The 105,767-nt window shown below is 43.0% G+C and overlaps 4 protein-coding genes across 17 annotated transcripts; 2 read left to right on the forward strand and 2 right to left on the reverse strand.

The window, feature by feature from the left end:
- Nucleotides 1-1,196: 1,196 nt before the first annotated feature.
- PCNT (pericentrin) lies at nucleotides 1,197-69,437 on the reverse strand. 10 transcript variants are annotated; one of them, XR_015804755.1, is made up of 53 exons: nucleotides 69,322-69,437; nucleotides 64,612-64,809; nucleotides 63,062-63,112; nucleotides 62,049-62,228; nucleotides 61,167-61,310; nucleotides 58,656-58,820; nucleotides 55,911-58,352; nucleotides 55,733-55,825; nucleotides 55,339-55,515; nucleotides 54,204-54,459; nucleotides 52,367-52,425; nucleotides 52,018-52,192; nucleotides 51,313-51,449; nucleotides 50,674-50,785; nucleotides 47,852-48,116; nucleotides 47,540-47,627; nucleotides 46,775-46,991; nucleotides 45,646-45,884; nucleotides 44,304-44,770; nucleotides 42,673-43,249; nucleotides 41,817-42,050; nucleotides 40,722-40,886; nucleotides 39,047-39,193; nucleotides 38,344-38,495; nucleotides 37,369-37,583; nucleotides 36,691-36,917; nucleotides 35,309-35,471; nucleotides 34,704-34,847; nucleotides 30,620-30,849; nucleotides 30,082-30,201; nucleotides 29,555-29,575; nucleotides 27,252-27,479; nucleotides 24,544-24,714; nucleotides 23,343-23,495; nucleotides 22,744-22,914; nucleotides 21,344-22,456; nucleotides 19,009-19,524; nucleotides 18,214-18,310; nucleotides 17,614-17,768; nucleotides 14,667-14,864; nucleotides 14,265-14,435; nucleotides 13,515-13,710; nucleotides 12,321-12,534; nucleotides 11,678-11,828; nucleotides 9,187-9,903; nucleotides 8,351-8,631; nucleotides 7,989-8,088; nucleotides 6,627-6,804; nucleotides 5,662-5,900; nucleotides 4,437-4,525; nucleotides 3,596-3,758; nucleotides 2,945-3,072; nucleotides 1,197-1,579 (listed from the first exon to the last, which is right to left on the reverse strand). XR_015804755.1 is itself a non-coding variant. In XM_088167736.1 (53 exons), exons 1-53 carry the CDS (start codon nucleotides 69,373-69,375, stop codon nucleotides 1,536-1,538), a joined length of 13,335 nt encoding a protein of 4,444 aa, XP_088023862.1. In that variant the 5' UTR covers nucleotides 69,376-69,427; the 3' UTR covers nucleotides 1,197-1,535. The 10 variants fall into 10 exon arrangements, 9 of the variants coding, with proteins under 9 accessions (XP_088023862.1, XP_088023858.1, XP_014747203.2 ...); XM_088167736.1 differs by having other exon boundaries at nucleotides 6,627-6,791; nucleotides 36,691-36,902; nucleotides 55,935-58,352; nucleotides 69,322-69,427; XM_088167732.1 differs by having other exon boundaries at nucleotides 6,627-6,791; nucleotides 55,935-58,352; nucleotides 69,322-69,427.
- A 3,228-nt stretch (nucleotides 69,438-72,665) lies between these two features.
- On the forward strand, nucleotides 72,666-79,752 carry C7H21orf58 (chromosome 7 C21orf58 homolog). 5 transcript variants are annotated; one of them, XM_014891700.2, is made up of 9 exons: nucleotides 72,666-72,813; nucleotides 73,047-73,120; nucleotides 73,783-73,840; nucleotides 75,249-75,304; nucleotides 75,681-75,818; nucleotides 76,236-76,350; nucleotides 77,432-77,571; nucleotides 77,974-78,140; nucleotides 78,844-79,752. In XM_014891700.2, exons 2-9 carry the CDS (start codon nucleotides 73,061-73,063, stop codon nucleotides 78,857-78,859), a joined length of 750 nt encoding a protein of 249 aa, XP_014747186.1. In that variant the 5' UTR covers nucleotides 72,666-72,813; nucleotides 73,047-73,060; the 3' UTR covers nucleotides 78,860-79,752. The 5 variants fall into 5 exon arrangements, with proteins under 5 accessions (XP_014747186.1, XP_088023864.1, XP_088023866.1 ...); XM_088167740.1 differs by having other exon boundaries at nucleotides 72,756-72,813; nucleotides 73,716-73,840; XM_088167738.1 differs by lacking the exon at nucleotides 77,974-78,140.
- Nucleotides 79,753-80,329: 577 nt separating this feature from the next.
- KMO (kynurenine 3-monooxygenase) lies at nucleotides 80,330-90,460 on the forward strand. Its single transcript, XM_014891725.2, has 15 exons — nucleotides 80,330-80,535; nucleotides 81,652-81,721; nucleotides 83,606-83,703; nucleotides 84,515-84,604; nucleotides 84,796-84,844; nucleotides 85,438-85,525; nucleotides 86,335-86,500; nucleotides 87,014-87,085; nucleotides 88,285-88,406; nucleotides 88,837-88,984; nucleotides 89,390-89,447; nucleotides 89,559-89,641; nucleotides 89,832-89,933; nucleotides 90,018-90,077; nucleotides 90,250-90,460. Exons 1-15 carry the CDS (start codon nucleotides 80,482-80,484, stop codon nucleotides 90,415-90,417), a joined length of 1,428 nt encoding a protein of 475 aa, XP_014747211.1. The 5' UTR covers nucleotides 80,330-80,481; the 3' UTR covers nucleotides 90,418-90,460.
- Nucleotides 90,461-91,263: 803 nt separating this feature from the next.
- On the reverse strand, nucleotides 91,264-103,825 carry ITGB2 (integrin subunit beta 2). Its single transcript, XM_014891723.2, has 16 exons — nucleotides 103,702-103,825; nucleotides 98,890-98,956; nucleotides 98,502-98,590; nucleotides 98,017-98,200; nucleotides 97,642-97,812; nucleotides 97,198-97,439; nucleotides 96,713-96,868; nucleotides 95,799-95,894; nucleotides 95,570-95,659; nucleotides 95,251-95,391; nucleotides 94,788-94,972; nucleotides 93,885-94,129; nucleotides 93,290-93,512; nucleotides 92,929-93,140; nucleotides 92,665-92,831; nucleotides 91,264-92,388 (listed from the first exon to the last, which is right to left on the reverse strand). Exons 2-16 carry the CDS (start codon nucleotides 98,951-98,953, stop codon nucleotides 92,326-92,328), a joined length of 2,328 nt encoding a protein of 775 aa, XP_014747209.2. The 5' UTR covers nucleotides 98,954-98,956; nucleotides 103,702-103,825; the 3' UTR covers nucleotides 91,264-92,325.
- Between the last annotated feature and the right edge of the window lie 1,942 nt (nucleotides 103,826-105,767).

Here is a 105,767-nt window from a genome sequence, read left to right on the forward strand (position 1 = left end):
TTATTACACATTGGATTTGGTGCCAGTTCTGAACTCTGCTCTAGAAAGGCACTGTTCCCAAAAGGGGATCAACTTGTGCTATGCTAAGCAAAACAAGCACCAGCACCATTCAGTGTGTGCAATATGACAGCGTTGGATCGAGTATTAGGACCCTTACAATCTGATTTTTAAAAGAAATATGACACGACCACTGAGCCAGCTTAAACTTAGTTCAAATTGGTTTGGAACTCTGGACAAGTTAAGTTACTTTGGCCAAACTTTTACATCAAATCAAATATTGTTTGTTCACAGCTCTCTTAAATTTATGCCCAATCAGTTCAAGGATTCTCCTACAGCTGTCAGGGGGTAATAAATCTGTGCATGTGCTGAGATCTACCTCCACATTTTTTTTCCAGAGAACCAAATGGTGATCTACCTGACAGATGAGTTTACCAAAACAAAAGCATTTAAGTAAGTAATAAAATAATCTTAGATGAAAGCCAATATATAATTCTCAATACCCAGTAACACGTTTTAATAGGCTGCAGCAGAACAATTTGCCTCCAGAAGAGATTTTTCTCATGCTCCAAAGTTAAACACCACATCTGCTTCAAAGGTAGAGATTTTACACATCCAGAGGTTTAAAATATTCTAGTATTATAGTTCTTCCTATGCCTTTTCTAAAGAAATCTAGAAATATCTCAAAGATCTTATTCAGCATGATACTTGGACCTCTCTCATTTTTGTACTGAGACATTGTGACTGGAAATGGGTGTAGCACCAGAGCACCTCTTTACTCTTCTCTGACAAGCAACTTCATACACATTTGGAACTGCCCTCCTGAAGGTAGCCACAGCACTAAATACCAGACAGAGACAGGATCACTTACAGTAGATGTAGACAGAGTGCACAGGTTTTGTTTGGTATGTTTTGCCAAAAATGCATAGAGTTAAACAAAATTATGGGCCATTTGAACTAGAAAAATGAAGCTAAAAGTGTCCAGAATAAATAAGGCAGACTGAGGGAGGACTTATGTACTGAAAAACCAGAAGAGCAGACCCTAAAAATGCACAGAATATCTTTGATATTTTTGAGAATACTTGAGCTATTCCTTTAACTGGAATAATCCCACAGAAATATTAAAACCCAAATAATTCTAGGAACAATAAAATAAATAAATAGGTATGACAGAAATAAACAACGACACAATGTAAGAATTCACTAATAAAATGCCATTTTAATAACTTTTTTTACAAGGAATCCACCTATACACTATAGAAAAATAAACACCACAGACTTTTTGCAGTTTACAATACAGCGATGCAGGCACACTTCAGCTGTTGACTTAATTTCACATGAGAATGTAAAACATTGTTCTTAGTGAAAAGTAAGTCCCTCTTAAAGTACTAAAATATAATAAAAAGAGTCATATAAAAATCTGCTGTAAAAGCACTGCCCTTTATTCAGTTGCATGGGAGATTGCAAGTGCCTCTGTCGAGTGAGGACCAACTCAGAGGAAGCAGGAACTTGCAGGACAGACTTCATAAGCGTTCCCATCACTTTTTTAGGTTTCTCTGATGAGGTGAAGCTAGCACTTGCCCTAAATTTAAAAAAACAGACCAATATTAGAAAACTGCCTGTGTTATGATGCAGCAGTGTACAATTAGCAGCATGTTATTTCCTCAAAGCAATGAGCTACACTGAAAGCAATTCCAATTTTCATGAGCCACCTAGGAGCAATCCCAAACAGGATTTGAAAGCCTAAATATCTGCCAAAGCAAACATTCATACCCTGGGACCAGTGCTCCATCACAGGCCTGCTTTACCCCCAATGACAGCTCAATTCTGCCACTATTGTGGTGATTTCCTAGACCTTGCTAGGAAAGGTCTTGCCACTGAGTAGAGGCCTTAAGTTTATTAGGATCTGGGAAATCATTTGGCTGACAGCACTGTGCTAAAGATTGCAGCATCATTCTGCAATGCCTGGACATTATCATCCTGGTAACATGGAAATGACTGAAATAATATGCACTTTTCACACAAGTGCTGTTCATGGTGTCCCAGCTGTGAAGTACTTATTGCACATTTGGAATGAAGCTTGAAAACTGATAATTGAAAAACTGTTACTTCCATAAAGGCTGACAGGTTTCAAGTCTAAAATCTGTTTATCTATCTGTATCAGCCATGCATCTGCAGTATTTGGGAAAAAAAAACCCAAAACAAACACACCCACAAAGTCATGGTAATAAAGTTCCTAGGTAAAGTCCTGCTGAGAACAATGTCAAAGCTCCCAAACTCTTCAGGATTTCAGGATGATGTGATGACAATTTGCGAGTTCCTCCTTAGGACAAAGTGTTTCTGTGCTATAACCAACATGTAACAAGAGGAGGTAATTAGACTAATTAAACTAAGTAAATTTGGTCTGGAAATTAGGTGAAACTGTTTTAAATAGCAAAGATAAGTGCCACTACAATCCTTTGTGTGCTCTTTGATAAATCTTAGAACTAGATGGCTGTATTTACCAGCCTCCAAATCTTTTTTTAAATTCTGTTATGAACATAAGGAAGTGATAAATAAGGGAAGCATTACAGTTTGTGCTGCAGAGAAAGCCCTGCTCAGCTATTACAACAGCTATGTTTCACTTTAAAGCAAATTAACTCTATGCACAGCTTCATTTAAATTGCAGCACTTGCTTGTTTAGACTGGGGAACGGGAGGGGGGCAGAAATCACACGAAATTATTCAATCTTCTCTCTTTCACTATGAACTTAGAGAAATGTCACACTTGAAGTAGCTTCAGATACGATTCAGAAAGGTTTCCTCTCAGAGACTGACTTAGTTGTTACCCCCCAATAATGATAATTATTCCTTAAAATGATGCTCTTTATTGACTTTGTGTACAAAGAACCTTGTGAAAAGCAGTCCAGACTTGCAGGATGTGTGAGGGGTAAAAAGGTGGTTCTTACCTGGCTGCACCCCTTGCAGCCTTTGCTGAATCATCTCCAATCGATGGATATATTCTGTGAGTGACTGCTCAGGATCCTGAGGTGGCACAAGGGACTTTCCTGGAGCTGAACTTGGGGACGGATGCAATCTTCAAAAGAAAACAAATGATTTTCTCCTTCTCATGCTATACTCTCAAATATATCCAGAAGTTACATTCATATAGTCAGGAATTCTGGGCAAAGAAAACTGGAACCACTCCCAGCCTTCCATCTGTATAGCTGTTTCTGGAAACAAGAGCAGCAGCAGGCATCCTTTAGCCCACCTTGGATCTACATCAGACCTGAGCCAACACTAATCCAGTCAAGCTGAACACCAGTCAGGGCTGCTGTTATTAATATCCTGTTCCATGTCATACAGGTGACTTTTCTTAGCAGGGCTGTCAGAAACAGACACATGCCACGACAGAGGAACAGGGTGGGGTACAATTAAGTCTTTTGGAAGTGCCTGTAGGTCTCAAACTCTCCAAAACGTTTTGCTAAATTCCATGCAAACCAGAAGACTACTTGGCTGTTTGTGAAAAGCACTGTCTGTCCCCACAAACCACTCAGCAAAGTTAAAAGAATACAAGACAATAGAATGATTTGAAGCATGTCCCATCTTTGCAGACTGACCTGTTGTGTGAGCAGGACGAGGATCGAGGGGAGAGGTTCACGAATCTTGCAGCACGGCTGGTTCTGTGACACAGCCCTGTGTCCCTGTCCTGGGTAGGGGGAGAGCTGACAGGAACAGCTGGGGGCTGCTGCTCTTTCAGGACTTCTGTTCTAGCACCAGAGGCTGTGGTAAATACGAATGGTTAAAAAATATGCACTAGGAACCACTGAGAACAGGCTATCATAAACACATCATATAAACCCAGGAAAATTGATAGAGTATGCTTAACTTTGGTTTTAAATGCAGGTAAATACACTTTCTACAGCTAACTGCTTTTTTGGTTTGTGTGGGGTTTTTTTGTTTGTTTTAACCATATTTAACAGAATTGTGATGCTATTTTGTATTGAGATAGAAAGTTCAAGTTTCTTAGGAATCATACCACAGTGGTTTTATGCACAAAGGTGGTGATTTCTTTTAAAGTAAGGACTTGAAGCAACTTAGAAACAGTGAACATTACATAGTACCAGGTAATGAAAAAACACACTATTTAATCCGAATTTTTTAATTGAAAAGGCACAAGTGATGGAATTTTACATTAAGGGCAACAGTTCCCCAGTATTGGGTGCAGCATTAAGATGTTTGTTGGAATTCTTACAAATGCACTCACCAATAACTTGAACACATGAGTGCTCCTCAAGTAACTCAAGTCCATATTGACTTGCATCAGACCATCTATCCATGTATTCTACAGATGGACAGTGGCAAAATAAACAGATTTTCCCACTTTGGTTTTGTTTTTAAATGAAACATATCACTGAAGAGAAATTACAAAGCAAAGAATGTACTTGTCCAAACATGTACCTGTGTTACCTCCTATACTGTGAGAGATGCTTTCACTCTGTGTGCTCTTCCTGCCAACTCTGTTCCACTTCTTCACCAAAAACTTTAACCTTGGTAAGAAAATAAATTTGTACAAACATTAAATATAAGCAGAAATATGTTAAATTTTATTATTTGTTGGTATAGAAACCTATTAAGCAACATAAGCAGTAATTGTGGGAATGACTTGAGAATTCTTCAAAATCAGTCTTTGGAATGCTGGCTTATCCCATTTTACCCTGCAATCATCTTTGAACTGCTGAAAAGTCTGGCATGTTTTGGCTCTGCTCCTAATCTCCTAGATTAGAGAGAGCTCTTCCTACCTGAGAGGAGCTTGGAGGTTACTGCACAAGTTGGGAAGTCCTGCAGCCTTTGCTGTTATTATGCTATTCATGTCAAAGACTCTGTGTCATCTCCTGATAGAAACTTGCTAGTAATAATTTTAACTAGGCAACGAAATTGCTCAGAAATAACCACCTATTACATTTAAAAATGCTTCTTTTTTTCATTCAATGGGCTTAAAGCCATTGGGAGATGGCCTGTTGTTCCATGTGCAGCTAGCAAAACCCATTTGATAGTGCCAGAGCATGGCAGAATCACACTCAGTGAAACATGCTATTGGATGCCAGAGAAAACCATTCCTGACAGATGACATGCTACATGATACAAGACAGACTATGCAGTGACACCAAGGAGATAAGGGTCCCAAAGGACTTCAGTTTGTAATGCTGTGCACTCGTTCCCAAATACACTGCAGCTGGGTATCACTCAAGGAGCATTTTCATAGAATTATGGAATGGTTTGGGCTGGAAGGGATCCTAAAGAAGCCCACCTTGTTCCATCCTCCTGCCATGAGCAGGGACACCTTCCACTATCCCTGCTGCTCCAATCCCTGTCCAACCTGGCCTTGGATACTCCCAGGGATGGGGCAGCCACAGCTTTTCTGGGCAACCTGTGCCAGGGCCTCAACACCCTGACAGGGAAAAAATTATTCCCAATATCTCATCTAAATCTACCCCTCTTTAACTTAAAGATGCTTTTTACAAATTTTTAGCATAGATCAAACTCAGCTAACAAGTCATGCTTGAACCAGTTCTGGAGATTGCTTCTGCTTAATATTAATATAGGATAAGCCACGGGAACTGTGAATTTTTTAAGTTTCCAAGAAAATATCACATATAAGAGACAGGGAGTGTTTTGGCTTTACCTTGAGATGGCAATGATGGCTCTGACTGCACACCTGAACTTGGTGAAAGGCCGGGAGTGTGATCCAGAGAGCTGCAGGTCTGCAGGGGAAGGGTAGATTCCCATGCGGGCAATCAGAGACAGAGTTGCTTGCTCACAGTCCTGAAACCCACCAAGCAGCAGCAAGAGGTATTTCTTCTGATAAACTAGAGCCTTTCTAAAGCTCTCTGCTCGAATGTACTTTCGATATAATCTCTGCAACTGCAAGGGAAAAAAAAGTCAATTTTTTCACAGTTACTGTTGCAAAAACCCAGTCACAGACTCTTCAGACCAAGGACACAAAGGCAGCCAAAACAATTCTGTACACTGCTAAAATCCACCCAGATTTTGTGTCAGACCTCTTTAAATCTCCTGAATATTTTCAAGCAAAATTGTCATACTCAAAACTCTAAAACAGTTTAACTCTTTATTAAAGAAAATACATCTGCTTAAAAAAAAAATAGCCAGAAAGTATGGTGGAAGAGATGCCTATCAGATTTGATTACAATCAAAGTGTCAGAAAAATAAAAAGTATTTAAGATAAGTCAGCAAGGATTAAAAATAATGAGTGGTTTTTTTCTATTTTCATGCTTAGACAAGAAATCCAAGTCTCCCTCTCATTTAAGCGTGGAAAGAAATTCCAAAGATCCAGATTACTTTTGATGCAAGTTCCTGTCTAACACTGAGAAAGTTCCAAAGGAATTTCTCTGATGAGGTACATATGGGGAAAGTTTCTAATTTAAAATAATACATCAAACAGTTCATCTAGAAAATCAACCTTTTAAAACAGCAACTGAAGATCACAGCAGTAAGTGAAAGATAAATGCCATAATCTGACAGATCCCTTTTTTTCCCAGCAGAACAGATTCTAATTATACCTCCTAGCTGTGACTCTGCTGGCTCTCCAAGCTCCAGAGACCCCTTTGCTGGCTATCCCCATGATTTTACCTTAGGATTGGAAGTTTCTGCCACTGGTTTGTTTTCAATTTCAGCATTGGCTTTAGCCAGCTGGGATTGTGCCTGTTTCAGCATGTTCTGCAGCATGTTCCTCTCTCGTTGCCAAGCTTCTCTTTCCAGCTCTTGAACAGGGTCAGCATCACCTGTAGATCTCATCTAAAACAGAAACCTAAAGGAAGTGAGCCACAATGGGTTTTGCACATTACTTTCACAACCAAACATCTCAAACCGAGTAATAACCCAACTTTATGACAAACTAAAACATAATAACAATGACCCCGAAAACCAGCAGTGGTACTCAGGTGTTAAACAGCACAATGGGAAATTGAAAAGCCCTTCTCACTTTCACCTTTCTTCTACATCGACAGGCAGCACAGAAATAGTGAAGATGTCTGTGTATGTGCAAAACCAAGTTGCACATACAACAAAAACAAGCTGTGAAAAATTGTGAAAAATCACACATTCAATTCTGAGAGTCTTATTGTCCAGAGAAGCTGTGGCTGGCTCATCCCTGGAAGTGTCCAAAGCCAGGTTGGACAGGACTTGGAGCAATCTGGTCTAGTGAAAGGTGTCCCAGCCCATGGCAGGGGGTGGAATGACATGGGATTTATGGTCCCTTCCAGCCCAAACCATGCTGTGGTTCTGTGAAACTGAGTTCTGTGCTAAGTCATCTCTTCTAGGAATGAGACCCAGGACTCCAGCTCCATTTCTTCATGGAAGTTCTGCCTGTGTAACCCTCTTTGTATCAACTACAAATTTACTTGTCATCACTTACATCAGTGCATGATGCAGTAGTTCACAAAAGAAATAGGAGATTTTTTTAAAGGTAGTTGATGTTTTATCCCTTGAAACAAAATGTAGACATTAGAGAAGGCAGTACAAACAACAACTCCAGTTTCTCCTAGAAACTTATTTCAGTACAATCTGTAGTGTCTGAAGGAGTTCTACATGACTCATCTACATCCTTGACTTCTACTGCACCATTTGGCAGCTAATTGATCAGACAGCTCCATTTGGCACAGACTTTCCATGCTGACATTTTGCCAGGTTCCCTGTCTGATATTCTCCAATTTATTGCAACTGAAGGGGGGAACAGCAGAAAATTCCTTTGGTCTCCTGAGCATGTGGTTCAGTAACTTAAAGGAAGGAGAAATTAGAAAAATCAAAGCCTGAACAGCCTGTTTTGGTGAAAAACAACTGTCTCTGGATGCATAAAGAAACTACAGCAACACATCCCAAAGCTTGTGATCCTTGGACACATTACATATCTAGGAAAAAAAATGCTCTCAGCAGCAGACTCTGCAATACAGCAAGACAGAGTTGGACATTAAAATACGTTAATATTTTCCTTACCTGAGATGTAGGAGGAGACAAATCTGATTTTAGTTCCCTTAATGTCTGCAGTAAAGAGGCTACAGCTTCTTCATTTGATGCAGACCAATCGTTAACCGTCCTGTTAGGCAGAAATACCCTTTCAGGATCAGGCTGATTTGTAAAAATGTTAGCACACATTTAATTGCTTCTTCCCACCATGTGACCTTTAAAGTTCTGAGGCTTTACTTATGCAATATTTACCACACAAATTACTACAAATACACAGAAAACTTAGCAAGTTCTGTTAATTTTTATGAATTAAAAGAGCTAAGAGTTCTCAGCCATGACCCACACAAGTTAAGAAGCAAGATGGAAAGCAAAGTGCTATTTTATGAACTCACTTATCTAGAGTTTTATATATGAACTCATTCAGGTGCCCAGCCACAAAGAGCAACTGCTGCCTTATCTTCTCCAGATGTTGTTGCTGCTGTTGCAAGTGGGGTTTTTCAGTTTCTTTTGTCACAGGCTGTGTGGCACTTCCATTTTTGCTTGAGGTACACAGGAGTTCCTCCTGACAATTTGGAGCTGGAGGATTTCTTTCTCTTTCTTTTAATATTGCCAGTATTTCCTGCAGTTCTTTAATTCTTTGTTCATCCCTTTGGTGTTGCCGTTCCAAGTTTTGCTGTTTGAACAGAGTAAGTAGTAGTTAATTGCATCTTATATATGCTTTTATATAAGTGTCACTAAACCTAATTAGCATATCCATCTGGGTGTTCCTTAACTGCCAGACCATTTTTGGGAGAAGGCTTAGAGCATTGCTTTTCAGGGCCACCAGGAAGCCATTTAATGGCACTGGAGTAGGCATTGTCTCCATCCAAGGAGAAACCCTGGGTGAAACCAATACTGTCTCATGCCATGACTGGGATCCTAGCTCAAAATAAGGGCAATGACATGAGAGCTAGTTTGGTTCCATCCTACATTTAACCCATATTCGTCCTCACCTCTGAACAAGCAGCAATTCCCAGCACAGGCAAAAATTTAAAGATCAACTTCCATCAACAATAAACACAGACACAATCCCTTGAAAACAGCTGCATTTCAGAAAAGCAGGACAAGAGCTCATTTAATGCATTTTTCAGAATGCTTTAACAGAAGGAAACATTCCAATTGAAGAACACCATCCAGAGGGTTAAATCCCAGTGTATGGCTATTTCAGGGTAAGGCAGAACATTCTCACCAGTCTGTCCTGATCTTTCTGCCAGTCCTTCTGTTTCTGTAGCTCTGTCTGTTGCTGCTGTTTCCGCTCTCTCTCCCTCTCCTCCTTCCTGTTCTGATCTTGCTCTTTAAGCAGCTTGAAGAGTGACTGCAGTTGTTCCCAGTCAGCTTTCAGCTTGAGCTCTCTCTCCTTCTGGGCCTCCAAGGAACGGATCACCTCTTGCTTTTGTGCCTGAAGAGACTCCAGGGTGGCTCGCAGTTTGTCACTGGCCTCCCTCTCCTTTTGGGTTTCCTCACAGCACATCTGTACCTCAGCCTCCAGCTGCCTTTTGGACACCATGGCCTTCTGGTGCATTTTCTCAATAACAGCAGCAAGCTCCATAGTTCGGGCCCTCTCCTCTTCCAGCTGGGCCTGGAGCTCTCTGATGAAGGCTTGTTCCAGCAGCGACTCCCTGTGCTGACAGGAAGCACCTTCCTTCACTCTCACCGTCAGCTGCTCTGTCAAAACACGCTCATGATTCAAGGAATCCAGGAGCTCCAAGGAACGGTTTTTCTCAGCATCCAGGTTTTTCTGCAGCTCCCTCAGTTTGCTCTGCTCCTGGGACAGCAGGGCTTCGCAGCGGGAGTGCTCGATCTGCAGCTCCTTGCGGAGGTTGTCTGTCACTGTCCTCTCGTGCTCCAAGGACACGACCAGCTGGCAATTCTGCACTGACTGCACATCCAGGGCAGCCTGCAGCTCCTGGGCACAAGGGGAGAACACATTAATATTCCAACACATTTGTGGGACTGGCTGCTATTTAGAAGTTTTCAACCTCCTATTTTATCCGACTTAACTAGAGTAGTTCAGGTATTAAAAAGTTTCATTTTAAGTTACAAGTATCAGAAAAATATTCCTTAGCAATATGGCGCCAAGCAACAAACCCAAAAATTATCATCTCAGTATCTCCCAGTACATGATTTCTTCTTCAGTTAGTAAGACCCTCATTAGGAAATCACTACTTTTTAAATCACTCAGTCCCATTAATAAGTAACATCTGACACAGCAATAGCCCTAATGTTTTAAAAAGAAAAATCTAAGCAGTAAGAGTAGATGTAAAGCTTCAGGACTTGGAAGCCCATCTCTTCAAAGCACAGAGTAGAAACTGATTAAAAAAATTACAAAATGGTATGGGTTGGAAAGGATGTTAAAGTTCATCTCATTCTCATCTTTTTCCATGGGCAGGGACACCTTCCACTATCCCAGGTTGCTACAAGCCCTGTCCAGCCTGGCCTTGGACACTTCCAGGGATGGGGAAGCCACAGCTGCTCTGGGTAATCTGGGTGCCAGGGCCTCACAATTCTCACAGGAAACAATTTCTTCCTTATATATAATCTAAATCTACCCTCTTTCCCTTTAGAATCCTTCCCTAGGTCCATTCTGGGAGCCAGCCTTTCTTCAGAAAGAAAGGCAGGAACTGAAAGGGCAGCATAGGGAACTGCAGTCAGTCAGAGCTGGCACTGTTGTCCTAATAGGGAGGTCTACCCTCACCTAGCCAGCACCATTTGTTACCTCCTAGAAAACCAAGTCAGATGCTAAAAGGCAGAAGCTTTCCCTAATGGGGCTTCAGTAAAAATTTCTGAATGCCAGACTCATCTATCAAACACCTTCCCCTGGGACAAAGCACTTTCCTCCTTGCCTTGGCTACTCTGTCCTCCTTGCATGAGCAGGTTTCTGAAAAGGAGGAGCATGGTAGCAGCACTTCCTAACCATGCAGTAGTAACAAACAGCCCAACAAAAATCACTCACAAACCCAAACAACTACCAGGAAGATGACAGGAGAAGCCAGACTACAATGAAATAGGCAGAATTGTGTTTTCTCACTTAGGGAATTTAAGTAGGATTGTTTGGAGTTCTTTGAGAAAGTTTAGTTTGGGGGTTTAATAAATGGCTTATGTTAAATCTTCCTCCTTTTCCATTTACTGTAGGCTTTTTACAAGCACTGAGTCATTGCTATTACAGTCTTGGAGAGAAAGCTGTTCACTTGTTTTCTGTTCAATTTAGAAGGGAACAGGATGACTTTGGTTAACCTCCAAAAATACATATTATATTGAAAAGGCTCCACTTACTCTCTGCCAAACCTATTTATCATTGGGTGGTTTTCTTTAGAATCTCAGAGATCACACGCCTCACAGCCTCATGGTAAGTCTGCTCTGGAATTAAGGGTGCAGTTACACAGCTGCAGAATCTGGCTGTCCCTACTCAGCAAGGGGCAGTACACAACGGGGAAATGGCAAAGTAAAAAACACTAAGAAGAGGTGGAAAAAAAAAAACCAAAACAACGGGGCATTCCATCTTGGTGCAATTAATGAAAGTAACTGAAAGCTTTAACTCTGTGCAAAAAGATGCTATGTGCTATGTACATTTAGAAAAGGTTTGGAGGTTTTTAAGTAACTAAACAAAAAAAACAGTGGAGGTGAAGACTGCACAAATAACCTGCCAGTTTACGTCATGCCCCAGGGGAGCTGGGCGTTACCTCCATGGCCTTGGTCTTTTCATCCTCTGCTTTCCTCTGCTGACGCTGCTGTTCCTCAAACCAACCTCGCAGCTCAAATGCCTTCAGCTGCTCAGCCTGAAAGTCTTCAAGTGCAGATTGCAAATCCTTTTCTTTTTTTTCCAGTTCAGCACTGCAAAGTTCAAAACGACATTTTGATGTTTAGAACAGAACGTGCTTCACCACCATCACAAGCAAGACATTTTGGGTTAGTTTCTCTGAGTTCTTTCTATTGATTTGTTTCTTTAAGGTAGCTTCCATTGTTTCTAAAGAGGGTCAGTTTTCAAGTCACAGCTAATTAGCATCTGAAAACATTTACCTCCCTGCAAGCCAAGCTAGAATTGCTCGATGTAGGAACAATTAAGAGATAGGTTATTTATCCTGGCAGAGCAAAGCTGTTGTCCTGCAAGACTAAAGCAAAATATTGGCATACACTAAGAAGGGAGTGGGAAAGGAACATACCCAAGATGACATAATTTAGTAAAGAAAACATAACCCTTAAAAGTGAGAGAGACTAGTTTTCCTCTCTATGTTTCCAAGTGCTAAGCCCTTTATGGATCCAATTAGTATAAAGCTCTTTCAGACCTCCTGATAAATCAAATACATGAATAAATCTACTTCTCACCGTAAATGATTTGTTTCCCTCTGAAGCTCTTCCAGGGATTTCTGCAACCTTTCATTCTCTTGCTTACTTGCAGAAAGCTCTGATTTCAGGGATGCATTTTCTTGATTCAGGAGATCACGTGTTTCAGAGGCTCTTTTCTGCTCCTCAGAGAGGGTGCTGTGCAAGTCACTTACAATAGATTTTTCCTGCTGAAGCTTATATTCCAGTAATTCAACTAGGATAAGAAAAAACTAACAGTTATTTGTATTACAGAGATATTGACAGTATGATATCACACTAATTCAAAATGCGAAAAAAACCCCAGCTACATTGAAATGTTTCTGTCTGAAGAATTAATTTCTTTTCAAATATGAGAGGAATCAGCAGGAAGATAGAATCATAGTGTTTGTGTATCACTGTGATATGCTGTAACATCACCAATGGATTTAAAACCTCATTAAACAAACTTATCCACTTACATAAACATTTTATGACAGGAATCACTATATAGAACCTGTTTTGCCAGCTTTGTTCAGGCCAGTGAGTTAAGAGAAACAACTCTCCCTAAATTTGAAGGTTCCTGTTTGATAAGTACTTAAAAATTAGTGTACCTATGTCTACAGTATTATGTAAATAAAATTAGCAGTAAACTTCTGAATTCCCAGAAAACTCTCTATTGGACTACTGAATGTGCTGCTTCAAAGCAGTGTTTTGCTTTGAAGAGAGATGTTTATTTTTGACCAAGGTCACTTGCACTTGTTTCTTTATTACATAAAGGGAACCTGCTGTGAAAACCAAGGCTTGCTTATTTAATCAGGAACATGGTTTAGCATGTTTATTGTGGGACTCCCCAGTGTTAAAGGTCTTATCTAACCTAAAATCATTCTGTGATTCTGTACTAGCAAACATACTGATAAACAATTCCCTGCAAACGAACAGGGGTTTTACTGTCTCTGCTGGGTTGTCTCCATGTATACACTATTTCACTTCTGTTGCTTTGGGTTATTTTACAGTTTCTCTTTGCTTTTCATAGATTTGTCTTAACTACTGATATGAGAAAGAACTGCTAACATAGGCAACCTGAGTGCATTCAGTAAAACTGATGAACTGTACAGCAACTGCTTCTTTGCAAGACACTTTTTTGTCTTTTACCTTTGAAACAAAAAGGAATTGATGTAGAAGACAGAAAGAACTGACAAAGACAGTAAGAATTACCTTTCCTCCGGAGCTGGTGCTCCTGTTTGTTGCCATGATCTTCAGCCTTGGTGAGGGTTTCCTGCAGCTGCTGGAGCTTCTCCTGGTTCTGGAGATGTGTCATGCGGAGCTGAGCTCGGAGGTCCTGGATTTCTGAGAGCAGGCTACTGCGGTCTGAGGAGAAGAGGTGCTCCACAACCATCTGCCTCTGCTCCTCCTGAAACAAATCAAGGCCTAGTCAAACCACAAGGCTATTTCCATATCTTCTGTAAGCATAAATATTAAGGAAACTCTCGCAGTACAAGTTTTGTACGGAAGCACTCAAATTACAAAGTTGATGCTTCACATTAATGCAAAATGTTAACGTTATGTAAAAAAGAAAAACCCCACTTCACTTGCCTTGTCGAGTTTATACATAACAATTACTACAACCTAGAAACTAAATATTATTGGCAAAAAGTCCCCAGATTCAGAGTTAGCTCAATATAAGAGGTCTGTGACGTTCTAGACAAATGAGAAGGAGGGAAAGAATTCAATCAAGTATTTCCTATTCACTATCAGAGTCTTTCTTGATGAGAGCTAAAATAATCAATAGGCTTTGTAACACCATGTACAAAGTTCAAGAAAAATGCTACCACAACAGAAACTCTAAAAGCCACTGATCCCATGCCATCTGCATTAACACACAAGATTTAACAACAAAAGCAATAAAACTGAAAAAAAATTTAAAAATAAAAGAGAATAAAGATGTGATTTAAGAGCTTGTCATACTTGTTGTTTCATTATATACTCCAGCTTTTCCCCTAATGAACTCATGTCACCAGATGCAGCATTGGAGAAGTGAGACTTCAAGTCAATTTGCATCACATTTCTCTCCTTCTCAAACACACTCTGTACTGCTTGCAGAAGTTCTCCTCTCCAGTCAGCAACACCTGATGTTTCCTGTTAAAATAGAATTTTGTAAAATGCCATCTCTCTCAATCTCTAATCCAGTCTCTTTCATAAGAGTATATCTATTAATTTAAGCATTTTTAGAAGTGTTTGAAGAGTACTGTCCCTTACTCCTTAAACACATATATACACACACACAAGTCACAAGTATATATATATATATAAATAATATACATTTGTATATATATACAACCTGCTTTAAAGGGCATTTTATAGCCATACCTTGTCTCCTCTATCTGCCACCTTGCTGAGGTAATCCTTCAGTGATTGGATGGCATCCAGCAGGGATAATGCCTCCTTCTGCCAGCCCTCCATTGCCACTCGGGTCTGGGGGACATTCTTCAGCTCCCTAAAACCAAAGGGGTGCTCTGACAAAGCCAGTATTTTACGGCTCTCCTCATACACCATCTTCAGCACAGTCTGAGAAGAATAAAAAAACCACGAAAAGATAATGTTAGGAAACAGGCACCAGCATCCTGGCAGTGTAAGAGTAGGATGGGATAGCACTAGACAACAAAATAAGGTGTCTGCATCAACACACTAAGAAGCAATTAAGCATAAATTATTATTTGTACCAAAGGGTTGTATTTTACCTTTTTAGCTAACTTTCCTGGGAATAAATTAAATTCTATCAAATCTGAAGCTATGTTACTAAACCAGTGATGCCAGAAAACTGAATTATGTATTTAGACAACGTTGGCTTAATTTAGCAAATTATGTACAAATATCAACTCCCAAAATAACCAGTTTTAATAGTTTACACAGTGGAAATAGTTTCCTCTGACATTGTCAGGCCAAATAATATCTTTTAAATAAATTCCCTGTTCACAAACTATTACATCATGCACAGATGTTTCCTGGCTTCTTTTCAAGGAAAAGCACTGGAGATTTAAATCCTTTTCTTACACATATCTCATCAGAAATATCCCAGCCTCCGTGTGGAACTGCTCCTCATTGCTATGCACTTTAACAACAACTCAGAGTACTTTTATTTAACTCTTGATATTCTTTCCTTGCACTTTGTTTTTTAAATTACTTTTGAACAAACTTGAGTTGCTTTTCTGTCACTGGAATCAAAACAGCGATTACTCCAATAATCAATGAAAACCTTTAGTAAACATGAACATCGAAAGCACATAAAGTGTTCAAACAAAACATTCAGCACTGGAATATGCACTCAAATCTTACAGCCAGTAAAGTCTAGATTGATGCTCCACAAAAGAAATTAAAAAAATAATAAAAAACATCTGTTTCTTAAGGTAAAATAAAATTCACCTCTTCCATGAAGTCTCTGACAGAATTTTTTAGACACAGAATTAAATTATGGTTTTCAGTTGGAAGGGACCTTTCAAGACTGTATCTAGTCCAACTCTGCTGTGACAGGCATGGGGAACATCTATTATTTCAGGTTACACAAAGTCCTGGCCAATCTCATTTTGAATGGATTATGGGATGGACTTCTAGGGATCCACCACCTCTCTGTGCCAGTGTCTCATCACAAAGAAGTTTTGTACTTATGTTCAAACCATTTCACGATCTTACTGGGCAATGAGGCGAGGCTGAAAGATCAGGAATTTCCAGAGTGCTTGTTATTAAGCTTTTATAAATGAGTGCTATGTTTCCCTTTTCTCCAATCACTGGGGACTTTATCTGACTGCTGTGATTCTTCAAAAATGATGGAGAGTGACCTGGCAATTCCAACTGCAAAATTTCCTCAGGACTCTGGGATTCATGTCTTGGGGTCCCATGGATTTAGCTATGTCCAGGCTCCTCTGGTGCTCTTGAATCTGATCTTCTCTTATAATAGGAGGGACTTCTTCATTCCTCCAGTCCCTTCCTCATCTAATTTAAAGTTTTCCTTATAGGTTTGGCCAGCTTATTGGTGGAGACACTCTTGTCCCACTTAGTCAGGAAAATTCCATGAGCTCCCAACATTTCTGGCTTCTCAAAGGTAAATCCATGATAAGAAAAATGAAAACCTTGAGTACTGCATCAGCTGCACAGCCAGGGATTCACCTCTATCCTGGTCCCCTTCATCTGATTGGGAAGATTGAGACTATCACCCATGGTCCCAAACCTTTGAACTGTCCTGTTAAAGTGCTGTTAGACCCTACACATGTCTGTAGGGCTCACTCAGCTTGGCAGCCTCTATGATAACACAAATACAAGCTGCTGGTAAGCAACAAACTTCTCCAGAGAAAATATCTGGATGGCAAGAGGGTGCTTCAGCACCTTTCAGTAAGGAATCTCCAGTTACTAACACCTGATGTACTTTTCTGGTAGCACTGGTTCTAGTGCCAGCAGATGGTTCCATCGGCTTTGCATGCTTGGCTTTTCCTGGATCACATCAGTTACTCCATGTGTTCTTCCTTCTCCAACCCTAGAGCATCATGTCTCTTATTAAGATGGGGGAAGGATCTTCCTTCTGACTTGAGCAGTGATAAAGGCCCAGTCTCCATCTTCTGAGTTAGCTGTGCCAGTCTGCTTGAGAGAATTTGAGTTCAGGCTTACCTTCCCCTCACACAAGTCTTCCTCCATTGTGCTGGGCAAGCTGAAGGAACCTGCTAAGCATACTAGGAGGCAGCATTCACTTTCTAGGAATTCAGCATTTCACTTGCTTCTAGTTTCTTATTACTTGAGAACTCACTGTAACCTACTGTATTCACTCAGAGATGAGAATTTCTCCCTTTCTGTAGGTGGAAGTTTTGAAATGGCTGAGAACTTGCTCAGCAAACCAAAGAGTTCTAGACATATACTTTCTTCAACTTTGCTTACTGATTAGGGTGAGAACTCACTTCTCAGTCTTCCGTATTCCTCATGTTCCTTGAACTGGCTCTGATATCCCAACCAAGCTATGGTTGCCTCTGAAACAGCTTTCTATGAAGCCTCCAAGGCAAACCCATAAAGCAGAATAAGCAATCCTTGTACCCCCACATTCTAAAACAGCACAAGTGTTGTCCTAGCAAAACTAGTTCAATTCTAACAAGTACAAGCTAATGTCAATAATGTTGTCACAAGAAATGCAAGGACAAGAACCATAATCAATTTGAAGTTTAAACCATTACAGAACAGTTTTCAGTGTAAATGTAGCAGCTATTTTATATTACCATTTAATTTTTGCTGTCCAGTTTTAATTTGCTGGTATGCTCATATTAATCATATACATTACCTTCATCTGTGGTGAAAGTATTTCCTTTTCTTTCATGGATTCCATAATATCTGGAATCATTGCCCGGTACCGCAGATAAGCCATGACATTGGCATCTAGGTGATCTGATGTTTGTAGCTCCTGCTTTAGATTAGCTGCCAAATTTGAGCTGGTATCTGAAGAAAGAGACAACCCCCATCCCCACAAAGTGTTATAAATATGGAAAGAACTTGAAACTAGAACAATGACTTGCAAAATAACCATGATTTCTTCTGCTCCTATGAATGCAGGGTCAGATTGAGTTGGTTGGTTGAGATGTCAATTAACTTACTGATTTTTAACTTGTTTAAGTTGCCTTTAAAACCAGAGAAAGTGCTGTAGTTAAGTCAGGACTCAATTAAACCCCTTGCCTCTATCCTGTTTGTAGATGAAAAGGTAAAAGCAGGTACAATATACATATATATATATTATATGTATGTTTCTAAACAAAGAATCACCTGCCTAAGCTTAGCACAGCTTTCAAATAAAAGACCCACAGTAAAAGAAATTGGAAGAAAGGAGAAACATGTTTTAATATTGAAGTTAACAATAGGTAAAAGGGATCTACAAAGTTCAACTTACTGCTGCCACATCCATCACTAACTTCAGATGCTCTTGATCTTTCATCATCTTGTAAATCAGAAGGGGTTAAAGTCAGATTATCAGCTTCTCTCATCTGCTGGAAAATAAATTTTTCACATTACTTTAGTTGCCTGAATGCAGCTGTTGGTTTCTGCATTTATGACAACTCTTTTACTAGTGTGGATTTTAGCAAATACCTACTTGATCCAAGTGCTAGAGATGGCAAATACCATGATTAATGCAACATCAGTGCTCTCTGGAAGCCATTCCATCTCAATTTTTTCCTCTTTTAATAGTCTTAAGATATAGGTATTTTTATTTAATTACCCATCAAAGCAAGGCCACAAAAATATACAGCCAAAGATAAATTTTCTTAATTATAGACTTCACTTTCCAGTGAAATTACAGAATATAGACAATATATAAGTATACAATATATAAAATATTGACATTAAAAAGAAAAGCCTGTGTTCTCCAGTTTTGAAAGAGTCTCTTCTAACACTCAACAACAGATTGCTGAAGAAGTGGGGAGCTGTTACAGTACACCGAGTACTGTGGTAGCAAAGGTTTTACAGGTTTACCTCAATTACTGACACATTAAGTGTTATCACAAATTTATCAGTTATTACCACAGTAGGAAACTAATAATTGGATGTCCAGAACTCCACTGGACATACTCCCAGCAGTGTGTAGGTTTCCACTGTTTGGAGCCCTTTGCCCCTCAATGTTCCCAGGGGGACAGGGCTGAGCAGTCTTGTTTAATTGGAATTAAATCAGACATGAAATATCACTTACCAGAAACTTCTCCATATCTTCATCATCATCAATAGAATAGGTACTTTCAGAGAAAACTGGAGATTTTCTATCTACTCCCACTGCTGCATCCCCACTGCCATGTTCATCCAGGTTAGAATATCCCAGGGATATGGAATTATCTCCTTGCAGGGATGACCTTGTGTGCACCATTTGAAAATCTGTGTTTTCAGCTTCTGAGAAGGGTGTCAGGTGAAGCACTGGTTGAAGTTCCATGCTTGTTTCCTGCTTTCTCATGATCTCAGGCGAGCCCCACGAAGACATACTTGCAATTAAATTCTGGAAATCTTTTGGAGTCTTTTTGTCCACGCTCAAATCATGTTTTGGTGCATCAGGGGTTTGATGAATTTGCTGGCAATGCTTTTCCAAATCTTGATCCTCTTCAGAGTTGTGGATCATGTCCAACTCCTGGCACAAGATATTTTCTTGCGATTGCTTCATCTGTGTTTTGGGATTTTTATTGTGAACTGTCAAGTCAAACATAACTTCATCTTTTTCCTATAATGAAATAACACATATTAATTGTTTAATGGAGTTTGAGCACGATGTTACAAACTGAGAAACATGCACTTAGAGAGCTTTTTGAATTGATTGCTTTTTCCTTCAATTGCTTTATCTAAGCAATTAAGATAAAATTTCTCTTTTAACCTCTGATTCTGTGACTGAGTCTAAATAACACACTATTTGAGAAGATATTTTAGTTTATTTTAAACCTATCAACATGGTAATTTTGTTTCATTCTCCATAACCACTATTCATTGCATCTGACAAACTAACAGGTATCCCTCTCATTTCAGACCATCATCTTAATCCTTTTGTGTTAATCATCCCTCTTAATCATCTGTTTTAAGCCTAGTGCTAGCTGCCAGGACTTTACTCATTTTGCTGCTCCTCCAGCTTTCATTTGAATACATTTCCTAATTTTCACATTATTTCCACTTTGGAACCCAAGCATAACTGTAGGAGGGGTTCTTTGTTCCTTTAAAAATGCTTTATTATACTTTTTCTAATGCTAGGATGAGGTAGATCCATAGAAAAAAGTCTACTGTAATGAAGGCCTGAAGACATGGTAGTTTATTTACTTTGGTTCATCATATTCTCCACTTTTGATAATTATCCCTCCTCGGCCTACTTAAAAACTTCTAGCACTTAAACATGGAAATACATATACTGACATATAAACATCAATTTAAACCTTTCAGAGTCTAAGTTTCTAATTGAAAAGTGATTTTTAAATCATTTAACTTCCCCCAGCATGCCAGCATTCCCTGATATCCTTCAAAATGTCACCAATTCTCTCTTCACTGGATCCTAAACTACTTCTGTTTTTTAAACAGGGATCTGACATTCCCTACATGTATAAACATGGTCCAGTAGCCACTGGACTGGAATTCTGCTGCTTTATACAGACATTCCATGGGTCATTTAACACTTTTCCCACCTATTTCCTTTCCCTCTGAGATTTCTGGGGCAGACTCTGCATGTACACTGTCACCCAGGCATTGATGTCACTGCTCCAAATTTGAAATTCCAGGCAAATATAAACACCAGGAATGATCACATGTTTTGCATAGCTACACTCTTAATTTCTGCTTTACAAAATTAACATGTCATACACAGCAATTATCCTGTCATTTCTTTAAATAAGTCATCTACCTCGGATGATTATTATAACATACTGCCAAGCAGGGCCTTGAAAATCCACATAAGCCTGACACTGAATATTTTTCTTTTTCTGTATACTGGAATTCTTCATATAAGCCCTCTTAACTAGCACTTATCACCTCTGTAAGCCAACCCTTAAAGTCAGTAACTTGGTGTATGACAGATTTCTACAACTCTCTGAAAAAAGGGTCACCCGGGTCCTACTGCTTTCCAAAAACGAGTGATTTAATAAGAATTTAAGAAGATTAGGTTGCTTGCAGCAAATGGCTCTAGCAAAGATTGAGAATAATTACAAGAAAGAGTCACAGTAAATAAGAATTTCTGAAAAGAAAAGGAGACATGATGAAGTGTTTTCAAGTAGCTCTCCAATGCAGCCGTGAAGAATGGCAAACAGTCTCATAGCTCATGGTGGGCTCATTGCTTGGCTTACACATGCCCACCCTTTCACTGTCCATCCTCAATAGATCAGGAGGAAAAAATAAGCTGGGAAGAGCTCACAGGTGAAAAGAAATAAGGGATTTCAACTATAAACTACTCTCACAGGCAAAACAGAGTAAAATGAGAAAAATGTATTTCATCTATTAATCTAGAAATAGATCATTCTAAAAAAATCTCCACAACAAACAAAACTACTAAAAATCAAATCACGTACCAGTTTAGCAGTAGGGGAAACCAATACTCTAAATGACTGATCAGTATTTGCTTCTAATTCCTGCATTCCATTTTTAAGGGCTACATCTTTTCTTTTACTCTGGCAGAATGGCTTGAGAAATTGAGTCTCTTCATGACCTACTTGCTCCACCAGCTTGCAAGACTCCAGCTGTGAAAGAATTTCGGCTCTTTCCATTCGTAAGGCTTCGAGCTCTTTCAGATGGACTTGGATTTCACCTTTCAGTTTTGCAGTGCTCCCTTGCAGTTCCTTGATTTCTCTCAGATAAGCTACTTCTTTCTGATTCAGTGCTTGCACCTCGGAATCAAGTCTAGAAACTTCTAATTGAAGACTGTAAATGTCTTGTGCCTGACTCGCACCTCTCTTTTCCAGCTCCGTTTGGAGCTCTGCTGTCTTTTCTGTTAAGTACTGCAGCTCAGTTGTGTCAGCTTCTCTTTGATCTGCCATTGTCTTAATTTGCATCTCTTTCTCTAGAATATTTGCTTCCCTTTCTCTCACCTTATCTTCAAGTTCTTGAACTCGAGATGTAGTTATGTTTGTCTCAGCCTCTCTCTGAGACAAACGAGTTTGGGAAAGGCTGTATTCTTCCTGAAGTGTCTGATGCTGGGCTCTCAGGGAGGTGAGCTCTGCAAGAGACTGCTCTGATGACTCTTGCAACTGTTGGCATTTTTTCTCCAAAATTTCCACTTCCGTTTTGAGCTGCAATTCCGTTTTTTCCAGTTGCTGCTGCAGAGCTTCTTTAGAAGCTGAGACAAGCTCCAGTTCCTCCTGAAGTTCTCTCACTTGGGAGAGTACTGATGTGTTTCTTCTGTTTGGATCAGCATCACCTTGGCAAGCTACCAGTCCCTTCTTCAACTCGTTCTGAAGGTTTTCCACTGACTTGTCCAATGCAACTTCATAGAAATAAACTTGGTTGTCACTATCTTCATGACATACTGGTCCAAATTGTGCCAGCTCTTTTTGAAGCTTCTCAATTACTCCATGGAGCTGCTCCACCTCTTCATCCTTGTCCTTACGCAGCCTCTCCTGGTCAAGGCGCAGGTGCTCCACCAGTGATCTGAGTTCTTCAATTTCAGGTTTTTGGTCTTCTGCAACCTGAACAAAAGGATAAGGACTGAGTATTACTGCATGTAGGCAATTATTATTGAACATGGAGTTTATATTTCTCTTCTGAGTCACACAGGCATTAAATCACACATTTAACAGCAGGAAGAACCACACATTTCAGCTGGTAACTTCTCAAAATAATCTCTACGTTCCACAGAGAATTATCAAACAGATTGCATCCACAATAAGAATCTGCCCACCTTGCTTCCTGCAAAAAACAAGCAATGAACATATATAGTATATATAGTAAATACTCTTATATATAGTAAACTTACTTGATTCTCCAGAGCATTCTGCAGCTCATGCTCAAGTCTCTTTATCTGCTCATTCAAGTGATCGATTTCTTGATTCTTTTCTTCAAGCAGTGCTTGTGGGAATGACAAAGCTGAGGAATCACTAATACCCAGGTCCTGGCTTTGCTTTACATGAAGTTTTGTTAGATCCTCCTGAAAATAAAAAACCAAAAATCTCATTAGAAAGGACTAACTTTCTCTCTCAACCTGAGGGCAGAGCAGAACTAGGGGCTTTATTTAAACATTCTCCTTTCTACTCTAATGGTGAAGAGCTCGGGAACACAGCTACAGCTTCTTTGGGTTTGCACCACTGCATCAGACTGCCTAACCCAGAAAATAGCCTCAGTTTCTGATTTAAATCAAATCACTGTAGAAGATAATGCTACAGGCATGAACCTAGAATACTGGGAGGCTTTGGGTCTATGATACCCAGCATTAGTCTTGTAAAGATAATGCAACATTCTGATGGCAAGAGAAATAACCCAAATATCTGTTTACAACATCATGAGACGAAGACCTGAACATTCAAGAAAGCAGGTCTCTGACATTTTAGGCAGTTAAATAAAGCTAGAGGAACCTACCTGCAAGTGTGCATTCTCTGCCTGAAGCTGGATGATGTTGGATGTACTCAAGTTTTTTTGTATCTCTAACTGCAAGTTCAGCTGCAATATCTCCTCATCTTTCTTGTTCAAGTTCTCTTTACATTGTTCTACTTGTTCTAGCAAGCTTGCAATCTGAAAAAAAAGGCATAATTGTTTAAATTGTCTAAGATAAAACTTCATTCATCCTATTATTTAATGACAAGTAACTTCAGCAAATTCAAGGATTTAAATGCTAATCCATCTGCATTAATAAAATACCTGTGACATAAAAAGACAGTGAGAAGCTTGTGTTCCAGCTCCTCATCTGCAAAACCAAAGTACTGCAAGGGTGCGTTTCTGTTTTCTTTTTTAAGAAAAATCTACCTGCTCACAAAAGATCCATTAATCTGTACTGAGAGTGATCAAGGATTGACTGATGTAATTTGATGTAACAATATGAGACATTAGAATTTGATGTGCAACAATGACAAGCAGTCAATATAGACATCATCCTTGTCCTCCCAGAAGCCAGAAATGAGCTTTGCAGTGCCAATCCCAATAACACACACAACAAAGAGATGATTCAATAATTACACTTTTCTCTGCAGTGTGATGTTGCCATCCACTGTTTTTTACCATCTCTTGCCTTAGTGGATAGCAAGGTATAATGGCTTTGGGAATTATGATTGTTGAAATGAGACTTCGTAAGAGAAAAAGAAATTCCATCCTTAAATTCATTTTTGTTATCTTCTTTACACATCCTTAATTGGACTATGTTTCTATATAATAGATAATAGTAAAAACATATCGTTTATACTATATGTTGTGTATACATTTATATATGCATACATATATATTGTGCATGCATTTATATATATATAAATCCAGTAAGAGTTGCACATATTGTAAGCAATTTTTCTGTTTCTTCTTAGCTTGACACAAAAACTCACCACAAACATCCTCTCAAAACAGGTTAAATGACACCATTACGGGTAATTGACCTTTCTGGTCTTAAAATAACTCTCTCTCACTCTCAAACAAAAATTCATCTACCTACTTCAACTTTGGAAGGAAAGAAAAATCAGTTTACAACGAATGGTGATCAGTCTCAAAGTCACGTGAATGATCACAAGATGCTTTCCAGCAGGAAGGGAAATGGACACAGAAGAAAGCAGAAAAAGAACTCTCCCAAAGCTCTCACCTCTCTCTCCTTGGCCTGAAGTGCTTCCTGCTCTGCCTGCAGCTGCTCCTTCAGCACCGGGGCAGAGCTGCCATCCACTGGCACTCGGTGCCTCGCTTCATCCACTTTAGACTGCAGGGCAGAGATCTGGATCAGGTTGTTGTACTGCTGCTGCTGCAATGCCTCTTTATCCTGAAAAAGGATTTTTTAATGTTAGAATTTATTCCTGTCAATGTACAAACCTACTTAACCAGAACAATCCTGCTGAAACACTTCATCGACCCTGACACATTCAATACAAGATAATCCCAGTGGCCTATAAAGAAATAAGAATTCAAATCAACTGAATAGTTTTTAGCTCATTTAAGTTCTTACCCCTTTATTTTTTGTAATCCAAGTTTAACAACTTCTGAAAATTTAGCATTCAGTGATAAACTCTACTTTCTCAGTTACACAGCATTTTATATGTTTAAGAACATCACAGCTCGTTCTTGTAGCCATTCCCAAATTTATTATGATACCGTACACGTTCCAAACTAAATTTGATAGATGGACATAAATGAAGAAATTAAGAGTTCTGGGTAGATCAAAACCTACTCACAAAAACATCAAGTTCAGTCAGAATGTGATAAAACAGCACTAAGTTTGTCCAACCTGTGATCTGCCAAGCTACCATAGCTTATTTTATTTAAAAATATTGGGTTTTGATCCTCCTTTTCTCACAGTCCTTCTCAGGAGCTGAGTCAATCCACGGAGGAAAGGTTCATTTGGGAATTGTCCAAACAATAAGCATACATATCTGTACTTAATATAGTAAAGGAAAGCTTGGCAAGAAACCTAAGGCAGTAATTGCCTCTGCTGTTCAACACTTACTCTGTCCATAGTTTAATGCACAGATCTTTAATAGGTTATTTTAGACTCATTGTATGATTTGTAAAAAAATACATAAATTTAACCATCTTTTCTCCAGTTCAAGAGATCTAAGATTCAGAGCACATGGCTAGCATCTTCTGATTGTAAGCTGAAAGTAGTAGCAATTAAAAAAAATAAAAATTAGTTGCAAAGTTAATGCTGTATTACAGTATCAAAAGGTAAGAGAAAACCAGAAATTCTTCTTGCCCTCACCCAAACCACACTGATCATTGACCAAAACCCTTCAGCAACAATGTGCAACCTAGATTGTGCAGAAGTGGGCTGCCCTAGCTCCAGTGTCCCTGCCTTTCCTGGTCAGCAAAGCTGCAAGTGTGCAGTGTCAGTTCAGCTCTGCACCCAGGAATTCAGCTCTTCCTGGCATTCTCCAGTTGTCATGTCCTGAGGTTTCTACAGTGACCCAGCAAAACCAAGTGGCAAACTAGGTAAAAAAAAAAAAAAAAAAAAAAAAATCAGGGCTTTATATAATGCAGCTACACTGTAAAACTTTGTGTGGTCCTTCACATGTAGTCTAACATGGTGTCTTCTTCCATGAATGCCAAAATCCACAAGAGAGCAGACTCCCAAAATTAGCCCCACTTTTTAGATCTCAAACAAAAGCATGAATGATCCTCCCAACACAACTCCATCCAGGAGCTTCCATGTTACACACCTATCAGTAACCTGAACCACTGAAAGGAATTGGAGCAGCACAGAACAAAGATCTGCTCTGTGCACATCAGCTGGGCAAATCCATCTGCTAGTTATCACTACTCAATATTCCTCACAGACTGTTCTATATTCAAGACATTCTATTTCCAGGCCTATCTCTTATTTCTCCAATACATGCATTTTTCATACGCTGGAATTTGGAGGACAATAAAACTCTGCAATTACTGTTACCATCAAGTGTACTTTTACAGAAAAAAAAAAAAAAAATCAAGCTTGGAAAGGTTTTTAGAGTTCTCTGACTGGAAGCACAACCAAGTTGGCTCTGCTCAGGCAATTCTCATATCTCCCAGTCAGAGACACCACTGCCACTCTGAGCTTCCTTTAAGGAGTGGAATTGGAATTGCCCTTGTTTACACACATCTTTTCATCCTTTCATTTGCACCTTCTAGTCTGACTCCATCTTCTCATAACCTCCTATGTGACTGTACACAATGAGATCTCCACAAAGCTTTCAACAATATTCAACCAAAGAAAATGATTGGGAGGACATTGAACATTTAGTTTCAGATGGAAGAAAGTTACTCAGATGTTTGGTAACTTTTGCTAAGTGGATTGGAATTCTTAACTCCAGGCTGTGACTAACTCTGTAGTAGTAACAAAGCTCGAAGTTTTGGACTATGGCAAACAGATCTGACTTCAGACACAGAGCAAGAAGGGCTACAGATTAACATAATTTGATTTTAAACACAGATACTTACTGAAGACCCTCAATGTTTGATATTCAGTAACATCACTTTCTCAGTGCCTTCTCAGCACCTTCTTGTGCTTTGCAGACAAGCACAAGAGGAGCTCTGAAGCATCAAACCTGACCACTGTCAAAACCAGCCTCCATAGTAGGACTGAGTAAGTCTTACTTAAGTCTTAGAGGTAATATCTAAGTACCTACTACATAAATCTTTATAATGGACTTGGAATTTGTAGAACCAGAGATGATTTAGAACTGTGGCTGTGATATGTGCCATTAATACACCAGTTGAACTCACCACTGGGTGCCAGACAGTGTCACAAATGCTACTGACAATCCCCATAAATGTCACATAAGCTGTCACTTAATGCCAACCCCATTTAAATAGGAATTTTAAAGTTACCTGTTTCAGCTCAGTTTCCACTTTCTTCATTTTCTGCAGCTGTTGTTCCAAGCTGTGTACAGTCTTTGAGACCTCAGCACCACTGAGCTTCAGCTCTTGGATCTGTGCCACCAGGTTTTCTATCTCTTTATCACGAGCTGCAATTTCCTGCTGTTTTCTCTCCTTTTCTAGTAACAGTTTATTGTAATCATCCATCTTCTCTTTCATTTCTGCTTGCAGAGATTCTACCTGCACAGAAATCCAGTATACAGATATTCAGGCAATATGAACACAGTTTCTGCCAGTGGAAAGCAAGAGTCATTTCACATTAAAGCAGGTTTTACTACGGATTAAAGTGGTGCTAAAATCACAGGTGGAAATAAAACTAAATATGCATAGAAAGTATGAAAAAGTTAGCTTTCTGAAATCTTGTTTTCCAAATGCAGCAGCTCTCAGATACATGTTTGACTACTCTCTCAACATCTGCAGTACTCTCAAAGTACTAGATGAGTGTAAACTCTCCAAGGAGCCTTTTGGTGATGGGGTTTATTGGGTATGAGATTAAAAACCCACCAAGATTACATGAGTTATAAATAATAGCATTGGATTTACTTCTGTAGCCTCAGAACCCTCTTCCAATATTCCAAGGAATTCCAGTTTAAAGGAAGATACCAAGAACTGAAGGATAAATATGCAAACAGAGATTCCCATGAGTCAACATAGGACAGGTACTTTGCTTTCCAAAAATTATTTAAATATGAAGAGGATAAAAATTTTTAATTTTAGCTGCAGGAAAACAGTCATTCATTCATCCCAGTAATCAAGGTGAAGGCAAGGCTAGGAGCTCTGGTGTGACAGACTATCTCAGGGTGTGATAAAATCATTTAGCATAGTGAAAGGAAGCTCAGGCAGGAAAGCAGTGGAAATAGAGAAGTAATTTGGTCAATACTCATGAGCAAGGAAGATGGGATTTTACAAGAAATGTTTTGTTCATCAACAAGTGTCTGAATTGATGTAAATCCCACTTCAATGTTATGAGATAAAAATTCTTTGCATTAACATAGATCTTTACATTTTCAAAGTATTGTGCAAATATTACTAAAGCAGGAAACACTCTAGAGCAAACAGAGGAGTCAAATTGATAAGCAGGGAGAGTGTAGAAGACTGGCTAAGAAAACCAAAAGTTATGAACATTACAATTTTGAAACTGCTTAGGTCCATACACAGTCAAGGAAATGTTTGTGCCTCTTACTCCCTTCTCATGTCACCAGCAACTAACCACTGTAACTATAACACAGGCCTTACAGTAAAGCTTTTAGGAAAAAAGTATAGAAAAATCTTCTATAAGTCTAGTCTTTCTAATCCTACAAAAATTTGGCATCAGAATCCCCAAATCATGACATTTCAGACATAAAAAGCGTGTTTTTAACACCACATTGCTGGAAAGCTGGTGCTGCAATCCTGTAGCTAAGAAAACTCTTCCACATAACCTTCACTCTCACAGTGCACACTGCAGCTCCCAAGAACCAGTCAGCACTCTTTGCATAAAATAATCCCACTTACACATACCTTGTACCTAGCAAACACCAGAGGGGGAAACTTGGTGTAAGTGCTACATGCAGAAATCAGGAGTTCACTTGAGCTGATTTGGTTTGGAGTGATGTTACAGCTGCATAAAACAACTGAACAAATACTGACATTTCCTAGCACACAGAATGGCTGCATACCTCACCCAACCCACAAATGTCACAAGCTACCATCCTGGTGTGTTTTACTCCAAGTAAGTTTTCATCCTTTCTGAGAGAGGTGGCAAAGCTACAGCATTAATTTTTTTCAGCTATGCCCTTCAGCATGGAAAATTCATTCACTGAAAATTCCTTCATATTGAAGATATGGGGTACACAGTTCCCTAACTCTACAAAAATAGACAGAAATGAAATTAACTACTTTTAAGTTTTGATAAGAGCCAGGCCACAAACAAAAGCTGAAGGCTAAAGGTACAGTTTTATCACCACCATTCCAGTATCTTTGTTTCATGCTCCAAACCTCAACTTCTCCTTCCATAGCAAAAGGCTGTTCCAGTGAATAACTGCCTGTAACACCTCTGAGCAATAAGCCAGGACAGCTAAGTACTTGTGTACAGGAAATTAAATTGAAAGCAGTTCTTCATTCCCTGCAAGAACTCTGCCACCCTAAAACCTGCATCCTTAGCTCCAAGTCATGCCTTGACATTTCAAGAAGAGGAAAAAAGCTAAAGCATATCTAGAAGGGATTGAAAGGAAAAAGAAAGAAAAGTTAAGAGACATTCATGCTGTTTACCATACCTGTAGAATCAATTCATAGTTCTGTATAATGTTCATTTATGTAAAAAAAAAAACAAAAAACAACCAATCAAAAGGGAAAAAAAGCAAATGTTAATCTTTGAAGCCAAGCATCAAACAAATAAAAAATGTGTCAACAAGGACTCATTTATAAACTTAAATAGGATGAGGCAAAGGACATGTCTGTTACAACTGTTTAGGTGGAAAAAATAAAATAATTTAGAACCCAAAAGTAATTTCTCAGATGCGTGTTTTAGAGCTGAGTGTCTGTAGTGTTGTCCTCCTCGGTTCCTTTAAACCAGACTCAAACTTTACTCTAAAGCACATGCCACATTTCTTTTTATCTCCATAACAAATAATATAAGTGCACCCTCATTGCCTAAATGTAGTTCAATAAGCTGGGGGAAAATCTGTTCTCTGGGTAACAGGAAAGAAAGTCTCCCAAGAGCCAGAGCCCCAAGAACATATAGTTTTGGTATTTAATTGTAGTAAACAAAACTCCACTGGCCACCAAGTCTGATTTTACTCACCCTTTGCTCTCTGGACTGTCCTGAAGTTTGTGATTTTGCTGACAGTTTTAACTGTTCTTCCAATTTCTGAATTTCCTGCTGGAAATCATCACGTTCATGTTCCCTTTCTATGGCTTGTTCCTGTAAACCCAGACAGAGAGAATCGAAATATTTTGGAAGATTTCATTACGGTCTTGAGCACGAGAATAATCGGGTTTTGTTTTTGTGGTAATTTAAAAAATAATTAACTAATTACTAATAATTAATCAGGACTACCTTCTAGTAGTCCTGAAAGCGTATCTACAGTTACAGGGAAATAAAAAAAAAGAGAAAGCACCTTTTTGACTGCAACATACATCCATCATTCAATAGAAAGGAAAAATTACCCTGCAATACTACAAAAACTGAATTTAAATTTTAACTTTTTTTTCTTTCATGAGACTAGAACACCAAGGTCTTAATTTCAACCAAAACTGAAAATAGCTCATTTTGGGAACCACTCAAAGCAGGATGAGAACTGATCCCCTCCAAACACATGGAAATGTGGTCTCTCACTTACATCCATGAACTGCCGCTGGTTTTTAAGCTGTTTTTCAAGAACTTCAATTTGCTGTTTTAACTCAGCAACCTCCAGTAACTTTGTAGTCAGGTCCTGGTTACTGCGCAGCTGCTCTTCCAGTTCCACCTCCAAAACCTTCATCTGAGAGCGTAAATTGGAATGGTCCTTTTCTGCCTGACACTGAAGCTCCAGTTTCTCCTTGGACAAATATTCTACTTCCTTGAGTAGACCTGAGTAAAAAACACAAAAATTATTAATAAAAGCTCTCAGTGAAGGGTATAACAGTATGACCACTTCAATGGATGTGATTTCTGACCTAATGCCATTACAAGCTGCTACAATTTTGCTCTGGTTGCAAAGATTTGTTAAGAGCAGTGACATTTTTTTCTATGCCTGCATGCCAGGTCATCTGGTGGCAGTGCTAACTGGTAAAAATGATCATTTCCAGTCACTGCATGGATGCCTCAGGTCACACAGGAGAGCTAAGGGCTGTAGATGGGCTTCAAGAAGAGCAGAGAGAATTTTATGACCTGTGAAAGCATTTGCTTAGCTGTTCCTGGATCATCAGTAAGAGAAGGGTAATCAAAGCTCATTCCTTGGGGCACCAGATAATGATACTAACTAGCACACAGAAAAGGCTTTGCTGAAAGCATTGCACCCAGACATGCAATAATTAATTAGCTGATTGGCTGGGGAAAGGTGTGCCCTTGCCTTTTCCTTCTCCTCCAGGATTGTGCAATGGGAAGCAAGGAGGATTTTATGCTTGCTCATAAAATAGATGTGGATTTAGTCCAGCATGGTGAATTTGAGCAGCTTCTCCAGGAATGTGAATTTATGCTCAGGTTTAAAGAGATCCCTGAACGACTGCTACAGGTTGGATCTGGCAGTGACCAAGTGTACTGGAGTCTGGCAGTGTGGGGAGGATGTCTCTTATGCTCCATCTCAGGAATAAATATTTTTCTTTGTTTTGATGCTGTCCAAAAGGGACACACAGCCTACCTACCACATTTTTTCGAGGGCTTCATTATCCACAGATATTTAATGACATTTCTAAGCCCTTGATATTAAGCAAAAATAATGAAAATTTCCATGTTCATGTATAAAAAGATAAAGTGTGACAGGCTTGGAATAATGCAACAACATTTACACAACACATTGGGGAATATGTCACCACAGTGAGGATAATGGAAAATAACGTTAAGAGTCTGAATTCTCTGGCTTTGGACATCAAAAGAAGAAGCCAGACAAAGAAAAACAAGGAAAGTTTGGTACAAAAACATGGACTACATGAGCTCTTGAGCCCCACAGCAATCCTGCTGTGGATTACAGCTACACTCCAACTACATTTCACTCCAAGCACTAATTATAGCCTACATAATAACCACAGTGCAATCACTGTGCCACACTCCCTACATTTTATTTTATTTTTAGATAATCACAATAAATGATCACAAGTTCATTTGGCTGTGGATGTAACTCAGGCTCCGGCAGAATGCATCAAGTGAAGATTGTCCCCTCATTTCTTTCCCAGCCCCCTTGGAGCTGCATTGTACACATCATCTATTATACATCATGTGATGCAACAGAAAAGAACCACAAAATCCAACAATAGTCTGAATTCCAATAGGACACTCAATCCTGGCCATAGCTGCATGACAGAGAATATCTTTTGCCAAGAACTGCATTTTGCCAAGCAGGAGATGTGAATAATGTGAATAAAATAGCACTCCAGTCTATTTACTAATACAAGGTGCAGAGAGAAGGGCAAGGTCAGGTGCTAGAGATATTTGGGCACCCAAAGGAAGGTAGGTCATGGATTTAGGCTGACCCTGAGAGAAAAGAACTGGTATTTGGGAAAACAAGCACAAGAATTTTTCTTCCTATATCCTAAGAAACATGGTTGATGGCTTCTGTTTTAGCTTCCAGAGGAACACTAGTGCTTTATGAGGAACAAAATACTGATTAGGTGACACTGACCAACACAGTCACAGTCACCTCCTCAGACACAAATGCAAATGAATTGCAAAAAAATAGTTAAACAGATTTTACCTGGAATCAGCAGTACTTCATAGAAAGCAGGTATCAAATTTTGGCAACCTCTAAGCACAATCTTCCTGACAAGTTTTTAATTTTTTTTAAGCAGAAGTTCCCCAAGTGTATAAACAGAATTTCAAGCAACACACCAACAGATCATTAACTCACAGATTTGTTTCTTGGTAGACACAAACCCATTTTATTAGTGCTACTTCACATCATGCAATTCCCCTTCGGAAAGGCCCCGGCACACTCCTTCCCACTCCCAAGATCATTAGCAAATGCCAAGCCCCATTCCAAAAGAGTTTTCATTAGCAAGGCCATTCTACTCACATTAGTACTCCACATGAAAAGCAGGAGATGTCAGCTTTTCAAGGAATAAGCCCTTGTCAATCAACTCCAAACAATAGGATTTATATTTATCTTGTTTTCCACATACTACAAACAATTCCAAACCTGAGGAAGAGTACTACAAATGGCTGGGATGGAGGAAAGGGGATGGATTTCAGGACTTGGCCCTTGCAGCAAAAGTCACTGTTCAAGTTCTAAGGAGCTGCTGGCACGAGCTGGGCTGCAGCTCCTGGGAGAATGTCAATCCCAAAATACACCACAACCAACTCGGTTTTACATTCCCTCTCCTTCAGAGGGCAGCAGCAAATTTCAGGACAGTGAGGTGGATACCAAAAATAGGTTAATTTAAAAATAGTGTTTGAGGGAGATCTGAATGGACAGAAGGAATAAAGATACAGTAATGGGTAAGAAAGCTCAGTGCAGCTTTTTGACGCTAACAGGAATTTACCTATGTAACTTTTTATTCACCTGAGTGATTTGGTTTACTTAGCTCACACTCTCTGGGGAAAAGAAAAAGTTCAGAAACAAGAGACAGTGAATATGCAAGAATCTATGACTATATATGTGTGTATAAGTAAAATTAATCTAAAAAACAATACGAGAATTCTATTTTGAGTAGACCACAAAACAATAATGGCAACTATGAATTTACCAGATCTAAATTTTAGCCACTCAGGGGTTAAGTATGCAAACTTTAGTTCATAGGAAAGAAAATTTCTCTTTCAGTTTGGCATCTACAAATTTGACTACAGCACTTGACTTCCAAAATTAGTGTACAACTATGGATCCTTCCTGCTTATTTCTGGTTTCCTCTTGTTTCTTTAACAGACTTCCCTACCATTCTGCTTTCCTTTTTTCTGACCTACCAATCCCTTCAGCCACATCTCTCTCATCTTCCTCCTTCAATTCTTGCTGTACTTTTTTAGCTCAGTTTTATGTCACCTCAAATATTTTACTTTTTCCCTCCCTCCCTTAACTTAGTTAACTCATTTTGACAGCCCATTTTGTATCACTAGAACGTCACAACCAGCTTGCAACCTACTCCATCCCCTCAAAAAAAAAAAAAAATGAAGCTGGAAAATACAAAGACAATGGCACAATGCACTTTAAGCCTGATGGCAGCAAAACATCTTTTTCACTTCAAATATTCATTATTGAATTGAATATACCTAATTTTGCATCACAGAAGTCATAGCTTTTTTTGGCCAAGATACTTATCAAATCAGTAACCTGTTGGACTTCATAATTAAGTACTATTCCTCATTGTTAAAATAACTAAAATTCACTCAGTGTTACAACACGGCAAGAAAAAACCCACACTTTTCATTACAAACCTGAACCTTCTTTTTGTGCTACATTAGCAACAGGTGCTCCTAGAAATCAAAACACAGACACGTGTACAAGACAAATAGGGCAGTGTGATCCATTTCACCTTCTAAAGCACCAAAAATGCGTATGGAGTACAGACAGTGCCGACCTTTAGGCATTTCATCTTTATGGTGCACAAACCTCCTGATGGCCTTGATCCACGTCTGTAGAGCTTTCTGCCTTTACAGGAAGGTCCTCTTAGCTGTGTATTAGTCTGAGCTGCTCATGAGGTCATCAAGCCAAGCTGTGACCCATGGCAGACGGGCATGGCAATGTGCCCTGAGTGCAGGCAGCTTTGTTTTGTGCTCACGATGCTGTGTCCTGTACTCACCAAGGATTGCTTGCTCCTGGGTGAGCTCCTGGAAACGCTCCCGCAGGTTCTCCAGCTCCACAACAAGGCGACGCTCAGATTCCTCTTTCAGGTTTAAGGCCTCTTCTAATGCAGCTTTTTCTGCAACATAGCCTTCAATAATGCCTGGAAGGCAAATCAGAATGCAAATAGAGCCATAGACAAACTCATCTATTCGAAGAAAGCAGCTTGAAAACATGAGTAAACAATTTCTGCCAAACAATAGAAGGTGACACAAAAAGGAGGAAGTAAAAGATGACTTATGTTTATACTGTAGCTAGGCTTTTGAACTATCTTAAGGAATAAAATGTACTATTTAACATATTCTAAGATTATCAAGGTTTTATGAGGCTGACACATCACAGAGTGTCTCCAAATCTGTAGAATTCGAATAGGGTTCATTATGCTTTGATGGCCTGGGATGAGCTTACAGCATCCTCTGCTAAGGACTGATGTCTGAAGAAACAATATCCAGAAAGTAAAATCAAATGTTAGATTTAGAGCCCAAGAAATGCACATCACAGATATTGGGAGGAACGAGCTCTGAGTAAACGACACTGCAATCTCACTCAGCTTCCTTTGCTTACCCTCTGCCTTGTGAAGCTCTAGGGCCAGCTGGTTCTTGGCCTCACTCTCCTCACTGAGGCACTCCATCAGCTCCTGGTGCTGGCTCACCACCTGGGCAGTCTCCCGATTACGCCGGCTGAACTCCTCCTCAAACTGCGCGTGGTTCTCGTGCATCTTCTCCAGCTACAAGTGAGGCATTTCCCCAGCATCAGACCTCTGATGTACATGATAGCTAATGACACTGCAGTCATTGCAACAAAAATCTTCTCACATTTTTAATAACATTTATGCATTAAGGTCTAAGTTTTGAAGCTTTTAAGCTGACTTTGCCCAAAATCTCTGGACACTTAAGTGAATCCCTGTACTCTCATACCAGTATTTTTGCCACAAGTCTTGCTTAGGAACATAAGTTTCTTCACTGTGCATAAAAAGAAATATCCCCCTATTGGTTAAACTGCTTAGCTTGACACATCCTAAGCCACTTGAAACTCAAAGCAACACTTAAATTCAAGAGATTCAGTCACACCTAATAGACAGTGAAGCCAATGTATCACCAGGATTCCAAGGCACGTCACCAGTAAGCAAAGTGTGCTGGATCACAGCTGATGAGGGTCACCAAGAAACCAGATCCCCCAAGTGCTTTAACCACAAGTTAACTATGTCTCAGTGGAACCATCATCAGTAGCTAAAAGTAAATTGATGTGCCTCATTCTAGGAGGGATTTTTGAAGATGGTGAATATACAGAATATACATTTCACACAGACATATCCCTGGGTTTCACAAAATACCCAATGAGTAGATGAATTTTAGAGGTGTTTTTCCCCTTCACATCTCTTCAATTAGGGACTTCCTTACCCAACAAACTAATTATTGTCACACTCAATTAAATCCTCAGATGTGTACAGTGCTTGTGCATCTACCCCAGATGTACAGCCTAGACACTGCAAAACTCAGTATGCTCTTTTATGATACGAAGTGCACTTCCTTTTGTCACAATTAAAGCAGCATATAATTACAAGGACGTCTGTTTGCTGCTATCTTCATATTCCCCAAGCATTTTGACATTGGACTGAGTTTTCCTAAACCTGCTTATCGGTGTTGAAAAAGAATCAATGTGAAGTGTGATAAAACTCCTGGTCTCCTGAAGTTACCAAATTAATTTAAAATCTTAATTTAAATCTACTTAAGGTGACCAATTAATTGCCTTCTCACAGGATCTGTTAAAAGGTTAAAACGCACAGGCTTAAAACTGATTTCACATTTTCAGTGTTACACAAAAAAATCATGGAATGGTTTGGATTGAAAGGGACCTTTAAGGACCAGCTAGTTCCAAACCCCTGCCATGAGCAGGGACATCTCCCACCAGACCAGGCTGACTCTGTACAGATTGAAAAGCTTTACTTGTTTAGTTGACTCTGTAACCAGTTCCAGAAGTCTCTCCACTGCAGTGCGCAAGCGATGACAAATTTTCAGTATGGTTTCTTCACTTTCACATGCCAATTCTGGCTTTGCAAGAACACTTTCACAGAAGTACTGGCTCAACTCAGACACCTCATCATCTCCTGGAGACAGCTGGTTGTATTCTGTGAGAGTTTCATCAAGCAGCTCTTCTACTGAATAAAAGGAAGCTATTGAAAAACACAGCAAAGTGACAGCTAGCCACAAAACTGGTCACCCAGATAAATGACATTAGGCAGTGACATGGTCCTGGACATGCACTACAAGACAAAAAACTTCACACATCAACAACTCAGTGTTGAAAAATCATGAGGATTTTTCACAAGGTTTGAGAATCTTGTGCTATACATCAGGACCTGGAACTGTGCATTCACCAAGTCCATCTTTCCTGCCCTATTATCTACCCAAGCTTTTCTAACAACATTTTAGTAGTTGCACTATTAAAAGAATTAAACTGAGAGAACACTGGTAGACACTATCTTACGTGTGGACCAACTTTGAAAGACAAACATTGCAAAAAGATATACTTTCTTCCAGATCTTCATGCATACAAAAGGATATGAAAAGGCTGTTTTCAAAAATATGAACTGACTACATCCAGGTTTGCTGGTTTGTACTCACCTTTTTCTAGGTGATGGTTTTCTTTGGCTTTAAAACACTGCATGAATCCCATTTCTTCCATAATACTCCGAGTTTCTTTAGAATCTCCAGAAGCCACACTGTCATCAAGGCAAAGACCAATCTTGCTACAGATAAGGTCCTCAATAACTATTGTTGTCTTCACCACTTCCATAAGCAGTTTCAAAACATGATGATAAGATTCACGAAGTTTTTCCCTAGAACAAAAGCATATTGGACATTTCAAAAATGGCATGCACTTGATTTGAACCTACTGCAAACCTGACAGTCTAAAATGGGTATCAGTCGTGGTTGAGCAGTTATCAGTGAAGATGACTCAGATGACTCACAAAAATCAGGTCATTTTTAAAGAGCTGGCTCAGCAAAACACCTTTGTCACATCCACAGGTAGATCACAGCACAGTCAAGCACCTCAGCCTTCAATACCCATGGAAGCACAGCAAGGAAGATACATCTGCTACCATGGTATCAGTGACATCAAAAGACCTGACAACAGAAGCTTTATTTCTATTTATGAAATTATTTTAGTATTAAGATTAACACTAAGTCAGTTTCTGAAACATGATAGAGGGAATTCTAGAAGCTTATTCAGCATGACATTCCCAGGACATGTCGAACCAATCCACTCCATCTGAAAGCCTCTTGGTCACAGAACCTCACTCATGTTTTTAGATTTTTCCAAGATTAGAGACAGCAGAAACCCCAAAACACCAAAGTCTTCATCACACTGAAAGAAAAAGAGCAAGAAAGAAGCCCAACTTGCTCTTTATGTCGGAACAAGTTGATAATTTTAAAAATCTCAAAATAATTTGCAAATAAAAGCAATATATCATCCTCCAACATTGCTATTATGAGCTGGCTTAGTTTTGCCTAGTTATTGATTTCTTTATGAAAAGTGATAAAACAGGCAAACAAAAAAAAAACCCGTAAGCATTATCTAACCAAAAATGAACAAACCTTTCCTCCTTGGACTGCTCAATATCAGACCTCAACAGAGCTACCAAATTTCCTCCTCCTTGGTTTTCCTTGTCCTGCCACTGAAGGAGTGTCTTCAGTTCAGAGTTGGTCTCCCCTATTTCATGCTTTAAAGATGCTACTTCCTTTTCCAGCTGTGGAAATGCAGTGACAACACAACAAAGTCAACAATTTTGCCTGAACTTGGCTTTATAAACTCTACCTGAAAACAAGTTTCTAGAAAAATTACTTGTCTCCTTATATTTATTTGTTCAGACGATATCTATACCAGATTAAAACATATGATTACATATAAATAAAAATACATATTTGTGTGTATATACCCACCCCTCACCTCCAGATTTTGCTGCCAAACAAATTACTGCGATTTCTTAGGAAGTCTGTCTCATAAGTAACCTTGCAAATAAGCAAAGTATCAATTTGAGAGAAAATTGCAAACACAAAAAAGCATTCTGCTTCCATGCTAACATTGTCAACCCTCATCAAGTCCTACAAGAAGAGCTGGAAAGAGTAATGCAGTCCCAGTCAGGAAATTCTTGGTGTTACTCTGTTTCCCCCTAGTCTAATATGCCAGGAAAATTATACCTGCAGTCCCTCCATAAACATATGGAGACAAAGAGCCCTATGTTAAAATATAACCCCAAAAACACATTTAAAATCTAGCTTTAAAGTATTTTATCCACACCTGGGTAATGATTGCTGCCCTTTCCTGCAGCAGGGCTGATAACATTTCTTGTTCCTTTTGCTGAGCAGCCTGTGCCTTCTCCCTCTCCTGAATCAACATCTGCTCCTTGTCATGTAGTGATGCCTTCTTTTCAGCTTCAAATTCATCCTGCATAAACCACATATACTTGGATTTACTGAGAGAAGAAAAAAAATGCCCAAACAACATCACCATCCTCTCAAAATACCTCAAACATCCCCTATATTTTTTCTGAATTCTTCAGAAGTACACATTTTGCCTCTCAGAATAATCAGCTGTAACTTAGACATCGTCACCTCCAAACAACAAAATTGTGCTGAAACTGTGATCAGAATCAGAAATAGTGTGGCCAGCAGAACCAGGGCAGTGACATGGATCCTTTGTAGAAGACTGAGCCAGTCTTTGCCCCATGGTCCAGCAGTCAGGAAGGAAAAAATGAGCTGACACAAAGGGGTAGGACGACTTTCCTTGACCTAGAACGTGGCATTTGTGGACAAAATCTCTGAAGCAGCCTGCTTGTTCTTAGAAGCACTTAGAGAGTATGTCAGAGCACAGACAGCAATTCTGAATGCCTCAAATCTGCTAGGGGAGGCAGAGGGAAGAACTAGGGGAGCAGGCTGGCATGAAGACAACTGCATAACCAGCACAGGGGAGTGGGAAGGGAAAAACTTGTTGTAAAAATCTGTATCAGCCCACAATACAACTCAGTCTGACACTGCAAAGAGATCCAGCCAGTCTCTTCTGGGACAAAACACCAGTCATCAGGTTCATGAGGCAAAAAACCTAATTGAATCTACAGACAGCTGTACCAGTAGGAGAATTAGCCCTGGAAAAGTTTCAACAAAAAGTGAAGTTTCTGGTGCTGTAAATGCTAATTAAAGCAGTATAAGAGAAAAAAGCAGGGATCATTTCTGGAGTTTCTGCACAACACTCAGTCCAGTCCCAGCTCCTGTGGGCTGAAGGCTGGGGTTCAGCTCAGGACAGCAGTGTCAAATATACCTGCAGCAGCTTTTCAGGATACACTTGTGCCCTCTGCTTCAAAAGACAGCTGCACCAGGCAGAGAGAGGTCAAACAGATCAGGACTACACAGAGGGCTAGAGGCAGGAAACATCTTGAAAATGCTTATCATGATGTTGATCACGGTGAATCAATGAAAGCAGAGATTAACAAGAGTAACAACAAAGTATCTCATAGACAAAGAGTTCACTGCCATCACACACTTGGTAAATGCTTAGATAATACTGAATATTTCGCCACATACACACAGTATGTGCAGTAGATGTGGTTAGCTGGGCCAAGGGCACAGTCTCTACTGCCACCAATAAGAAAAAGTCTCAAATGACAAACTGAACATGTACACAAAGAATGCTGCTTAGAGCATGTTCCACTGATTTTTTTGGTTTTGGCTGAAGGACACCTCATATTCAGGAAGTTCAGGACTTTAAGATAAACCTGTGGTAAAGACAATTGCTCACAGAACACGGCTTTATTTCTAATGCTGTTTTTCTAGTTGCAACGTTGTGAAGCACGGGTAAGATCTCATTCAGGCTGCCATTTTAGAGGCTGAAGAACAAAAAAAATCTTACACCAATTGCTCTTTTTCAGCAAAACACACTCCCAGTGCAGACTCAGAAGTGCATTTTCACCAGAGCCTACCTTCAGCTGTGCAATCTGCTGCTCCAGCAGCACCTCTGACTGACACTTCAGCAGCTCAATCTCCTCCTGGAACTGAAGCTGCTGCTTCAATTTTACCTCCTCAAATTGAGACAGAAGAGCTCTTCTCACAGATTCTACTTCAGAAGCTGATGCAGAAGCATACAGCTGCAGACAAGGAAGGAATATAAAAGATTTTAGCTGCAGTGTTAGAATTAAGGAAAAAATGAAACCAAACCCATCAAGCTACACCAAATTCTGAATAGTACATTCACAATCCTCAAGGTCATACAGGGCTGCTGCCTGTCATCATGCTGAGTATAGAAAAAAGCAGGTTGATAAAAATAGATAAGAAGCAACCAGGCATTAGGTATCATGTATCTCCTGTATTCATGAGACCATCAGGTCAGACTAACATGACTTACTCTTTCCAATAGACACTTCCCTAAAAGAAATTCAGAAAAATAGAGAGGAAAGAGGGGGAGAGAAACACAAGGAGAGCATATTTTATTAAGATGATTTCCCTTGTTCAAATGGGAGCAAACATTATGCATCTCTATTTAATGCAATTCTCCTGGGATACAATAGTGAAAGGTTTGAGAGATTGTTGTTCATTTGGGGATTTCTTTCCTACTATTCTCTCTGAAAGGAGTCACTGTAGTCATCAGAATAGACAAATCCTTTTTCTAGGATGATGTGCTTGGAGACTGAATTCACAATTAGAACCTCCCAGGAAACTAATGAAACTTCCTCCCCAGGCAATCTATTCTAAAAGTGATTTCAGAGTTCTTTGGAATATTATCAATTTTCAATTTAGTAAGTGAAAAAGCAAAGATAGTAATATTTTAACTTAATGTGTTCTGTGGTTAGAGCTGGATAAAGCTCATTTTGTTTGTGACTTTTCCTACTAAATGAGTGTAATATATAACACTAGTGGCTGCTTGCTTCTACAGAAGTCAGACTGTGTCCTCTTACTATTGGCACAATTAAAAAAAATTCTAAAACCATCTAGATATACAGCCTAAGCTCAATAAAACTGAATTTACTTTATGATAAAACATGGATTGTCTTGGATTTAGGTATTAGCAGCATTCTGACCTCTTGCTCACGTTCATGCTGTGCTTTTAGTTTCCCCAGCTGTTCTTCCAACTCCCTGGAGTACTGTTCCTTATGTTTCCTAATATCTGCCTCATGAAGCTCCTGAAGCTCTTGGAGTGCTTTCCTGTGCTTTTGCTCCATCTGCAACACTTCCTCACGTAACAGATCCAGAGCCAGACGTTTTTCTTCTTCCAGCAACTGCCTTTGATTTCGAAGAGCTGTGTTCACATCATCCTGTGTAAGCATTAATTAAAAAAGAGGGGAAAAAGTAAGTACAAATATCTTTGCAACCCATTTGTCAAGCACATGTCCTGCTGTATCAAAGCTTTTAAAGTAAACAGGAACAATATTGTTTCATGAAGAATAAGCATATATACATATCCTCTAATACATTTAAATGGGTTTATTTTTCTTATCTAGTGTAAGTTTTGTGAGTCCTTACTTATTTGGAAGGATCTTTAGATTCCTAAAGATGTGGCTTAACCTCCAGAATTGCATTTACTTTGGTCTAATCACTTTCTGAAGAATTACACAATAGCTCTATTGGGGAGAGAAGATCCGAGTCACAACATGGAGATCCTCCAATCTTAAATATGTTAAAAGACATACCTAACTTGTACCTTTTCCACAAATGTTATACAGGACTCGTTAGACTGAGCATCTGGGCCAGGAAGCAACAGATGGATTTAATTTTCAGCTAGAGTTTCCTGTTTCAGCTCATAATATGGCCACACACAATGTGTCAGTGCTGGCACAAAGAGGTTGTGAAATATCCCCTGAGAACAAAGGAAAAGGTGATCCCACACAATGTGTCAGGAAATTTCACCTCCTGTGCCAGGTTTTCTTTCTGACTCACCTTATGAGCTTCTTCTGCCTCAAGAGCCATGGTTTTAAATTTCTCCATATTAACAGTAGCTAGCTCAATTCTCAAATTATTTAGGGAAAGCTGAAGTTCTTCAGCATGCTTTAATTTCAGCATCTCAATCTCCTGAAGCAGTTGTGCCTGATGCATTTTCTCCTGCTCTTGGAGCTGCTCCCTGTGCTGCAGCTGTAGCTTCTCCAGAGCCTGACTGTGCTCATCTCTTACAGTCTGGATTTCAGATAGGTAGGAAGACTCCAAGGAATCCAGATTTGATAAGTGTTTTATCTCCAGCTCATCGATTTGGGCCTGATGCTTTGCCTGTAGCTCAGCAACACAACTTTCAAGCTGAATCTGGTGTTTACTTTCCAATGTAGATTTAAGTGTCTCAATTTCAGCTTGGTGTTTTGCCTGAAAATCAGCTGTCAGAGACAAAATCTGCTGCTTATGCTTCTCCTGTAACTGCTGACTTTGGAGTTCCAGCTCATCCACATGTTGCTTTTTCAGCTTTTGGAGAAGAATCTCTTGCTCAGTTGTGAATTTCTGAGTCATTGCTTTGTGCTCCTCCATAAACCTGTATTATTTCCAAGAAAATTAGGAGACTATTGTCAAAAAAGTCACTGTTTTTTTCTTAAATAATTGAGCTAATAAATAATAACCCAAGGAAAATAAATAGACCTATAAATAAATAGACAAGTTTTACTTGATGTTTCAAATACAGAACTAAATTCAAAACAAGCTATAACAGTGATTTCATAGCCACATAATTAAAGGTTCCTGCAATATCACTTGGGGGTATCTGGTTATTACTAGGAAAACTGGCAACTTAAAAATACAGAGCAAGATATTTGAGAAATACTGCCATGACAGTATCTCGTGGTGCATACATTGCTACATCACAAATGTGTCATCTGCAAATAAATGAACTGTCATAACAAACACCTCTAAAAACATCTGGTAAAGACAGACATAAAACCACTGTGGAGGTGTATATGGGATACTTGGGGGTTCCTCCAAACCCAGCTGAGTTCTGCTTGAAGCTTCATGCAGAAGATTTAGTATCTGAAGTGCTGCCATTTACTGCAATCAGTAACTACAGTATTTTTGCATGCAGGCACCAATAACTAAAAAAACCCCACTCATCTACAAGTTAAGTTGCTGTTTTCAGTCTTTCCTTACAGTCATTATTTCTCCAGTATTGTTCTGTGAACATATTTTTGAGGAGGGAAGAAGGGATAAATCTGAAGCAAAGCCTGCAAACATCAACATATGGTTTACTTCCCTTAATTCACTTGGAACAACAGGTGTAGGAAGGGGAAGAAAAACAGCAGTTCCAGGCATCTGACCAGAACTGAAGAATACCAAAAGGGGCCCCATCAACCTCAGCATTCAAGGGTTAGCACAAGCTTCATTCACCAGGAAAAGCTTGTTTAAATTCATTTGAAATGTTTAAAAACATTTAGAGAATTTTTCCACTTACAGATGCTGTCACACTTCTCTGTGAAGGCTGGTGTATGATTTCAATGCAAGTCAGATAGTGCCATCAAGTGACTGTCTTGCACTATCACTCATTAAGGTTAAAGTAAGACAAAGCAACTCTAACAGTGGGAAGGGAAAGGGAAACTTACTTGTTTTGTGCTTCCAGGAGTTTCAGTGCACATTCTTCCTGCAGGCAGAGGGTGGCCTTGTCCATTTCTTTTGCCATGAGGGTTTTGGCTGCCTCCAGGTCAGCTTCATATTGCTGCTGAGCTTTCTGCACAGCCTGGGCACCTGCAAGGCTGTCCTCCAGCTGCTGCAAGTTGTTTTGCTGCTCCTTCACCAGCTTCTCCAGCTCGAGAATTTTGGCAGCTTGGTGACCTTGAAGTTGAATCATTTCGGCTTCACGGAGTTCAAACTGTTTTTCTAAGTTCTGCTTCTCAGATTCTGCTCTGGTTTGCAGTTCTATTTGCAACAGTGCTAACTTGTCTTCTGCTAGGATTCTCTGGGCCTCACTTTCACATTGCCATTTCTTCTCTTTTTCTTTATACATATTCTCTATTTTTTGGACTTCTTCTCTTAATTCATTTTTGTGATCCTCAGCAATTTTATATTTTACCTGTGAAGATAATAGTTTAAAAGAAAAAAGAATAAACAACCAAAACCAAACTGAAGTGCATGAAGTGAACGCTCTCAGGCCTTTAAGGTCTTGGAAAGATGAAAATTCTTGAAGTAAGCCTTCCTAATGAAAGTAAGGCCGAAATGACAATTTATAAACTGACATGCATTAAATTCAATGCATTATTAAGAATTAATTTGAGTTATGAAGGCAGAATTCTAGCATTGATAAGGTACTATATGTTAATTTCTCATAAGGTCACTTATCTTCTTTTCAGGAGTTCAACTTACACAGCCATGGGCATCTTAGGTGTTTATACTAGGCATCAATAAAAATACCTTTTAAACTTCTCCTTTTAAAAGCCACATGAAAAACATGTAGCACAAAAACAGAAGCCAAAACAGCAAATGATTGCTCAGTGACAGAAAGCAAAAAAAGACTGTGTCTGGCTTTCTCCATCAGTTTCTAAGCCTGGAAAAGGATACACATATCCATGGCTCTTTAAAAAGGGTGGAAAGGAGGACTTGATAAATAAGAGCTTCACCCATCTAATTCTCATAAGCATTCAAATACGCAACAATTTAAGCAACGAATTAAAACCCAATCTAAGTTTATCCTCAGATGGAACAGCTCATTTAACATATGAGAGTGACAGTATGATTGTCTCAACTCTAAGGCTTTGAGGTACAAGAGTTACACCATAAGAGAAGTGTATTCCAACATTTGTGCCTATCCAAGCAGGTCCATTTAAAGCTTTAGCTACTATCCCCAAACCTGGGACTTCTAAATGCCAGTGCTGCCTCTGCCTCCCTTGGCCTTGCCACCAGCTGGAGTTTGCCCAACTCTACACAAAACAATTCTGGAGCACAAATGACCTTTTCCATTTCTTCTTTCAGATGCTTTTCATTTTGCTCAAAAAACTCTTTTTGTTTTATAATCTCTTCCTTTAAATGCCTGATTTCCTCTGAGAGCTCTGCAATATGCTGTTTGTCAGAGCTGGAGAGAGTGAGCTTGGCTTTGTGCTCTTCCTCCAATGCAGACACTCGCTCAGCCACCTCCATCTCAACCTGATGTGCTACATCTTGAGCACTCTGGAGACACAGTTTGGTGATTTCTGGAAAGAAAAAAAAAACTAAAAGAAAAACCCAAGCCAGACAATAAAATGACAGACATTCTGGAATTTATCTTAACAGCTCCTATTGATGCACAGAAATAAAGCTGAATGTTGCCAGCTATGCAATTTATCAGTAGCCAGGCTAACTACAGGACAAGGAGAAATGCTTAGCTAGATGATTTTATACTCTTGTCCATTTTATCACCACCCTGGGAATTTACCAGTATTAACACACACAGAATAATCATAAAACCTGTGGCAGGACCTCCCTCCTTATCTGCAACAGCCAGAGGAGCAGACTTTGTTTCTGGGCAATGTAATGGCAGATTTATGGAAGTTTTAAGTCCTCTTTTGCACATGATATTTACACAAGGCATTTCCCCAGAAGTCAGATGGGACAAATCTCTAAACATTCTAATTTAAGCAGTTTTGATATCCTCTCTAGTATTAAAAATAAATCATTCAAGATAAGACATATAAGGACAAATTTAAAAAGCTCTACTCATCCTTTTAAACAACATAGAGTGGAATACAATTATAACCATTTGTGTTAAATTAGCTAAGCTATTTATTGTTAGTCCAAATGTTTCTATGACAGTGCTCTTCTAAGCATCAGAAATGGAAACCTCCTCAACTCCTTTTAGGAACTGCTCCACAGTTCTAGTAGTTTTCACTACAGAATAAACAACTTCAGCTCACCACATCCTTGGAAAGGCAACTCAACACGCCCATAAGTGCTTTATGAAAGGGATTAACATCTGTTATATGTTCCCCATAGGTTAAGGTAAACCAATAAGTTGAAAACTTCTTCAGATAAGCCTGCTTAAAGAAAAAGATAAGCCACACAAGCAGCTTAGTGTTTCCCTTCCCAGTCTGTCACACCATCCTACCTTTAGAATGTTCTTCTGAAAGTTGGGCCTGGAGCTGCTCAAGTTCTAAACAATGCTTTTTTTTCATGGCCTCAATTTCTGTCACATGCTTGTCTGACAGATCCATCTGCATTTTCATCAGGTCTTCTTTATACTGAAGTTCAAGGGAAGATCTTAAGGAATCCAATTCATGCCTGTGTTGTTCTGTAAGTTGTAGCTGCAAACAGGCAAGCTCTTCCTACAGAAATAAAGGGTCAGGAAGAGATGTTTAGCTTCTAAGAAACCATTATGAGAATCTTTCAATGAGAGAAAGGAAAATTCATTTTCCAAACTCTTAGTTAACTTGAAATAAGTTGAGCAAAAATGTTGAGATCTTCAGTTGCTGCATGGTGCATGAAAATAGGGGCATAAATATAAGAGGGGCCAAATTAGCATCTTGGATTCAAGAGAACAAGGACAGGCACAATTATTAACAGAACTATAGAAAAGAGAAACACCATGAATTCTGCACTTGTGTAGAACAACTGAAAAACTCCTTACTCAGCACAGGATAACCCAAACAGCACATAAAATTACAGAGCACTGTTTCAGCTCTTCTACTCAACAGCCTCTCTGAGGCTGAGAGCTATTTCAAGTTGGTAATTCACAGCATTCTTGTCAAAAATAATTAAGCCCTACTACACATCTGAAATTAATTTGCTCTTTGTAAGAGCTAGGAATCAGACATCAGTTTTCACACAGGTCACGTAAAGAACAGTAGAACTTTTGCTATATCAAAAATCCTACCTGTTGTTGTTCAAGCTGTTGGTTTAGCTGACCAAGTGCAACATTTCTCTCCTTCTCAGAAGTCTCTTCAAAAAGCGTGACAGAAGACCTGAGAAAAGGGTTTTAAAGTTTAAAACTGTGACATGTCATGAATCAAGTTCAATGTACTTCATGACTTATGGTGTAGTAATGAGAGTAGGCAAAAACTGTAACAACTGCTCAGGACTAGGCCATCACCTAATCCTCAATCCCAATAGGCTAACATCATCTTCTGTGTTAAAGAAAAATAAAATTGAAGCCTGCTGCCATAAAATGAAAGGAAGAACAGATCACCTGGTGTCTCCTGCTTGATCTTGATTCATTTCCATCTCTGACAGCGAATATTCCGTCAGTTCCTGCTGTCTCTGATGCAACAAAGTCAATTCTTCTTTGTAGTTTTCTTCAGCAACAATTAACTTGTTTTCAAAATAAAGTCTCAGTTGTTCCAATTCAGCTTCATGCTCCCTGTTTCTCTGCTGAAGCTGCTGCTCAAACTCCTGTTTTAAACACTCTATGTCTTTTACCTGTGATGCTCGAGCCAGGAGCTGCTCTTTTAGCTCTGGAAAGAAGACAAAACCAACACAAGCACTAAGAATACATCTCTTTAGGCTAAGTTATTCTGTGAAGATTAGATTTAGTTGCCCAGTGGTTTAGGAATGGCATTGTCCCATTAATATTTTTACTAAAAACACCACGAGCCACTCCCTTTTCAATCAGAGTCACAAAAGTCAGAGATCACAAGTTGAGGTAAGAACCATTTACTGGAATAGCAATGAGATAAGAAAAATTAACTTCTGAAAGACAGAAAGTTCCTGCCTCTGAAGACATTCTCAGTTACACTGCATTCAAAGAATCCATCCTCATGCTAACAACCAAAATCACCAGCACACCATTAGCTCTCCTCGTTTTCTTGCAGTCCAGGACTAGGCTGGTAACAAGCAGAGTCCTGCATTATTGCTTAATCTTCACACCTGCTTGCTGTTGTAGTACCCAGAAGCAATAAATTATTCAAGAACATTTATTTGCTTCAGGCAAAATTATGCAAACAAAACCAAACTGAACATAAACCGTGCAGAAAACCAAAAAAATCACAAGAAGGAAAACAAAACCATTTCTGAATAATTTTAACGATGGTTTGCTTACCCATTGTGTGCTCAGAGGCTGAACTGACTGGATTAAAAGAATCAACCAATAAAACAGGAATAATAAAACAGGAATGCAGTAAAAAGCAGCTACCAAGGCTGGTTCAGCAAGCTGCCCTCCTTCTAGAGAGTGAGAACAATGGCCAGCACTACAGCTTTTTCATCAGCCCTCAGAGCTTTCTTCCCCACTTCTGTATTAAAGCAGCAGTAATGGGAAAAGGTACAAGAAAAGGGAAAAAAGAAACTCGAGAGGTAAGTTTTCCCAAGAGCTCAACTTTCCAAATAATTCAAGTTAGTTCAATCCCCAAAGAATCAACTGAAGAGGGAAACACATTTCAAGAAGAAACTTGGAGAAGTTCCTTGAAAATATACAACTTGCCTGTAGAAGAGCAGTTGCTTATGTTACAAAGAGAAACTTAAGAAACATTGATGGAAGCAGAGGATGCCATTCAGGAGCAACACAACTGATTGCCACTATGTGGTTTTGTGTAGCAAACCAGAAAATGAACTAGTGGCATGCAAAAATTCTCACAATTGAACATGCAAACAGAAAGAGGAGGAGAAGAAATAAGTGTTAAGAAATAGGGCCAAGTTGGATGGGGCCTGGATAGTGGAAGGTATCCCTGCCCAAGGTCCCTTCCAACCCAAACACTCCATGATTCTGTGAAGTAAGTCCATAAGATTCAAGCCTGCTTCCAAAGGGAAAAGCTGCCAGGCACGGGGACCAGAGGAATCAAGTGACAAGAAGGGACCAGTAACACCATCAAGGCAAAAGGGAAGGGAAATCCAATCTGACAAGGGTAGGTTTTGCCTAATCAGCAAAGCCTAGTAGCACAAAATTAACCCAAAAAAGTGTTTTGTTGTTTTGAACTGGCATGTCATTCTTACACCAGAGCAGCTGCTGTGATTTGAATCCTACCACCAACCCAAATGCATGGCCAAATCATCATTCAAATGAAGAACAGCAGAGTAAAATAAAACACCCTCAAGATCTCACACAAGGAAAGAGATCCTTACTTGGACCATGGGCCTGCATTCTGGTCTCACCATCTTCAAGAAAGATGAAGAAACAGAAAGGGTCCAAAGAATGGGATTGTGAGTGATTAGAAACATGGAAAGACATGTGAAGGGTTAAAGATTAGGGCAACAGAAGATAATTCCAGCAAATACTATCAAGTGCTATATACTGTAATTTTGTAATATCAAAACAAAAATATGAAATAGTCAAGGTAAAGTCTGCCTGATAGAAAAAGAAAAATTACTTATGTAATGTATGAGCAAGCCAAACAAAACCCTAATACACTTTAAAAGCTACCTACAGTTATATTATTCAAAATATCTGAAATCATATTTGAAGTATGTTACTTGTGCCTTCTGTTCTAACTACTCCAGCAGAACTCAAGAGCCTCATGTTAGAGTCTCAGCACTGGCAGAGTCATGGTCTCTAGGTTGGTTTTTTTCCTCAGAAGTTCTTTAAGGTGTTATACATGCACACACATCTAAGACATGATATATTTTATTTCAAAAGTGTATGTCATCTCCAACCACTACCCTGCAAAACTGGCTGTTTTATTTAATACACCTGGATCTTGAAACAGAAATACAAATAGGAACATGTTACTGCACTGACCAGCATATTCTCCAGTTTTTAATTACAGGATATTTAATTTGACATTTCAGTGAAAAACCTTTCATTTTCACCAAAGATTTTTGCAGTGTGCAGGGAGGGAGTGGGAAGGGAAAGGAAAAACACAGGAATAAGCTTTTCCCCACAGTCATAGCATGATTTTGACACTACAGAACCTGTCATCTGACACTCAGCTCAATCTAGACACAGATCATTGAGCTACAACCCACTGACACTGTGGCCTTCCTCCATGTTTCTGGCACACAGTTAAAAGCATTTGGTGCCAATAATGTGCACTTCTGTATGAAGAAGAGGCAGAAAGTGCAATGTGTCAGTTTGGAACATACCACTTAGCTCCTGTCGATTTGCTCGGGTACTGTCGAGCTGAGACCAAAGCTGCCTGATTTCTTCTTGTGACTGAGCCTTCAGCTGCTCATGCTCGACCTGAAGTTGGTCCAGCTACAAAAAGAACATGTTAGAAATAAAAAAAAAACCCACCCAAACTTGTTAAACAATTTTGTTCTCAGGGCTTATTTTACATGCAAAAGACACTTCTGTCAGAAATAGGTGGAAAGAGTGGCAACACCACTCTCAGCTCCTGACAGTATCAGATATACTGAGTAACAGCATCTCTTAACTCTTACACCCACTCCTCTGAGAGGGAAGAATTTGTTCCTGATGCCATAATTATCTTCTTTGGCAAAAAAATAAGACATTAGCCAGATAAAAACAGAATGTGAGAAGCAGAAAATTAGGAATATAAATACAGAGGAAGAGATGGCACCAAATGACACAAAGGTTACTGCATCCCAAAGGTTTTGAATGCCTATGGAAACTCAGAGTATTGACCTGCTTCATGATGCATTTTGCTTTTTCAATCATGTCCCTAAACACAAACAGGTCACCCAAATGATCTGTATATGGTGCAGTTTTTGTTACATAAAGAGTAACCAACTGCTCTAAACAACTAAAGAAATGTAATTTACCTCCTTCTGAAGATCCTGTTCTTTTTCTTGGCTTTTCCTCTTTATGTCTTCTAGGAGCTCGTTATGTTCAGCCTGCAGCTGTTCTTGTAATTTTGTGATGGCTAACTGGTGTTGCTTCTCCAATTCTATACATCTCACTAAAATCAAAAATTAGTTCTGTTACTCCCTCATCCCGGTTAATGAATAACCTGTACAACTTCTGTGCAACAAAACCAGAAATGTATGTGTCTAGCTTAAGTACTAGCTTTCAGGGAATCACAGAAATGCTTGGACAGTGAAGTATTTGAAAGTTAAAACATTTCCATTCACTGCATCCCACACTGTTAGGCAAGAGACAACCATTCATTCCATGAAGCCTGAACTATTCACAACACAAATGCAATTTTTGTTAGAGAAAGCTTCTATTAATATTAATCACAGTTTTGATTAACTCAGCAACTGTCAAAACAGATGCAAGACAGCATCTTCCTTTAATATTCACCACACATCTCATACTCTGTGCAAGTCAAAATGCAACAATGATATCCATGTTTTAAACAATTTTTCATTTACAACCTGTTGTCTGGACATCATCCCATGCCATTATCCCAGTTTTTAAATCAAGCTACATAAATACATCCTCTATTTGCTTTTATACATGTTGTAAAATCCCCTAGCTATGTCACTGTTCAATAAAACAGCTGCCTCCCAGACCATGATACTTACTTTTATATTGGACATTCTCCACAGAAAGAAGCCCCAGCTCTGCTCTGACTTTTTCCAAATCCATTTCCAGAGATTTCTGCAGTGCAATCATCTCAGTCTCATGTTTTTCACACAGCTCCTCACACATGTCTTTTAAACGTCTATCAGATTCTAATTCCCAGTCTCTTTTGAGGGTCTAAGAGAGTAAGACATGCATTATATTAAAGCAAACACCCTTAGTAAATTAATAATTTTTTTCTCCATTTATTTATCCTTTACAATAAATGTGCAGCAGATCTGGGACTTGTACCAGCTCTTGTCTTCTGAAAGGAGCTTTATTTTTTTCTGGTATAAAGAACAGAATTTGTACCTCTAATGCCTGGACATGTGTCTCTTCCATTTCCAATTCTATTTTCTTTCTCTGGTCAACTGTGAAATAAAATACTTATTAATAAATTTATGCAAAATATTAAGTGGTAAGTAGAAATATGGATGAGATTACAATTTTCAACATCAAACTCAGGACTTAAATGGGCAGGCAATAGAGCAGGGTAAGAGCTGGGTTCTAGCCACACCTGCTGTTATGTTACATCCTGCTAGTTCACTTTAATTTTAGAAAACAAGCATTCTAGAGCCTACAGCTGCAAAGACAACTCAGAAAGAAAAGTTCCATTTAATTAGTAAAGCCTGCTTAAGTCTACAGAGAAGATGATACTAAAAAGAAAAATAACCCTAAAGATACAAATTCAAATTACTACTGATTTAATTCTAACATTTCACTGCACACCACTATGAGCACAGAATCATATCCAGAAAGGAGAAGCATGCAGCAGCAGGTAGGAAAATTTCTTCTACAAAAGTCTAGGAAAAAAGACAGCAAGACAGATGCCACTATCTGCTCAGCTATCACTGACACCAATAGATTCTTCCTTTCCAGCTCCTCCCTTGATTAATCCCAGCTCCTTTTTCAGTCTCTTTTTGGATTTGAAGGAACCCTGTAAAGGCCAATCAGCCACCTTCCCACAGCAGCAAAGCACTGTTGCCTAGGCTTATTTATAAAATTTAATAGTTTATAACATGCAACCATTATTTCAAGTCTTTCCAAAGGAAGTGAAAACTTTGTGATTAAACTGGTATTAAGTTACATTGGTAAAACACACCCTAACAGCATTGATATTAAGAACTGCATCTTGACCTCCTGCTCCCAAATCCCACTATCAGTTCACTGCACTACTGCTGGTAACAAATTATTTCCTACTTTTAGGTCAAAAAGTAACACCCTTAAATGAATGTTCTCTTTCTCTTAGGGAAGGACAATGACAGGAATGGTTTCTAAACCTTATTTCAGAGCTCAGAGGGGTGTGATGAGCAGTGTAGAGTCTAGCTGGAGCCTGCAGCCAGCAGTTTTCCCTATGGATCCATCTGAATACAAGGAAAAAATTCTTAACTGAGGGTGCCAGAGCCCTGTAAGAGGCTGCACAGAGAGGCTGTGGAGCCTTTTTCTCTGCAGATATTCAAAACATGCCTGGACACAATCCTGTGCAAATTGCTCTGGGTGAAGCTGCTCTGGCAGGGGTTTGATGATCTCCAGAGAGCCCAACCAGCCTGTGATTCTGTAACTTCTTTAGTGAAGTGCTGCAAGATTCACCTTTCTCCAGAAATCCCTCAAGCTCTGCCACACGGGTCAAAAATGGTCTGACCAGGAAAGAGGGAAATTCCCAAACAATGCCAGGAGACTCAGCAGCAGGCCTTCAGTACCATGAGGTGCAACTGCCTTCTTAATTATGTCAAAAAACAATCTTACATGAAGTGCTACACCCAGCTACAGGCTCTCACTGAGCTTTTCAGCTCCTTCCCAACTCTTTCCTAACACTGAGGGTAAGGCAGGAAGCACTCACATCTTTTTAGAAAGACAACAGCACTGCTGACTTAGGGCAAGAAAAGCCCTGAGAAAACACAAGGGATAAGAGCTCTACTCTTTGCACGGATTGAGTTCTTTATGAGAACTCCTGAAAGACAGTAGTTCAGTTTAACACTAATTTACAGATGAAGAACAACTAAACTTAGGTCTGCACAACTTCATTTTCATATATAAAACATGCACTCTTGCACATGGCACTCCTGCCCATATTAGAGCTAACATCAGCTGTCATTCACAGGCCAGGAACCTGTGCAGGAAGAAAATACTTATTCCCCAGTTTTAATACCTAGTTCTTGCTGATACTTGGACTTAAGGTCTTCCTTTTCCTTCAGACACTGCTCTTTGACCTTCTCCCACTCCAGCTGGTGGCGGCTTTGCAGAATTGCTACCTCCTGAGCACGTTTGTCATTGAGCATCTCCCGCAGCTCCATGAGGGCAGTCTCCTTCTCTTTCCTCAAGTTGGACTGGGTAAGCTCCAGCTGAGAGGTGTGCATATTGTTTAAGGTCAGGCGTAAAGCTTCCAGTTCAAGGCTGTGCAGTGTCTGCAGTGGAGTAAAAAAGGGTTTCTCCCTCCCCTCTAATGAAACGTGCTCGCTTTTTCATGACCAGTTTCAGTTTTGACTGTTAAACACATCTAAGTTTTGCCTTTCTGTACTTTGAGAGTGTTTATTTATGGCAAGGACCTTGAAAGGAACCCTTAATATAAGCTGCTCTAATGAGATTTGAATGCTTTCAGTGCAATGTAAAAGGCTTTCCTTACCTGATTCTTAATTTCCTACAAAATATCCTGTATCTGTCCACTTCCTCACATCAAAGCAGACCCCAAGATACAAGCTCACCCCAGCCCTTCACTGTCTATTGAAAGAATTCCTTATGTTGGCTGTTGTTATAATTTGTTAACAAAATAAAGTTTTAGGTGATATTGGAGAAGTAGAAAAAATTCACCACTTCTCAATTCTTCAGTAAACTAACCAGTGTACCAACAGGTTGTAACAGACCTAACACCAGACATATTCTTTGCATTTAGTGCAAGGGTTCAAAAACCCAGGAAATATACAGAAGTAAAAGTCAGGTTTTCACACTTCAGCATAGCAAGAAAGCATTCCTAATTATTAATACTGGGATAATTTAAAAGTGGGAGGGGCTTATATCCTCTATAAAATTTATTGTTAAACTTGCCAAGACAAAAAAATTACAAAGCTGTTTTTACTCTCTTAAAATCATCAGTTTAAACATCCACTTTTCTTCAGAATTAAGGTTAATATAGTTGCAGCGAGGACTCTGGAGAAATCCTCTAGAAAATATCTTCTACCCCCTGCCAAGAGAACACTGCTTTTCCTTTGGCCTTGATTTCTGTCTATGCTGGAGATCACCAACAGCCAGCTAAGAACCAAATTAAACACTGTGTGTCCTGTTTTTACCTGGGATTGGAGCTGAGCTTGCTCATGCTCTGCTCTGTGTATGGCTGCCATTTGCTGCTGGAGTTCATCCAAAAGGTGTTTCTGCTCTTCCTGGAGCTCAGCACGGAGCTTCTCCATCTCCTCTGAGTGTTTAGCAGCCAGCTCAGAGATTTCCCGATCGTGCTCTCGTTCATGAACCTGCAGAGAACACTCACATGGAAAAGCTTTCTTCAAAATATGCCTGTTTAGCCATAATTATGGAACTAGAATTCTCTCCCCTCCTGATTCCAAATCAAAACCACTGTGGAAAAATTAATAATAAATAGAATTTTGTGTCTCTAAAATGTTTACACTGCTGACATGACGATGCAAAATGACCTTATTTTTCCAAAATAAACCCAATTACAGCATGTACCTTTTTTATTATAGCAATCTCTTCCTTTCTTTTTTCTTCCCACTTCTGTTGTTCTTCCACTTTGTCTTTTATTTCAGCATTTAACTCTGTTATCTGAAAACAGGCATACAAACATTTGCAATGACTACCTTAAGCATTTTGAAATCCCACGACTCCTGCAGTTATCAGGGTTTCCTACCTCTCTCTGGTGTGCCAAACTCACTTCAGTTAATTCAGCAAGGTGCTGAGTCTTCATCTTATCCATTTCCTCTTTGAAATGCTTCTCCATCTTAGACTGAGCCTCCTGGACAGCCTGACAGGACTCCTGCAAGCGAGCCTCAAGCTCCAAATGAACCTTTTTCAACTGGGCAATTTCTTCAGTCAACTGGCTTTTTTCCTCACTGTATTCAGTAGTTTTTTCCTTTATTTCAGCAGTAAGTTTATTAATTTCTTGGTTGCTGAGGTGTAGCCTGTCCTCATAGCTCAGTCTTTCAAACTCCTGTTTTTCTTTGATGTTTTCAATTTTAGCATTAAGCTCATGGATGTTTTTCTCAAGGTCCTCAATGATGCTAGCATTCTCTGCTAGTGCTTTTTCTGCTTTCACTAGATCCCCCTCCACATTGGATAGTCTCTCTCTTAAGGCTGTTTTTTCCTTCAACAAAAGTGCTAAATTTTGTTCTTTATTATTGATTTCAGCTTTGAGCAACTCCTGTTCCTTTAGCAATGTCTCTTCAGATACAGTTTGCTGACTCAACAGCTCTGCTGTTCCCTGGTTTTCAGCCTTCTGAACATTAAGCTGGCTTTGCAAAGCTGTCAACTGATGGCCAAAAGGAGCCTGCACTTCACCTGTCACGGAATCAGCAGCTGTTTCCTGCTCCTGAACATCTCTCACTAACTGCTCCTGAGCTTGCAGCTGCATCATCATGTCTCTTTCCTCCTGGAGGTCTTTCACCATTTCTAGCCAGGTAGAGGGGTTTGACACTTGTGTTAGAAATTGATGGCCTCCACCCTCACCTTGCTGCTTTACTAGAAGCATCAGTTTATTTTCAAGTTCTTTCTCCTTCTCCATTTTCTGAAGAAGTTCTTTTTGACAACAGATCCGTGCTTCCTGTTCTTCCTCCACTTTTGCGTGCAAATGAGAGGGATCAGACATCGATTTTTCTGAATATTGAACAGCTTTTTGGGTGTCCTGATAAGGCATTTCCAAGGCTGACTCCTGATGGAGCTGTTCAGCTGGTTCCAGATGTCTCTCTGCTAAACACATCACCTCATCATCCTCTATGTCCCCGTGGTCTCCAATTTTGCTTTGCTGCAGGGAGCCATCTGACACATATGAAACAAAGGCCTCTGCTCTCACCTCTGCCTCTTCAAAAACATCTTGAGCCAAGCCACTAAGACACATGCTCTCATCAAGGCTAGAGTTTAATGGAGAAGAGATAAAATCTCTGCTGGGTTCTAGGAGCACACTGTGGTCTAACCCATAGGTACTGCATCTGCCCTCTTCAATGGCATGGCCCTCTGAAGTGCTGGACACACAGGAGTCCTCAGGAGTTTCTGTGGAAATGAGGTATTTAGCCAATATACCTTCATCTCCACTGAAAAGCCCTAGTTCTGACAGGGGTTCTTCAGACAGGTTCTGCCCTTCACTAATTCCATTCTCCCTGGTGATCTCTGAGCTCTCTGTATTTTCTAAGTGACCCCTTGAGGAGTGGTGCAGGAACTCCAGCTCTCCATGCACTGGCTCATCTCTGCCTCCTGACTGCTGTGCTCTGTCCCACACCTCCCCAAAATCCTCCCCCTGCAACTGAGACACCCCTGTCACAACCTGCTTTTCCCTCAATTCCAGGAACTTGTTATTGGGGACAATCTCTCCATCACACTTTTGCCTTACATCTACACTTCTTTCAGCCTCGTAAAGCTGCTTTGCATTTAATTCCTGGATGTAGGAATTCAGTTTCTGAATCTCTTCATTCAAGGACTGTTTTTCTTCTTTGTATCTCTGTGCTTCCTTCTGTACTTGCTCTTCTGCATAAGAAAGTTGATACTTAAGGCCATCAATTAAATCCTTGTATTTAGTTTCTATTTCAGATTTTTCCCTCTGAAAGTCTTCCCGGTGGTGTTCAAGTTTCTTCCTCAAATTTTCTTTACTAATTTCAGATTCCTGAAGCTTTATATTTAAGTCAATTATTATGCCATTCAAATGCTGAATGTGTTCTTCAGAATTTAAAGCACAGAGTTCTTTCTTTAACTGTTCAAGTTCATTTTTATATTTTAAAATAATTTCTTCTTCATAAACCTGCTTGGCTTCTGCAATCTCTCTTCTGTAGCACTTCTCCAGCTCGTTCCTCAAGTTATCCAACTGTCTGCAAATATCCTTCTCATGACTGCTTTTCAGTTCTTCAATATGCTGCTGTTCTTTCACTTTGGATAAAGCCATTTCTTTTTTTAATTCTGTTATTTCTGCATCTCGGAGAGAAAGTGTGTGCTGCAGTACAGACAAGCCAGATCTTTCTGAAGTCAGTAGATCTTGAAGACTTTTAATAAATTGTTCTTTTTCATCTATGCTTTTGTGTAGCTCTTGTATTGTATCTTTCATATCCTCTTCCATTTGGGCAAGCAGATTTTCTTTATCTTTGGTATTCTTAAAAATAAAACATTACATATAAAATATGCCATGATTTCATTTCCTTATACCTCTTGTTTTTAATTTGCATTCAGAAATAACGTTTAAGTTTAAGATTTCTATTTATGGCACTACTAGTTGCATTCTTAAAGGAAAACATGCATTGAGCTGTTCCATTAATGTATGTTAGTCACCACAATCCCAATAAATTTACTTATATGTAAAAAGACTATTTATCATGAATTCGTCACTACAGAAAATTCAAGTTATCACCAAATTTGAAAGAATTAAACAACAACCAAATAAAAGGTGTGTTTTTACCTTTTGAGAAGACTCCAGCTGCACTTCTAGATGATGTGCTTTCTCACGCAGTATCTGCAAGTGTGCATTTTGCTCTCTGAGATGATCCTGGAACAGGGACATTTGCTGCTGGGCTTCTAATCCTTCATTTTTCCTGAGACTTTTACTCCTCAGCATCTCAGTAACCTGGACACATAAAAGGCACTCAGAGTCAGGAGAAAGTTTACATCCAAACAATTCACACCCAAGACTCCGTGTAAGCAAGTGTATTTACAGATTGACCCTAAATCGTTCATTCTCAAGGAATGAAGATCATCCTAAAAAAGGCAGACAACACTCATCATGTTTTAGATACTTCTACTTACTGAAAAGATGCAAATGTTAGATAATTCATCTCTATGGTGAATTTTTTATATGAACCTATAAATCTAGCATAATAAATCACACTGAATTCCTCCAATACCAAGCAGAACTTCTAATGGACTGGACATACCATGAAGAGGACAATGAACAAAATCAGCCTTCTCTGCAAAGGATTTATAGCTCTTTACTAAAGGTTGGTTTTTTCCTCTCCACATCCCTTAAAATGAAAGGAAAACATTTTCCCCATCAGGGTAACACAAAATAGATTTCATTTAACATTTTTCTCAATATGTGGCTAAAACCAAGAAAGACTGTATTAGTGCTTTCATCTGTTATCAAAGCTGACATCCTTTCACAGTGTGCATGCACTAGACTTACTTAGAATGTGCCTGAAATGCTATTTAGAGGCTTGATCCTTGTCTTTCAATGGCTTATGCTGCAAATCCTAAACACCTGCAGAGTAGCCTTCACTTTTACCACATTTTGCTGTTGCAACCAGAAATGTAGATGGAAAGAAATATTTTTTGTTATTTTACAAAATTTCATTTAGCACACAGTTTGTTTTTCAGGGCATAAGCAAACCCTTTGAGATAATTCCTAGACTAAAAAGTCATTTCTTCTTTTTAAAAATTTTAAACCCCTTTCCCTTCCTATCCAGACTTTCAAGATATGTAAAGATATGTTATCCCATGTAGGGCAATTCTTATCCTGCAAACCTGAAACAATTACTATACAGAAATATTATTATACTATACTATTTCTCTTGGGCAAATACTACAAGGCTCCAAGGACAATAAATACATAGGTTCAGGAGAATAACCACTAGAACACTGAGCACCACACCAAGAAATAACCAAGCACTTTTAAAAATACATTTTAAACAGATAAAGGCTGCAGGCTCATTACCCAGGGATTAGATCCACGATCAACCTGTTGCACTGAAGCAGGTTCCTATGTGTCACAGAGGCTGCTTGAACCATGTTATTTAAAATGTCTTTCTTTGAGCCAAGTCCCATTACTTCAGCACAGCAAGTTTCTGTCTAACAGCTGAGATGTTCCAGTTGCCCAAGCAGAAACTCAAAAGATTTCTCTGGCAAAGGACAAATGATCACATGCAAATCCAAATTATATAGCAACAATTGTGTACAGGCCAAAACCCACTTGTGGCAGGACATTCCCCTACCACAGAAGGGCTTCTCTGTTCTGCCTATCAGCTGGTGCAATAGCTCAGGGCATCTTCCCCCTCACAAGAATTTGCTAACTGGTGAAATATCTCAGCCTGGACATCTGTCTGGCAGTGAGATATTTCTGGCACCATGGAGGTGGCATTCCCAGCTGACAATAAACATCTTGCCTTGGGAGAGAGATTGAAGGAACATAAGCTTGAATTTCTGACTGGCAGACACTTAACTTTACAAACTATAAAAGCTACACCGAATTTTCACAAGGCAGAAGTCCTATGCACATTCTGTGGAAATGTGTGGGCTCTTCCCCAAAGCTGGGATGCCACTTTGTGGTTACTCTCTTGGGGGTTGAGTGGAAGGGATCTGTGTACCTCATCAATTTAGTGGTAAGTTACATTGACTCCTAATATTTACTATTTCTTTGCTAGCTGTAATAAAGGCACCTTTATGTTGTGCATTGTTTCAGGTAAACTACTAGTAGTTCTTTGTTTTAACCTGTGCAGTATTTCCATATTCTGTTTAAGGCCAATTGTCTGTTAATCTTCTGCCTAATCAGTAAATAACTCGTTCATTGAACTGCCATTTCCTACAGGGGTCAGAACTCATTTAGGTGTGCCTCACCTGAACTGAAGCTGCTGCCAAAAATCTGAACCTAAGGCAGGGCTTGCCTAATGCTTTCACTCCATCCATAACACCACTAACAACATTGAGTAAGATTCCCTAACAAGGGCTTAAGTGAGGAACAAAGAAGTGCAATGAATGACCTTCAAAACATTATGCAAGCAAGTGGAAAATATGAGGATATTTCCAGGACTCCTCTGTAGTAACCAGGAAAAAACCCTGCCTCACCCTGAAATCATATTCACTGCTATGCTACAAACTGAACTTAGAAGAGCTACATCATCAGCTCAATGTTTTTACATTCCTAGCCTAAAGCTGCTCTTGCAGTGTCTGTAAGGACACACAGACTGGAGGAGAGGCACACCTGATGTAACTGCAGCTGTAAACCATGGATCTGACCAGCCACGTGTGAAGCCTCCTCCTGTAGCTCATCCCGGTCCTTCCTGGCCTGTTGAAGGCAGGTTGTTAACTTCCTGATGATTTCATTCTGCTCTTGAACTGTCATTTCCTACAAGGGTCAGAAGAAGTGCACTTTTAACATTAAAATACTCTTAACATATTTGGAACCAAGTAGATTTTCTTGAAGCAAAGCCATTAGAGAGTCTGTAGTTACATTTCAGTTTTAACCAACTTGTGCCAAACAGATGATGGCAGGCATGATGGAAGAGGAGTCTTAAACTGATCTCAGAGATGACAAACCTAATCAAAAGTGATTTTAAAAACAATTATGGGATACTAGCAATGAAATTGATATTTTTACTTCCAAATTTGTAGCTCTCATTGATGTATAAAGCAACCAAGTTTTCAAAAAGGGTATAATGAATACTTAGTACCCCCTAAATTGTTTGCTCTCTGCCAGCAATTCCCTTCAGTCATGTGAGAGGAAGCTAATGACATACATTAATCCTATTTTATGTTAATCACATTTATCTTTTCAATTTATTTCTCACCAACAGGAAATGTCTTTGTTTCCCTAATCCTAGAATGAGAAAAAGAACATATAAGGGGAAAGCAGCTAGTCTTAGAAAGCACCTGGTAATAATTTACCTTTACAAAGAACTGCTAGAGAAAGGGAGTGTAAAATATGTTTTTTAATATTCTGGAAGAGGATGCTGCTTTTTGCACTACATGTTAGCAAGGTGAAGTACTGCTCACTAAAAAAAATAATAAGTTTTTGAGTTTTGCAGCCTAAATATTTTTAGGATGAAATAAATATTATCCCATTACCCAACTCTGTGAAACATACCTGGAGCTGCATAGAATCGTTGTGCTGGGTGAGTTGGTCCTGCAGCTCATCCATTTGTACAGTGAGTTTCTCCACTGCTTCCTGTTTCTCCAGCAGCCTGCTCTCCAGCTCAGCTATCCTCACCTGACACATCTGAGCATCAGCCTCGCTGTATTCTGCAGCAGAATTCATCCTATCTTTCTTCATTAAAAAAAAAAAACCAAACAAACAGAAATGCATTTATTCACTAAGACTACCATTTCTGGTTTGTGATTAGTCTGAAAACACATTCAGCTTCAAAGTTAAGTCGTGGGCAAATTCTACTTTAAAAGTAATTCAACACTGGGACTTTGTATCTAACAGAAACATTACATACATAAAGTCCTTAATGCTTAAAAATTTAAAATTAAAAATGATCATAGATAATACATTTTCATGTTAGTTTAAGACACAAGAAAAGTAAGAGTGTTGTAATTCTATAGCACCAAATGGTGGCAACATGTCATTTTGGCATGTATTGGGATTTAAATACCTCCAGCTGATAGGAAGGAAGCAGAATACTACCAATTTAAACAAAACTTTTACATTCATCTCACTGGGTAACAGTCCACCCCAACAAGAAATAACAATGTAAAACTCTTCAATTAAAATTAAACTTCTGTGGTTTCTTAGGAGGAACATTGTTACAATCATCATAGAGGATACAGTATTTTATTTTGAGTATTTTTTGGTTGTATTGTATGAAACAATGAAAAATGAACCCATGCATCAATAGGAAACATTAAAATAATTCCAATTTCTCTGGGCTAAGTCTATGATTTTACAAATCTCAATTTTCTTAGCAACCAATTGTCACAGCCAGTACATGTACATACAGAGGAATGCCTGTTTTATACCACAAAACAGTGAAATCACATCCGTTTTGTCATATTTGATAACAATGTTCAATTAATCATTTTAGCAACCAATTTTCAGAGTCTTCTTTCAATTCCAATCCAGCATCTTTTACTGAAGATACATCCTTTCACACTTACTTCAGTTGCATGATCATCCACTGGCTCCCAGCTAGACAAATCAGTGCTGCCCTGGTAAATAAACAAATAAAACAAACATGAAATCATAGCTATTTTAGATAAAAGTAAGGAAAATCAGAATTATTTTGGAAAGACCTTAAGCATGAGTCAGAAAGGTCTGTCTGGTGAGAGACTGACTTTATGCTAAATCCAGCTGGTGTTTCAAGGTGAAATGAACTAAACTGCAAACAAACAAAAGTATTACAATGTCTACTTAAATTTAGGGCTAATTCTCAACACTGATTCAATGCTTGATTCTCTGCTGTTGTAGCTGGCAAATATTTGAGCAATCTCTAATCTACTACTAAAAATTAGCAAACTGACAGGAGATTATTTAACAAACATCCTAAAATCATTCAGGTAATCACAAAAGCAACACCTTTTTCTGACACACAGACTTAACATAGCTTGATACCTTGAAAGAGGTTTCCCTCTCACTAAATTCACAACAAAACCATGATGACTTCTGCATTATTTGGAAAAGGCAGTCCAGTCCACAGCTCTCCCTGCATTCTGAGTCTGCCTGAAGTAGTTCCCAATGATTACTGTCTCCCTGGAGGTACCCTCTCCAGGTAACCTAGAATTCCACTTGCTTTACAAACCAGTTATTTTGAAAAAAGCTTCTCAGCAGCAGCAAGTGACTTTTGTTTTTTCAATTTAAGCTCACAAGAATGTAGCAAGGACACTGCTATGGCTGAGTGACTTGTGTTTTTCCTCAGTGCAGACACTCATATGTAGCTTCCTAAAAGCCTTTGCAATGCCACAATTATGTTGAAGATATCCTGAAAGCATCAGGGATACCTTCACAACAGAAAGCAGGACGACATATGCAAATTTTATCCCCATCATTGCATGTTTGCAAACACACTAGTTAGATGCTATTGTGGTATGTTGTGAAAACACACCAATGTATGGAGAGATGCTTTTGGTGCAGAAGGCACCCAAAGCTGTTTCCACAGAGAACATGACTACCTTTAGAGAGTCATCAGTACATACATACCAAAATACAACAGACACAAGCAGAGTCACACCTTAAACAAATCTGTGGAAATAACATTTATGCTGGCTTTCCAACAGCTACGAAGAGCTTGATGGAAAAAATTATAGTTTTTCAGAAAACATTATGCATATTGGAGCCAGCCAAGTGATACAAAACCAAATTAATGCTGTGCATTGTAAGGACTTGGCAGTTTTTAGTCTGTTGATCTCCTAGTCCAGATTTGCTTTTTCATGAATTCACAGCCACATAAGCCTAAGTCTGCCCAAAGAGAAGTCCATGGTGGTGAAAGGCTTTAATTTAGGAGGCTAACAGCTCCCTGGCAATAACAGCTGCCTAGGCCATACCATGGGGATGTCTTACTCAGTAAATGAGGCAAAAACAACACCAGTTCACTTACCTCCCAAGGGCAGCCAGTGGCCAGTGGGCTAACACTCAGCTGAGTAAAACAACCACCTGCAACACTCATTACCTGCAGCGGAGTGGAGCAAAGGTGACAAACACTAAAATTTACCTGTGCTTCTGTTCTTGCCTCTGGGATGTTGGTGTCTTCAGCCTGCCCCTCTAGGCCCTTGCCAGCACCTCTGGCTGCTACTGGGTGCTCTTCCTTCGGAAGGTCATGCGTGTGGACAGCCGAGCCCTTCCTCTTCGCCGCCTTTTTCTGCGGCTGCGCGACGTCGCCCTTTGCTTTTCGCTGTCTGAAGTAAGCAAACTGTTCAGGAAAGATTGCAAGAGGTACAGGGAGAGGTAAGCAAGGAAAAAGTAGCAGGACCACAAGATTAACACAGTCATGGGTGACAGAGCTCCTGGCTTGATAAAATATATACATCTGCAGAAAAACTGCTTTATCTGCCTGTTTTCCACACGTTCACATCATACTGGATAACTGTGCCATTAAGCAACAAATCTCACACCAGCACTAAATGCACATTTCCACACAAGAATCAAAGTTTTGCTCAGTGAAACTTTGTGTGCCAATGATAATCCAGAATTACAGCAAGATAAATCAGTAAAGGAACGAGTTGTCAATATAATGCTAGAAGCACTAGGAAAAAATAATAATTGAGCAGTCTTTCTGCAAGACTAGCAAAAACAAGAGCCCCCTTGCCATGGTGCCAGAACCAGCACACCCCTACAAGTACATCTAAACAGGTCTTAGCCAGCGTAAGCTTTGAGATGAGGATTCACTTCCGTTAATTTTAATGCTCCTTCCCTGCCATCCCCTTAAGAGAACACAGCAAAACTTCTTCGCCAGAAAGCAGCCTCCAGTACATAAATAGAAAATCAATTAAGCCAGGTCATTTTAATTTCTTCTGTTGAAGAATCAGATGCTCTACTTTATCAGGCTATCACAGCTCTACAAAGCTCCAGGGACTCGTAAAGAATGTCACTGACAATTTATTACCCAACTCTCCCTAACACTCTAAACAGCTTAAAAAGGATTATTGTTATTTTCAACTCTAGTATTGTGTTTAGGCAGCATTTCCAGGTAACATCTCCCTCACAGCAGAAATCCAGACATCCTTTCCCTTTCATAAGGAAAAAGACTTCAAGTTTAAAACCACAGATTATCAAGTGCAGTGTTATATCCTTGTGATGAGACAAAACATAGAGTTAACTGATGACTGGATGTAAACATCACTGCCAAGTTCTACCTGCAATACACATGAAAATCCACTGCTTGACAGCTTGGTTTTCCTGCCACCTTGCAGAAAAATCTTGCCCCATTCTTCTCATTCAGTTTGTTGAAAGGATCTAGCTCAGTCCCCCCTCCTTATAGGATCTTCTACCTGACAGCTTAGCTACTCAACAGGTGCACATTTACACATCTGCTACACCCAGCAGCCTGTTTAAAAGGTGTATTTACAGAAAGACATCAATTTCTTACCAGCTAATAAAATTCTTACGTACAAAAAATATTTTTAAGATTACCTTCTGTCATTTCTACAGTTAGTAATACTGAAATGCAGATTAAATGAAGATTGCCAGACTCGTGCCTTTCATAATAAGCAGAATGAACAGACCATAAAGCTGCAGTGAGACACAAATACTATCCTCTGAAACCAGATGTCAACTCCAGCACTTACTGATGGCAATGTATGTCAAAAATAGCTACAGCACTAATTAACCTGATAACATGGGGAAACGGGGCAGGAGGAAACCTGCAGAAAAATGGAGAGCAGAGGAAACTGCTGAAGCAGGGAAAAAGGGAAAACAGGAGTAAAACAAGCAGAAAAGATGAAAGGCAGAGAGACCAGGCATTACAGAGAGCAGTTACTGATTCATGAAGGGACACCAAGTGTCTCACATTAAAACACCAAGACTTGGCACGGCTGAACACCTGAACAGCATAGATTTTTAAATGCACAAGTCAAAGACAACAGAACTTATTTTGGCCCATTCACATGCACTAAACATATAAAATCACACTACATACCATGGGAAGATATCTAACTACACCAAAATTTTATGGAACTACTGAACTTGGTGGAGTGGCTTGATTCAAACATGCTCCAGATTTATGGAAAAAGTTTTATTTAGAGGAATATCGGGTTTCCAAAGCCTTTCATCTGCTACATGAAATTTAAAGTCATTGTAAGAGAATCTGAAATTCACAATCAGTCATCCAAGATGAAATAGTGAACGTGAAGAAAGGAAGACACAACTGCCTCTGCCTCATCACAGTGAGATCCCATCATGCCTACTGTGAATGATTTAACCCTCCCTTTGCTTTCCAGAAGCACATGCAGAGGTGAAAAGTTTCACTTTTAGCCAAGATGTAGCATTACAGCAGGAACCCTGAGAGCACTATCCTCCACAGCATCCCAAGCAGCTGTTCTAACACCAGAACACCTTCCTACAGCTACCAGTGCACTGCAACTTCATTTCACCAGGATCAGTCAGTTAAAAGCTGATGTATTACTTTATGTGCTTCAGAAATTGGCAGCAAAACAAACACTCAGAGAAAACAGAACAGAAAACCACATCAGCACCAAACAGAAACAGGTTGTTCAAATAAACATTAGTCCAGCTCTTGGATACAGCAAACATAAGCAACAAGTGCTCTTAGACAAAACCAAGAAATATTTTCTAGACCTTCCTCAAAATTACGAGGTCGGAAAACCTCCTGGAAAACCTGAACTCATTTTTCAGGTCCTAACTGTAAAAATGCAGGTGGAACAAAACCTCCCACACCTGAGGCACAGAGAGCTCTGTAACTAGAGGCACAGGTGGCCAACATGCACACTAATTACTGTGAGGTAGAAAAAAACAAGGAGAAAACAACAGCACTGAATAGTTAGGCTTGTTCTGTTTCTCAATTACTACCCTGGCTATCAGTTAGAAACAGGAATGTGAGATACCTGATACCTCAGTCAGTACTTAGCTGCCAATTACAATGTCCAATAAATATAACAGTTGGCATTATCATTGTTCTTGGGTGACAATTTAAATGCATCTTAGTAATGGCATTTTTATTCCTATATGAAAAAGAGTAATGTGAGTACGGGTTTGAAAAGGAAAACATTTAGATTGTGTTTCTTTGTCAAGTCACGGCTTAACAGACTAAGATCTAAGGATGCTAAAGATAAAATAACTCATTTCATGGAGGGTGGGGGTGAGGCAAAAAGCACTCAAGAGTTAAAGCCTCACTCCCATCCCCTGCTGTCAGGAACGCCTGCCAGTGATGTGTAGAGATGGCTCAGAAATGATCTGATGGACACTGAACACTTCAGTGCCACACTAGAGATGGGATCTCACCTTAAGCTGCTCTAGGCTGCACCACAGGAAGGAGAACCTATACTTTTATTATGGCAAACAACAGTCTTCCAACTAAGTCTGTCACATTTTTCTACTCAGAAACAGGTCCTACACCGGGAATTAATTTGTTAACACGGGTCATGCCACACTAAGGTAACCTTTTAACCTTAAGAACCCCTGCTCTCAGAGTTCTCTCTCTTGAACTAATGATACAGTTGCTCTCCAGCAGAGGATTGTGTTCTCACAGCACATAACAAGGCAGGCAGAGAAGAAACTACAGAGCAGGAGCAGGCAGTGTGAAATCCATGGCAGCATCAGGGAGGACCAGGCCAGGGATGGAGGAGCTGTACTGCTACATCACCAGGCAGCTACAACCCTGCTCCCTTCCAGAAAAGCTCTCTTTCATTTTCTGTGCACAGCACTGGTGGGAAGCAGCTGAAACAGAAACACAGCAGACAGACAGGACAGTTCCAAGCCACCTCTGAGCCTGTGATCCAGATATCCAGACAGGTTCCCTGCAGAAAGGATCTGGAAAGATCTGATGGATCTGAACTTCCCTGTGCAGCCTCAGCTATCCCTGTCTAGCTACAGCCCTACTGGAATGGTGAGGACTAGAAAGCCTTATTTAGCAGGGACAGCCAGAAGGGAAATATGACAAAACCAGCTCAAAACCCATCAGAAATGCTGAATTAAAAGGAAATAACCAGGCATTTACAACCAGCTCCTTGAACATCATTACCAAAACAAAGCAGAAGTTTTTATCTAACGGGTTAGCACACAAGCAGTGTTAAACACGTGGCTGCAGGCAATAGTTACTTGGAGAATGTAATCTTTATATATCAGTCTCATCTTGTGAGCTCTACACAAGTCCCTGAAGAAGACGCAAGTGAAGACACCTCAATGTTCGAAGCTTATCAAGTGTTTGCTACTAGCTTGACTGGAAACCAAAAAGCCGAGCCCACCTGCGGACACACAGGCATAGTAATAAAACAACACCTGTTCTCTGGGATCCTAAACTGGAAATGCAGTATTCCCACAAACACTGAATGCTAGGCTAAAATGGGAGAGTGCTGAGAAGAAAAAAAACAACCAAACCAAGGAAAACAGAGCCTGAGGGATGGCATGTGCACTGCTATCAGCTGCTCTGCGTTCACCCGAGGCAATGTTTCCATGCTTGTGGAGCGGGATGCGGCCTCGCAGGCAGAACCACCGCCGGGCACGGCTTTTGCTGCGGAACCACGGTGTCAGGGGAGCCTCACCCCGCTCCGGGACAGCCCCGGGCCGGCAGCAGACCCCGGCTCTGCCGCTGCCCGCACCCAACTCCGAGTGTGGCACAGAACCCGCCACGGAGGAGAGAGATCCGGGGCGGGCTGAGGCGAAGCCGCCCCCCGGCCTGCCAACCCTCGCAGCGCACTGAGAGCGGGACGGGCACAGCCTCCGCCTGGCCGGGCCCCCTTCCCCTCACCTTAGCCCTGCCGGCCTCCAGCTTGCGCCTTCGCACCTCCTCTTGTGCCTCCATGAGGTGGCCGGGGCGGTCCGTGCGCCCCCCGCGCCGTCACGGCGGCGGCAGCGCAGCTTCGGTCATGGCTGCCCAGCGCCGCTCCCCGCCCGCCGCCGCGCCAGCCGCTCCGCGCGGGGCGGAGCTCCACACCCATTGGCCACAGCTCCTGACGCACCGCCGTCACCGGCCAATGACAACGGCTTTGCTCAGCCGGGCTCCGCCCACTCCGGCTAAATGGCTGCTGGGATACCCCGGGCAAGCCGGCGCCAGCCCCCGGCCCCGCCCCCTCCGCGGCATCCACCAATGGGAGCGTCGGGCGCCATTTCAAAAGGGCCGCTGTCTCCGCTCAGCGCGGGAAACAGCCAATGGGGGCATGGGGGGGTTGGGGCGTGGCGGCGTGGGGGGGGGCGTGGCGGCGTGGGGGGGGGCGTGGCGGCGTGGGGGGGCGTGGCGGCGTGGGGGGGCGTGGCGGCGTGGGGGGGCGTGGCGGCGTGGGGGGGCGTGGCGGCGTGGGGGAGGTGTGGGGGGGCGTGGCGGTGTTGGGGGGCGTGTCGGCGTGGAGGGGGCGTGTCGGCGTGGAGGGGGCGTGTCGGCGTGGAGGGGGCGTGGCGGCGCGGAGGGGGCGTGGCGGCGCGGAGGGGGCGTGGCGGCGCGGAGGGGGCGTGGCGGCGTGGAGGGGGCGTGGCGTCATGCAGCCAATAGGATGTGGAGGGTGGAGGGTTGGTGGCTCCTTTCCGCCTTTCTGCTCATTTGTAAATTTTTAGCAAAGGAATAAATTGATGTTCATTGGTTCAAAGTCGCGTGATTCTCTTCAGTAATCAGTATTCTGTCGTCTATTGCTAATTGATTTCTCACTCTTCACGCTAGTTTGGTCGTCATTCTTTAATCCCTCAGATATAAGGAATTTAGAACTAAACTCAAACCAGATTATAGTGTGCTGTGTAATCAAGAGCAGGTGATGCTTTGCTATACAACAGGATTTTTACCTAATTGTTTAAGATTGATGAGCAGAAAAACTGGTCAAAAGCAGGCGTGGGACAGGTTATGAATATGTATGGATGATGTCAAAACTTTAATAAATATGTATAAGCTTAGATGTATATAAACATACGTACTTTTACAACCTCTTGCTGGTTGTGGAGTTTTTCCTCTGTATGTTGGTTGCCTCTATTGTAATTTTCTTGGACATGGAGTTTCCAAATTTCCAGGCTTTCATCTCCTCTGGAGTCTTCTGGTTACTCCAACATCCTTGAAGGGCCATAAGTTTAAGATCCCAGGTGTCCAATCCTCAATTCCCTTTTTCTCTGCTTATTGAAGCTGTAAAACTGGTGGCTTCTTTGGATTTTTGAAATCATTAAATTATAAAAATACAGGCTTTAATCAAATCTGTTACTCAGAGCAGTGTAATTTTTTTTCCTGGACTTTCTTTCCCTCTTTAAACTGCATGTCTAAAAGGTGCCCAAACTTTGACTTCAGCACTGCTGCTCTATTTAGAGCAGAATAATTCTGTCCTGTGAGGTGCATGTAACACACCTGTTTGTGGGATTAAATTTGTCTGGTTTTGCTCTTTTGAATCCTCATGCTTTAGTGTGATCCCTTGTTTGGGATTCGGTGCAGCTACAGATCCCTTCCAGCAAGATCTTGTGTGTGGCTGGCACCTTCCTGGCCCCACATTAATTAGCAGGCTGTAAGATGTCCCAAGAGAAAGGATCACACTGTGACCAAGACATCCATAACTGTGGGAAAGGGTCTTTCAACAAGTTTGCTGGACAGCTCTTTTTTTTTTTTTTTTTTTTTTTTTAAACCTGTCACATCAAGCAAAAATTTCTCTTCATGTCTTTAGTAAATTCGGTTGCTTAACACTGGTGCTGTACTTTTAATGGGATGCTTATACCTGGTTCTTTTTATCAAATTTCCTTGTAACCCTCTATTCATACTGCAGTGAGGGCTCTAGAAATTTAACTTTTAGGAGCACTGTACTAAACCAGTTGGTGGTAAAATAATCAGCTCAATATTCATCAGGAGTCAAAAAGGGGGAGGTTTCTTTCCCAGCAGAGAAGCAAACTGTACTTTTGTAGTTTACAGGCATAACTGGGCTCATGCTTTAGGTTAAAATAATTAGGAAACTCCTTGTCAAAGGCTGTTGCAGCTGCTCAGATGAAGGAGTCCAAGATGTTAGAGAAAAATCTTGTTGGGGTTTCAAAGTACAGAAATGGACTCAGAGTGGTTTCCCAGGAGAACTGCTGGCAGGTGAGAGGATTTTCTGTTGTGGCTTGTCATCTCTGCCATTCACCACAGAGCCCTGCCAGAGGAAGCTGAACCCCAGCTCTGACACAGCACAGCTGTTGGAATTTTGAAGTTTGGGAGTTTTGAAGTATCCTCGGCTCAGTGAAAATGAGTACAAAAATGAGCATTTTTGCACAAAGCGTGCTTTGGAGTGACAGCTGTAAATTTGTTTTTATTTTGCTTTCACCCGGGAAAATCAAATAATATGCAAAATTGAAAATTCCATTTTCACTGAGCCAATAAAAACCCCCCAAAACAAACCAAAACAACAAAAAAAATCAAACTAAAACAAAACGCTAATACACAGCTGTTTTAGGGATCCCTGCACCTTAGTTTTCCTAATTTCTCCAGTGACTTCCAGCCTGTGTATTTTTAGGGCTGGGTCACAGCCAGGGCAGGTGATCTGTGCTGCTCTCACACAGCATGTCTGAGCTGCTCCAGCTGCCAGCAGTGGCTCTGCTGCAGTTTTGCTGTAGCCTGAGAGTGAGGAAGGGGCTGTAACTTGTCTGTGCTGGGCTTAAAATATGATCCTGAGAAGGAGTGCCTGTTACTTGGCTTTTTTTTCTCTTGCCTTGGTGCCCATTTTATGGATGTCACTGATAAATGTTACCCTGTTTTTATGCCAGCAGGGCTTTGCTGGGAGAGGGAGGCATTCCACAGGTTTCTTGGGAGATTTTAACTAAATAGATGTTGCACCATAGCCTCTTTGCTCTTGGGCTTACCCAGGGATGAGTCCCAGGTATGCTCCTTCATTTTTTTTTGTTACTGTGTGGTAATAACAACTCATGTAAAGGGTTATGTCAAAAGTGTGCAGACCCCTTATAGTGGAATAAACAGATACCAATCAGCAAGATCACAATCTGACCACTGGCACCAGGCTTGTTTTAATGAACCACTGGCTTTTATTTCGTTTTTTCTTGCCCACTAATGTGCCAGGCATTTCCTTTACCAAAGGTACACAAGCTTCTCTGCCTGGAGATTGTTTATTGACACTCTAAACTTAGCAACCAGGTCACAGGCACAAACCTCTGAGCTAATTAGAAGGCTCTAACAACACAGAGGCCAGGCTTAGTGATGGTGCCAGGGGAAGGGTAGCAACCATTAGGAACAGACAAATAAATATTCAGTCTCAGTTGCCTTCCTGTGAGCATCACAACCTGCAGCACAAAAGTATGTTGAGAGAAATGGCAGGAAAAGCTGTGTCTGTGACGTTGTGAATGCCTGTACTCATTTTTACCTGGAAGTGAAACTGAATCTTTTATCTGCTCCTCTCAATTTTTACTCATCTTCTACTATTGCTTTCTAAGAAAGGAATTATTCCATTAAGATTGTGAAGGTGAAAAAAATGAGCACTGAGAACCTACCTACCTGTTCAGCTTTTTAACCTGTTTTTGCCTGCCTAGTCTTCCAGGAGATAATGGCAGATCCTTCAGTGGTGGATCACCTGACACGACTGAAACTCAAACTCTTAGAAAAGGTAAGGGAGTAATTCTCCTTGCTTTGCTTTTTGCTCTCGCATGTTTAAGCATTAACACTGTATTTTAAAATAGTATAACTCCACTGAGATACACTGAGGAGTACCTTAAATAACATTGTAGAAGTTTATGTGCACCTACAGTAAATTAAATTGTCTTTGATTTTATGGGAGATGTCACCAGTTGGCTCAAAGCCAGTTTGAACTGGGATGAGCAGCAAAGTTTAGGAGTAAATCTTGGGTAAAGAGAATCTCAGATTGTTTAAAGGCAATTTCATGTCTGCTTTCACATAAGATGTGTTGCCTGGTCAGACCTTTGCTGGATCAAGAGTCCAGATCTTGGACTATCAGGCAAGCCCAAACTGAACATTATCAAATTCTCCACATGATGCAGCTCTCTACCCTACAAAATAAATTATGTATTGTCTCCTGATTCACCATACTATCAATTTTAAGGTCTGGAATAGCCTGGGCAGTTGGAAGCATGACTATTCTTTACTGTAACTAGATTGGTAATGAGACATTTCATACTGCTTTAAGAACCACCATTTTTTCTCCACTTCTGCTCTATTTCTTCCATCCCAAACCTGTGCCATAGGCTTGGAAATCCTTGCGAGCTTTTCTGCCTGACTTATAACCAGTTCTGGTTATGGTTCTGCCAACAGAGACTAGAAAATGAACAGGAGAACCTCGAGAAGATGGAGTTGTCTCTCCCAGCTGCAAGTAAGAGAAGCATTTACTCTAATTATAGGCATATTTTAGAAAGGGCTTGCTTATGTTCTCAGACATAAATTCCTCAGGAGATGATCCCCTCTCCTCCCTTATCTGTGAGCTAGCTGCTTTTTATCTTTTGAATTTCTTCAGCTGTTTTTTTCCTGACTGAGGGAAGTGAACAACCAGCTGAGCACCTGCCCAGGTATCCTCTGCAGCCTCTCAGCTGCAGCTGCTGGCTCAGCTGGAGCAAACTGATGGTGATCCACTTTATCCTAGCTCTTACAGCTAGGAGTGAGCCCCTGCTGTAGTCCAGCTGTTTGCTTGGCTTTGGGGATTCTGGAAAGGCAGGAGGAACACTTCATTTCTTTGTATGGCACATGCTCTGTTTATATTAACTATGGATTCAAGGCTACCAGTGGAAGCTCTGTGATATTTCTAGATTGTACTGTGGGCTCCTGTTCATTGACCTGGTGCACAAATAGTTGGAATCTTCTCATGCTGTGGCCAAAAAGTTTAAAAAATCCTCTATAACTACTTATGGTTTCAAAATACAAAATGGTGCTTTCCAGAGCAGATGCCAAGCATGGCTCCATAGTATCTGAAAGCATTCTTGCTTTTCTTCATTCCAAGCGAGTTCAAAATCAACCATGTGTGGGATGAACTGAAAAGGAAGTTGATTCAGAACAAAATAGAAAAGCTGACATTCAAACTGGAGTTTGTTTGAGCTCTTACTACAGACAGTCATCCTCTGAATGCATGGGTATATGTAGAAGCTTTCTGAAATGGATTCTTAAACCAGGAGGTTAAAAGGGGGCTCTAGAGAGCAATCTGAAGAGTTTATTTTCAGAGGTGTTCTGCCTTTGTAGAGCTGCTGAACAGCTGTGACTGCACATGGCATAAAGTCATTATCCATACATGGATTTCACAAGAAAAGTAGCCCAAGCCTTTTGTGGAAGAACTCAAGCTGAGCAACACAGAGTCCCCAGGCAGGTGCAAAGGAGAGCCTCTTTATTGCAAAAAACAGAGCTTTTAAAGCATTTAGACCAGTTGCATAGTTTTAAAACATAAACATAATTCAACCAATCACCATACACGATGATGTGCACATGTAATGGTTATATAACTTGGTTTTCTACCTCTAATTCAGCTGAGTCCCTTTCCCACAGTCCTTTTCTGCTTAGCCAAGGTAGCAGGTCTGAGCCATGATTTTACAAGGCCTTTATTTTATAAGGTAAACCTTTTTAAAGGTAAACCTTTACCTTACTTTATAAGGTAAACCTTTTACGAGGCTTTACCTTTGTGCAACATCAAGCTAATAATCTAATAACACATCTTCCAATTAATATCATAATACAGGTGCTGCAATAGCTCTGTCTTTGGGATCCTTTGGGAAGATAATGGACTTTTTCTCTTCCAGGGAATGTGCTCCAAAGTGCCCTGAGGCACAGGAAAGACCTGCTGCAGGAGCTTAGGGTAAGAGCCCTCTCTGGCCAGAAGTAACAGATACATCCACTGCTGATGTGGCTTCTGTGCTTTTCTTTGTCCTTTAGTTCTGGGGCTGGGCAGGATTTAGTGCTCTGATGCTTTGGAATATAAAGGCTGGGCCAGCTAATCAGGGAAATGTTCTCCCAGACTTTTGGCATGTCGTTCTGCACATTTTTTTTTCCAATCCCTTTTGCTTATGCTTCAAGATCTGTGAGAAGGAAAACTTGCTTTATCCTTATGCAGGAACTGGCAGTGCCCTTGCTGCAGATTCCCAGGGGCTAATCCCATTTAGTCCAGAGAGCAGAGCCATACTGTCTGCCTTGCTGTCACCAGATTTTCTTTAAGAAAATACTTGACCTTGCAGGAGCAGCACCTTCTGGAAGAGCTTTCCCAGCCACCTGCACCACCTGGGGGATATGACCACAGAGCTGCCCTCCCACAAGTCTACCAGATCCCTTTTCCAGATTCCCAAGTGGAGCCACCAAGGATTATCCAGCAGACAGTGAGGATTGTCTCCTAGAAAACTCCACTAGCACTGTGCCAGTCTGAGCTGATATTTGGGAGCTGTATGGAATTGCTCATCCCACAGAAAGGGAAGATATGCCTCTTGCTCTTTTATGGGACCCTTGCTGCCTGCAGTGAAACCTAAGGGCAAATCATCTTGCAAATAAGGCCCACAATTAACAATGGGAATGATTTGCCCTTGGAACAAGATGGCAAAAGGAGTGGCAGGGCTGCCCACACTCCAGCCTGGCCATTCAGCCACTTTGTAATGCACATCACTGCCTGCTCATGCAGCCCACACCCTCAGCAGCTTCTCCACAAGAACCCCAGAGTTTCATGAAGCCTAGGCACATGATGCAGATGGGGGAGCTGGCCAAAACCAGCCCTGACTTCTCCATTTCCCTTCCTGTTCCAGGTGCCAGCTCAGCCTGCCACCATCATCCAGCAGCTGCCCCAGCCATCCCCTGTGATCACACAGATTCCCCCAGCCCTGCCCTTGGCTGCCCCCCGCTCTGGGAGCATTAAAGAAGGTAACAAACCCTCCAGAGAGCATCCATCCACCTCCTGTCACCAGGCCTGGAGAGGGCAGGGCAGGTGCCATGGCAAGGGAAGGGGTCATGCCATGGTGTCCAAGCTAATTAGTGATGTGTTTATTGAGCTGGTGGAGCTCTGGGAGTTGTGCTTTGTAAGTAGCATGTGGGGACCAGTTGTGAAAGGCTCACAAAACTCAAACTAAAGAAAAAGGAACTACAAACTCAAGGGAAGATTGGGAAAGCAAAACAGTTCCAACTCACGGCACTGAGTAATATCAACAAAGTCAAACTCCTGCCCATGGATGATTCCAGAATTAGCAAAAAGGCTTCTAAAATCTGGCTTTATTCTTTTGTTCCTTCCTAACCTGCTGCTCGATCTCCTCAGGCTTTTATTTGTGCCCTGTGTTTGGAAACGAGACAGAACATCTGAAAGTGTTGTTCTAAATATAGTGCAATGCCAATAGAAGAGTTTGTTTCTAAACATAGGTGGGTGCTACTGTGAAATAATACATGAACTAAAACCTGGGACAGTTTCCCTGGCTCAGCCTTCAGCCAAAGGTTCATCCCACACAGGAATCCTCAGTGATGAAACTGCAGTATTTCTCAGCTCATACTTCATCTAAGTGTCTGGATTTTTGAATCACAGTTTATTTCTATAACCAAAATAGTCCAAATCCATTCATGACTTCTCTGAAGCTGCTACATGTAAACTACTTTTTGTATAATCAGTAAAAAGGGAAATGAGAGTTGCCTTCATTGCTTTTTCCCCTTCTCTTTTTTCTCACCTCTCCCTCTTCACTTCTCCCCAGTTATTTACACTGCACAAGTCCTTTGGATCCCAGAGATCGTGTAAGGAGGTTTGATGGGCATGAAATGACAGACTGAGGGTTGGACTTGATGATGTTAAAGATCTTTTCTAACCTTTATAGTTCTATGAGCCAGTGGACTCTCAAGGTGGCACTGCAATATCACATAAATTTGAGGAAACCTCTCACATGGAAAGCAATGATCTGGGACAAGGGAGGGCACAGCCAGGAGCTGGAGTCAGGGAAAGCTTATTGTTTTCTTCTCTTGCCAGATATGGTGGAGATGATGCTGATGCAGAATGCTCAGATGCACCAGATCATGATGCAGAACATGATGCTGAAGGCTGTGCCACTGGCAATGCTCACACAGCCTGGGGGAGCCAGCTCTGCCCTGCCCCAGCACACACAGCAGGTAACCACACCCGGCCTGGAGAGCATCCCTGCCCACAGCAGGCACTGCCTCATCTCCCTGCAAGGGCACAAACACACAAAGAAAGAGCTGGGAGAGACAGAGGGCTGCACCAGAGGAAAGATGACAGGGGAAGAGCATGGCCTGATGCCCACCTTCCTCTCCAGGCCACCCTGTCATTCTGCATTTCCCTGACACCAGTGGAATAGATTGGAGGGAGTGGGGTCTGAGCATTGGGTGAAATGTGTAAGTCACCACATGTTCTTGGACCTTCTGTACTGGAACCTGCAGACTCTTCTCCAGACACATCCCAAAGCTTCTCCTTTTCCCAAGGGGTGGCTGGGTGGAACCTCACCCCGTGGGGGCACAGGTTTCTGCAGCCACCCTTTGTCTCTCTCCCACAAGGACCTGCAGCCTGCTGCTCCCCTGGCTGTGAGAGCAGACAGGCCCAAGGCACCTGTGGTGCACCACCACCACCATTACCCTCCCATGGGGGTGCTCCCCGAGCCCCCCAGGAGCCTCCTGTCCCCATCCATGGCACAGCACTGGACCAGCAGCTCTGCCCAGCCTATGTAAGTCAGCAGGCAGCCATGCCATGCACCTGCAGCCCTTTCTCCCTGCCCAGGTGGGGTGGCCAGGTGGAATAAACCTGGGGATGTGACAAGGATGAGGATGAGGATGACACAGATCATTGCTCTGCTCTGCAGGGGCTCTCACCCCATGATTTGGGTCTCCCTGTGAACCCAGCAGTCACCTGCTAAATGAGGCCAATGGGGGCACAGGGAGAAGTGTTTTACCTTCTGGCTGAGGTTCCCAGCAGGATTTATGTTCTTAAAGCACTGCTGGGACATTTACTAATCAGAAATTCCTGGGGAAATAAAAAACCTTAGTGAACAGGAGAACAGGACGGAGGCAGCTGCAGCCTTGGGCACGGGTGACCTGCTGGCAGGGATGTCTGTACAGCCCTCTTTAGCAGAGGATTTGAATTCCTGAACAGATTATTTACCTAATGGGATTATAAGGGATGAACATTTCTACCTATTTCCCCTTGACACGGGTTTGTAATCTGAACCAGTAAAGAACTCCTGGCTCCTGTCAGGATCAGTGCAATTCACTGTTTGCAGAAATCAGTAGATCTTGTCATGGCCTTTAAACTGTGCTCTTCCTCTTCTTTAGCTGCCTTCCACCACAAGGTATGAGAACAAACACATCTTTTTGCACCTGCAGCACTACTGGCTGTTGCTAAACACAATAACCCCATTTTTCTTGTTGCAGGTGGCCCACACACTGAGAGTACAGGATCCTCTGCAAGTGGACCATTGCCTTTCTAAAAACAATAAAATCCTGATGTTCTTCCTCAGCCATTGACATGTCTTTTTCTTCAGCAATGTAAATCGAGCGCTTTTCCCTCCTTTCCTTTTCCCACTAGTTTTCAGAGGCAGGCTTTAATCCATGCCCATGTTTATCTTGCTCTTTTTTAGTTTTATTTACAACTTCTTAAAAGACTCACTCAGAGTTTTTATCAGGCAGCATTTTTTCATGCTGTCAGCAGCCTGATTTTGCTTAATATGGAAAGGTGAACAATGATTTTGCAGCATTTTCTCAGTACCTTCCCACCTTCTGCTTTTAAAATGGAGAACATTTGTACTCTGGGTTTGCCTGGTGCAGTTTGTGAGTGAGTCTGATTAAGAAAACCCAGGGACCTAAATTTTGTTTAGAATGAAGAAAAGATAGTAACTGTCACTGCTGGAAGCTAATCATGTGCTGTCTGTGTTCCAAAAACAATTAATGAATAATGTATTTACTATGTAAAACCTACCTTGCTCTTTGCCCTCTCTGCTCTGCAGTCTTTGAGATTCTTATTGCTCTCACAACTTCTCACTTTTTACAACTACCTGAAAGAGGGCCTCAAGTTGTGCCACGGGAGTTTAGATTGAATATTAGGAGGAAATTCTTGACTGCAAACAATTGTGAGACATTGGAAGAGGCTGCCCAGGGAAGCATTGGAGTCCTGCCCCGTCCCTGCAGGTCTCTGGTGGCCACAGAGATGTGGCATTTAGGGTCACAGCTTAGGGGTGTGCTTGGCACTGCTGGGTTAACAGCTGGGACTTGATGTTCTTATAGGGCTTTTCTGACCTTAACTATTCTCTGAGCGGGTTCAGCAATAAATTGTGCTCTGTCATATGAATGTCTGCAGTTTCACTGTTTGCTGTTTAATTATTGTATGTTGGCCCTAATTGGCTCCTCCCTTTTCAATGCTTACTGTGGGCAGCATTGGCTCAGTAGAGCATTTCCTGCCAAGGATGGACATGTGAAATAATGCCTGCAGAGATGTCTCCTCACAGCCTCATCTGAGTCCTGGAAAGAGCAGGCATAGAGTAGGCATAGAGCCTCTCCTAAGCATCACACCCCAAAATGCCCGAGTCACACACAGCTTCCTTGGATGAAAGATGTCCTCAGGGATGGGATGAGGCTCCTGGGCAAGTAGTGTGGCTCACATCCCACCTTCAGGAGAGAGTCTGTGAGCCTCCAGAAGTCACTCCCCATCGTCCCACCAATGCCTCTGCAGTTGACATCCCAGTGAAGCACCAGCAAAAGCCTGGCCAATGCAAGTTCTCCTCTGCTCTGTGTGTATTCTTTGGAGACTGCAGGATTGCTCTGCAATTTCCAAAAGAGGCCTTTGCATAGAGCCTGACTGAATAACACCTCGGGCTCAGCCAGGCTGACTCCCTGACAGCCCCTGGGCTGGGAGTTAAACTTTAATATGAACCGGGGGAGAAGAATGACTCAGCCACCCACAGTCACTCCTGGCAAGGGCAGTGGGACTGGGGAGAAGCAGAGGGATCTGAGACCCAGGGAGCAGGGATCAGAGACCCAGGGATCAAGGATCTGAGACCCCAGGGCTGAGCTGGCATGGAGCCCTGTGACCCACAAGGAAAAAGAGTCGCTGTTATTGGTGGTGGTCTGGTAGGAAATGCCATTTAGCTGCTGCATGACTGTGTTTGCTGGGGAGCTGGGGCTGTGAAAACACTGCTTGAATGTGGGGGTGAAAGTTTTTCTTGAAATCATTCCTTTGTCAGATGATGGGGTTGATTGAGTTCCTGCTGTGGGAGGCTCCTGTCCTTTTCTGGGACAAAGGGGTTTGGGTGGTGGGTGGAGCAGCGGTGCCCACTAAATAAACACTAAATAACACTAAATAACACCAAATAACAGTCCTTGTTTGGGCTGCCAGGTTCCCCTGTCCCCTGGCTGATTTTGGCTGTAACCAAATCTCTAAGGTGAAATGCTTTGCAAGAACTGAGACTGGTAAATGCCAGGTGGAGAGGAAATGCCTTCCTCTGGCCACTTTTGTTTGGGAAAGGTTTTCATCCACTGCTACTTGCAGAGAGGTGACACTAAAGCCAGGCTGGATGGGGCTCTGAGTAACCTGGTCTAGTGGAAGGTGTCCCTGCCCATGGCAGGGGGTTGTAACAAGATGATCTTTAGCATCCTTTCCAACCCAAACCATTCTGTGAGTCTGTGATTCTGTGGCAGCTTGGGGAATTGCCACACCTACATCTCTCTCTTGACTTTTTGGACATTAGCTTATTGGAAAAGAGTGATGACAGAAGAGGCTGCAGTTCTGACAACCATTCATAATGGAAATTAAAATTTAAAAATTATTTAAATTATAAATAGGAGGTATTTGTACTGTTCTCCCTCACTTTGTTCCTAAGGGAATGCTGAATTCTAGTGAGGAAGGTAAACACAGTCCAGAGAGGAGCTGGGAGCTTGCCTACACCAGCTCCTGCTGCCTCTGGCTGAAGAGGTGAGCCCTGCTACACTCCATTGTTGTGTGTAAACAAGCCAGAGCTTAGTATGACTTTATAAAAAGAGTTTTGATGAGTGGCTTTTGTCTTGGAGACTGCAAACATACAGGGCTGCCAGAGGACTGCTCTTCAGTAAAAAATCTTTTAAGGTTCTTGGTCAAAGGACCTCTCTGTTTATGCTGAACTGCATCCCCTGATCACTTCTTTCCTTTGATGCATGTCAGTAGTGACCTCTGAAATACTTCATGCACCATTCCTGGTCCTTGTCTTGTAGGTGGGTGCATTAAATGCCTGTTTCTTTGCTAGACGAGGTTTCCATGTTGATGTTTATGAAGCCAGAGAAGGTAAGGTCAGCCTGATCATTGCTGTGTGAATTCACTGAAACTGTAAGAAAATAATGAAATCTGAGAGTGGCAGTTTGGGGATGTTCTTTTCTCTCTCCTCTTTAGCTCCTGTGGTAGGGAGGAGCATTTATTTGAAGTTCAACTTGTGTGGAGGGAACCCACTCTTTAGCTACTAAAATTATGCCCTTTTTATATTCTTGGCTTAAACACTGATTCAAATCCTCACCTCTGAAGCCTGGTCTCTGCAGGAAGCATTATAGTACAGTGCTGAATAAGAAGGAGAGATGGAGCCTCCAGGTCCACAAGGCACCACAAAAGAGAAATTAGGATTTAGAGCCAAGCCACCAGCTCAAAGGCAGAGAAATTGTTCATCTTCAGTATCTGTCAGCTGGCAGACAAAAGAAAACCTTGGCAGAGGTGGGAAGCTGAGTGGCAGGTGGGAATGATACCCTGGAAAGTGAAATTACTCAAGTGTGCAGTGAGGGGAAGCAGGAGCCATGCCTGACCCTGCAGTAACTCATCCAGCCCTGACAGACATCAGAACAGGCAGTTCTGCTGCGTGGCTCACAGCTGCCAGAAGTTCCACAGCTTCAAAAAGCCTCTGATTGTTCTTTGCTGCCTTCTGAGTTGGATGGATGCTACCGTGCCACTCTGGTTTTTGGCCCATTGCTTACACTGATGTACATGTGGGGAGGAGGAGGCTCTGCCCCATGCCCTGGCCAGACAGCACAGGGAGTCTAAATGAGGAAACTCAGAGGAGGAACAGGCCAATGCCCCAAAAACCATCAATCTCAGCAGAACCTGACAGGCATTCATTGCTCAGCCTTTTCCATTTAGAGGGGAAATGGCTCTTAATGTTAATGGACCCTCTGGCACGTGGGGTGCTGTCAGGATCCAGCCTTCCCTGGCATGGAGGATCCTGGCTGGACTCACCCCTACCCCACCTGCTGATGCTGCAGGGAGATGTTCCCCTCACCAGGCTCAAATGGACATCAGGAGGAAGTACATAATAGTTTCTTTACATGTTCTTTGGAAGGTTAGCACAGAGGGCACACAGCAATTCCAAGAGCTTACTAGTGGGATATTAGCAGACAAATTTGTGCCAAAGGTTCGTTGACTAAGTCATATTGAATGTATCTGTAATTTTAATATTCCGTATGTTTTGTTAATTCAGATTTTAAAGTGTTTAGAAAAAGCCTCCAAAGTTCTCCATGGACAATTTAAATTAATTCGGCAAAACCTACAAAATCCTACCTCAATTATTCATTTAGGCACTGTCTTATGAAGAGTAATTAGTAAGGCACAGTTTAAGAGAAAATATTATAGCTAAACCAAAGCATTATTTAATGGTTTTGTGTTAATCTCTAACAATCCACTGCTGCCTTTTCTAATTTATTGCCAGGGAGGAACAAGCAAATGTGGAACAGATTTTCTGCAAGTGGTTTATCCATCATGGCACGTTGCTGTAGAGGCAGGCACAGCACACAGATAGACACACTACATTTCAGAAGGCTAATATTCCATTATTACAACAGCACACTGTCTTTATACCCTCTACACAGTTCACACTTTGTTCATTGGCTACAATAGATCAACATAATGTTAATTGGTGTAAAACCATCTACGCCTGTATTCCACAAAACTTTAAAAAAAATACTTTCCCAACTGCAGGTTTCTTCTTGCTTTTCTTCTTCTTCTTCTCTTCTTGGTCTCCAGGCCAACAGCCTTGGTCAGAGAATACTTCTCAAAACAAACCTCATTCATTAACCCTCTCTAACCCACAGACCAGCTGTGGTCCTACTCTAGTGGCATAGATGGATTTCTGAAAGCCACGCTGTGACTGAGATATCGCTGTCCCCATAACCAGCTGTTCTTGCCCTGCAGATATCCGAGTGTCCAGCTTTGCCCGTGGCAGGAGCATCAACCTGGCCCTGTCTCACAGGGGCCGCCAAGCGCTGCGAGCGGTGGGGATGGAGGAGCAGGTACCCTGGCACATGCTGTTAGCAGAGGGGCTCTGTCTCTGTGCCCTGTCCTTTCCTGCCCTGTCCCAGCCACTGGCTCTCCCCTGCTTCACAGCACAGGATTTCCCCCATCCCAGGCAGCTGGGCTGTGCTCCTGGCAGTGGGTGCTTCCCTGGGACACCAAGCACCTTTCAGTGTTTACCTGCCTGCCGTGCTCCCCTCCCTCCTGGAGAAGAGGGCAAACAGGGCAGGAGTGGATGGACTCCCAAAAGAGCTGATGCAATAAAGGCAGCTGTTTTTCCCCACTGACATGCCCAGATTTGTATTTTCCCAGAAAACCTTGATCTTTGGGCTGACCCCTGAAATCCATCCACAATGCCTTCTGCCCAGCAGGCTTGGCTGGGAGCCCAGCATTCTTCTGCAGGGTACTGACCACCATTTCACATCCAGCTGTTGGCAGTGGTGGCATCTCCTGCTCCCTGGATCCCTGCAGAGGAGCCCAGGCTTTGACAACACACATCCCAGTCCCAGGATATAATTGGGCTTTCATCCCCTGCCCTGTCCAGCACTCTGGGATTTTTCATGTCCCTTCTATCCAAAAACAACTTCCCTCTGATTTTTATGAGAATGAGCTTGTAAGTAATCAGTAAACTGTAGTAAACTGACATGACAGCCCTGTTAAAATTTTCCCTGGTGATTGCAAATGTGTGAGGAAAGAGCCCCCCATTCTTCCTCGAGTGCAGTGCTTGGGTGAGGGGATGATGCTTGGTAACTTGTAGTAAAAACCCACAGTTTTGGCCAGAAGTGTGGGTTGTGTTCCCTTCTGTTTCAGATTGTGGCCAAGGGCATTCCCATGCGGGCAAGGAGAATACACACACCTTCAGGGAAAAAATACTCCATTCCTTATGGGAAGAAGGACCAGGTACTGGAGATGCTTTGCAGAGCACAAGAGGTCTTTGTTAGCATTTGTCATGGGCAGTGTGGGGCTCGTGGATGTGGGAGAGGCTGGAGGGAATGGGGGAAGGGGATTACTGGGAAGGGAGGGTGTCCTGTCTGGCCATGCAGGGTGTCTTTCAGCAAAGCTTTCTGAATTCCCCTTTGTTTGCCTTGCAGTACATTCTCTCTGTGGACAGAGCAAACTTAAACAAAGAGCTGCTGACAGGTAGGTTGTCACTTCTGTTTGCAAATTCTTCTAACACACTTTTTGCTGGGGATTTAGGGTTTGCCCCATGACTAGAAGACTTTTAGCCCCAAGCTCCCTTATCCAGATCTCAGAAAGTGCAAACCTGAACTAGCAGAGGAAAAGACAACCTGTGCTGTTTCCCAGCTGAAGTAGGAGACACCTCCTCAGCCTTGTCATGGTTTGTGGCATTTTCCATAACCTCTGCTTGTACAGAGACAAATGGAAATTGGAGCTCTGTGGCCAAATATGTAATCAGAGTAGACCAAATTTGTGGAAATTCCCCACTGACTGCAGGCACCTCATCCCATCCTGAACTTCAATGGAGTGATGGTGGAAAGCAATGACTTATCTCATTATGGGAAGAAAATAATCTTTGCAGGATTCCTTGCATTTTTCAAATAGTTTATGCCATAGTTGACCAATCTCAGTGTCCCCTGCCTGCTGGCCCTCACACAACACAGCAAATTATTTGCTGCAGTAGCAAAAATCCCTATAATTTAGGGACCTCTTGGAAATGTTTTTTTTCAGTCACATTAAACCCCTCTACATTTAGTTGTCTTTTCTTTTCACAGCTGCTGAGAAGTACTCCAACACTAGACTGTTCTTTGGACACAAGCTCCTCGGGTGCAATGCAGAGCTGGGGACATTATCCATAAAAAGGTAATTCCTGGACAAGCGTGACATCGAGCACTGTGGTCAGTTAGTTTCTGCTTAATCATTCATAAAACCGCAAACAATTGAGCAATCTCAGTTTTGAAACTACTGTGCAGGCAAAACCTTGTGCCAGCTTTGGAGGAGAGACATCAAGGCAGCATTCATGGGGAGACTGAGGAAGGTTTTAGCAACTCACTGACCCCCAGCCTGGCAGCAGGCACACACTTCCTGGTCTGTGCAGGGGATAAACATGCCAGTATCCATAGCACTGGGCTCAGGGACAGAGTGCTCATCAGGAAGGGTGGAGAACTGGTGATGCCCCATCCCTGGAAGTGTTCCAGGCCAGGCTGGGTGAAGCTCTGAGCACCCCAATGTTGTGTCTCTGCCCTTGGAACAAGCTGAGTTTTAAGGTCCCTTCAAACCCAAACCATGCTGTGGTTCCATGACCTTGTCTCACAGTCTTTCACAGAAGTTCTGGTCCTACCCCCCATCCTCTTGGCAGGTGCTGCAGGCTTTGCTAAACAGCAGCATTATCCCAAAGGTGCTTACTGCATTGCTGAGTAGACCTGGCAGAATTATGCCTGATAATCTACAGGATAATTATTTATCCTAATGCTGTGCTTCCCAGGCAGTGAGAGCTGATCTCCCCTCACCCTAGAAGATCATTAACACATTTTGCAAAAGGCAGATCCTCTGGGCACAGTGGTCCTGAGCTGCCTGGAGTTACAGAAGGATTAACCACGGAATCATGGAGTGATTAGGGTCAGAAGGGACCTTAAAGATCAGATTGATCCAAGGCACTGTCTTGCTTCCAGATCTGACCAGCAGACCTTGGAAATGACCTATGATCTCATTGTGGGGTGTGATGGAGCCTTCTCCACAGTGAGGAAACAGTTCTTGAGGCAAACACGCTTTAACTACAGCCACGAGTACATTCCCCATGGCTACATGGAGCTGACCATCCCTCCCAAGGATGGAGATGTGAGTGTGCCTGGCCCAGGGGCTCCTACAACCTTCACAGCTTGGATATCCCACCCCCTTCTCACTGCTGCTCTGCTATACCAGCTTTGGAAGAATTAATTTCTCACCTGGGGTTCAGGCAAGGGATTAAACCTCTCTAAAGAGAAGGCATGGATCTCTTTATCTTCCAAAAGTGGGACCAATGTTGGTACCTGCATGCAAAAATCCTAGAGAGCCTGTCCAGGAATGGTGGGATTAATTCTGGCTCTGAGAGGTCCTGGAGGTATGGGAACATGTCTGTGGGGACATCAGCAATTGCAAACATCTGACTTTTGCCTATATTTCTTACCCTTTCATCTTCCCCTTGCTCTGTGTCTCCCTGAAGCATCAGGGACCAGAAAGGGGCCCTGGAGTTGTGGTGTCTTCACCTTCCCATGGGAACTGTTGTGCTGGCGTGGAGGGGAGCCAGAGCCTGGGCTGGGGAAGCTGAGCAGGGCAGGTTAAGGATACAAGACAATTTTCTTTCTCTTTCAGTTTGCCATGGAGCCCAACTACCTCCACATCTGGCCGAGGAACACCTTCATGATGATTGCACTGCCCAACATGGTGCTAACCCAGGGCCATGCTCTCTTGGGGCACAGGATGGGGCTGGTGGGGATGAACAGCTGTGGTGGCAGGGATTGGGAGGGTCAGGAGCCACAGAATAACCCAAACACAGAATCAATTCGATTGGAAAAGACCTCTAGATCACAGTCCAACCTATGACTCAATTCCACCTTGTAAACCAGACCATGGCACTGAGTGCCACACCTCAGTCTTTCCTTAAAAACCTGTTGTGACAGTGACTCCACCATCTCCCTGGGCAGCCCATTCCAATGTCTAATCACCTTTTCTGTGAAGAAATTCTTCCTAATATCCAATCTTAACCTCCCCTCGTGCAGCTTAAGACTGTGTCCTCTCGTCTTGTCCCTTGTTAGGTGGGAGCAGAGCCTGACCCCCCCTGGCTACATCCCCCTGTCAGAATGTCACAGAGAGTGATAAGGTGTCCACTGAGCCTCCTTTTCCCCAGGCTCAACACCCCTCAGCTCCCTCAGCTGCTCCTCATAGCACTTGTGTTTCAGATCTTTTACCAGCTCTGTTTTTCCCTGGACACACTACAGCACCTCAATGTCCTTCCTAAATTGAGGGGCCCAGAACTGGACACAGCACTCGAGCTGTGACCTCACCAGTGCTGAGCACAGGGGAAGAATCACTGCCCTGGTCCTGCTGGCCACACTCTTCCTCATACAAGCCGGGTGCCATTGGCTTTCCTGGCCACCAGGGCACATATTGGCACATGTCCAGAGAAGGAGCCAGGAGGGACAGCCAGCCAGGAGGGACAGCCAGCCAGGAGGGACAGCCAGGAGGGACAGCCAGCCTGTGCCAGGCTGACCACAGCCTAAGGGTGTGCAGGACAGGGTGCTCAGAGCCAGTCCCAGCTCGCAGTGCTGGTACCTGTGGCACCTGTCTCTGCCCACACACCTGAGTCCAGCCAGACCCCACAAACCAGCACTCTGCAGCTGGATGTTATCAACTGCACACCAGGAGCACCAGGACAGTGAGCCAGGCCCATGCTGGCCAGTCACACACTGTTTCTGCTTGCCCTGTGCCTGCCCACCATGAGGAAGGGGGTGGCCAGACGTTTGTCCCTTGCTGTGCCAGTGGGTCACTGTGATTGCCAGGTGGCAGGCTGGGCATTGAGCTGCTGCTTCAGGTGTTCTCTCTGCTCTCTGGGCTTCTTACTGACCTTCTTTCCTGGCTGGCAGGACAAGTCCTTCACCTGCACGCTTTTCATGCCCTTTGAGGAATTTGAGAAGCTGACAACAGGCGAGCAAGTGCTGGGTTTTTTCCAGACCTACTTCCCAGATGCCATTCCCCTCATTGGAGAGTAAGTGTTCTCATCTCCCCTTTTCACTCATCAACAAAGTCTCTTGTGGGATGGGCTTTTTCTTGGATTATATCAGCAGTCGCAGCTGTGTCAGGCAGCTTCCTTTCCTCTTAAAATGAATTATCCCAGGATTTCATGTTAACTGAGAAACTCATTCTCTGGTATGTCCTTCCTACACTGACGAACATCTGCCGACAGTAAGAGGATCTGATCAAGTTGTGTGCAGAACTTAAAAGCCGCAGACAAAATATCTGGTCGACAGGGGGGAAGTTGACTTCCACGTTTTTCCCAGCACAAACAGCCTAGTGCACAGGGGTTTGCAGACCAAAGCTGACAGTGCCTGTGGCCTGGCTTCCTGAGCTCAGATGTGGCACAGATTGCTCTTCTCTCTGGTGGTCCCACACAACAAAATCTGTTGTTTTACCTGAAGGCAAGAGCTGAAGCACGATTACTTTTTGCTGCCAGCCCAGGCCATGATCTCAGTGAAGTGCTCTTCCTACCACCTCTCCTCCCGGTGCCTGCTGATGGGAGATGCTGCACATGCTGTTGTGCCCTTCTACGGACAGGGCATGAATGCAGTAAGTAATTCATGGCTGGCCTGTCCCTCTGGCTGGGGACCCCACTCCTTTCACCCACCAATGCATGGTTTTAGTGTTTAACTCCAAGGGCTGGCCTGTCCCACAGCCTGATGTCCTCTGTGTTGGCTGGGGTTCAGCTCTTTTCAGGATATCCTCCTGGGAAGGACAGGGGACAGGGTGGTGGTGCCACCTTCCCATGGAGCAGATGACTACGTGGGAGGGGGAGTCCAGGCAGCTGGGAAAGGCAACCCCCCTGATTTCTCTCAAGATCCCTGTCAGAGGGAGTGCCTGGAGAACATGCACTGCAATGGGGCCAAACAGCTACACTACCTAAGCATCCATGAGAGCACTTCTCCTGAATGTACGGCTCCTTTATGCCTATTAACCCCCTAATATTCCTCCCAGGGCTTTGAAGATTGTCTGGTCTTTGATGAATTGATGGACCAGTTCCACAATGACCTAGGTAAGTGAGGTGGCTGGGGATGTGTGAGAGCAGAGGAACATCCCTCTGCACCTGAGGGCAGCTGGATAGCCTGCAGGGAGCTGCCTGTGAGCTGCTGCTTTCCTCTCCCAGGTGCCTGCCTCCCTGAGTTCTCCAGGCTGAGGGTGCCAGACGACCATGCAATCTCAGATTTAGCCATGTACAATTACATAGAGGTAGGTGAGCCCCACACAGAGCTGTGGTTCCACGGGCCATGCACACAGTGCTGCTCTCAGGATGCATGCAGCAGGCAGCCCCACTGAGGCACAGATCCCTGCATCACCAGGACAGTGGGAGGAGTAGCAAAGCACAGGAGAGCTCTGACAAAACTCATTGCAAAGGGGTGGCTGCTCTGCTCTGTTGCAGATGCGTGAGCACGTGAATTCAAGGTGGTTCATTTTCCGGAAGCGTGTAGACAACTTTCTCCACGCCCTCATGCCTTCCACCATTGTCCCACTGTACACCATGGTAAGCCAGCGTGTCATTCCCCACTTCTGTGAGCTCCTCCTGCCTGGCTTTGGGGAGGTGACATTCTCCTGCAACCCCTCCCAGGTGACCTTCACCAGAATTCGCTACCACGAGGCCCTTCAGCGCTGGAAATGGCAGACAAAGGTTGGCCAAGGCTGCTGCCCATCCTCCCCATGCCACGAGCCTTGGGAGCATCCTGCACCCCAGCCCTGCTCAGCTGTGGGCGTGGGATATTGCCAGGTGTGATGACTTGGCTCCGTGCTGCAGGGCAGGGGCCAGCCTCTGAGGATTTTGGGGTTTCTCTTTGTGCTTGCAGGTAATTAACCGAGGGCTCTTTGTGGTGGGAGCAGCAGGACTGGGCGGCACCTACCTGCTGATAAAGCATCTGGCACGGAACTTGAACTTCTGCTTGGAAGACTTGTGGGGCTGGTCCCATTGTCTGAAGAATATTGGAAATCTTCCCTTTGGCACACGAGTGGCTTAAATGTATGGGGAGCTCCTTGTTGTAATAAAAACGAAGGCACGGACTGTTGGCTCAGCTGAGTGATTTTGTTTCTCTTGGGATTTGCTTTGGGAGCTCCTGCAGCCCCTTGGAAGCAGTTTGGCCTCTCCCCCCCTTTCCCAGGTGAGAGGAGCCTGGGACATGCACAGTGTCCAGAAAGCCTCTGCCAAGGTGTGTAACCTTGGCAGCCTGGTCTCAAGGGATGTGCTGTGTAGGTGTGGCACTTAGAGATTATGGTTTAGTGTTGGACCTGGCAGTGCTGGGTTAATGGTTAGATGGTCAATGATCTGAGAGTTTTTTCCCAACCTTAATGATACCGTGATTCTATGACCTGACCAGTGTGTCCCAGCCTGCAGACTGCTGCTCTCAGCAAAACAAGCCAACATTTTGAGGGTCCTGAAGCCAAAAAATAGCTGCAACCTGGGATAGTACTGAGAGGATTATCAGGATTAACACTTTTCTTCTTCCTACCTTGCCCTATACCCTCGCAGTCACTGCTTAAGAACAATAAAATGGCCCAAATTAACCCCTGATCTGATGTGGCACAGCCAATCTCATTTGAGGTGGTCTACATACAGCTTCCAGCACATGGGCAGGGACGAGAACTGCTCTGCACTATTCAGTGAGTCAGTTTTGTCTCACAAGAGAGCACCATTCATGGCATAGATGGCAAATTGTGTAGAAAACAATTTTCTTCTCTAGCTGGGATCTTTCCCAGGCACTGTACCTATGGAAGATGCTGGCAGCAATGACAAGGTGTGACTGTAGTTTCTCCAGTGAATGCTTTAGCTGCTGCCCTTGCACCTAATTCTTAGCAGGACAGATGTATTTATCTTATATATTAATCTTTATTAAAGTTCTTCAAAGGGCAAATAAAGATGCACACAACACAGCTCTATGCATATTAATCCCAAACTTAAAGCAAATAAGGAATTGCACCACTATTTCACAGGAATGACCCACAACATAAGAACAACTGGCTGCTGTACGTGATTGGGGTAAGTGCTGAGCTGGGGATGCTCTGGGTACTGCCAGATGTTTTGCACAGCTGGCTTCTGGTATGTCTGACTCACAAAGCAGGGAGATCATGCCCAGGGGCGGGGGAAGAAGCTATGGCTGAACTCCAACCTGCATTTTCCAGGTGCTCATAGATTGTAGATGAAGTTTTATAGATCCAACAGTGGCTCCTTACTGTGCAGAGGAGGTAAGCTAAGCATGCAGAAGCCCAGGCAGAACCTTGTCTGAGGTAGGTCTGAGCAGAGGACAACGTCAGGAAGCAGTTGGTGATTTGGGAAGATCCAGTGCATCTTCTCCAGCTGCTCTTCATCACAAGGTACAGGTGCTCACTATCCCTTAGGGCCTATCCTATCACTGCAGCCTCCAGAGCAGTTGCTTGGACCCTTTATGTCCAACTCAGCAGTGAGCTCTCTGGAAAACATGCCATAGTGGTGGAGACCAATGCAGCAGGGAGCAGCCTGGAGGAAGATGCTGCTGGAGCAGAAGAGAGATGGCAGTTTTGAAATCCCAGCTCAAAATCAAAGCTGGAAGCATTCTGTGCTCTCAGCTGGCTTTGGGGCTCGGTGTCCAAGACTGCTGCCAGAAAGCAAAGTTAGCATCAGGAGATGGGGCAGGAGCCACTGCATATTCCTGTGGTGTTCCCCTCTACCAGCTCCACTAACACAACCATCAAACAGTGGGCCAGGAGACTGGCATGGGTGCAGTCCCTCAGCCAGCACCTGACATGATGGGACCCTCTTGGAAGAAGGGACCAAACCAAGAGGATAAAGAAGAAGGGGCAGGAGATGTAGTTTAAGATTTCCTTAGTTTGAGCTTTCCTTAGCTTGGCATTTCCTTATTTAACAGTGCATCCCAGTGCTGCCAGGTATTGCCTCATTCATTGAACCTGGGGTTGACGACAGTGGTGGTGGCACTCTTGAAGAGGGGATTATCAGCCTGGAGGGAGAGAAGTGAGAGGCTTGTGTTGGATTTCCAGCAGAACATTACCCATCCCACCCATCCCAATGAAAACAGCACAGACAGCACTGGAAGAAGAGCCCATAGGATATTTAGGCCCCTAAATGGCAAAATGCAGCTGGGCTGAAAAATGAACAGTGGGGAGGGCTCAGGTCTACGTGGCTGCCTCTGGAAAGCATGTCCCCTCCTGCTGTCCCCTCCCCAGTGGGTCTGAGCACCCCAGAACACCCCACTGGCACAGATGGGCTCTCTTACATTGTTCCACTTGGCTTTGGTCTTCTCCTTCTCGAAGCGGCGATATTCCCGACGGTCCAGCAGCTCCATCAAGAACCGCCAGATGACCAGGACCAGGACACCGATGAGGAACACGCCAGCAACGGTGCTGCCCACGATCAGGGGGACATTGGGGGGCTCTGGGCACTCTGTGGGACAGACAGATAGTGTTGGGCTGCAGCCCAACAGGGCTGGCAGGGCTGGCAGCCTGCCTGTGGCAGGGCAGGGGGAGCGGGGATGGCATACCTCTATCAGGATCAACGATGATGGTGTATATATTGTCACCATCCTCCTGGATCATACGGAAGGATATCCAACAGTTCTGGGAATCCTTTTCCCTGCATTTCCTATCGTTTGTCACCTCTGTTGAGTTCGTGGCCAGGTGGATGTTGGGACAGGCCTGGGAGCAGTTCTTCTCAAAGGGGCCGCTGTTGAAGAACTTGCACTCCACACAGGAGCTGCAAAACAAGCAGCCTCAGCTCACATCTGCAGGGGCAGAAACCCTCTTACCTGGCTTTGGCTACAGCTGGGCTCTGCCCAAGCACAGGCAGGGCCAGATCCCGGGGATCCCTGCTGCCCCCGTGCCCTCTGTGTGCCCATCACTCACATGTGCTCACCACAGGGTGAGGGGCAGCCTGGGCACTCCTGGCAGAAGGGGGGCTGGTACCCTCCCTGGCACTGGCAGCGGTTGCAGTGGCAGGTCCCACGCAGGCTGCACACGTGTCTCTGGCTGTTGAGGCGGCAGCCCTCCGTCGATTGCTGGCACTGGCAGGCACTGCCCTCATATCCAGGATGGCACTTGCACACCCCGCAGTCGCATTGCCCGCGGGCTGCAGAGGAAAATCCTTCAGATCCTGCAGACAGCCAGGCGGCCCTCCCTCTGCCTGTGCTTGGAGAGCATCACCCACCCTGCACCCACCACAGCACCCTCTGTGGGATGCCCAGGGATGTCCTAGGAGAGCATCACCCACCCTGCACCCACCACAGCACCCTCTGTGGGATGCTCAAGGACGTCCTAGGAGAGCATCACCCACCCTGTACCCACCACACCATCCTCTGTGGAATGCTCAAGGAGGTCCTACAGGCTGGTGTGGTGGGACCCAACAGTCCCAAACCCTCCCACTGGGGTTATGGCAAAAAAAGGCTGCATTTCCCTGGCATTTCATTCTTCTAAGCAGGAGAAGCTGTCATGGGTGCATCACCTGGGCCGCCGCAGAGGAAGCCGTTGAAGAACTCGCAGTTCATGTTGTCACACTCACAGTAGGTGCCATAGATGTACTTGCCAGACACGTCACTGGTGTGGCAGGCACAGCGCCCGCACACGCAGTCCCCCTGCCCCGAGCAGATCAGAGAGCTGTTGTCCCTCCGGCAGCTGTGCTCCAGCTCCTTGTTGCTCTTCCCCTTGGTGTCGCACTCACAGTACTTCCCTGTGTATCCTGAGTTGCAGCTGCAGCCAGAGGAGAGGAGCAAGCTCGGGTCAGTGGCCATGGAGCATGCCCAGGGCCCGGACCTCTGCCAAAGTGGAGCAAATCTGGGACAGCCTCACCAAAAACCAATGAGAGCATGTTGGTGCTAACTCATGCTGGAGCGGGGTGGCTGATTGGGAGCAAACCTGAGAAATGCTGCTTTTCCACCAGTCATATTCACAACATTAGAAATGATTGTTATATTTATAATTTGCCAAGGAGATGTGAGTATTTCCTGAGGAAACTCAGTGTTTTCCTCTCCTTGTTACTGAGAGGCCATGAAGCAATAATTACACTTAAAGACTTGTGTGAGCTGCAACCAAGTAATGGGTTTTTGAGAGATTTCTACCGAAATCTGTGTCTGCTCAGTGGTGGATGATTTGATACTGGGATGGATGGGTGCATAGATGGATGGATTAAGGCCCTCAGGAAAACAGCATAACCTCCACCAACAGAAGAGCCACCTCATTGTGTCCCCTGCCTCCGTGAACACAGGGGAATGCACAAATCCACCTCTCTGAACAAAACAATTTGTGCAAAGCTACAGAGCCCAGCTCTCGCTTGGCCCAACATCCCTCTCCCAGCAATTCCCCAGCTCTGGCAGCATTTGAAACCGTGTTTTGGGTGGACAGCACATACCTGCAGATCCCACACTCAGTGATGCCTTGCCCACTGCAAGCAGCTGAGCTGGGCTGGTCATTGCAGTGGCAGTCACAGTTGCTGGACACATGGACAGTGAGGGTGTCTGTGAAGCCTAGTGGCCGGATGGTGAAGGAATAGTTTGAAATGCACTCCTTGGCTGTGACCTTCACTTTGAAAATTACCTAGAAAGTGCAGAGCAGGACAGGGGAGGGCCAGATGCCCAGCTGTCAGAGTGTGGTATTGGCCCTGGGCTGAGGACATGCACATCCAGAACAACGAAGAACCTCCCACATCCAGATCAATGAAGAATCTCCCACATCCCATAGCATTTTGGACACTCTGGGCATTAAGTTGATATAAACAGAAAGCCTGGAAAAGCAGCCAGGGTTCCTGCCATTAAACAGGATGGGCAACAGAAACTGTGCAAGCTGTGGGGTGTTCCTGGTACAGCAGAGCATACCTCATCATTGATCTTGACATTGTCACACTGGCCTCTTGCTTCATCCACAGAGTCCTTGCCATCTTTGCATTTGGAGTCATATTTGACCTCCAGAGTGTTCAGCAAGGTGGAATGGTCCAAGATGATCCGGGAGGAGAGGTTCTTTGGAAAAATGGTGGAGAAAGTGCTATCAGTCCAAGAGGAGACTGAACCAAGAGGGTATAGGATTGCAGGTCATGAAAAAGAGCCAGAGAGCACCACAGGTCAGGATCTCAGCTGCCTGGAGTGGTTCTGGAAATGCAGGTGATGTCATTGGAGAGGTGGGAACTCTAGCACTTACATTGTAGGCCACTTGGATGAGCTCAATGATGTTGCTGGAGTCCTCGTTCAGCTCTCCCACTGCCGACTTTGGGATCATCTCACTGAGTTTCTGCCAGTGGAGAGCAAAGAGGTGAGCACTTCCTACCATGTGGCAGCAGAGCAGAAGACAGCAGCAGGAGACACACAGAGCTGTGCCTGTCCTCCTGGAAAGGGGATAGAGATACCTGGACCATCTGACATAGTCTCACCTTGTAAACATCCACCACCCTACTGGTGACAGCAAAAATGGGCTGAATGTTGTTTTCGGCAAGTTTCTGGACCAGCTGGCCAACAGATGGGTAGTCCTGAATGGGGAGAGGGATATCACACTCAGCACAACCTCCCCCACCAGCAGAAGAGTAGACACTTCAGGTGTGGCAGCACAACTTAGGGTGATTCAGGTGATGTTTTGGTCTCTACAACAGGCTGTTTTACATGGCACTGTCTTTTCTGCCTGGGGGAATGTTGGAACCCTGAAGCCTGAGAGTTTTGAACTTTCTGTGCTTTCTAACACTAACCCTCAAAAGAGCACTACTTTTGACTTAAGGCCTTGGAAAAGGCTTCCAAATTTGAGTAATAGAGTTAGAATCACTAGTGTGTAATTAGAAGTGTGTAATTTGACACGGTGAAGGGTTTTGAATTTGTGGTTTTAGAATACAAAAATAGATATGGAAACAAAACGGATGTTCTTAAGCATTGTCTCTTTCTTCCTTTTTGTTCCTTCTTCTTCGTGATTTCAGGTAGTAGCTTTTGGATTGGATAGTGTCACAGAGTGGATCACAGGTGTTTGGTTATTGGGTCAAAAGTATAAATAATATAGGTGTTAGCTCTTAATTGAAAAGTTAGACTTTAAAAGACCTTTTAACTAGCTAAATACACCTCCATTTTCTCACTTTTGGCTTGATAGCTAAAAGTGTTGCAAAACTCTCTATGCTTAAGATAAAATTTAATAAACAACCAAGTCCAAACGAGAAATCCATCTCCTTCATGTTTTAATCCTGACTCTAAATGAAGGCAAAAAAAAAAATAAAAACAAACCACTAATTAAATAATCCAACTAACCCATTACAGGGGAGTGAGGTGGGGGGGTGTTGGAGACGCTGAACAGCCCCCAAGCACTTACAAACTCATTGCTCCTTTTGTACATGTTGTCCTCCAAGTGGCACTGGCCATCGTTGGGGGTCAGGATGCCCGCAAGCTTGCCATCCCCGGCAAAGTGGAAGCCGTCGTCAGTGGCAAACACCAGCAGGCGGGTCACATTGCGCCAGCCGATCAGGTCCTGCAAGTGGCACACAGAGTGGCCCCTGTCCCTGAGCAGGGCTGGCAGGACAAGGCAGTGGGCATGGCCCCTCCCAAAGTCTTGTGTCAGCCACAGCGTGGGGCAGGGGGCACCAGGATGTGGGTTAAGGGAGATCAGGGTTAGGAGGCTGTGGGATAAGATGCTCTCTTGTACTCCCCAGCGTGACCTGCCCTGCTGCCGGATCAGAATTTAGGCAGGATGGGCTGGCAGAGCCCACCTGGAGAGAGGGGCAGAGCCACCTGTGTGCGTGAGCAGCAGCCCTCCTGCCTGAGCACAGCTCCTGGCAGCAGGCCAGGTGCAGGACTCACCCCACACACTGCTGCCTGCATCATGGCATCCAGCCCCCCCTCTGGGGCATCCAGGTTCCCCGAGATGAACTGCTTCCCCACTTCATTCTCAAACTGCTTGGCGTTGTCAGTCAGCGACAGGATGTGCTTGTAGGCGAAGGGAGGCTGGCACTTCGTGTTCTTGTTGGGGCAGGGGTTCTGCAGCTTCTTGGGGTGCGTGTTCACGAAGGGCAGCACCGTCTTGTCCACAAAGGAGCCAAACCCTACGGCAGCCAGACTACAGTTTCAGGGGCAGGGCACAGGGCACAGGGCAATCTGCTGGCCCCAGCACACATGCCCATGGCCCTTGCCCTGCCACACTCTTCAGCCTGGCAGGGGACACCTGCTGTCCATTTCCTGCATCCCCCTCCAGCCCTGCAGATTTCCCAGCAGCAAACAGATGTGCCAGGCCAAAGACAGGCTCACCAATGCGCCGAGAAGGGGTGGTGCTCTCCAGCGCCCTGAGCAGCTCCCCTCCCAGCTTCTTCACGTTCTCCAAGTCATCCAGCATGGAGTAGGAGAGGTCCATGAGGTAGTAGAGATCGATGGGATAGCCCATGGCTCGGCTAAACTTCACCTCAAACGCAGCAGGCTGGCCTGAGGGACAGGGATGATGGAATCAGCTGGCACAACGTGGCCATCACCCACCCCTCCTGTCTCTTGGAAGAAAAGGGGTGGAAATGCAGCCTGCAATGTGTTGCTGTGTCTCAGGTGAGTCTGGGGATGAGTGGAAGGGCATTGTTGGCAGGAAGAAGGGTTTTGACAAGAAGAAGGGTTTTGGGAATGCCAGGCAGAACATACCTATCCTCAGCTTCAGGTGCACCTCCTGTGGAGTCAGCTGTATCTTGTTGCTTAAGGGGCGATCCTGTGTTCTCTTGATCTCATTGCCTGGGAACACAATCTCACTGTCTGGGCATTCCCTCTGCCTCAGCTGCTCAATGGTGTCACAGCGGATGGAGTCTGGCTCGCCAGCTTTGGTGAAATTCTGTGTGTGATAACACCAGCAGGAAAAAAAAATCAGAGGAGCAGGAGGTGAACAGGCACCTTACAAGATGACCTGGCCCCCAAACCAGGTCTCCAGGGCATTGATGGAGAAAAGAAAGCTTTGATGGGTGTTGATGGAGAAAGGTCATGGCTGTTGGATCCCTCCTGGCCCCATCCTCCAGGCAGGACATGAAACACTCCCACAATGAGGTCGGGCAGAGCCAGGCAGGCAGGGTGACTGTCTTGATGCCTGTTAGCTGACTGCTGGGGGGTGACAACTAGACAGGCTACATGGAACCTACCAGCTTCTTGCACCAGGCACAGCCAGGACCAGACTGAATGCAGTCCTTGCACGTCCCCACCTTGATCTTGGGGCACTCCATGGCAAAGGCTGGAAAGGCAAAAAGACAGAGTTGGTGTGGGGGGGAGTTGGGAATGTTCAGATACCCAACACCAGGCAGCCATGCTGGCCTAAGCCTGCCCTGCCTCTCAAACCAATGCTGGGGGCCCTGGATGGGTTTTCAGCTTCCTTGCTGTTCTGCAGCTGGGCTGGCTCCTGTTAACTTCAGATCCCAGGGAGTTAAGGGCGTGGCTTTTGCACATCTCTCAGTGCTGTGTTCCCACTGCTGTTGGGCAGCATTTCGGACCCCCCCACTCTTTCACTGCCCGAGGAATGCAGGCTGGGCTCACCTGTTGTCACCAGCAGCAGCACCCAGGTCACTGCTGGCAGCTGGAGGCAGCAGTCATGAGGCATTTTCTGCAGGACAAAAAAACATTCTTGTGACCACCGGGGATGTGCCCCAGGGATGGGGCGGCCACAGTTTCTCTGGGCAACCTGTGCTGAGATGACATTTGTTAACACTGTCATGTGTCACACCTTTCCCCAACAAAGCCCTGGAGCAAACCCTGACAATCTAATGGTCTTGCAACACGGATGAACATGGGGAAGTCCAAAAAGAGGAATTTGTTAAAAGAAGAAAAAGGAATAAGAAATTACAAAGGAACAAAAGACATTGCCCTTTTTAGCAACGTTAGACACAGGGTATGGGAAGCAGGTCATCAGTTTCAAAATAGCTCTGATAGCTGCCCTGAGTAAGAAAAAAACCACTCCTTGGCTCCTGACATCACCCCTTCCTGTGAACTTGCCAAAACAACAGCTCAGAGCGATGTGGAAATGAGAAAAATGAGAAACCATTAAAAGACACTGAGGCAGGTTAGTATGTTAGGGCTGCTCAGATCCCCTTCTGAGGCATCAGGGTGTGCTGTCTCAGCTCATCAGCCTCTGCAAGACACCACACCAGCTGAGGATGACACTGGTCAGCCTTGAAAGGATGTCTGGTCTCCTCCCAAGGGCAGAGAGAAGGACTAGGTAGGTCAGTGGGTAATGTTTTCACAGTGGAGTTTGGTGCCCAGCTGTGGTATAGATTTTGAGATGTGCCAGGACTCTGAGGGTAGTGGCCATCACTGATTATGGCTGGGGCCATCTGGAAGCCCACCCTGCCCTGGATCCAGTCCCCCTGGCAGAGCTCCACAGCTAACACCACACTGCTACTCAGCCAACAAGAGGCACTGCTGTGGTCACCCAGCCAAACCCTCAAGGTGATGTGGTCTGGGAGCTCACTCTGCCACATTTGCACAAGAAAATCCTATGGTGGGTGGCCAGAGCCCTTCTGGACAAAGAGCCCTGCAAGTTCCTCTCCACTACCACAGTCCCCCATGGTAAGATTTTAAGGGCATAATTTATTGTCACAGCTGTGACATGTGTCATGCATATCCTGTGCTTAGCTGGCCAGACACATTCCTGTCACCTCCAGATTGTGCCAGAAGAGTTTGAGCTTGCAGGAAAGAAAAGTGTGTCCTGCCTTTGTTTCCTGTAGAACTCAGTGACTGACACCCCAAATAATTAATTATTTATTAACTAATTAGGCTCCAGTTCTGCTACAAACCAGAAGTTCCCACACATGCTGTGAGGACCAAACCCATGGGCTCAATGAGCTCCTGCTATTCCACCTGCCCAGTGTTTGCAAGAATTTAGCTCCTGCTGTCATGCCAAAGTGTGCAGTGGTGCTGGGATAGAGCTCTCTGAGCTCCTTGTTCTTGCTGGAAGTTGGAGTTTCCTGCTTAGAGGCTCATCTCGTAAAATAGAGCAACCCTAAAACTGGATTAAAAAAAGCTCCCAAACTCCAGGAATACAGAAATACTCTCAACACACCCCCAGTGCTAGCTGCTATTGTAAAGTAGGGTTCATGTTGTGAGCTGCATTTGGACACCTTTTTCACCCCCACAATGGCTTCTTGCCCTTATCACAAGCAGGAAGTTCAACACTTCTGTTCAGCCATGGAGGGAAATTACACTGTGGTGTGTGGGTGGGTGAGAGCAGGGCTTTCAAAGAGAACTAATGCGGCTTCTGCCTTTGTCTGCCTCCTTACAGCCTTGAGAGGAGGGCAAAGCGGGTTTTCAGCCTGACTCTGCATGAGCAGGGCACTGACACAGGCCTCAGCAGCATTTCCTCCAACCCCCTTGTTCCTTTCAGCTCATCCCAGACTTGCAGTCGCCACTAATCCTGGGTCACATCTCCTGCGTATGCTCTGCCTATGAAGTTGTTTTTTCCCCCTTCTTTCCGAAAAATTAATGCAAGCAGAGGGGTGCACACAGTCCATCCTCCTGCCCTGGTGTGAAGGAGAACTGCAGAGCTTTACAACCACCTTCATCCCGTCATCATCATCATCTGATCTTCTCACCACATGCCTTGGGTGGCTCGGGATCAAGCCTCTTCTTCAGCAAGAGCCTTTTGCAGAAGCCACCAGGATATTCCACCAGTGGAGCATCTGCCTCAGGGCAAGATGTCCCCCAAGGCTCTGTGTGCCAGAAGATGTGAAGGTGGCCTCAGGGAGGGTGCATGAGTTAAATGCTGGGTGCTGTCCTTGCTGTTCTGCCTGTGGGCAGGGTGCAGAGCTGGGGCACTCTGGCACTCAGGATGTGCTGGGGGCTGCCTTTGGGATGGAGCTGGCTGCTGTGCCACATGGAGGAGCAAGCTGGGAGTTATAAATAAGGCTGAAGGGGAAGTGTTGATGCCTTCACTGATCTTGTTGCTATAAATAAAACAAGTGTTCAACAGCAGAGATGAGTCCTGAAGTCTGTTAGCCACAAGTTCCCATCAGGGCTTTGCTAAACATCTGCTTTCCCAGAAAAATAGAGGATACACACTCATGCCTGGTATCCTGGGGGGGGTTCCTGCGGTGTTTGCACCATCCACCTGTAATGGTGATGTTCCACTAGTTCCAATTGTCCACGGGTACTTCCCCCACACTGCCAGGCATCCCTGGGGCCAGGTCATCATCATGCTGTGACAGAGATGCCAGATATTGCACCCAGCAGAGCTGCTCCTTCCCACCCCTGCAACCTGGGCAGCTCCAGACCCCAAGGACAGAAAGAAAATCAGCAGAGTGAGGATGGGAGAGTGGATGTCACTTGACTTGGGGCGGATTCTTTTGTCACTCAGCTGTGTGATGCAGATAGATCCCACGCAGGTGGTCATACACAAATCTTCCCCAGTCCACGCAGAATATCACTCTCAGTTTGTGTGTATATATCTTTTTGTATATATTTTGTATATATAAATCACAGGAAAAAATATTAAAAATATATGCAAACATATTTTAATATATGAGGAATAAATACAATTAAATAAATAAAAAGTATATATGCATATACATAATACACACACATATATATATATTTTCCCATGTCCTGTTATAGGAAATGTGAATATATTTTATATATATTTCCCTCCAGCAGCCTCCAGTGCCTGCAGAGGACAGATGTGTGGGGTGAGCTTTCTGCCATGTGCACCAAGTCCCTGCCTAGTCTGTGGCATCCCTTGGCTATGAGCACCAAGGTCCCTGGGTGCCCGTGGGACCCTTGCCCTGCCCTGGGAGGTAGGGAAGGAGGGGATTTGTCCTGCTGGGTGTGCCAGGGTCAGAGTCCTGCCCTGGATAGTCTGGGGACATCACACCCTCCAGCCTGCCTGAGATCAGTTGGAGCAGCACCAAAACCAAGTGCTAAACCACCGTGAAGCAGGATGTGACAGCTTTGACAGCTAGGGTAGCAAAATTCACCATGTAGAGACTGCCCAAAACTCGCAGCAGCCCCATTCCAGTGCGTGTGCTGGCCCCAGGACATGATGTCACCACGTGTGTTCACGTCTTTGCTTCTCACCTGCCAGGAGGCTGGGAGCTGTCACTGTGACATTGGAAAAAGCATCAAAAACGGGACCAGGCTGCTTTCCCTGACACCTGGGGTGTGCCCCACATTCCATCTGCATCCAAGAGCCACTGAGATGTTGGGAAGGACCTGCTCTCCCTGGGGTCACATGCCTGCAGAGTATCTGATGTGTGCAGCACCCAGAGAGATGGAGGAGAAGAGCGAGGATCTCACTCCCTCTCCCAGCCATTCCCTCAGGCTCACAGGGGTGCAGGGACACTCGGGAAGGTCTGTGCACAGGCATTCCACGTGGCCACACACATTTAGAGAGCTAGGGAATTACAGCTTGGAAATTCTTTTCAGGCCTGGATTTCTCCTGACTCTCAGCTCCATTCCCAGGCTGACAAGCTGACTGCAGCTTCAGTTAGGGAGGAAGTCTCCCAGGGTGATAACATGATAAAAAACAGAGTAGAATTCATAATAAAGATTAACACCTGGTGTCTTTCTCGTGGGATACATCCTGAGGTGCTGTCCCAAGGATGTTTTTCCCAATTGTCCAATGAACGACTGTCCTGTCCTAGCTGCATATAACACACTTTAAATACGGGCTGTCCATACAATAAAGTTGGCCTTTTTTCCCCAAAAGAGGTCCGTGTGTGTTGCTGTCCTTTCTCTCTCTTTGCAGTGCAATAACCACAATTCCAGATGGTGACACTGTGCTGAGCCTTCTGGGCAGCCATCCCTGCCATCCTCATGCCATGCTGCCATGCCATTTCTCTCTTTCCCACTGCAACCTGTGGTTGGCAGTGGCAGAGATCCCCTCAGGAAGAGAGAAGGTCATGGGAGGGGAATGTGGCACACACGGCCCTGGTGCTGCAGGTGAGCACAGCCCATGCCACCCTGCCCAGTGCCATGTGAGAGGACGTGTGAAGAGCACTCTGTACCCTCCCTCTTCTGCTTTCTGAGTCCACAGGGTGGTGAGGAAAGGGAGTTTTGGAGGTCTGGCACCCTGCCCACAATAACCACCCGCATTTCCAGACTCAAAGCTACCTCCAAAGGCAAAATTGGTTACAGACCAGGCAAGCTGGCTTTGCAAAGGCTGCACAGACTGACCCGACTGTGGGAAGGACACTGTGCCAAGCTCCCTGAAGCTCCCTGAACTCAAGTGGCCAGAGGTTAGATCAGGAATAATAAAAATATGCCATTGAAACACCAGAGCTACAAAACCCCTTTGTTGCCTGCCTATCTCCCCCCAAGAAAGGAGGAACAAAAGAGTAAAAATTGAAATGCTGTACTCGCCTGTCCACAAGCCCTCGTCTGGTCCTCTGGGATGAGGATGATCTCAGCTTCTCAAGTTTGGCTGGGGGAAGCAGCTGGGAATCAGGAGCTCCGTGATGTACCCCAATCTTTCCTTCCTATTTCTGTCTTGCAGTTGCAGGGGAAGAGGAAGTCAAGAGTATTGCCTGTAGGAGGGCGTGTTTCCCCAAAACCCCAGCCAGCCCCAGTCAACCTGGCCGAACTCACAGCATCCTGCCTTGTGGGACTGTGACTGGTCTCCCTGGGACACCCATGGGCTTGCTGCCCTCCCACTGTACCCAGGAAAGGGACCCACCCAAAACCCCGTGCTTTATGAGAACTTTTCACCTTTCACATCTCTGTGGGGATCAGCACTGAGCTCAGTGGGCTGGGAGTAGGGGAAACTTGTTCATATCGGCAGCCCTTGGGTGTGGAGAAGATGGGGAGCTGGCTCCTCTCAGACTGTGGGCTGGGCTCTGAAATGTTTGTATCAGGGTAGCCAGGCCTCCTCACACGACAGAGGATGCAGGCGCCATCCTTTGACAAAGCTCAGGGCTGTGCGAGGAATTTTTTTTAAGCAGCCTTCTAGCGTTTCTGTGCTGGCTTCAATAACTCCCCCCAGCAGCAGCATTTCCCTGAGCAGAGAGGAACCAGCTCCGGGCAATTTTCTCTTAACGTCGTCAGGGCACTACAGCAAAAAAAAAATGAAGTCACTTAGAAAACATACAGGATTGTAGAGTTTTTTAAAAGCTAATTAATGTGAGTCTTTATTAATTGCTTTGTAGGTTCTCCTTCCAAGCAAGCTGATGTTGAGTCACTGTTTTGCATTATCATGGAATACCAGAAGAGTTTGTGTTGGAAAGGACATTTCAGACCATCTTGTTCCAATTCTCTGCCATGGTCAGGGCAGCCTGAGGCATTTTAAGACCCTGATGCTGTTTACCTGCTGCTGTGTTACAGTTATGAGTTTATTTTTCAGCAAGAAAAGACATTGCAGTACCAGCAGAAAATTTCCAAGCCCGGATGGATGCTCTGTTGGATTGGTGCTTTTATTAAAGAAGATATCATAGTCCTGGCTTGGTTTCATCACGGCCAGGTGCAGCAGGAAAGTATCACAGTAGTCCTGGCAGTGGGACAGGAGCATTGGAGCACCTGATGCAGGATAAGGTGGGGATGGCCCCTGAGCTGGAGCTGGGATGCTGAGCCAGCCTGGCTGCTGCAGAGCCCTGGGTGGGTGAGCTGTGGTACATGAAGCTGGGAAGGTCGGTGGAGCTTCCTGCCAGCAGTGGGGGCTGTGGGTCTGGGGGAAGAAAGTGTGGTTGATGAGGTGAGCTGCCATAATTTCCCTCCTCACGTATTTCATGGGGTTTGTCCAACTCAAGGCTGCAGGAATGGGGTGGGAGAGCTGTGAGCCCCCAGAGTAGGAAGAGTGGGAGCAGAGAGGATGTGTTGGAATCCTGAAGCCTGGGAGTTTTGAACTTTCTGTGCTTTCTGGCACTGACCCCCAAAAGAACACTGCTTTTGACTCGATGCCTTGGAGAAGGCTTCCAAATTTGAGTGATAGAGTTAGAATCACTGGTGTGTAGTTTGAATAGAAGGGTGTAATATCACATGGTGAAAGGTTTGGAATTTAGAGTTTTAGAATATAGCAATAGGTATGGGACAAGATGGAAGTTCTTGGGCGTTGTTTTTTTCTTCCTTCTTGTTCCTTCTTCTTCATGATTTCAGGCAATAGTTTTTGGTTGGATAGAAAGTACCACAGTGCAGGTCACAGGTTTGGTCATTGGGTCCAAAGTATAAATAATATAGATGTTAGCTTTTAATTGGATAGTTAGGCCTTAAAAGACCTTGCAACTAGTGAGATCCACTGACATTTTTTCCCTTTTAGCCTGTTAGCTAGAAGTGCTGTAGCACTCACTGTACTATAGATAAGAATTAATAAACAACTGAGTACGAATACAAGAATCTGTCTTTCGTGCCTTCAATCCTGATTCTGACTGAAGGCAGAGGAAAAAAGAATAGCCACTGATAGGGATGTACCATGGGATGTACATTGCAGCTGAAGCTTG

Source organism: Sturnus vulgaris, chromosome 7 (genome assembly GCF_052056855.1).
Source record: "Sturnus vulgaris isolate bStuVul1 chromosome 7, bStuVul1.hap1, whole genome shotgun sequence".
NCBI classification, from domain to species: domain Eukaryota; kingdom Metazoa; phylum Chordata; class Aves; order Passeriformes; family Sturnidae; genus Sturnus; species Sturnus vulgaris.

Coding starts and splice junctions, on each gene's coding strand:
- PCNT (XM_088167729.1), bottom strand. CDS start 69,375: ATGGAGGCACAAGAGGAGGTGCGAAGGCGCAAGCTGGAGGCCGGCAGG. Junction 22,915..23,342: donor CAGAGAATGCACACTTGCAG/GTAGGTTCCTCT, acceptor TTTTATTTTCAG/GAGGATCTAACAAAACTTCA. Junction 14,436..14,666: donor TGGCAGATAGAGGAGACAAG/GTATGGCTATAA, acceptor CTATTTTAACAG/GAAACATCAGGTGTTGCTGA.
- C7H21orf58 (XM_014891700.2), top strand. CDS start 73,061: ATGGCAGATCCTTCAGTGGTGGATCACCTGACACGACTGAAACTCAAA. Junction 73,121..73,782: donor AACTCAAACTCTTAGAAAAG/GTAAGGGAGTAA, acceptor TTCTGCCAACAG/AGACTAGAAAATGAACAGGA. Junction 76,351..77,431: donor CTCTGGGAGCATTAAAGAAG/GTAACAAACCCT, acceptor TTCTCTTGCCAG/ATATGGTGGAGATGATGCTG.
- KMO (XM_014891725.2), top strand. CDS start 80,482: ATGGAGCCCTGTGACCCACAAGGAAAAAGAGTCGCTGTTATTGGTGGT. Junction 84,845..85,437: donor AAACAAAGAGCTGCTGACAG/GTAGGTTGTCAC, acceptor TTCTTTTCACAG/CTGCTGAGAAGTACTCCAAC. Junction 88,985..89,389: donor ACGGACAGGGCATGAATGCA/GTAAGTAATTCA, acceptor TATTCCTCCCAG/GGCTTTGAAGATTGTCTGGT.
- ITGB2 (XM_014891723.2), bottom strand. CDS start 98,953: ATGCCTCATGACTGCTGCCTCCAGCTGCCAGCAGTGACCTGGGTGCTG. Junction 95,392..95,569: donor TCATCCAAGTGGCCTACAAT/GTAAGTGCTAGA, acceptor ATTTTTCCAAAG/AACCTCTCCTCCCGGATCAT. Junction 94,973..95,250: donor ATGTCAAGATCAATGATGAG/GTATGCTCTGCT, acceptor TGCACTTTCTAG/GTAATTTTCAAAGTGAAGGT.